Source organism: Vitis vinifera, chromosome 15 (assembly GCF_030704535.1).
Source record: "Vitis vinifera cultivar Pinot Noir 40024 chromosome 15, ASM3070453v1".
Classification (NCBI taxonomy): domain Eukaryota; kingdom Viridiplantae; phylum Streptophyta; class Magnoliopsida; order Vitales; family Vitaceae; genus Vitis; species Vitis vinifera.
Window position 1 is genome coordinate 18,513,399 of NC_081819.1, and position 144,179 is coordinate 18,657,577.

At 34.8% G+C, this 144,179-nt stretch overlaps 9 protein-coding genes, 2 long non-coding RNA genes and 2 pseudogenes across 12 annotated transcripts; 4 read left to right on the top strand and 9 right to left on the bottom strand.

Moving 5' to 3' along the window:
* Nucleotides 1-7,682: 7,682 nt before the first annotated feature.
* LOC100260853 (probable carboxylesterase 8) lies at nucleotides 7,683-8,807 on the bottom strand. The gene has a single exon (XM_002272150.5). The coding sequence runs from the start codon at nucleotides 8,689-8,691 to the stop codon at nucleotides 7,714-7,716; it is 978 nt and encodes a 325-aa protein (XP_002272186.4). The 5' UTR covers nucleotides 8,692-8,807; the 3' UTR covers nucleotides 7,683-7,713.
* Nucleotides 8,808-21,754: 12,947 nt separating this feature from the next.
* LOC100260783 (probable carboxylesterase 8) lies at nucleotides 21,755-23,179 on the bottom strand. The gene has a single exon (XM_002276975.5). The coding sequence runs from the start codon at nucleotides 22,809-22,811 to the stop codon at nucleotides 21,801-21,803; it is 1,011 nt and encodes a 336-aa protein (XP_002277011.2). The 5' UTR covers nucleotides 22,812-23,179; the 3' UTR covers nucleotides 21,755-21,800.
* Nucleotides 23,180-30,834: 7,655 nt separating this feature from the next.
* LOC132255186 (uncharacterized) lies at nucleotides 30,835-32,195 on the bottom strand. The gene is made up of 2 exons (XM_059743047.1): nucleotides 32,066-32,195; nucleotides 30,835-31,391 (listed from the first exon to the last, which is right to left on the bottom strand). Exons 1-2 carry the CDS (start codon nucleotides 32,193-32,195, stop codon nucleotides 30,835-30,837), a joined length of 687 nt encoding a protein of 228 aa, XP_059599030.1.
* Nucleotides 32,196-39,094: 6,899 nt separating this feature from the next.
* LOC100248891 (receptor-like serine/threonine-protein kinase At2g45590) lies at nucleotides 39,095-41,480 on the bottom strand. The gene has a single exon (XM_010663294.3). It carries the CDS (start codon nucleotides 41,221-41,223, stop codon nucleotides 39,229-39,231), a length of 1,995 nt encoding a protein of 664 aa, XP_010661596.1. The 5' UTR covers nucleotides 41,224-41,480; the 3' UTR covers nucleotides 39,095-39,228.
* Nucleotides 41,481-43,384: 1,904 nt separating this feature from the next.
* LOC100265985 (calcium-dependent lipid-binding protein) lies at nucleotides 43,385-66,783 on the bottom strand. 2 transcript variants are annotated; one of them, XM_010663291.3, is made up of 12 exons: nucleotides 66,622-66,783; nucleotides 66,381-66,489; nucleotides 65,006-65,107; nucleotides 63,318-63,368; nucleotides 58,420-58,540; nucleotides 50,451-50,572; nucleotides 50,234-50,332; nucleotides 48,778-48,858; nucleotides 48,598-48,683; nucleotides 46,724-46,949; nucleotides 45,289-45,453; nucleotides 43,385-44,026 (listed from the first exon to the last, which is right to left on the bottom strand). In XM_010663291.3, exons 2-12 carry the CDS (start codon nucleotides 66,483-66,485, stop codon nucleotides 43,643-43,645), a joined length of 1,542 nt encoding a protein of 513 aa, XP_010661593.1. In that variant the 5' UTR covers nucleotides 66,486-66,489; nucleotides 66,622-66,783; the 3' UTR covers nucleotides 43,385-43,642. The 2 variants fall into 2 exon arrangements, with proteins under 2 accessions (XP_010661593.1, XP_002276807.1); XM_002276771.4 differs by having other exon boundaries at nucleotides 66,381-66,499.
* A 2,816-nt stretch (nucleotides 66,784-69,599) lies between these two features.
* On the bottom strand, nucleotides 69,600-71,153 carry LOC100253984 (early nodulin-like protein 18). Its single transcript, XM_002276701.5, has 2 exons — nucleotides 70,688-71,153; nucleotides 69,600-70,257 (listed from the first exon to the last, which is right to left on the bottom strand). The coding sequence occupies exons 1-2, from the start codon at nucleotides 70,872-70,874 to the stop codon at nucleotides 69,827-69,829; spliced, it is 618 nt and encodes a 205-aa protein (XP_002276737.1). The 5' UTR covers nucleotides 70,875-71,153; the 3' UTR covers nucleotides 69,600-69,826.
* LOC100854414 (uncharacterized) lies at nucleotides 70,950-73,203 on the top strand. Its single transcript, XR_787781.3, has 2 exons — nucleotides 70,950-71,066; nucleotides 72,755-73,203. It is a non-coding gene; the product is annotated as an uncharacterized LOC100854414 (long non-coding RNA).
* Nucleotides 73,204-74,569: 1,366 nt separating this feature from the next.
* LOC100264290 (cytochrome P450 76T24-like) lies at nucleotides 74,570-76,240 on the top strand (annotated as a pseudogene).
* Nucleotides 76,241-85,354: 9,114 nt separating this feature from the next.
* Nucleotides 85,355-94,140, bottom strand: LOC109123996 (uncharacterized). The gene is made up of 2 exons (XM_059743224.1): nucleotides 93,414-94,140; nucleotides 85,355-86,244 (listed from the first exon to the last, which is right to left on the bottom strand). Exon 2 carries the CDS (start codon nucleotides 86,204-86,206, stop codon nucleotides 85,553-85,555), a length of 654 nt encoding a protein of 217 aa, XP_059599207.1. The 5' UTR covers nucleotides 86,207-86,244; nucleotides 93,414-94,140; the 3' UTR covers nucleotides 85,355-85,552.
* A 4,613-nt stretch (nucleotides 94,141-98,753) lies between these two features.
* On the top strand, nucleotides 98,754-101,758 carry LOC100255672 (cytochrome P450 76T24). The gene is made up of 2 exons (XM_002271616.4): nucleotides 98,754-99,709; nucleotides 101,149-101,758. Exons 1-2 carry the CDS (start codon nucleotides 98,816-98,818, stop codon nucleotides 101,752-101,754), a joined length of 1,500 nt encoding a protein of 499 aa, XP_002271652.1. The 5' UTR covers nucleotides 98,754-98,815; the 3' UTR covers nucleotides 101,755-101,758.
* Nucleotides 101,759-112,772: 11,014 nt separating this feature from the next.
* LOC100243672 (geraniol 8-hydroxylase) lies at nucleotides 112,773-115,407 on the top strand. Its single transcript, XM_002276540.5, has 2 exons — nucleotides 112,773-113,994; nucleotides 114,675-115,407. Exons 1-2 carry the CDS (start codon nucleotides 113,101-113,103, stop codon nucleotides 115,278-115,280), a joined length of 1,500 nt encoding a protein of 499 aa, XP_002276576.1. The 5' UTR covers nucleotides 112,773-113,100; the 3' UTR covers nucleotides 115,281-115,407.
* A 22,916-nt stretch (nucleotides 115,408-138,323) lies between these two features.
* LOC100264407 (cytochrome P450 76T24-like) lies at nucleotides 138,324-143,996 on the bottom strand (annotated as a pseudogene).
* On the bottom strand, nucleotides 140,239-143,395 carry LOC132255225 (uncharacterized). The gene is made up of 2 exons (XR_009467894.1): nucleotides 143,015-143,395; nucleotides 140,239-140,508 (listed from the first exon to the last, which is right to left on the bottom strand). It is a non-coding gene; the product is annotated as an uncharacterized LOC132255225 (long non-coding RNA).
* Nucleotides 143,997-144,179: the final 183 nt, after the last annotated feature.

The following is a 144,179-nucleotide window of genomic DNA, read 5'->3' on the forward strand; positions in this document are numbered from 1 at the left end:
TAACAAGGTTCAAAATGAAAAAGATTTTACAATTACTTGTATAAGAAGTGATCATGGGAGAGAATTTGAAAATATTGATTTTGAAGACTATTGCAATGAGTATGGTATTAACCACAATTTTTCGGCTCCTAGAACTCCTCAACAAAATGGGGTAGTTGAAAGGAAAAATAGAACTCTTCAAGAAATGGCTAGAACCATGCTAAATGAAAACAATTTACCAAAATACTTCTAGGTCGAAGCGGTTAACACTTCTTGTTATGTTTTAAATAGAATTTTATTGAAGCCTATTCTTAAGAAAACTCCCTATGAGCTTTGGAAAAACAAGAAACCCAACATTAGCTATTTCAAAGTCTTTGGATGCAAATGCTTTATATTAAATATCAAAGATAATCTTGGAAAATTTGATGCAAAATTGGATGTTAAAATTTTTCTTGGTTACTTAACTTCAAGTAAAGCCTTTAGAGTTTTTAACAAAAGAACCATGGTTGTTAAGGAGTCAATCCATGTTATTTTTTATGAATCTAACAATTCTCTCCAAGAAAGAGAGAGCTTTGATGATGATTTAGGTTTGGAGACTTCCATGGGAAAATTACAAATTGAAGATAGAAGGCAACAAGAAGAAATTGTAGAGGATCCCAAGAAAGAAGAATCACCTTTGGCACTACCTCCTCCTCAACAAGTGCAAGGTGAATCAAGCCAAGACCTCCCTAAAGATTGGAAGTTTGTCATCAACCACCCACAAGATCAAATTATAGGTAATCCATCTAGTGGGGTAAGAACTAGATCATCTCTTAGAAATATTTGCAATAATCTTGCTTTTATCTCTCAAATTGAACCTAAAAATATAAAAGATGCACTAGTTGATGAAAATTGGATGATTGCTATACAAGAAGAGTTAAACCAATTTGAAAGAAGTGAAGTATGGGAATTAGTGTCAAGACCTCAAAATCAAAGTATTATTGGAACTAGATGGGTCTTTAGAAATAAAATGGATGAAAATGACATAATTATAAGGAATAAAGCAAGATTGGTAGCCCAAGGTTTTAATCAAGAAGAAGGGATAGATTATGAAGAAACATTTGCTCCCGTAGCTAGATTGGAAGCCATTAGGATGCTACTTGCCTTTGCATGTTTTAAAGACTTTGTTTTATATCAAATGGATATGAAAAGTGCTTTCTTAAATGACTTTATAAATGAAGAGGTATATGTTGAACAACCACCCGGTTTTCAAAGTTTTAACTTTCCTAATCATGTTTTTAAACTTAAAAAACCACTTTATGGTTTGAAACAAGCACCTAGAGCATGGTATGAAAGATTGAGTAAATTTCTTTTGAAAAAAGGTTTTAAAATGGGAAAAATTGACACAACTCTTTTCATAAAAACCAAAGAAAATGACATGCTCTTAGTACAAATATATGTTGACGATATCATTTTTGAAGCTATTAATGTTTCTCTTTGTGAATAATTTTCTAAATGCATGCATAGTGAGTTCAAAATGAGCATGATGGGAGACCTTAACTTCTTCCTTAGACTTCAAATCAAGCAACTAAAGGAAGGAACCTTCATCAATCAAGCAAAGTATATAAGAGATCTTCTCAAAAGGTTCAATATGGAGGAAGCCAAAACAATGAAGACTCCAATGAGTTCATCCATCAAGCTTGACATGGATGAGAAAGGTAAGTCCGTCAACTCAACTATGTATAGAGGCATGATAGGTTTTTTGTTAGATTTGACCACTAGTAGACCCGACATCATATATAATGTATGTTTGTGTGTTAGATTTCAATCTTGTCCTAAAGAATCTCATTTAAGTGTTGTAAAACGAATTCTTAGATATTTAAAAGGGACAATAGACATAGGTCTATGGTATCCTAAGGGTGATAACTTTGAATTAATTGGATACTCGGATACCAACTTTGCCGGTTGTAAAGTTGAGAGGAAAAGAACTAGTGACACTTGTCATTTCCTAGGACACTCACTTGTTTCATGGCATAGTAAGAAGCAAAATTCGGTAGCTTTGTTTACGGCGGAAGCCGAATACATAGCAGTTGGTTTATGTTGTGCACAAATCCTTTGGATGAAACAAACACTTAGTGATTTCAATTTGATTTTTAAGCATGTTCCTATTAAATGTGATAACACTAGTGCCATAAACATTTCAAAAAATCCGATGCAACACTCTAGGACTAAGCAATAGAGATTAGACTCCATTTTCTTAGAGATCGTGCACAAAAGGGTGACATTACACTTGAATTTGTAAGCATAAAAGATCAACTTGCCAATATTTTTACAAAACCCCTAAGTGAAGAGCAATTTGTTGATATTAGAAGACAACTAGAGGTGATTTCTTTATAATCAAATGATTGCTTGATGAATTCTTGATTGAATATACCTTATGATTGCGTGAATTTCATATCATAAGCATTATATAGAAATAATCTTAGGAAAGAGGTCAAATTTTGACCAAAAATCAAAATTCTCGTGGCATTGGATATAAAAAATTGGGGATTTCAATTGAAAAGGGCAGAGGGAGGATCATGAGACAAGAAAATGCAAAAAATTGGACCGTTGACCGTTGACCATTGACCAAGCGGTCGACCGGTTCCTCAACCGGTCGACCGATTCGTCGAGGCTGGGAATCTAAAGAGGCCCCCACGCGTTATTTCTCTCACTGTTCTCTTTCACTCCTTGAAAACCCTTCACATACCTGCTTCCAGATATCATTTTGGGTTGGATTTTGGACTGATTGAAGGCTTTGGAGTTGATTTTGGGACGTTTTGAGGCTAGGGTTTTGATTTGAAACCCAGGGTTTCAGTTTTTGGGGGTGATTTCTCTCTGACCACACTCCTCAAGCTTGGATTCAGCCTCATCTCCATGCACCTAGGGCTTCGGGTTGGTGTTTGCTTTCTCTTATTTGATTTCATTCTCCCTTTGGACTTCTCTTTCTCTCTATCCCGTTCATTGGATGGCTCCAAGGCAAGAGACGGGGACCTCCAGGGCTCAGGGAAAGTGCCCTGTTGAGCCATCTCAGCCTGAGCAGACGGAGGCTTGCCAAAAGGCGAGGTATGACACGACCCTTTTCAGTTCCGTCGAAGACTATCAGCGATACAAACAAAAATTCACCCAGAGGAAAGTCGTTTTAGGGAGAAGTATCAATTTCTCCCAACTTCAGCACTTCGGGTTTGAGAGACTTTTTTTTTCGGATGGGATGGTTGCCAGTTGTGACGATTTTCGAGCCGATCTTCCTGACTCTGGTGCGGGCTTTTTATTCCCGGACGACCTATGGGCTTGGAGGACCAGTCTTGTCCATAGTTAGAGGAGTTGAGATCAGATTGAGCCCGGAGAGTATCTGTTGCATTCTCGACATTCCTGCAGTTGGACTTTGAGTGTATGAGGCCAAGGCGTGGCCCACTGTGTCGGGATTCGAGCCTAGAGAGGTTGTTCAGAGGTTGTGTGGACTCACAGATGCCTAGGGGATGGGCAAACCATCAGCACACAGCTTGACCGTGCCCAGCCGAGTCCTTCATCACATGATTTGCTCCATCTTATTGCCACGAGGAGGACATCGAGACGAGGTCTCCTACCTTGAGGCATTCATTGTGGACTCGATTCTGACTGGACGATGGATTCACGTGGGATATCTGATGATGATGCATATGATATCCTGCATTGAGAGCATGACAGGAGTACTCCCCTACGGCCGTTTCCTTAGCCGAGTATTCAAGGATGCTGGGGTCAACTTGAACAGAGAGACGGACTTCGAGGCCCCCACTAGCTATGACACGTACGATGAGCAGTCCTTGAGGCGATTGAAGTTCGAGAAGGCACCTGATGACTCTTGGATTAGGAGAGCTGAGCAACAGGCCCGGGGTCAAGGACAGATGCATCCCGGAGCAGAGGATGAGGCCAAGATCAGAGAGATGGAGGATGGATTAGACCCTTAGAGGGATTTTGAGTAGAGAGGGCCCGAGCTTGACATTTGACCTCCACCTCAGTCAGAGGGTATTCATGTTGAGGCTACTTTCTCAAAGCCTATGATGACTGCGTCGTCTTACACAACAGGACCATCATTTCAGCCATTATTTACTGAGCTTCCTCACACAGAGCTACCATCTCAAGCACCTCACGCTCCTGATCATGCGCCTTGGATGTATGTCTCAGTTCAGATCAGTCCCTTGGGACTCGTATGGAGGAGCTTACTTTAGTTCATGACACTCGTTTCTATTTTATGGAAGAGTACATGGATCAGTATCAGACTAGTGTCACTTCTCGATTTGAGCACTTCCAGTAGAGATTTGAGCGCATAAAGGAGCGTATGGATCAGCAGCAGGCTACATTCGAGCATCTCCAATAAAGTATTAATCGCATTGAGAGTCGCCAGGCGAGTCAACATGAGGAGATGATGGCTTACCTCCGCTCTGTGTTTCCTCCTCCACCCCCTCAGCCTTAAGATTATCTAGAGTTCCCCCTCAGTTTTTTTTTTATTTTTTATGTTGCCAATAGGGGAGAAATATATAGGATCTAGGAAACCCTCATGCATGTCATTGTCATCATTGTCATATCTATCTTGTTTAGCATATGTTTTCGTGTACATGTGAGGTTACCATATATATATGATATGATATTTTCATGATTCATTGCTTCCTATTCAAAATTTCGTGTTTTACATTGTTTCCTATTAAAAATTGTTTAATTGATCCATGATTGGTTTGAGGAGGAGATTTTTTTCTCTCCTAGATAACCAAGGTTTGTCATCATAAAAAAAGGGGAGATTGTTAGCCCAAAGGTTCTCCTAATCAGGTTTTGATGATAACAAACCATGGTTAAGTGACTAATTTGTTTAATGGTTAAGAATCTCAGGCATAAACTCAAAAATTCATCAAATGACCAAATGGATATAAGATTGAGACGCTTGGAAGACTTGTGATCATAGGAAACTAATGAAAGATGAATGCATGAGTGCACTTAGGTGTTTCACATGTTTCATGCAACATAGAAAACTCAGTTTATTATTTAAAACTTCGATTTCATTAAAACCCGAGTTTTTAACTAATGTACCTTAGGCAAAATGTTTTATAATTGCTTAATAATTCACCTAAAAACCTTACCTAAGTGTTAGAAAAGAAAGGAATTAAAAAATAGGTTTTCAGGGCCAAAAAGGCTCAACCGGTCGAGGTTATGGCCAACCGGCTCAACCGGTCGAGGTTATGGCCAACCGGTTGAGGAATCGGTCGACCAGTTGTACTCGTTCGGTCGAGAGATGTCAAAACTTTCTCCCTCTCCCAATGGTCTTCTCTTCCCGGTTGAGGTTCGGTCGAGACAACGGTAACCTGTCAAACATTAAATGCTCCAACGGCTAGTGAACTGGTCGACCCCTAGCTCGATTAGACGAGGTTACCTTTTGCTGTTTTTGACTCCCGAGCTTAGACACCTATAAATTGAGAGCTCCACTTCATTTATTAACAAAATAACACTTTCATTCAATAATTTACCTACCCCTTCTTGATCAAAAAACTCTCATTTCTTTCATAGTGTATTAAATCACGACTTGCATATTCTTTAGTGCACTCTTGTGTGTCAACCTAGCTTTGTCTTGTATTTAAGCTATTCTTAAGCTAGGTTGAGGAATTCTTTCTTGTAAAAATCGGAGTGTTAAAGCCTTCAACAGGTTCGAATCTTGAAGAGATTGTGTAAGAGCCCATTGGAACCGAAATCCAAGTGTAAGAAGATTGAAAGCTTGGTTGAAGCGTCAAGTTAGTGGAACCCTCACTCAGTTAGGAGATTGAGGAGAGTGGACGTAGGCAAGGAAGTGTCGAACAACTATAAAACCCGAGTTTGAATTTTCTAACTCTATTTCTTTATTTTGCTTATATTGTGTTCGAATTTATTGTGATTGAAAAGATTTTAAAAACCCAATTCACCCCTCTCAGTGTTTTTCTTATTTAAGCATAACTTTTGTTTTCTCAATTTTCATCTATTTATCAAACAATTAAACTAAATAGTGAATTGATTGGAAAAACAAAGGTATTTTCTTTCTAGAATTCTATATTTTAAGAAGTGGAAGAACAAATTCTATTAGGTTACATGGTATTTTAAGTTTAAAATTTCAAACCTTTCCATTTCATTTTGAAAGGAAAAAAATGGAAAAAAAAAATATTTTTGTTGTATTTAAGTCATTTTCCAATCATATAATATGACTTCACTTAAATCAACGAAGAAATAGTTTTTTTTTTTTTTTTTAAGATAATTGCACATTTTTTTTTCTTGTAAAATAGAAAAGAGATCCCTAATTTGTACAAAGTTTTAATTGAAAACTTGTTGAACATCGTTGTATACTTATTTAATTAATTTTTTTCCTCATAAAATAGAAGATAAAATCAAGGATGATAATGTGACAAATTCAAGACGGGTGTAGGGTTGCACCCATCCCAACTCTGCCTTATTTATTGAAAATAATTTTCATCCCTATCTCATTAAAAAAATTAAACAGGTGGGGTGAGGATGCAAATTTCCCATACCCGTCCCACCTTGTTTCATTTAACTTTTTCTGAAGTTTTTTTTTAATTATTTAAAAAAAATTAATTACATTAAAATCAATATTTTATAAATAATTAAAATATTTTAATTTTTTTATAACTTATTGTTTTATTATTATTATTGATTTTATAACTTATATTAAAAATAGGTAAATTAAAATTAATTTTATCTATAATTAGGGGTAAGACAAGACAATACCTGAACCCACTCAAAACCTGTCTTAAGTTTTAAAAATGATCACAAATTTAAGAGTATGAAAAGTACCCGAAAAAACTTGACTTATTGTCATCCATAAGAGTGATCCTCTATTTATAGAAAATTTTAACTTAAAAGCTTGTTAAAGCTTATGATATGGTTATTTTCTTCTCTTTCTCATAAAAGGATCCTCTATTTTTTAGAATTTTTTTTAACAAATAGATAATTCTCTCTAACACTTAGATTATGTTTGGCTAAAAAAAAAAATACTAAGAATGCAAATAAAAGGTAAGGAAAAAAATACAAAAAAGATGGAGCTAAATATTTTAATGTGTAATTTAATTTTCTCTCCATTAATTATTCCATCAATAATCAAATAAGAGAATTTTTTTTTAAAAAAAAATCTTATTTATTTATTTATTTATTTATTTTGGTTATGTTTTTCTTATTTATTTATTCCTTTCTTTCTTTTGGTTATGTTGGGTTTATAAAAGATTTAAGAAATAAAATAAAAAGAAAACGTAAAAGAAATGAAAAAATTAAAAGAAAATAAAAGATAGATTTATTAGAGACATGAAGATTCACAAGAATATTATGAGGGCTTTGGTTAGGTTGACAAGTCGGGATCGAAAGCTCCTGTACACCCACCAACTCCATAACGTTAGAAGTGCTTAAAGGCTATGTAGTGAGGCCGTGGGTAGACAGAAATCGAATCAATCAACAACTTTCTTTTTTGGCCAAGTGTTTTTTTCGAGATCCATCCAAATTTATGTAAGATGGATCCATATCATTTTTCAACCATGTGGACCACACCGGCAACTGTTTGTTTCCCAAGAAAATGATGTTTTTTTACCACTTGGTGATATAACTTCTTATGCCATTTTAATATGTTGTATTAAAATAGAGATAAACAAATAATTAATACACTCCATGAACCTTCTGTCTGAAAATTTATTTGATCTAAAATGAAAATCCAATTTATTAATGCTTTGGGTCAAAATCATGGAGCGTGGAGTCAATGAAATCCTTGACATCATCATCCATGGCTTCAGCGTGTGAGGGATCAGAGCACTCTATGCCATGGTGGCCGCCATCTTTGAATTTCGCCACCACGTGCACCCCACGCGCCTCCATCATCTCCACAACCCTCCTCTGTCTGTCAACCAGTGGATCTCCACCGTACCCTATCACCAGACACTTCTGTAGCCGTCCGATCTTCTCCTGGTAGGACCCTCCCGCCAGTGGATTACTGTACTCATGATCACGATCAGCGCCGTCGGGCAATGCAAGTGCCCATAACAGATCGTTGGCCGGCAACGGCAAGTTCCGACCCTCCGCCAGTCTCAGTTCCGATTCGGTCCTCTCCACCCCACCGAAGTAGGGCTGATTCAGTACCAGCCCTTGGATCTTCATCGCCCCAAGATCAGCATCAAGTGCACGTAGACCTGCGTGGAACACCATGTTTGCTCCTGCACTGCCCCCCATCAAAAAGCACTTGGAAAAATCAGCGTACTCTCTCAACCACGGCTCACCGCCGTCGATCTCCGCAGCCGCCTGGCTCCGGACCCACATGATGGCTTCGGCGGCGTCTTCGTAGGCAGCCGGGAGACGGTGCTCCGGCGCGAGACGGTACTCGAGGGACAGGACCAGAGCTGGAAGCTTAGCTGCCATGGAGTTGCAAGTTTCATGGAAAGGCGGAGTAGAGACGCTGGCGACAACGAACCCACCTCCATGAAAGTACAAGATGACTGGAAGCTTGGTGTTTGGAGGAAGAAGACGAGGCCGGAAGAGGCGGAGAAAGGTGTTGTTGGCGGGGTTGAGAGGCACATCTTTGGAAAAAGCCACGGCGGAGTCGGAGGCGGCGGTTTCATCAGTAGCAGCTAGGGAGAGATGTGAGCTACGGCGAGTGAAAGAGCCATCTGGGTTAGGGACGAGGCCGATGGAGTTATAAGCGTCCATGGAGGATGGTGGTGGCGCAGAGTCTGCTATGGCTATTTGAGTGGTGAGAGTTTGTTTTGAAGAAGATATACAAAGGAGTCTGGCTGGGTAGCCGTATAGGATATCAATGGAGCTATGGTTGGTGTATAATTTATATAAGGTGAGGGGATTTTTGGTAAGAGTACAGTAATTTTATAAAATAATTCTTAAATTATCCTAAAAAAAATAATTTCATATATACGATAGTTTTTATAAGTGATATTTCTTTTCTTTATCCAGTTGGAAACAGTATTTTAAAAAGACGATTTCCCAAAAAAAAAAAAAAAAAAGCAATTAAATAGAAATAGTCTATTTTAAAAAATAATAATAATTGAAAATCGTATCTTGATGCAGCTATTTCCCTGCTTTTTCGGTACCAAACTTACTCTTCGGTCTAAAATCATCTCATTGTTTAACATCATAACATCAGGACTTTTGTTCAAAGCTAATCACACTCTAAAGACTCACTCCTTTCTTTCCATTGTCTACACTTCATACTTCTGTACTCTCTGTTTAGCTCATTTCCTTCCATCCACCCTCAATCTTCTCCACACCAATCTCATCTTCTCAACCTCTATAGTTTATATATTCCATTTTTCCACATTTCTTGATTTTCTCAATCAATATAGTCTCAAAAAAAAAAAAAAAATTCCACCAATTTGCTAATTTTTTTTGTGGAATTTGTAAGACGATTTCCAATTATATATATTTTTTTAAAATAGACAATTTTCACTAAATTTCTTTTTTTAGGAAATCATCTCTTTAAGAGACGATTTCTAATTTGCTTAATTTTCTTTTTTAAATCATCTTTTCAACAAACAATTTTTGAATGGTATATATACATTTTGTAAAGATGATTTTCAACTTGATAAAAAAGATAAATATCATTCCTTTTTATTTGATAAAAATTATCGTAGATTTAAAATTATTTTTTTTATTATGGTAATTTAAAATTTATTTTTTAAAAATTCGATAATCTTATAAAAAATACTAAGTAGATGAGTGAGCAAATTCTAGTTTTGGGATCGATGGATCGATCGAGAGCAGAGTTTTTATCAGAATTCTTTAGGTTGAATACTTGACCAGTTCTGGCGGCTATTCGATTGAAATCAATAATCTTGCTGTGCAAGTAATGATTTTGTTGCATGTTATCAAATCTTAATTGTACTCTTTTGAATAGTACAAAAAGAATCTTCCATATGGGCGGCTTCTGACAGTCAACAAATATAGTTTCTAATGGCTTGCAAAACTTAAGGGTATGTTTGGGTCACGGAAAATAATAAGGAAAGAAAAAAAATACAAAAAAAAAATGATTTTTTCATATTTGATTGTCCTATGAAAAATATCAAAGAAAATAAAATATAATTAAAACTAATTAAAAACTTATATATTTTTAAATTATTTAATCTTTATATTGATGAGTTAAAATAAATAAAATGAGTTTGAAGTAACAAAAAGAAATAATTTATCGATTTTTAATCTATTTTTTATTTTTCTTCATTTTTTTCTTTCCTTCTACTTTTCTTTTGTATTTTCTTTCCCTTGCATTTTCCCTCAAATTTTCTGGGAACCAAACATAGCCTAAGGAAAATTCTAGGGTACCTCATTCGGTACCGTACCGAAAAGTTTTTAAGCCATTGGATGTCCAAGATTACATCTTGGCCATCCATTTTAAATTTGAAAAAAAATAAAAAAAAAATCCACTTAACCGATTAAGGGAAGAAGGAAGAACTGGTTGTGGCCTTCCACTCTCTTCTCCTTTAATTTCATCTTCCCCCATTATCAACAATTATGGGTTTAAATAAAATAAATATGAGATAAATATTGATACAAAAATAGAATTGAAAAAAAAAATTGAAATTGATATAAAATTTGAAAACATATTTATTAACAAAAAAAATTCATCATATATTATAGATACATTATTTCATTTTTAACAAATTATTAATCATTTTAAATTCGACATGAAAATGAACATAGTAATATTTCAATATAAAATGAGTATTTATATTAAAATTCAACATTTTGATGATTATATGTAAAGATTAGGTAATTAGATTGCCCTAATATTTTTCACTCTCCAAATTTTACATTTTTGAATTTAAGGTTTTTAAATTAAAATTACAATAAAATAAATTAGTAATAATCTTTTGAGTTACTAATGATAGTATTTTCGAAAATAAATTTGTAATTTCAATTTTTTTAAAAAAAAAATTGACATGAAAAAATTGATAAAGGTACCAAACATGTATTTATCACATTTTTTCGTACCATTCTTATATTTTTTGTATCCTAAATTATTTTTATTTTTTAAATTTCAGATTTACTTTTTAACTTGAAATGACAATAAAATAGTTTAATAATATTTTTTTGAGTTATTATTGTTGAGATATTAGGAATGCTTTCCTTGTATCATTATTTCCTTATATCATTTAGTGTTGAGATATTAGGAATGTTTACATATTAGGAAAGTTAAGATATTATGAATATTGAGATATTATGAATATTGAGATATTAGGAAAGTTGAGATATTAGGATATTAGTTGTTATTTCCTTATATTATTCTTTCCTTGTATCATCCTTTCCCATTCTTAGAATGGTGATTACCCTCTATATATACTCTGTATATGAATGAAAGAAAGTATGAATGAAAAACTACCATTCATCAATTTGAAGATGGTATCAGAGTCAGGGAACTGAAATCCTGGATATTTTGTTGTAAGGCCAACAATCGCCCCTCCTTTGAGAAAGAAGAAAAAAAAAGAGTGAAAAAAGTACTATTGTTTTTCAATCTGAAGGTACTTTCAATCTAGAAATTATTTTGACTGAATCAAACTATGACGTTTGGTCACAACTCGTGGAGATGCATATTGCCGAACGGGAAAAACTTTCCTACATCCAAGGTAAGACAAATCTACCAAAAGAGTCAGAAGATGGATATGAAAAATGGTATGCTGAGAATCAAAAGGTGAAGAGATGGTTGTTAATGTCCATGAGTCCAGAAATTATGAAGCGTTACTTACACTTACCCACCACTCAAGAAATTTGGAGTGCATTATCAAAGGCCTTCTATGATGGAAGTGATGAATTACAAGTTTTCACTTTGAATCAAAAAGCCTTCACTACCAAACAAAACGGCAGGTCTCTTTCTGAATATTATGGAGAGTTAACTGAACTTTTTTGCGAATTGGATCATCGGGATAAGGTAGTTATGAAAGACCCTGAAGACATTGCAACATACCGGAAATCCATTGAACGACAACGGGTGCACATCTTTCTTGCTGGATTGGGTGGTGACTTTGAGCAAGTTCGAGGAGAGATTCTACGCAAAGATCCTCTTCCCGATTTGGAAGAATGCTATGCACTGATTCGACGAGAGGCAATACGTCACGCTAGTATGAAAGCAGAATCTGACAACCCTGACACCTCAGCTATGGTAGTTCGACAACAATCAACCCGAAATTGGCAGGACCAATCCAAGACCAACCATCCTAAGACAAACCCTAATATTGATAAGTCAACCTTCAAATGCACTCACTGCAATAAGACTAGTCATACCAAGAGTCGTTGCTTTGAAATTGTGGGATATCTAGACTGGTGGGATCACAATCGTGATCAACGAAAGAAGGATTCCAAGAAAACCTCGACTGCAGCTATTGCCAAAATAAAAACAGAGGCTAATGTTGATGAGAAAGCCTTTGCATTGGTAGCCACTACAGATCATGGTGGTAAGTTTTTAAATACTTCTACACCTGTTATTAATAATGAATGGATAATTGATTCTGGTGCTACAGATCATATGACTTTAGATTCTAGACAGGTCTCACCCCTTAAACCTTCCTCACAAAAATTTGTTTCCACAGCCAATGGTAACACAACCCCAGTCATTGGGGAAGGATCCTTAACTCTTACTGATACTTTGAATTTGGATTCTATTTTAGTTGCTCCATCCTTAAATTACAATCTTTTGTCAGTTTCTCAAATCACTGCAGTTTTATCTGATATTGTCATTTTTTGGCCTGAATTTTTTGTTTTTAAGGACATCCAAACAAGACAGACGATTAGTTTTGGTATTAAGCGAGGAAAACTCTATTATTTGGACTTGTAGTCAAAGGATTCAAATAAGTTGCAACAAGCCTTGATGGCAGATGGATCTGAGGGGGAGAAGAAAAAGTCTGAAATTTGGTTGTGGCATCGACGTCTGGGATATGCTTCCTTTGGTTATTTAAAAAAATTATTTCCTAGTTTGTTTGCAAAGAGTGATATTTTTGGTTTCCGTTGTGATATTTGTGAATTGGCTAAAAGCCATCGTGCTTCCTTTCCATTAATTTTGAATAAAAGTCCGTCTCCTTTTATGGTTATACATTCTGATGTTTGGGGCCCATCCAAAGTCCCAACATTGAGCGGTTCGCGTTGGTTTGTTACTTTTATTGATGATTGTACCAGAATGACATGGTTATGCTTGATGAAAACCAAAGATGAAGTGAACTTGTTGTTTCAAAATTTTCATAAAATGATTGAAACTCAATACAATGCAAAGGTTCAGGTTCTGCGTAGTGATAATGGTGGAGAATGTCAAAGTTCTGATCTTCAAAAGTATTTGGAAGGACATGACATCATTCATCAAACTACTTGTTCCAATACACCCCAGCAAAATGGAGTCGTTGAACGAAAAAATCGGCACTTGTTAGAGGTTGTTCGTGCTTCCTTGATAGCAGCAAAAACACTGATATCTTATTGGGGAGAAGCAATCACATCTGCCGTATACTTGATCAATCGGGTATCTTCTAGCTCAATTAACTTTCAAACACCTCTCCAAGCTCTTATTAATGTCGTAGTTGCCCCAACCGTCCCAAATCTACCTCCTCATGTTTTTGGTTGCGTGGCATTTGTGCATCTACACAAGCACCAACGCACTAAGTTAACTTCTCATGCATTGCAATGTGTGTTTGTTGGATATGCATTGCACAAAAAGGGATATCGATGTTACCATCCTCCAACTCGACAAATGTATATTACAATGGATGTGGTGTTTCATGAAGATTCGATGTATTTTTCATCTGAGTCTGAACTTCAGGGGGAATACCATAAGGAAATTCAGACTCTTGATTATGATTATCATATCTCTAAGGAAGATGAATCTGGACAATCTGAACTAGTGAACCAGGAAGTGGGTGAGTTGGATATGAGTGGTTAACAATTTGGGTCCGAAGATGTCTTCACTGAAATACCAAACCAATCGTCGTCTGTTGAGGGTGTTCTTAATTAGGAACCCGATCCATTCATGAAACGGTTACCACATCGTCATAATAGAGGTATTCCTAAACCCACATATGAACCTGATTTGTCTACCAAAGTCAAATATCCCATGAGCAACTATGTGTCTAACCATCGTTTGTCTGAATCAAATAAGTCATTTGTAAATCAATTATCTACTGTAGTTATTCCTAACAGTGTGCAGGAAGCCTTAGTTGATCCAAGGTGGAAAGCAAGATTGGTTAGCTGATATCCTCACCAAAGTTGTCTCAAGTCAAGTATTCTCAAAATTTTTTAGACAAGTTGGGCATGTGTGACATCTATGCACCAACTTGAGGGGGAGTGTTGAGATATTAGGAATGCTTTCCTTATATCATTATTTCCTTATATCATTTAGTGTTGATATATTAGGAATGTTTAGATATTAGGAAAGTTAAGATATTATGAATATTGAGATATTAGGAATATTGAGATAGGAATGTTTAGATATTAGGAAAGTTAAGATATTATGAATATTGAGATTTTAGGAATATTGAGATATTAGGAAAGTTGAGATATTAGGATATTAGTTGTTATTTCCTTATATTATTCTTTCCTTGTATCATCATTTCCCATTCTTAGAATGGTGATTACCCTCTATATATACTCTGTATATGAACGAAAGAAAGTATGAATGAAAAACTACCATTCATCAATTTGAAGAATTATTGATAGAATTGTTAAAAAATAAGAATGAAAAAAAAATTTAAATATGGAAATGATGTAAATTATCTTTAAAAAATTAGAAAATTAAAACAGTAAAAAAATTGGGAAGAATACAAAGAATGCAAGGAAAAGTATGAAGAATATAAGAAATCCTGACATTTTTCGTATCATTCCTCATGATAATATTGTTTATTGATAGTAATTAACCTTAGTGATACTAATTAAGCTTAGAAATGATGAAAATTGTTTTAAAAAAAAAATTAAAATACTAAGTAATTGTAAAGGGTATGTGAGCAAAATTTAAAAACTTTTTGAATTTTTCAATTTTTTGCCACTTAGAAATACAAATAATATTGTATATTGATACTACTCAAGCTTAGAAATGATGAAAATTATTCTCAAATTGTAGAAGGTACGAAGAATTCCCTCACATTCTTTATACCTTTCGTCACATTTTCTTTACTCTAAAAAATTTTACAATTTTTTTTTTAAATTTTTCCACATGGACGAAATTTTACAATTTTTCGAATTTCCACTTAAAAATACAATAATATTGTTTATTGATACTAATTAAACTTAGAAATGATGGAAATTATCCTTAAAAAAATAAATATTAAAATATTAAAATTTGGAGAGTACAAAGAATGTGAGGAAGGGTACAAAGAATGTGAGGAATCTTCATATTCCTCATACACTACTTCTTCACATTATTTGTACCTTTAGAATTTTACGATTTTTTGGATTTTTTTTTAAAAAAATCTACTTGAAAATACAATAATATTGTTTATTTATATTAATTAAGTTTAGAAATTATGGAAATTATTCTATAAAAAAATTAAAATGTTAAAACACTAAGTAATTATAAAATGTACAAAAAATGTAAGGTTACGAAGAATATGAGTAAGGGTATAAAGAATGTGAAGAAGGACATGAAGAATATGAGAAATTCTTATATTCTTCGTACCCTTCCTTGCATTCTTCGTACCTTGAAAATTTGACAAATTTTCATATTTTTTTAATTTTGTTTTTACTTTGAAATATAATAATATTGTTTATTGATACTAATTAAGCTTAGAAATGATGGAAATTATACTTAAAAAAATAAAAAATTAAAATGTTAAAAAATTGGAGAGAGTATAAAGAATGTGAGGAAGGGTACGAAAAATGGAAATTCCTCACATTCTTCATACCCTTTAAATTTTACAATTTTTTTGAATTTTTCAAATTGTTTTTCAACTTGATGGAATTTTTCATTATTTTGTAGTAAAAGCAGTAAAAATTATTTTTTATTGTCAAATTGAAATTTTATAATAAATTCTTTTGATAGAATAAGTGCAAATAATTTTCTTGAAAATAAAAATTGAATACAAATAAAATTGAATAACTCATTTGTTGGAAATAAATTGACTCTTTTGTAAATAAATAAATTGAAATCATTAATTTGAAATTGTTTTTAATAAACTCTTTTGAAATTTCTTGAAAAAATAATTTTTGAAATATTTTTTAATCAGATCAATAAATTAATTACATAATTCTCATATCATTTATCTTGTATATTCTTATAATTTGATTTTATCATCATTTTTGTATATATTGATTTGTGTCTTTAATCTTGGTACCATTGATTAATTAATTAATTGTTACAGTTCCCTCAATTCATTTAGTAAAGATTGTAGATATACAAACTTTAAGGGATACGACGGTTCATCGTTGTATTTTCCTGATAAGTAATCTGACCTCGATAAGTAAATTCAAAATCGGTTTTTGTAAATGTCTTTTCCAAATAGAGTCACACATGGTTTTTTTTTTTTTCTTATTTTGTTTTCCCTTGAAAAAAAAAGACCAAAATAAATTACTACTCTAAGTCTTTTCTAAAATTCAAATTTTTACCAATAAAAAGCAAGTCTCGTCGTTTGAGTGAGAACACACATAAAAAATGTGAATCCATAATATGAATATTGAAATTTTATAATTTTAAGAATCTTTTTCACTTAGAAATTCAATAATATTGTTTATTATACTAATTAAGCTTTGAAATGATGAAGATTATCCTTAAAAAAAAAAAAAACATTAAAATATTAAAAAAATCTTTTTCCAATTTTAAGATTTTTTTTTCTTAAAAATATAACAATATTGGTTATCCATACTAATTACCCAAATGATGAAAAATATCCTTCAAAAATTTTTAAAAATTGATACACTAAAAAATTGGAGGAGGCTCAAATTATGCTTAGAATTAATTGAAATCATGCAATTTCTTTTTTAGCTTCAATTATCCATTGTATTGTTTTTCCTAGTTTCAATATTTCATCCAATCTTGTCCCAAAAAAAAAAAAAAAAAAATCAAATTTACAATAAAAATTTAATAATATAATTTTCAATTACTAATTAACAATAAATACTTATTTTAATTTATTTTAAAAAATTATGACTCCAAATAGTTATGATATTCTTTAAAAAGGCTAATTACACTCACATTTTTCCTACCTTCTAATTTTTAAAATTTTAAAATTTTGTTTGTTACTTCTAAGAGTCATCCTTAGAAATGATGGAAGTTAGGCACAAAAAAAATTGAAATTAAAAACATAGAAAAATTTCCTAGCATTTTTGTACTATTCCCGCATTTTGGTACTCTCCAAAATTCTCAAATTTTTTATTTAAAGATTTTTTTTCCACTTCCAAAAAATGCTTTCAATATTTAATCCAATCTTCTCCACACACACACACACACAAAATAATAATAAAAATAATATTACAATTTCTAATTTATAATTGTATTATTACTTGTAATTTATTTATTTTTTTTATGGAGAAGATTGGATTAAATATTGAAGGCATTTTTTGGAAGTGGAAAAAAATTCTTAAAATAAAAAAATTGAGAATTTTGGAGAGTAACAAAAATGTGAGAATGGTACAAAAATGTGAGGAAATTTTTCTGTATTTTTAATATAGAACTGTTTTGTGCCTAGCTTCCATCATTTCTAAAAATGATTAGTATGCCTAAGCAATATTGATGCGATTAGAAGTGGCAAAAATTAATTAATTAATTAAAAAATTAGAAAAAATAGAGGATACAAAAATGTGAGTGTGATTAGTCTTTTTAAATAATATTATAACTATTTGGAATTGATTTTTTTTAAATAAATTAAAATAAATCTTGAAATAAGTATTTATTGTTAATTACTAATTGAAAATTGTATTATTCATTTTTTATTGTAAATTTGATTTGATTTTATTATTTTTTTTGGGGGGGGGGGGGGGGGGGGGGGGGGGAAAGATTAGATGAAATATTGAAAGTATGAAAACAATGCAATGGTTAATTGAAGTGGAAAAAGAAATTGCTTGATTTCAATTAATTCTAAGTGTAAATTGAGACCTTTCCAAATTTTCAGTGTATCAATTTTTTAATTTTTTTGGAGAATATTTTTCATCATTTCTAAGCTTAATTAGTATAAATAAATATTATTACATTTTCAAGCAAAAAAAGTCTTAAAATTGGAAAAAGATTTTTTAATGTTTTAATTTTTAAATTTTTTAAGGATAATTTTCATCATTTGTAAGCTTAATTTCAAAGTGAAAAAGATTCTTAAAATTATAAATTTCAATCCTCATATTCTTCGTATATTCTAGAATTACTTAGTGTTTAAAGTTTTTAATTTTTTAAGGATAATTTTCATCATTTTTAAGCTTAATTAACATGGATAAACAATATTATTGCATTTCTAAATGAAAAAAAAAATTAAAATTGGAAAAAAAAAATGTAAAAATTCAAGGGTATGAAGAATGTGGAAGATGGTAAAAATAATGTGAGGAGGGTACAACTTTTATAATTTTTTAAATTTTAAGAATTTTTTTTCCACTTGGAAATACAATAATATTGTTTATTGATATTAATTATGCCTAGAAATGATAGAAATTATTCTAAGAAAAATTAAAAATTAAAACACGAAAAAATTTGAGAAGGTTCTCACATTCTCTATACCCTTCCTCATATTCTTCATGCCCTTTCCAATTTTGTTTTAATTTTTTTTTAGGATAAGTTACATCATTTTTAAGCTTAATTAACATCGATAAACAATATTATTGTATTTCTAAGTGGAACAAAAATTCAAAAAGATTCAAAAAATTGTAAAATTCCCAGGGTACGAAGAATGTGAGGAAGGGTATGAAGAATGTGAGGATTTCTCACATTTCTATACCATTTCAAATTTTTTAGTGTTTTAATTTTTAAATTTTAATTTTTTTAAAAAAATAATTTTCATCATTTCTAAGCTTAATTAGTATTGATAAACAATATTATTGTATTTTTAAGTAAAAAAAAAATTCGAAAAATTTGAAAAATTGTAAAATTTCGAGGGTACAATCCTTATATTCTTCATACCATCTCCAATTTTTTAATGTTTTAATTTTCAATTTTTTTAAGGATAATTTACATCATTTCTAAACTTAATTAATATCATTAAACAATATCATTGTATTTCTAAGTGGACAAAAATTAGAAAAAATGTAAAATTTCGATAGTATAAGAAATGTGAGGAAGGGTACGAAGAATGCAAAGATTTTTCATATTCTTCGTACCATTTGTCACATTCTTTGTACCATCTCAAAATTTTTAGTATTTAAAATTTTAAAATTTTTAAAGATAATTTCCATAATTTTTAAACTTAATTAGTATTAATAAATAATATTATTGTATTTCTAAGTGGAAAAAATTTCAAAAAATTGTAAAATTTCGAGGGTATAAACAATGTGAGGATTAATTAGTAAATCATTTTCTATACATTTATTAACGTTGAATATTTCTTGATTGACTTCTTCCTATGCCCAAGGTTGTTTGTCTTAATTTGATGGTCAATCTTTGCCATCAAATTAAAAACACATTTCAGTAGAATTGTCTAATATCACTTTAAGTGGAAAAAAAGAACAAAAATGAATTCATGAATGATTTATCTTTTCTAATAATATGTTTCGAGGTTGTTTAGATAATTGAGATCTTATTTTAGGTTATATTTGAGTTAAGAACATAGTATTATACCTATTTTATTACACTATAGAGTTCAAATTGAAGTAAGTGTTGCGATTTGATTGAGCGTTTTTATAATTTATAGATTTCACAAGATGGGTAAGGAAAAAAATAATCAAATCATGAAAAATGTGACTAAGATATAAAAAAGTTATTGAAGTATAAATAATAGAAATAAAAAATCAATCATGATTTTAGAAGGAGTTGCTTAGGTAATTGAAATAATTGAGATATTATCATAAGTTTGATTCCATTAATTTTAGCATTTTATGCTACATATTTTTGTGTACATGATTTCACATCATATACTAGAGTATGGTATCATATGGTTATATGGGCCCTGGTCCGTCCATGGGCCTAGGTGGCAAGGCCCAGCAAGTTGTCACCTTTTCCTGCTATGTCACAAGGAACAAGCTCATCTACATTCCATGGCATGTCCTCCAAAAGTAAAGAACAAGAAAAATAGTGCCCAAAATCAATTTCTAACCATTTGAAAAATCTTAAGGTGTGGGTACGATCTTTTATACATTCTAATTAGAATTTTCAAGTTAGTCTTAAAGGTAGGATGAGAACCGTATATACTTGAATCAACGACCAATTAAGAGTTAATTAGATTTGATTTCAATTATGTTAATGTAAGTTCGATGTTTGATTAAGGATGCTAACCATATGTTTTTTAATCTAGGGTGTAGGCCAACCACAACTAGGCTTCATTTTGATTTTTTGTCATGTTGAGTTTGGTCTTGGTCTCGAGAAAAATACGAAGGGTATTTGTTTCTTCACTTAGAAGACTACACTTCAAATCAATGAGAAATACTTATAGTTTGTTGAAGTAATTGTACTTTTATTTTCTTCTTTTTCTCGAAAAATGGAAATGTGATCCTCTATTTACATAAAATTTCAACTTAAAGCTTATTGAAGATCATTGCATGCTTATTTTCTTTTCTTTCTTATAACCAGGTGGATTTGGGACAGGATGTACCCATTTCAACCTTATCCCGTTTATTGAAAATAATTTTCATCCTCATCCTATTAAAAAAATTAAATAAGACTTGATGAGGTGGGATGGGAATGCAAATTTTTCATACCCATCCCACCCTATCCTATTTAACTTTGTTTTGAAATTTTTTAAAATTTTTTTAATTTTTTTAATTACATTAAAATAAATATATTTTATAAACAATTAAAATATTATAATTAACTTATTTTATTAAAAAATATTTATTATTATTACTATTATGATTATTATTATTATATTAAAAATATATTTAAAAAAATTAATTTTATATATAATTAGGGTGGAGCGGAGCAAGACAAGACAATGCTCGAACCCACCCTGAACATGTCATCTCTAAGATAGATCCTCTATTTATAGAAAATTTTAACTTAAAAAGCTTGTTGAAGCTTATTTTATACTTATTTTCTTCTCTTTCTCATAAAAAGATCCTCTATTGTTTAGAAAAAAAATTCAATAAATAGATTATTCACTCTCACACTTGGTGTATGTTTGGCTAAAAAAAAATACTACGAAAAATGTTATTCCTAAGGTGGTTTGGTTACTGTAAATAATGGGTGAGGAAAAAAATACCGAAAATATGGAGCTAAATATTTTAATGTGTAATTTAGTTTTCTCTTCATAAAAAAAATAATAATAATAAAGAGAAAAATTAGAAGAAATAAAAATAAAAAATAGATTTATTAAAGACTTGAATAATAACATGAAGATTCACAAGAATATTACAAATGCTTTGGTTAGGTTGACAAGTCCGGATGGAAAGCCCCTCAATGTACTCCCAACTCAGATCCTTCAAATCCTCTCTTGTATTACTTGTCTAACGAAGAACTTCAAAACGTTAAAAAGTGCTTAAATGCTATGTAATGAGGTAATGGATTGACGAAACCATGTGGAAAACACCATCAGCCACTGTGAGAGATACCCATCGTGATTCCTCTCCCCTTCAAAGTATAGGTGTGTTTGTTTCCCAAGAAAATGATGTTAAACATATAATTAATACATTCCACGACCCTTCTGTCTGAAAATTTATTTAATCTAAACTGATGTTTGGTTCCCGTGAAATCCAATTTATTAATGTTTTCGGTCAACACATCACATGGTTGATTTTGAAGCGGTGGAGTAAATGAAATTCTTGACATCATTATACAAAGCTTCAGCCTGTGAGGGATCAAAGATCTCCACGCCATGGTGACCGCCATCATTGAATTTAGCCACCACGTGCACCCCACGCGCCTCCATCATCTCCGCAAACCTCCTCTGTCTGTCAACCAGTGGATCCCCACCGTACCCTCTCACCAGACACTTCTGCAGCCGTCCGATCTTCTCCTGGTGGGACTGGGACCCTCCCGCCATTGGATTACTATACTCATGATCACGATCAGCGCCGTTGGGCAATGCAAGTGCCCATAGCAGATCGTTCGCCGGCAACGGCACGATCCGATCGTCCGCCAGTCTCAGTTCCGATTCGGTCCTCTCCACCCCACCGAAGTAGGGCTGATTCAGTACCAGCCCTTGGATCTTCATCGCCCCAAGATCAGCATCAAGTGCACGCACACCTGCGTGGAACACGATGTTTGCTCCTGCACTGCCCCCCATCAAAAAGCACTTGGAAAAATCAGCGTACTCTCTCAGCCACGGCTCACCACCGTCGATCTCCGCAGCCGCCTGGCTCCGGACCCACATGATGGCTTCGAAGGCGTCCTCGTAGGCAGCCGGGAGACGGTGCTCCGGCGCGAGACGGTACTCGAGGGACAGGACCAGAGCTGGAAGCTTAGCTGCCATGGAGTTGCAAGATTTGTGGAAAGGCAGATTAGAGACGCTGAAGAGAACGAACCCACCTCCATGAAAGTACAAGATGACGGGAAGCTTGGTGTTTGGAGGAAGAAGACTAGGCCGGTAGATGCGGAGAAAGGTGTTGTTGGCGGGGTTGAGGGGCACGTCTTTGGAAAAAGCCACAGCGGTGTCGGTGGCGGCGGTGGTTTCATCAGTAGCGGGTACAGAGGGAAATGGGCTACTGCGAGTGAGAGAGCCATCTGGGTTAGGGACGAGGCCGAGGGACTTATAAGCGTCCATGGAAGATGGTGGTGGCACAGAGTCTGCCATGGCTGTTTGAGTGGTAAGAGATATGCTGTGAAGAAGATGTATAAAGAAGGCGTCTGGTTGGGTAGCTGTATAGGATATTAATGGAGCTATGGTTGGTGTATAATTAATATGAGGACAGGAGTTAAGCAAATTCTAGTTCTAGTCTTCTAGATGTCACAGTGCCCATTATCATACGTTTTGGTTGTTGGGAAAATGATTTAGAAAATGATTTATTTGGATCAATAGATGGAGTAATAGCAGAGTTTTTATCAAGTGGCAAGACTTCTTTAGGTTGAATCCTTCACGAGTTCTGGTGGCTATTCAATTCAAATCAATAATCTTCCAGTGCAATTAATGACTCTTGTTGCATATTATCAAATCTTTTGAATACCTACTCTTCCATGGGCGGCTCTGACAGTCAACAAATATATTAATATATTTTCTAGATGGCTTGCAACTTAATTATAATTACATATTTTAGAAGTTATTAGTTACTTCAACATTTGAAGTGTTGACATTCAACATTATATTTTTTTCTTCCTCACATTATGGGACATCTTATATGCTAACGCTATAAATTCTTTTCAACTATCTAGAAGTGTTTTACAGTCATGAGAACCTTACTAAGCTCGGAATGGACAATATCTACATGATTAAGTTTAAGTTATTATAAATAGTACCAAAACTGATTATCAACCTTGGTGTGAAAATTAATTTAACCCCGTGAAGGATATCTATTTATTTGGTTTTACAATTCCATGATATACAATGAAAATTAATAACGTGTTTACGTGAAAGGATGATTATGACATCTCATATCAGATATTGAAAAAAGTTCTTTAACACCATATAAGTTTGAACTCATATTCACTGCACAAACGTTTGTTAAAATCACGAGAACTTTATTAGATTTAGAATAGATAATATCCACACAATTGAGTGCAAGTTATTACACCGTTTAATAAATATTCATATAAGCATTAAACATTAATGATTCTATATTGCGCGGAGGATGCGGTCTATGTGTTCTCCATCCACCATATTTATTGCAGACGAGATTTTACAAGAAAAAAAGACGAGTGGAGAGAGGGATGGAACCTTTTTGGGGGTCTTCATTTATAGAAATCCTACTCAATAATAGTAGAATTGTTGGAAATAGCTTTATCATAACTATGATAGAATGTCTCCATGTCATGAATCAGTAAAAATAAACATTTTTTTAATAAAAAATTATTAAGATACCGCTATGGGTGGAAGTTTGGTGTGATCATCAAATTTTAAATAGGGAGAATTTCCGTAATAATTAACTAATTTCCAATATGAAGAATTTTTAGTAGATAATTTTACCCTCAAATATGTTTTTTATATTATCTATAAACAATTTTGAAATCGTCAATAATATGGGACTCACAAATGATAATAGTTACCCTTAATTAATAGTACATATCTTGTCCCAAAAAATTGTTTTTCACCTTTAAACAATCAACATATTGTATAATAAAGTTTTACTTATAAAAGTTAATGATAAAAATAATTTTATTATTTACTTGAATGACTTGAAATGAGAAGTCCAATTGAAAGTTAGATTATTTATAAAAAATAATTTAATGAACTGTGCATTATCAATCTAGTTTATTATTTTGTATTAATTATAAATTATTTATATTTTCACATCAATATGATATATTTAATGAATTTGTCATTTTTTTTACTCTTATAGCAACGTGGGGTTGAATGAAAAAAAGAATACATATGTATATATAAAATAATTTTCAATATCTTATAAATCAAAACTATGAGGTTATTATGTGGTTTTATATATGTAACATACAATTAAAAACTTTATTAACCTAATGGAATGAATAGTTATTTTTCATGAGCACTCATCAATTGAATAATATACAAATATTCAATTGAATAATACAACTATTTAATGGAATAACATGCAACTATTCATTGGATAATATAGCACATGAAAAAATTAAACAAAAATAAATTAAATTATGTTGTAATATATTGTAACGTTAGTGTATTTGTATTGTAAGTATAATATATTTATGTTGTACTTATATTTCATTATAAAATTAATAATTCTAAAAATGCTTATCGGGTCTTGTGAATTCAAATTAGTATTTCATTTGTTTTTAAAAATGATTCATAATATAAGTATGTTATGAAATGCAGTATGATGGTATAAAACTATCACTTTCATAAAAAAAGTTCAAAATTTTCCCAATTAGGTTTTATTGTAATATATTGTAATATAAGTCTATTTATATTGTAATTATAACATATTTTTGTCGTACCTGTATTTTATAATAAAAGTAATAATCTTAGAGATCACTTTTTATGCATCATTAATATTAAACATATTATATATATTAACATCATCCACTCAATGTATTGGGAAAAAAAATTATATATGAAAATTAAAATAAATAAATAAATAAAACACTATGCGAAGGAAAAAAATATAGAAAAATCATATAAATTTTTTAAAATTATTTTATTATAAAAAAAAATGATTAAACATTCTTCATCATTTTCTTATTCTTTTTAGATAATTCGAATGAAAAATTAAATAGTTTATCTTCCTCGAATTTAATACAAAACATAATTTATCAATTTAAAATTAAAAAATATATACATGAAAAAATCATCATTTTTTTTATATAATTATGAAACTTGTTTTTTGCTTCATAAAATTTAAAATTAGAATTAAAAAAATGAAAAAAAAACACATTAAATGTTATTTTAAAAATATTTTTAGAAGTATTTTTTGTTTAAATATTAAATCTAAATAACAAACCATTCTATCATTATATATAATAATTCTAAGGGATAAACCCAAAATTTTGATTTAAATTTGAATGTCAATAACTACAATAATGTGGAGCCTACACACCATAAATGTTTTGACAAAGTAAGTGAAGCGCTTTGAATGCTTTTAAAATGAGTCTACTAACACTGTGCATTGATGCGTGATGAAGACCCATATTGACTATTATGAGGTCTTCTCTTGTAGTTGGTACATTCATAGGTTTTCCTTTGAGTCATTCTTCCATGAATGGCTGAAAACAAAAAAAGGTTCATCAAAATTCAAGATCTACTAAATCAAATAATTCAAGAAGACTCTTCAAATTAACGAATTTTTGTCTCCCCAAATACCCAACTAACCAATTAATTATTTATAATGTACTATCCTCCCTAAGAATTATCAAAAGAGATCGCCCTTCCCAGTAATTATCACATTTAACTCGCCCTATCCAATGATTCTCCTTCTTAATTATAATTTGAGGTAGCTAGGCTTATTAGAATAGAGGGCTATATGTTGGAACCCACACAATTGGGTATTGATAATATTTTTGTTAAAATAATAAAATTATTGCATTATTTAATTTAACATAATAATAAGCTTATTTATAATAAATTAATCATACTTGTAATAGGACTCCAATTCCTATTAGACTAAAAGTTCTAGTTAACATAGGAAACCCAAATAAATAAAAATTCCTAATATTAATCAAATTCCTAAACTTTTTCTAATTTGACTTGAATCATAATTTCAATAGTCTACCTTGATCCAAATTGTAAAGTCAATCACACCAAACATTATTTTCAACTTTTCAAATGCATCTGTCTTTAGTGGCTTGGTAAAAATATCTACAACTTGATCTTCTGATCTACAAAACTCAAGTTCAATCTCTTGATTTTTCACAAGTTCCCTAATATAATGAAATTTGATGCTTATGTGTTTGCTTCTACCATGAAACATCGGATTTTTTTGTCAATGCAATAGTAGACTTATTATCACACAAAATCTTTGTAGGACCTTTCTATTCATACTTCAATTCAGTAAGCATCCTATGAAGCCAAACTGTTTGACATGTTGCGGAAGTAACTATCATATATTCAACTTTTGTAGTTGATAATGCTACAACTTATTGCTTCTTTGATGACCATGAGAATGCTCTTGTTCCAAGATAAAAAAAAACATATTCAGCAATACTCTTTCTAGTCTCTATATCACCTCCTCAATCATTATCTGTGTAGCCCAATAAACTGAAATTGTTTGAGTAGGAGTAAAAGATTTCATGATCACGAGTACCATTTACACACCTCAAAATTTGTTTTGCTGCTTGCAAATGTGACTAATATGGTTTTTCCATAAATCGACTAATAATTCCCACTTCATAAACAATATCTAGTCTAGTAGAAGTTAAATAACGAAGACTTCCTATTATGTCCTTGAAATATATGAGATTTACTAATTCTCTAGTGCTTTCATTTTTCATTTATAGTCGCTCTACAATAAGAGTATGGATTGTTAATGATGATTCCATCTTGAATTGCTTTAGAATGTCTAAAGCATAATTCTTTTGTGAAATAAAGATACCATCATTTGCTTTTTGGACTTCAATTCCAAGAAAATAGGACATTAATCCCAAATTTGTCATTTCAAATTGTTGTTTCATTACCTCCTTAAAATCTTCAAACATTTGTTGACAATTTCCTGCAAAGATTGAATCATCCACATAGAGGCATATAATAATTTCATCACCATTAGAATTTGACTTAATGTAAAGTGTGTGCTCAAAATGACTCTTTTGAAATCCATGTTGTAATAGATAAGTATCAATTCGTGTGTGCCAAGCACGTGGTGCCTGTTTTAACCCATATAATGCTTTGTTGAGTTTGTAAACTTGTTTCCTTGCCCTTTCTTAATATTCCCTGGTGGTTATTTAATAAAAACCTATTTTTCAAGTATACCATTAAGAAAAGCTGACTTTACATCCATTTAGTGAATTTTCCACCTTTTCTAAACTACAAGTGCAATTATCATGTGAACAGTATCTAATATAGTAATTGGTGCAAAATTTTCAAAAAAATCAATACTTGCCTTCTGTTTATAGCCTTTTGCAACCAATCTTGCCTTAAATCGATCAATATTACCATTAAGTTTATATTTTGTCTTGTAAATCCATTTAACACCTATAAGCTTCTTTTTAATTGGAAGAAAAGTTAGCTCCCATGTATTGTTCTTCTTTATGGATTGAATTCTTCATTCATTGCTTGAATCCACTTCTCACCACTTGTTTCTTCTTCATGTGAAATAGGATCACAGTTTGCAAATAAACAAAAGTTAACTAGACCTTCATTAGTAATTTTAGTATATTTCATAACTTCATAATCCTTTAGACGTGTAGGCATAATATGAGAACATTTTGGGCGACCTTGTGATTTAGACTCCTGCCATGTTACTGTTTGCATAAGAGAACTTCTAATAGGAGAAGAAGTATTTGAAGTATAAATATATGTTATAGAATCATTTTGATTCTCAAAGTCTTCTTCAATGACAACTCATTTTTCCTCACTTTGTATTTGAGTCCATGTCCAATTCTCATTCTCCAAGAATTGAACATCTCTACTCACAATTAACTTTCCTGTTTTTAGATTATACAGCTTGTGAACTTTAGTTACATCACTATAACCAATGAAAATACACTTCTCACTTTTATCATCAAACTTTTTTCTATGCTCATTTGGTATATGGGAATATGCAACACACCCAAAAATTCACAAAAAAGAAACTTGTGGCTTATGACCACTCCAAGCTTTCTCAAGTGTTCTTCCAAATACTGCTTTAGTAGAACACCTATTCAATAAGAACACTGCACATGTGACAACTTTTATTGAAAAAGTTTTTGGAAAAGACTTGGCCTTCAACATGCTTCTTACCGTATCAACAATGGCTCTGTTATTCCTTTTAGCTATGCCATTTTGCTAAGGTGTATAACTAGTTGTCAATTGTCGTTGAATACCCTAACTTTTGCAATAATTATAAAATTCATTGGAAGTGAACTCCCCTCCTCTATCAGATCTTAATATCTTAATATTACAACCACTCTGTCTTTCAACAAGAACTTTAAATTCTTTAAATTCGTTAAAAGCCTATTTTTCTTTTAACACATAAAACCAAGTCTTTCTTATAAAATCATCTATAAAGGTTAAAATATATTTGTTATGATCAAGAGATCTTACCTCACCAAGATCACATATATCTGTATGCACCAACTCCAAAGGTTTCTTAACTCTTTTGGATCTTCCAACTGAAAAAGAATTCCTATGTTGTTTCCCAAGGAGACATCCTTCACATGCACAATCTAGAATATCAATCATAGGTAATCCTATTGCCATATTCTTCTGCACTAACAACTTCAACCCATGAAAATTGAGATGACCAAACCAAAGATGCCAAAGCCAATTGTTGTCTTCTATTGTTGCCTTCAAACTAAATAAAGTTTATGTTTAACGAAACATAGGAAAATCTTGTTCTATGTCATCTATACTTTTGCAATCATCTTCTTATTTTTATCACTAAGGGTGCAAACTCTATTAAAGATATTAATGATATGCCATTTTCTGTTAATTGTCCCATACTCAATAAATTCCAAAAAAGATTTGAAGCAAAAAATACATTTGCTATAGTAACATCAGTACCATCTTTAGAACGTATTTTAACATTACCTTTGCCAATGATCGAAACTTTAGATTTGTTTCCAAAATTAACATCGCCTCAAATTGATTCATCTAATTGTGAAAACAATTCTTTCTTACCGCACATGTGACTACTGCATCTTGTATCAAGATACCAAACATCTTATCTGTTAGCCCAAGGGTTCTCCTAATCGGGTTTTGATGATAAGAAACCATGGTTAAGTAACTAATTGGTTTAATGATTAAGAATCTCAAGCATAAACTCGAAAATTCATCAAATGATCAAATGAATACAAGATCGAGACGCTTGGAAGACTTGTGATCATAGGAAACTAATGTAAGATGAATGCATGAGTGCACTTAGGATTTTCACACGTTTCATGCAACTTAGAAAACTCGGTTTATTCTTTAAAACTTCAATTTCATTAAAACCTGAGTTTTTAACTAATGTACTTTAGGCAAAATGTTTTATAATTGACTTAATAATTCACCTAAAGACCTTGCCTAAGTGTTAGAAAAGAAAAGAATTAAAAAAATAGGTTTTCGGGGCCAAAAAGGCTCAACCGGTCGAGGCTAAGGCCAACCGGCTCAACCGGTTGAGGAACCGGTCGACCGATTTTCCTCGTCTGGTCGAGGGATGCCAAAAAATTTCTCTCTCTCCCAGTTGCCTTCTCTTTTCGGTCGAGGTGATTCTCTTCCCAATTGAGATCCGATCAAGGACCGGTCGAGGTCTGGTCGAGGCAACGGTAACCTGTCATGCATTAAATGCTCCAACGGCTAGTGAACCAATCGACCCCTAGCTCGATCGAACGAGGTTACTTTTTGCTGTTTTTGACTTCCAAGCTTAGAAACCTATAAATTGAGAGCTCCACTTCATTTATTGACAAGAGAACACTTGCATTCAATAGTCTACCTACCTGTTCTTGATCAAAAAGCTCTCATTTCTTTCATAGTGCATTAAATCACCACTTGTATATCCTTTAGTGCACTTTTGTGTGTCATCCTAGCTTTGTCTTGTATTTGAACTATCCTTAAGCTAGGTTGAGGGATTATTTCTTGTAAAAATCTGAGTGTTAAAGTCTTCAAGAGGTTTGAATCTTGAAGAGATTGTGTAAGAGCCCATTGGAGCCGGAATCCAAGTGTAAGAAGATTGGAAACTTGGTTGAAGCTTCAATTTAGTGGAACCCTCACTCGGTTAGAAGATTGAGGAGAGTGGACGTAGGCAAGGAAGTGTCAAACCACTATAAATCCGAGTTTGAATTCTCTAACTCTATATCTTTATTTTGTTTATATTGTGTTTGAATTTGTTGTAATTGAAAATATTTTAAAAACCCAATTCATCCCCCCCTCCCCCCCCTTTGGGTGTTTTTCTTAATTAAGCATAACCTTTGTTTTCTCATTATCGATCTACATTTGATGTTGCCACATTGCAAGCCAATACCAAATTCTGTTCTACCTCAATAGTGTTTGCTTGCACATCTTGTTCATTTTGCAATTTTGTTCGACATTCTGACTTATAATGTCCATACTTTTTGCATCTAAAACATTATATGTGTGACTTATCTTTAGGTTTAGAAGTGTTGCCCCTTCCTTTAAAAGAATTTGTGTCACCATCTCCATCTTTATTGTTGAAGTTGTTATGTCCTCCTTTACCGCTACCACAACCACAGCCTCTACCATCTTGTTGGCCACCATGACCTCCAGTAGATGATCTACTCTGCAAGGCTTGCTCTGAATTTGTAAAGTTGATTTTCTGATTTATTCGTTGTTCATGCAAACGCAATGAATTCACCAACCCTTCAACTGTGAGAGTGAAAATATCATTTCCGTCTTCAATTGCTGCAACAACATAGCTAAATCTTGCACTTAAAGAGTGCATAATTTTCTCTACTATCCGTTGATCATCAAGCTTCTCACCATTAACTCGAATTTGGTTAATAATAGTTTGTACCCGAACAAAATAATCTGACTCGAATTCATTTCTTAATGTTAGCAACTTCATTCGTTTGACACGTTCATCACCTTCGTATACTTTTTGTAGAGTAACCCATGCCTCTTTTGCTACTTTCGCCTCTAGGATTTTCTCAAATATGGATTCATCCACTGTTTGGAAGATTGCATAAAGTGTTTTTTGATATTTCTTTCATCTTTCAATGAATCTTTATACTCCTTTGATAGTACCTCGAACTCTTTTGAATCAGTTACTTTATTGTAACCAATATTCACTAGATCCTATAAATCTTGAGATCTAAATAAGACACGCATTTGAATACACCAATTATCAAAAATTTTACCTGTGAATTTTGAGAGTTGAGGATGAATTGAATTATTATTTGTAGTCATAATTTCATCAACAAGATTGCAACTTTGTTATGATTCCACACATTCCCTGGTATTATAACTTTGATCTGGCATTTTACCTTCTATAATCTTTTGGCTCTTATACCAATTATTGGAACCCACACAATTGGATATTAATGATATTTTTGCCAACATAATAATAAACCTATTTATAATGAACTAATTATACTTGTAATAAGACTCTAATTCCTACTAGACTAAAAGTTCTAATTAACATAGGAAGTCTAAATAAATGATAATTCCTAATATTTATCAAAATCCCTAAACTTATTCTAATTTGACTTTAAGTCGGATTATAATTTCAACACTATCTACATTAAAAGATGCTAGAACCACAGCTGGAAGTTTAGCTGCCATGGAGTCGCAAGATTATTCATTAAAAGGCAGAGTTGAGACGCTGAAGAGAACGAACCCACCTTCATGAAAGCCTAAGACGACGGGAAGCTTGGTGTTTGGAGGAAGAAGACGAGGCCGGAAGAGGCGGAGAAAGGTGTTGCTGGCGGGGTTGACAGGAACATCCATCTTTGGAAAAAACCACAGCGGCATCGATGACGGTGGTTTCATGATTCATGAGTTGCGGATAAAGTGGGAAATGGGGTAAGGCGAGTGAGAGACGGAGGAACTTATAGGGGTCCATGGAGGAGGAAGGTGGTGGCGCAGAAGCTTGGTCTGCCATGGCTGTCTCAGTCTGAGTGGCAGAGATTTGTTTTGAAAGAAATATATAAATAGTAAAATTCTTGGTTACAAATCATAGCACCCTGGTATTTTTATATATATATATATATATATAAACAGAAGTACAATTTGATACGAAGAAGATTGGTTGGCATTGTATATTAATGAAAACTATGGTTGGTGTAATGATTAATACGTGATGTGAGCTGCTTCTAGTTCTCGGTGGCACTGCCCTTTTTCATAGGGTTGGTTGTTAGCAAAATGATTTACTTTTGAGATCAAGAAATTGTAAAGCTTTTTCCTCGAGATTTTTTCAAAAACACTCTTACATGATTTCTTATAAATCAATTTAATGACTTAATAACTTAAGTTTAAATCCAAATAAATTAAGCATGTTTAAATCAAAGTAGTTAAGACTTTATTTGATAACTATTTTTTAATAAAGTTTTAAAAAATAGTTTTTAAGAACGATTTTTGAAAACTGTTATTTGATGTTTTGTAAAATAAAAATTTGTTTGGGAATCTAAAATATTTTTAACCTACTTTTAATATTTTTAAATATATTTTAAAAATAATTTTTATATCTACAACTTTATTTTAAATAGTTATATATATTTATTAATTATTTTTTAAAGCAACTCTCAAAAAACAAGTAAAAACAACTAAAAAAAAAATGTTTTCTAAAAATACTCTATTTTCTGTTTAATGATAACAAAAAACATTAAACGGTTTTTTATTGTCAAACGTATTTTTTAGTTTTTTTATTATAGAAAAAAGAAAACCTCTTGAAACAAGTTCTCAAACAAGACCTAGTTTATTATTAATTCTAAATATATTTTTCACTATATTCTTTATATTTTTATCGTATTCTTCATATTTGTTACTATTTTTATTATATATGTATTTAAATTAAGATAAAATATGTGTTTCATGTCAAAAACTTGTATTAAATAATAAGATCATTTGAAAATATTAAAAAGCTTAAAACAATAAAAACATATTCTCAATCAAACAATATTATATATACACTTATGTATACTCAAATCTCATTTTTTTTACAACTTTTATATTTATTTGTATCTTCATCCCCCTTTGGTGATCGTGGATAAGAGGCTCGTGGGATTGACATGAGGGGCATAAGGATGACTACATTTTTGGGAGCAAACTCCAAGTGAATATGAAGTGAATGGATACAAGTTATATCTTGAAATGAAAGACAATTTTAAATTAGTTTTATTTACAAATAAAGAAATTATAAGTAATGCAATTATAAATCTTATGGAGAGTTTGATCCTACTCCAGGATGAACGCTGGCTGCATGCTTAACACATGTAAGCCAGGCGGATGATATAAATATATGAGGATGTATATATATATATATATATTAAGGGTATGAAAACAAAGACTAGCCCAAAAGACACAAACAAAGAACAGAATGAATAAAAAGAAAAACTTATCAGATGAGACATGACAAGTATTGTCCTTGAAATAGATTCACCCTTCTCGAAAACGAACTCGGTGCACTAGGGTACCAATGGTCTACCTCCAGGATTCAACAGCCAGATCTCACATTGGGTGCACTCTGAAAGTAAGATGTGTACAACTCGAACTTTTAAATAAATTCATCCAAATAGATGTATGAAAATACTTCATGAAAAGCTCTCTCAAAAAATTATCTGGAAAATTGGTATACAAGTATAGAGAGGGGTGACCTGCTTTTATAAGTCACTAACACAATTCCAATGAAAATCGACTTGTAATTAGAAGATGACACAAAGTAGAAGGTGATTCTACTTTTATAATGAGACTCCACTAGTACAATCTCAATATGACTCTTTCAAAAAATATAATACTAATAGAATAAAATAAAATAAAAAATAATTCTCAATAGGACACTTCCCAAAAATAGAATATTAATAGAATAAAATAAAATAAATTAAAAGTAATTTTTAAAAATAAAAATAGAAATTATTTACACTCTTCCAACATATATATTCCTAAATAATAATAATAAAAATAAAAATTACTAGTTTTGGCAGCCATTCAATTGAAATCAATACCCATCTAATGCAGTCAATGGTATTCGTTGTACCATCAAATCATCTCAACTGTTCTCCTCTCAACAACAAATATATTAAATATTTGCTAGATGGCTTGCAACTTAATTATCATTATATCTTTCGAAAGTTTGGTGACACATATTCAAATTTCTTCCACATTTAAAGTGGTTGATATTCAACATTATAAAAACACTTATGCTTATATGTACATGTGGTTGTGCCTTTTTCTTGCTCACATTAGTTCTTTGGGGGTCTTCATTTATTGCAGTCCTACTTAATAATTAAGGAAACGTTCCGAAATAACTCATCATAATTGTGGTTGAATGATCTCGTCACCATGTCAAAAATGGGTAAAATTATGGTATGGTATCACTATTTTCAAGAATAATTTTTTATTTTTTAAAATAATAAATCAAAAAATTCGTTTCACAATTAATAGAAATTATAACGTTTGTTGTTTCATTTTTTTTTTATAATTGTTTTAAAAAATAATTATATATATATATATATATATATATATATATATATATATATATATATAAAATAATTAAAAATAAAATATTAACTATTAAAAATATTTTTCAAATATATTCAAAAAAATTTTAGGTTCCTAATCAAATTTTTATTCTACAAATATTATAGTATAGTTTTTAAAACCTGTTTTCAAAAACTATTTTTCAAAATTGTATTAGAAAATAATTACTAAACAAAACCTAAACTCTATTTGTTTTTTTTCATAATTTGATGATAAAAAAATTCATTGGGTTAAAAAATGTGAGAAAAAAAATACAAAGAAATATATGATATTTCAAATTCATGTAATTTATTTTAACTATTCCTAATAAAGATTAAATTATTTGAAACTATATAAATTTTTAATTAATTTTAATCATACTTGATTTTTTTTATTTTTGAAATCTTCATAAGAAAACAAAAAATTTCATTATGATATTTTTCCAAAAAGGGGAGAAAGAATTGAGCTTTGAGTAAACATTCAAATTCTTCTAACTCTTTTCATCATTTCATTAATGTCTTTTCCATCAACCATGGCCACATTCTGATGAGATAAGATTAATAATGCTCTATCAATTTTATATGATTCTTATGTAAACAGGAAGGGTTGGGCTCATGGTGGACAACTAAGAAAATGCTGGTTTTTTTTTTTTTTTTTTCCCCCATTTTAAACTTTCCTCTGTCTTCACTTATTAATTAATGAAAAGACCAGGGCCCCAAAAAAAGTGGTCATTGCAGTTTGTTTCTCTATGAAAAATATTAAAAACAAAATTCAAGAAAGGAATCTACTTGTTAAAAAAAGAACATAATGCAACAATAGCTCCAAACAATTACCATGAATGTGTTTGATTCCCCATGTCCTAAAATATACACCAGACAAGGAAAAATCTCTTATATTGGATGGGAAATTTTATTTTTTTTAATATTATAGATGTAATAGATTCCTTTCGACGATATACACATCGAAGACTTGTTTAAAACCCGTAAGAGCTTAAAGGTATAATGAAGAAAGTGAGTCGTTATAAATAATATCAAAATCAATCCTTAATCTCAATATGAGACTTTATTTATCTTGTGAAAATCTATATAAGACGGAACGGATTGACATCAAAGCCAATCCTTGTTCACAGTGTGGAATTTTTTTGTTTGGTTACATAAAGGGTATTTGTTTGTTTGAACTTGTAATCCTACAAGATACAATACGAGCATTGCAGCGCAATTGTAATATTCCATATCAAATAGAAGTTCTTGATACTAAACGAGGATATGTCGGTGATTGTGATATTCTATTTGACATGAGGGAAGAAGTTTATAATACATCTTTAAAAGCCATCATGGTCTATCGAGCTCAAAGTAAATAATATTCAATTAGGAGAATGCAAATCATTACAAAAGAATGAAAAGAAGGAAAGAAAAGGGAATGCTTTCTGATATCTGAGGATTATAGGAACATTATTTACTTTGGAACAGCATCAATATAGAAACAAAATTAAGCAGCCATGACCCATAAGATAAATCAAGAATCACTGTACTTGAGTAACCAACTGAATCTTGAGTTTACTGTTGGAATGACATGATTGAAAGATACAGAGTCTCATAGTTGGATACAATTAATCTTTGAGTCTTCTTCTGCACTCCTTGAATCAGAATCCCTTGTTACAAGTACAATATCTACATAGACAATCAATATAGCAGTTCCATCAAAGTATTTTTCATTCCCATTTGAAGTGAAGACAAAGTGGCTTTTATATGATTTCACTTGCTTCAAGTTCCAAAATCACATAACATTTCACAAAACTGAGCTTGGAAGCTTTGACAATACATCACCTATGGTTTTCTGGAGCCAGGACTTCTGCCATTATACTATAAGGAACAAAACACTGACTCCATCATCATCATTCTCCAACCCCTAGAGTTGTGTTTATGGAGAAGACAAATGTTTGCTGTTTTAGAGGCAGAGCTGCCCATGTGCCTAACCCTTGCTCTTTGAGAGCCGGACAAAAGGTCTAACAACTTCAGTATGGTACAGACAACAGAAAAGGCCACACACCAATGTGCAACCTTGCACCCCATTTATTAAGAGGCAGCATCGACACAGCTAGAAACCCGATGAGCTCAACTTTTGAATGGTGAAAAAACATAAGCTATCTCAATGGAGAAGAACCTAAACTTACAGCAGTTAAATTCTATATCAAAGAAACTAGAGAGGTGAACACAAGCCTCATTCTAATAAACATGCTTCTCAATGTTTACTAATAATATAATCGATTCTTGGTGGTGGTTTAGTTATAAGAATGATCTTAGCAACACAGAAAACAAGCCTTGATGATCTTAGGTCTGTCTAGCTATTCAAGTGTGCTTTGATATAACAGCATGGTTCTATAGTATATGTCATGTTGTTTGCAGTTTCAGGTTGGCATGATGTGTTGTTGGCATTGTTGCTTATATGGATTGAAGCTTGGCAATTAGAATTGGCTAAGCCAATTTGGAGCATTACATGCCTTCAAAGCAATATCAGGGATGATGCTATGGGCCAAAACCTCAATCCTATAACATCTGAACTCCTTTTGGAGCTATCTAAGTGATAGTTGGGAGCCCTGAGCTATCTAAGAGGTATTAGCAAGTCTAATACTCCTTGCTCATAAGTACCGACAAAGAAGCAATAGAAAAACCAAATTCAAAGTTACAAGTACATGGAAAAATAAAAAAATAAACAGACGTACTCTAATGATTCTCGAATCAACTTTACAAATTGCAAGGAAAATGTAAATTTGAACTTAGTTCAGATCATCCACCTTATATGTATAATAACAAGGGTAACCTTCATGACAAGTCCCAATAGTTATTTAGCTTACAAAATAAGCAAACCGAAGCCCAACATAAATATCACAAAATCAATGCTAAAGTGATATAGATACTCTAAATATTGTATTCTCTACCAGAGCTGCCGCCCTTTTCTGGATCTCATTCATTTTAACAGAAGTGACCAGATTGGAATAATTAATAATTTTCCCTAAAGCCTCTGCAATTCTTGCATCTGTTTTTGTGAATCATGAACAGTAACAAATTTTGCCTATGTTTGCAACATCTTTCCTCATCCAGACAACTACAATTTGAATCATATGAGAAGTTAGACACTATACTTTTTTTGCTATGAATAATGATTCCTTATGTAAAAACTAAAATATTGAAGCCTTGTGAAGAAGTGCCATGGGAACAAAACCCAGCAATTCTTGTGACCCACATGGGAACAAAATCTGCCCTAACCTACTGGGCTCTTAGGAACATTATACAACAATATTATATAGCAGTGTGAGTGGAATATGCAATGGACAATTTTTGGGCTTCAATGTCATTAAAAAAGTTATCAGAGAGCAAAGATCGTGACATCCAAACAAAAAAATTCACATGTTAAAAGTGGGGGTGGTGCAAATAGGATTATATTCTTGTGCTGTCAACACACTCTGAAGGTTCATAGTAAAACAAACAACCAAATGTGCTATGTTAGTAGACACCAAACTCTCTGATTTTATTTTTTTTTAAATTTTTTTTTGCATAATTTATAATCCAGTAGACAAGTAATACTCAATTGAAAAATTCAGGCCAACAATTTATCTATGCAATTTCACTACCAAAAGAAAATTCTAAATTTAGAAGAATTTGGACATTTAGTATGTAGATGGTAGTAGATACTACCCCTTTTTTCTCCCATTTGTTTTTCGTGTTGTCTGTGTTTCATGTTGTGTGTACGCATACAACATGACTATGACCATTTTACAAAAGAAGAGATTGGGACCAACACCTGTTCTCTTCTACTGAAATCAATGCTACTTTGGCATAAAGCTTACCCGGCTTTTAAAAGATAGAAGACAACAGAAAAAGGAAACATTGTTCTGGGCCCAAACAAGTTTTAAAGTCAGAAAAAGCAAGCCATTGATTCAAATCTAAGGGCACCCAAGGCATTTGTTGATTAAGAAATGACCTCACCACTTAAAAAAGTGAGACCAACGTCTTCTTACCTTTACAGTCTCCATTATGCATGAGCTTCCTAAATTTCAACAACTTACAGGATCAAAAGGTCAAGTGGGCTGGTAGCTGAATCATGGTACTCCAAAAAAGGTAACGGTTGAACCGTTGAAGAAGAAATTATAGGGCCTAGCAACACATCTAAACAACCAAGTAAAATGAGAGTTTGAATTCATGAAATATGTATATATTTTTTTTTTCCTGTTTTTTTGGATGGATTTCTACAAAGTTAATTGATTAATTTAAAAAGCCCTACAACAGTACATTCTACTGCTAATGAAAATGGTAGCAGACATCCAGTTAACTCACCGAGCCATCTTCTTCCTGGATTTGAAAGGAAAATTGGAAGGTGGTGATGGGGAAAATTCAAATGGCAGGTGGGGTGGCTCAGTCTCACCAGAAAGCATCCCAACAATTTCATTCATGGAGGGCCGCTTAGCCGGTGACCTCTGCAGACAGAGGAGTGCAATTGTGATGCAGAGCAACCCCTGTTCTCGATCCAATGACTGAATTGAAGTATCAACAAGATCCAAAAGCTTCCCATTGCGAGCAAGCTGACGAGCCCATGAAATGAGGTTCGCCCGCTCGAATTCTGACATTGGTGAGGCTGTTACTTGGAGGGGTCTTCGACCCGAAATCAAAACTAATAGCAGAACACCAAAACTGTATACATCACACTTCTCAGAGAGCTGCCCTCCTCCACCATATTCAGGGGCAATGTAGCACATTGTTCCTCTCATACTAGGTGTACTACTAACCCCACCGCTCTTGGGAATTTCTCCGCTCATCCAATCCTGGCTATTCCTTCGCCCATTTCTAAGCTCACCGCTCAGCCCATCCAACCACCAATCGATACTTCTACTACTCCTGCTTTTCCTTTTCTTCCTTGTCTCTACAGATTCTTCATCCCTCTGCCACCACAGCTCCCCATCGCCACCAATACTCGACTTAAGGGTTCTCTTTTTCTTGTTCTTCCTGGAAAGTTCCTCACAGAACTCCTCCTTCCACCACTCCCTCGGCTTCCTGTTCTTCTCCTTCTTCCTAATTTTGTCCTCGTCCAATGAAGCCCACCATTCCAACCTCTTCTTCCTTTTCTTCGGCTCATTTTTTGTGCTCAAACCATGATCCTCTAGGGGTCCTGATGACTCAACCCACTCGTTTTTCGGCCTCTCCTTCCTTATCTCACTCCCAATCCACTCCATTACGTAATCCTTCACCCTCCCAGATTCAGACCCCCATCCACTGTCCTGTCTCCACCACCAATCCCTCCCGGAATCGCCCTTTTTCCGGCCACCTTTCCCCTTCCCACAACCAATGATTTCTTTCCCACTATCAACACTCATCTTATCGAAACAGCTCTCCAATGTACTCGCCTTGTCCAACCCCATATCTATCTCCGGTGATGTCGCCGTTTCCACATCCTGAGCTCTCACGCAACTCTCCGGCGACGGATCAGGATCGCCGGCACCAGCACCACCGTCCTCAATTCCCACAGTCAAGACACTCTCAGTCTCTTCAAGAATCGACCCATTATCCTCCACACCCACGGCGTCTAATCCCTCTTTCTTCTTCCTCTCGCCTTCCACCAGACCCTCTAAATCACCATCTACACCCGTACACCTTGCCAATCCAAAATCAGCAATTTTCGCATTGAAATCGCCATCAAGGAGAATATTACTGGGCTTGATATCGCCATGAATGATGGACGGGTCACAATAACTGTGCAGATACTGAAGACCCTTTGCTATATCGATTGCAATAGCGAACCTCTTCTTCCACTGCATCAGCTCCACGCACTTCCGATCCAACAAGGCGTCTTGCAAGCTTCGGTTCGTCATGAGCTCATACACCAGAACCAGTCTCCGGCGCCGGCGGTCAGAGGAGAAGCCCTGGATCCTCACCACATATTCACAGTCGACGACTTTCCCGGCGAGCGAGAGCTCGTTGTTGAACTCCCGCTCCCCTTGGAGCGAGCCGGAGTCCATGAGCTTCACAGCAACCTCTTGACCGGATGGCAGAACACCCTTGTAGACCGATCCGAACCCACCCTGCCCGAGCCTATTCGACGGCGAAAACGACGACGTGGCGCGACGGAGGAGCGAGTACGAAAACCGATGCGGTGGTTTGAGATCCGCCGGAACCGTGCGGCTTCGAGAAAGTTTCCGGTACAGGATGACAACAAGGAAGGCGAGGAGTGAAAGAGCAACTGTCCCACCAACGACTGGTGGGACAAGATTGGGCCGGTGGCGGTGGGTCACCGGCGACGGGGCCGGCGAAAATGGCGGTTGGCGTGATGGCATAGTGGTAAATAACTGGAAAAGAGAAGGGGAAACGTCAGAAATGCATGGGTTGAGAGTGAGAGTAGGAGCAGTGTTAGTATTTGAGAAGACAGAGACTGGTTGAAGAGAATAGAGTCTCCCACTCTGCGTATCTTCTCTTCTTCTTCTCCTTCTCCTCCACCTTCTTCTCACACAAAAAATAGCCGTTTTTTTAATGTTTTTTGTAGGGGGAAGTTGGGGTGACAGGGCTGTCACAATAACATTTCTCAAAATTTCGGATAATGCATGCAAATGTTATTAAAAATTGGCCCCAAATGCTTGTGGGTTACGTCCCACTTCAAGTAACATTTATCATTTCTAATTATTTGAACTAATAATTGTGAATTAATATTTTCCTTTTTTCTCTATCCAAATATTAAGATTGAATATATTATTTAAAATGTAAATTTTCTGAATTAAATAAGGAATAAATTATTTAAAAAAAGAGGGGAAATTAAAGTAATTTTGTAAATATATATATATATATATATATATTTAAAATGTGGGTTACTTAAGTGTGAATTTAGCGGACACCTTTTTACATAGGATTCTTGAAAGTACACGTGGGCCTTTGTGATTGGAACTTGACGACATCTTCGTAACTGTTTCATGTGCATCGCCACTGTCAATTTACTGTGAGAGGTTGGGTAGGTTGTTTCTGGTCAGAAAAATGTCAACCCACCCGCCCCTCTGGGCTCGTGCAAAAGCGATCGGTCACGTGCACCTAGTCCCCGGTTTACTCATTTTGGTGGGCCCTACTGCTTCAAGCATGGTCAGCCAATCAACGCGCCTCTCCACGAGAGTGGATACCGAGTGCGCATTGTTACCAATGGCCAACGCTCAGATGTTGGATGGGTTTGACTCCTTGACTTCCGTTTGTAGGGCGATGACGCCCTCTTCAATCAGCTTTTCTTTCTATTAAAAAGACTAGAATACCCTCAAGCCACTTTTCATATATATATATATATATATATATAATTTATAAATTAAAATCAAATAAACCAAAAATCCTAATTATTATTTTTTAATCATTTGGGTTCTGAAATATTGATAGATAACTTTGCAAGCAAAGCCCAATCTAACCACACACCTAATTTAATACAGTGGATTAGACTAATATCCAAGAATGAGTAAATGAAAAAAAAAATATTATTATCTTTAATTAAAAATAAAATTTATAAAAGAAAGTGAAAAGGGTAGAGAAGTCAAATTGAGTTGGGTAGGTTTTTTTGACTTTGGATGAACGTAACATAGTTAGGAACTTAGGAATCCACAAACAGATAGGGTCGTAGGCTTTACAACTTACGAGATTATTTTATAAAGGGATAAAATAAATAAAATCAATACGAGTGAAGACTGAGATCATGTGAGTCCCACCAAACACACCCTCTCTCTAAAAAGTCCAACTCCTTATTGACACCACCAAGGTGAGGGTGTTCTGAAAGACTGTGCACCGGCATTCTTGTGAATAAGAAAAAAAATGTTTTGTTTTTCTTTTTTTGATCCCAAAAATATTATTCCCTACGAGATGGCCCATGGTACGGCACGGTGGGAGTTGGCCACGTCATAGATCCGGAGTTTGGAGTTTGTGAGTCTGTGACAGCTTGGGCTGATTCGATTTTCACGTGAGGGGTGGTGGGGTGGAGTTAGGATCTGGTGTGCTGGGTCTCATTCATGAAGCGTGGGTCGGCACTGAACCACCTTGATGAGAAAAGTCAACAAGGCGGGGATCGTAAAATAATGCTGAAGAACTCTGGCAAATAGGCTTAGACTTTGGAGAAATTGTTTATTTATCTTGCTTATTAAGTAAGCGACGTGACAATGCGAATTTCTTATAAGATAAAATACCCATATTTATTAACTAACTAAATTTTAATAAAAATATATATATTAATTAGAAACTCTTTAAATAAGTCAAACACCCAATAATTGGCTTAAAAAATAATTTTAGGAACCGATGTGATGGTACTAAACTTATAGGAGGGCAGTAGTTTGGAGAGGCAATGAAGTGGGAAAAAACTGGCAGCTGGGTATGGCCCAAAATTTTGGATTTCAGTAGTGGGAATAAACCAGACCTCTAAATCAATAATTCCCCAGGAGAAAGCCAAGAAACCATGACAGATGAGTACGGAGAGGAAATGAATTGAGTTGAGAAGCAATAATGGAATAAATACAGAGACCATTAAAGGTTGATTTTTTAGGTATTAACACATTAACACAAAGTGGGATTCAGGATGCTACACAGCTGAAAGCAACTGATATTTTATGTCATTTGATTCCAAACTAGCAAATAGAATTGACATTGGGGAGGATGGAAGCGAAAAAGAAGAACCCACAAATAACTTAATTTCAATCTAATTATTATAGTGTGCAGAGGATGGATGAAATTCAGACTTTGGCACTATGTTGGCTTCACACCGCCATTTTCTTGGGTGTTGTTCACTGGAGTTGTGCTGCCATTCCTCTTGTTGCTGCTAGATTGGCCGGTGATGCTCCTGCCCATGAACTTTCCGGCTTTGCTCAGACCGCTGCCTACAGCTCCAAGGCCGCTTCCCACAATCCCAACTCCAGCCCCAAGGCCGGTGCCCACAAGCCCAACTCCAGCGCCAACTCCACTGCCTACAAGGCCAATTCCAGACCCGACCAGCGATGCTGCTCCATCAAGTGCATCCATTGTGCTCCCTATGACTCCTGCTTCTTTCAGTTTCTTTCTCTCCTCTAGGATTCTCTTCTCTTCTTCTAGAGCTGCCATTTGCTCCTCCTTGTTAAATGCATGATACAAAACCTGAAAGCCCAATCCAGAAGAACCAGAAAAAGAAATGAGAAAAACTAATCCTCACGCAGGTATCATGAAGGAGAATAAGCATAGATCATCACTTCCATCCTTTGGAATTTTTTATTATGTTAGCTACATTCCATGTGACTAAATTTCCCAAAGTGCAGATAAATCACATTCTACTGCCCCTAACCCAATCACATACACTGGAAAAGTGAAACGCAATCTATACATTTCAACAGGATACAACATGATGAAAGAAGATTCTTCAGAAGCAATATGCAAGTCATAATACAACCAAAGGGGTTCCCCAGTGTGATGTGAGCTTAGACAACAAAGAAAAAGAATGTTTGTTCCGAACAGAGTTAAATTCTTGAACACTTGTATGCATATCTCCGGGGTGTCTCTCTTCACAGTTCTAATGTAGCCAACAATAATGATTGGTTTTGTAAACATTACCCTGTGGAATACTTGAAAGAGTAATAAAAAGCTAGAAGGTCCTTCAGGGGAGAGCAAATAAGTTTATTGGGCTTAAGTCAGCATTTCTTCATAAGTCAATGGTAGCCTAAATGTGATATACACTGAATTCCAAAAAGCTTCAGAAGCAAGCAGCCAATGATAGTTCATTATTATTCTTTAACACATTCGAGAAAGTACACTTACAAAATCAACAAATATTAGCAGTAATATTATTGACAGCCTACATGTACACACCTGTGGATTGTCCAGTTTAGTTACTAAATTTTCTGAAATGTAGCTTTAAAATTTTCAGATTTATTTGGTCATGAGTTTTAGAGAGCATTTGATAGGAACTGTTTTTAGCTTTTCTACTACTTAGAAATTTTTATCTTTCAACTATTAGAAAGGTTAGAAACACTTTTTAAAATCACTACTAAACGCACTCTTAATTTTCTTGAATTCCCAAAATTTCCCACAAACATTTGACCATAGTTCAAACAATCTAGTAGCAAAAAAGAAATAGTAAAACAATAAACTGGCAGGATTCCCCTTTCAAAAGATCGAATTATTTCTTATTTCCCCTCTACTACCAACCTGAATTTATTCATGTATTCTGTGAATTTCACCACAGTTTACCTAATTGGCCAAAACAAGGAATAGAAAAAGTGAATAAATAAAGTACTATTAAACTTTGACATATTTAACTGGAATTATTGAGGCACAAATATATTTCAAACCACAACAGTGTGAGGGAAAAAGAACATCATCTCTATGGATGGAACAGATTTAACAGCATTAGATGAGAATGTTACCTTAATGGTGATGGTTCCTCTATCCTTCTTATCTTTTATCTTAAGCATATCAAGTGACGGAAGCAGTCTCAGTTCAATCTCTTTTGGGTTTTCAGCTTCCAGATCATTCAAAGGTAGCTTTGCTATGCCCAACCGCTTATCTTGTGTGATGTCCTTGTCAATAACCTGTTTGAAGGGTCCATGAACATTGCTTACCTCATTAGCTACATTTTAATCATACTAGTGGCGAATCCTTCATTTTATTCATTGTAATTACCAAGTTCAATGCAATGAATTATCTTGTTTATCACTTTTTTCAAGGAAAAAAACATATATCATACTAGTGGGGAAAACACAGCATTGTGTGTGTAAAAGAGAGGTGGATAAAAATTTGTAGTTGGAATCGGAGAGAATCCCCAAATAAATCCAAGTTTCTATGCACTCATGAAAAGCTAATATTTCATAACCTAATCCCCTAAACAATAACCCACCAAAAAAAAAAAACGTAGAATATAGATGCAAGAGAATATCAGCTAAAAGAAACAATTTCTTTAAGATACCATCATCACTTCAAACCAGTGAGCTTGGAGGCTCTCAAAAACATAAAATATTGCCCAAAGAGCACCTACAGTACCAACCCGTTTAGCTTGCAGCACCAACACTAGTCCTGGAAAACAGCTGGGTTTCAGGAGCAGAATGAAATAAATCCTCAGAAGATTAAAGCCCTAGACTAAATTGCAAAGAATTTTTTCTTTTTCTTTTCCCAATTTCTGTTCAGTGGACCTAAAAAGAATTCTTTCTCCTCTTTCCAACAATAATAAACTGAAAAAAAAAAGAATGATTCAGCAATCATATTAACTAGCTCAGTTTAATCAATCTATGAATAGAGTCATGGTATGTTAACTGGTTGAATCTTGGTGCAAGCTAAATACTATTTCTAAGTCACAAAAACCTGTCTTGAATCTGACAAATTCATTTTGCTACTTCTAATATCTCCCAAAACTTTCTATAAGTTCAATCCAGAACATTTCTTAGTTCAGAAAAGTACTCAAATGTGTTAATCTAGTTCACTCTTGCCACTTCTACTAGTGTTTCCACCCTTATTCTGCTCCCTAGCTCCAACCTACAAAGGTTCAATGGGCCCCAATTGAACAAGAAAATAGTCATGAACTGATACTAGATGAGATATGAACTATACCTATCATTAAATATGAGAACCATAATTACAAACTACATTTCAGCTATTAAGTAATGAGAAACTCAAAAATGTTCAAATTAGTTCTTGAAAATATCTAGATTCTTTCTTATAACAAATGAACAAATCCACTGTGATATCCACTAGAGGTATTATACACATGCTAATTTTGCATGACTTCTGATAAGAAGTGAAGCACCATATTCAAAAACAGGCAAAAGAGAACCAAGATAAAAAGGAGAGAGTTTTAGGGATCAAAACCTCAAGGATTAGCGATTGTGTCTCCTTATCTTCCGCAATCAACTCAAATGTTTGATTCCAAACAGGATTCAGGTTGTTTTCAATAACCTTTGTTTTAATTTTGAATAGTGGCCGAATATGTACAACTACATACGGATCAGATTTTCCAATCATTTCCATGTTCTTCAGATCATTTGCTTTTACTATTGTCAAAGTAAGCTTCCCTTGTGGTTTTAGCTCTAGTTCACTGCATAATAAACAAAGTAAAGAATTTTAATTAAGCACAACTCAGAAAAAGAGTTCTACTTAACATTAATGTGATGTGAAAATGTAAGAAGTATCTGAGGCCAAAGGAGTTGAAAGTTGGTGTCTGTTCAAGTAGCATGAAGAAATACAAAAAAGAATCAGAAATTATTAATTCTATTATTATCAAGATCTCAATCCTAATTCCATTTCTAGAGAGGTTCAGCAACTGTTCAAACAAACTGTTCATTGTTGATGATGCGTCTCTGTGTGTGTCCTGTGGCTAAACGATTCGGTAATAATAAGGTTGTTGCTATTCTCTTCAGTCAACTTTGCACCGACCATAGAAACCTAGTTTCACTTGTTAAAAGAACGATGCATCTCAGGGCATGCAGTTTTTCATGTCCGCATATTTCTATAAATATTCCCTCCCAAAGGCTCCATGAAACAGTGAACTGCACATTCCCTAATGAGCATTACTTTATTTTCAAGAAAAAGCCACAGGCCAACACCAAACACCTCTAGGACAATCTGGAATTGCATCTCCTTTAGCTAGCTCTGTGAGACTCAAGACACTAGTAAATTTAGCACTTCTAAATTTCAGTACACCTTTCCATAAGCTCCTCCTTTTTCTTTTCAAGGAACCGAGATGGATGAAGCATATTCATGTATACCAGAAAGGACTGAGGTTTCCTTTTCAGCTTCAAGGTTAGCGGGAGAGGTCGCAAAGGGGTAGAGGTGTTCCATCTTTGTGGATGATACTGTTACTTTCTGGGATGCGTGTTAAGACCAATTGGTTTATTTAAGTTGACTGCTCATGTAGTTTGAAGCTATCTCAGGATTAAAAATAAATTCGGAGAAGGGTGAGTTAATCCCAATTGGAGAGGTTGGTATTGTGGATGGGTTGGTGTTGGGTCGAACAGTGGAGGAGCTTCTGATTACTTACTTGGGGCTCCCTTTGGGTTCTCCCTTTAACTTGATGTTATTTCAGACAAGGGTGGAGGGGAGGTTCCAAAATGTTGTCAATGTGGAAAAGGAAATATATTTTGAACAATACGAGGCTTACTCTAATTAGAAGCACCTAATCTAATTTGTCTATCTATTTTATGTCCTCATTTGTCCTTCCTAGGAAAGTTAACTTGAGGCTTGAAAAGATTCAAAGACACTTCCTTCAAGGAAGCAAGGCATAGGGGAAAAAGCTACATTTGGTGAAGTAGTCAATTGTTTGCATGAACAAAAGTAAAGGGGGGCCTTGGCATTATATGCCATTTTTCGCTCAATAAGGCGCTACTCAACAAGTGGAGTTAGAGATATGCAACTGAAAAGAAACAGTTTATTAATGGAAGTAAAAGGAGGAAGAAGGGTGTTTTGATTAAGTGCAAGAAGGGTATAGATTTGGGTTATAGAAAGTTATCAGGAAAGGATGTGATCTTTCCAATAATAGAACATCCTTTGTGGTGGGAGATGGAAGGAGGACGAAGTTTTGAAAGGATAGATCAAGGTCAAAGTTTATAACGGTCAACAAACTAGCAGGAAGTTTGTAATTTCATATTATCACATGATTTGAGATTGAAGCAGAAAAAGTAAATGAAGAAACCACAAACTAGAACTCTAATAAAATATATGACAGTAAATAAAAAATTCTAACTTACCTTGTATCCACAGGCATACCACCAATTGGAACAACAATCCTGTGGGGCCATTGGAGCATATCTGTGATAATGGTATTCACAGTATCCTACTCGATGAAACATAAACAGCATTACTAGTCTATAAACAAAAATCAATCAGAAATAAGAAAGCAAATGTTTTGACAACATAAAGAAACTTACATCAATCATATCTGAAATTCCAGGGAGAGCTGTTAAACTTCCACCAACAGCCTTCAGAGTATAATCAATTCTTGGCTTTGGCTGATTGAACAAACGAGTATTAGTCAATTCCAAAACAACTGTAATTAATTAAAGTGTTAACAATTACAAAATAGATCTACTAGCTTGTGATATACTGGAATATAAAAGAATATCACCTACAAAAAGAAAAAAAAAATATATACATATATATATAAAAGAATATCTCACTCGCACTACAGGATGTGCTAAAAAAATGCTGCTTAGTCTTGACAACTTTACCATGGAACAACCAAATACAATTCCTGAGAAAGAATGTTAAACGATAATTTCAACAAACTGGGCAGGGAAGGACATCTGGATAATCAGTCATCCTTCAGGAATATGATTATGACTAGCAGAAATTATGTACCTGGCTAAGATTATATTTTTTTTAAAAAGATAGCTAACTTTAGATAAAAGGGTAAAACTAGCTCATATGCTTCCCTCACTTTTTTTTAGAGTACCACCTGATTCAATTGTCATCCTCCACATCAATGAAGTACATCAACTCAATGAAGCCTTGACTGATTCAATTCCCTTTTCTTCTCTCCCTCTTAATTAAGACTTTCATCATCCAAAAACTATAAAAGGCAGCCACCAATTCTAGATCAGCCACATTAGTTTTCAGGCTTGCTTTTGCTACTTTTACTACCTTGCCTTTGTGCTCAGTTTTCCAATTTTGCTATTTGTCTCAATTCTTCTTAGCTCTTCTGCACTTAAATCAGCTATGTTATTTTGAATGTTATTCCCTCACAAGACTTTATTTTGTCTCTGCTCTTAGTCTATGCACTTTTAGAATTTGGATTTCTCGCCTATCATCCTTCCTTGGTCCTTTCAGCTTTTATCTTTAAACTTCAAACAAACCAGACTAAATGGAACAGTTTCACTTTCGAAGGAGTCTTTGCAACCATAGCAGATATGGACCAGTGATGAGTCTGGCCACTGAAGCCTAAGCACTTTCTACAATATCCACAGCAACTGAGTCTTCCATATGAAAGTCATCACTTGAGAATCCAAATTTATAAAGATCCCTTAAAATATTTTACCAATTCTATGCCCCCAGATTGTAGTTCAGTGGTTGTTCAATCTGCCAATGAACTGGAGGTCCCAAGTTCAAGCCTCCCCGGTATTTAAGTAGTACAAGTAGAGGGAGTGCCCATATTATCACAAGTTTGCTGTAAACATCTTGATGTCAGAGTGGACTACTGTTACAACAACAACAAAAACCTAATTCTATGAAACAAAAATTCTTTCCTGAGTTGAAAATACACCTCTATCAAACTCAACACTTCATTTGAAAGATATATGATATGTATACCACAGTTAAGATTATGACAACAACTGGGTTGAATTGCAAAAAAATTTCAAGCACTTAAGCATTTTTCGTAAGATGTACCTCAGAAAGTAGAGCAACAATAACAGCAGAAATACAAGGTATCTCTTCTGCAAGTTGGAAGATAACACGAGCAACAGTGAAAACTTGGAGATCCTTCAACTGCAGAAAGCAGCACAATAACAAGATTCAAATTACATCTATGTTGTATGCTAGGATTTGAAAATGATATCCAGGCATGGAAACTATGGAACAAAGAAGGAAAGAATAATTCACCAACCTGAATGGGTATTGAAGCAACAAGAGCAGCTTCAACAGCTAAAATAATGCTTGGATCACCACCCCATCGCAAGTCGATATCCATTATAATTTGCCCTTTCTTAAGGCTTTGAACACGAATTCCTGCATTGATTCAGTAATTATGCAAGCACAAATGCTCAAAGACAAATGCATTGTGATTTATAAGGCAGGCTGAACTTTCATATGGCGACATGTGAATTGGTGAGTTTAATCAAATTAAGCATGTCAACCCAAGGGTTAGGTAATGATAGTTTTGAAGATTACGAAGCAAAGGTTAAGAATACTAATAATTTTATTGTCAAAGTGCATAGACTCAAAAAGATCACATCAAATTATCTGCCATTCAATTCGAATGTCTGATTAATCTTCTAGAAGCAAGTCAAAGTGCATTTCAAGAAGGAAATGACTGTTAGCGAGACTTGAAGATCAAAATAAAGAACTTAAGTAGGTACCTAGCATATTTGTTAGTCTTTTTGCATGTGAGTGATGGTGCACCACATGCAAGGATTGAAAAATCAGGAAAATCATCCAAAATGTCGCCAATTTGTCCAATTCCAATTCGGTTTGACATACAAGGAGAGGACAACCTTCCATCAGCCAAAAATAATTATTTAATGGCAAAAAGCCACCAAAATTTCATGAAAAAGTTGGCAACAGCATAAAAGGTATTTTATTGTGAAAAAAATACTGACACTAAGGGGATTTTTTTTTGTGATTTTTTTTTTTAAAAAAAATCAGCCCATTCCATTATCTATGCTGTTATCCTTTTCAAGATATCCAAATTTTTTCAATAATTATCACTTCAAATTTGGTAAAAAAAAAAAAAAGTTGAAAAAGAAACCATCACCCAATTCAACACCAAACCCCACCCTCTTTAGGTGATTATCTAGGTTTTAGCAAGACTTCTCAAAACAAACTAATCATGCATACAAGGGAGCAGAGGAAATTTGAAAGATAGGAAATAGTTAATTAACAAAATCTTAAAAATATAAATCACTATATTTGTCAACATGGAATGTTTTTTTTTTTTTTTTTTTGATAAGTAAACAAGATATGTATTAGAACAGGCTAAACGCCACAAAGCATACAGGGAGTATACAAGACGGCTAAAGCCTCAAAAAAGAAAAAGGACCAGAAAGAAACTACCTCCCCTTAAGTGGAAGCTATCCACTCCAAAAAACCTATGAGGGAAAAAGACTCCTCACCTAGATACACTTTGGCCCAATTCCACAAGTTACAGACAAAAGAATACTTTAATTTCTGAATATTCAACTCACCCCCCCTAAAAGCTAACCTATTCCTCTCCCTCCAAACCGTCCAAAAAATACATAACGGAATGGATTTCCAAATCCTTTTCCTTTTCTTCCCTACAAATGAGCCCCTCCAGGAGATTAAAGTCTCCTTTACAGTTTCTGGGAGGACCCACTTAACATCTATCAACCCAAAAATAATATCCCAAAGGGCTCTAGTCACTATACAGTGTAAAAGAATATGATTTACATTCTCTTCTTCACAACCACACAGAAAGCAGCAATTCGGGAGATGCACCCCTCTTAACTGGAGTCTATCCAGAGTAAGCACCTTCCCCCACGTAGCCTCCCAAGCAAAAAAACAGACTTTAGTTGGCACCCTATCCACCCATATTCTCCTTGCGGGAAATACTATGACATTAGGCTTGTCCAACTGCCTGTAAGCTTCTTTGATTTTGAAAATACCATTTCTTCCCTGCTTCCACACAACTGAATCATCCTCCAAGGAGGGCCTGTAGCCCCTCAAAGTATGAAGCAGCTCTCCAACCATATCCATCTCCCAATCATTGAAGTCCCTCACAAAAACAAGCTTCCAATCCCCTTGGCCCGAATCTTGATCCCACATCTCCTCAATCGTAGCATCCCTATGCACGGCAAGGACAAAGAGTTGATTGAAGCGTTGGGACAACGGAATGTCAGTGCACCATCTATCTTTCCAAAATTTGATTTTGGAACCCTTCCCAACTATAAATGCCAAATTTTCCCAGCACCAATCAGATTCCTTCATGATCTCCTTCTAGACCCCTACTCCAGCCGCCCCACGGACCTTCTTTGGCCTCCAGCCATAATCCTCTTGCCCATATTTTGTAGTGATCACTTGGTTCCAGAAATTATTCTTTTCACAAGCAAACCTCCAAATCCACTTTCCCAGCAAGGCTCTATTCAGAGTGGCTATTCTCCTTAATCCTAGCCCTCCCTTGTGTTTCTCTGTACAGACCGCATCCCATTTAACTAGATGAACTTTGCCCTCCAAGTTTCCTCCCCCCCATAGGAAATCTCTTTGGGTTTTTTCCACTCTTTTAGCAACAGACTTAGGCATGCGGAAAATAGACAGTTGGTAAATTGGCAAGCTAGCCAAGGTGCTTTTTATGAGAGTGATTCTCCCCCCTTTGGATATGTACTGTCTTTTCCAAAGCGCAAGTCTCCTCCTGATCCTCTCTTCCACCCCATCCCACATAGAAGTAGCCCTATTGGGGACCCCTAAGGGGAGGCCCAAATAATGAGAGGGCAAAGACCCCACCCTGCCACCTAGCTCAGCTGCCAACTCAAGAATATCCTCCACGTCTCCAACTGGAATGATCTCACTTTTGGCTAGATTAATCCGAAGACCCGAAGCCGCTTCAAACCAAAAGAGAATCCAGCTTAGGTGAGAAACTTGCTCTTTGCTCGCCTCACAAAACACAATTGTGTCATCGGCAAAAAATAGGTGGGAAATATTCAAGGATGTTCTACTGCCACCCCGTATATTGCACCCTGAAATATAACCCCCCTCCACCGCTCTCCTGATAAGGACGTCCAGAACCTCCATTCCCATAACAAAGAGATAAGGGGAAAGGGGGTCCCCTTGACGAAGCCCTCTAGTGCTAGGAAAGAACCCAGCTGGCACTCCATTAACAAGAATGGAGAATTTAGCAGAGGAAACGCAACTCCACATCCATCCCATCCACTTGGGCCCAAAGCCCATTTTTTGGAGAACCTTCATCAAGAATTTCCAATTGATGCTATCGTAAGCTTTTTCTATATCCAATTTGCAGATAAGACCCTTTTCTTTCCTCTTCTGCCACGAATCTATCACCTCATTAGCAATTAAAGACGCATCCAGAATTTGTCTTCCCTTTACAAAGGCATTCTGAGCAATAGACACCACCTTACCAATCACTTTTTTGAGCCTATTAGCTAAAACTTTAGCCAACAGTTTATAGAGCCCCCCCACCAGGCTGATAGGTCTAAAGTCTCCAAGATTCTCCGCCCCACTTTTCTTAGGAATCAACACCAAAAAGGTGTTGTTAAGGCTCTTAACAAAAGAACTATGCTCATGAAACTCTTTAAACATCTCCATGATCTCCTCCTTGGCAAAGTCCCATGCATCTTGCCAAAAGGCAACAGTGAAGCCATCCGGGCCAGGGGCTTTATCCCCATTCATCTCCATCAACGCCGAGTGAATCTCATTCTCTGCAAATGGGGTTTCCAGACTCTCTGCATCTTGCAGGCTGATACAACCCACCGGAATGCTACCAATATCCGCCTGCCAACCCATGTCTTCAGTAAGCAACTGCTGAAACGAGTTCACAACACCTTCTCTCACCTCCTGCTCCTCTACTAGCCACTCCCCATTAACCTTAATTCTGTCCATAGCGTTGTGTCTTCGATGTGCACTAGCCATTCTATGGAAAAACCCCGTATTTTTATCCCCGTCCTTTAACCAAAGCTCCCTTGAGTGCTGTCTCCAATGGGCTTCCTCCAACAGGACCCATTTCTTAAAGGAATCTTTAGCTTCCTTTTTTAGTTCAGCTTCCTCCATAGACAAAACTCTCTCACTTTCCACCCGATCCCAAAAATCTACTTGATGTAAAGCCAAAGCTTTATTAGTTTCCAGCCTCCCAAAAACCTCTTTGTTCCACACTTTCAGCTTCTTTTTAATTTCCTTCATTTTGACGGCCAATCTATAACTAGCGCTGCCCCTGACTTCAATTCCTTGCCACCAGGTTCTAACAATGTCATTAAATCCCTCAACCTTAAGCCACATATTTTCGAATCTAAACGGGGTTGGGCCTCTTCTTATCCCACCCCCCTCTAACACGATTGGAAAGTGATCAGAAGTTGGCCGAGATAACCTGCCCTGCGTGACGCCACTAAACTGATCTAACCAGCTAGGAGAGACTAAAAATCTATCTAGTCTCGCCCACGCCTGATTATTCAGCCCCCCACTCCATGTGAACTCTCCCCCCTGAAGGGGCAAGTCCACCAGCTCTAGATCATCCACAAACTCTGCAAATCTCCGCATGGCTGAGCTGGTTCTTCTTTGGCTGCTCCTTTCGTGTTGGAACAGAGTGATGTTAAAATCCCCACCGAGACACCAGGGATCATCCCAAAGGCCTCTTATTGCCCCAAGTTCTTCCCACATACCCTCCCTTTCCACTTTGGTGAAAGGGCCATACACTCCCGTAAAAACCCAAGTAGCCCCATTTTCTATGGTCTTGAATCTACAAGACAAGGAAAACTGACCCTCTTCCCAGTCCAGAATCTCCAGGACCCGCTTATCCCAGCATATCAAAATGCCACCCGCAGCCCCTTCCGCATTTAGGGCTCTCCAATCTAAGAATCTCCCCGAACCCAGACTTCTCACTATACCCTCCGACATCTCCTGAATCTTAGTTTCCTGAATGCACATTAGGTCCACCCTCTGGTTCCTTATATAGTTATTAATGATTTTCCTCTTAGAGCTATCATTAGCTCCCCTCACATTCCAGGTAATAATCTTCATCTTCATCGGGCAACTATCAACTAGTTCCCCTTGCCCTGTGAAGGAACTTTCTGCTTAGTCCCTCCCTCGTAATTGACAGAGCATTCCAACCTCTTCAGCTCCCTTTCAAACTTGGTCTTTTCCAAGAGTTCTTTACTGTGAATCTTTTCCCGCCTCTTTCTGATTTTAATCAAAAAGCTCAAAATCTCCTTTTCCAGTCCCTCTGTAGAGAATCCCAAGAACTGGCTAAATTTAGCTAGACTGCCTTCCTCCCATAGATCCTCTTTCTCATTTTCAGTATGTTGAGAACCAAAGCCACCATTGTTCCCCTCCTTGCCCCTAGCCACGTCACTGTTCTTGTTGACCTCTCCCAATTTCCAGGATCCATCTACATTCTCAACGATCCCCTCATATACTGTTAACCAAGTTGACATATCCCTCCTTAATTCCTCCTCAATACCCCCTGGGCGATCGAAAGACTCCCCCTCCGGAGCCCAATCAGAATTAGAAAATAGAAGAAGAGGTGTACACACAGCCCGTTTACCTTTAGGATGGGAAAATGAGGCATACCTTTTAGCTTCCTCTTCCAGCACACGGTCAGTCATTGAAAGACCAACATCCCTTTGTTCCCTTCTAGACTCCTCTAGCACCAAACTCATCAAAGGATCCTCTGAAAAGGTTCCTTTTCTGGAACTAAAACAGCCCAGAAGACCAGCCTTCTCTAGTGGAGCAGTTGGGTCCTCCCTTTCCGGGCCTCCCACCTCAGTTAATTGATGGCAGGCCATTTCAGCAGCCCAACTTGGGCCTGCCTCTGAATCACCAGTCACCTTAGCCTTATTTTTTAACTTACGGCCCAATAGCCCATCTATTTTGTTCGGCCCACCATCCTTCTCCAACCCATAAAGGCCCATATTTGGGCCACATGCGGCCGACCCATCCATTCTGCCATCTGGGCATACCCAGTCCCAGGACACCTTGCCATGGGTCTGTATCCCGGGTGCTGGACCCTGCCCATTCTCCTACACAGCTCTCCCATCATCTGGCAACTGCAGGTCCTCGTTTCCCGCACCTACCAACTCCTTTCCCACGCGCTTCTCCGCGCGTGAATGCGAGTCACCCCTAACCTCCTTCTTCCTTCTGTTTTCCATCGCAGAGAAGAGCCGTCTCACCACCGGCCTGATCTCCCACCATAAAGCCACAGAATATGCCTCATCCTCTACCTCCATTTCTAGCAAACTCGGTCTGAAATCACCTTTTGTTTTAACCAAAATCCTAGCCCACTGGATCTCCCTCATCGACCTTGTGCGTTCATCCATGTCTAAGAAGCCCCCACATTCCTCCCCTATTTTCTTCAGAATCCCCTGGCTCCAAAGCGAAATTGGAAGGCCGAAGATTTTAACCCAGGCTACCTGCTCCATCTCCTCCTCAACCCGACATCCCGTCTTTGGATTCCATCGGTCCAGCCGTAAATGGGCTCCTCCCATCAGTCTGCTCCCCGAAAAGACCACACGGTGTGCCTCACTAATATCTTCAAACTCCAACAAAGCCTTACCTCTTTCCAACTTGGCCAGCCCTAGCTTGCCTTTTAGGCCCCAGGAATTCGCCCAGAGGTTACCCAACCTTTCCAAGTCGTCTTCCTCCTTTTCGTTGGATTTCCAGCTCGCGACGAGGCAATGCCCCAGCTTCTGTAAGTTACCAGCGATCTCCTCCCTAGTGACCTTCATATTTATTGCGTTTAAGCTAACCCGGTCTGTCCTCCTGACTGCTTCTGCGTAAGATTTCGCCGGAGTAATTTTTCCGACGGTCCTTACCTCCTGCAACTCTGTTCTTCTACCGGCCAACTCTTCCATTTGACGTACCATCTCTGCCATAGCCGTCCATCCTCTTTTGTCCCTCCTACCTCTCGGTAAGAAGATGCAAAACCTTTTTCGTTCCAAATCTTCAACCCCCAATCTCAAGAAAGCACCCGCTCTGTTGAATCCCCGAGCCAAGGTGTACAGCTTACCTCTTTCTTTCCACTCCTTCTCCCATCGCCCCTCTTTTTCGTCCCGAATACAGTGGATTAAACCCTCCTTAAAGAGCCCTAAGCTGTCCAGCCCTAACCGAACCCATGTCGAGACCCCTCGTTTCTTCTCCACTACGCGAACCTGGCACTTCCCTTTCCTATCTTCCAGGGCAAGCTCGAAGGTCTTGGATTCCACCGTAAAGCTTCGCTTTCGGCTCGCCTCGCCGATCTCCTCGTCGTCGCCGTCACACGCGCTCTCACGCGCCCTCTCGCCCTCTCTCTCTCTTGCGCTCTCTCGCTCTCTCTCTCCCATCTCAACAAGTGTCAACATGGAATGTTTTCCTTCCTACAAAATAATCAAATCAGGATTCTCCGACTTTCCAAACAATGACATTAAATTTCCATCTGAGTCCAGATTACAATTGTAATTTCACTGAAAAGCAAGATTATTTAATTCTGCTTCTTAAACCAGTAGTTCTAGTTTTCCCTTTCCTTCTCCCTAATACAGTAAGAGATACTGCAGTTCAGTTCAGACTGGTTCTCAACAAATAAAAAAGAAATGAGACAAACAGAACATGAGAACTAAAGTTATGCAAGAAAAATTAACACCAAGACTTTAACTAAGAACCACTTGCTACACTTTCCGTCCTTATTTAGACAATTTTCTTTGTTGAGCTCCCTCCTCAAATTTTCACTTAAACTAAAACCCATCCTTGAGTATCAACCTCTTCATCCAGCAACTACTGGTGATTTGTTCCTTATCTTCACAAGTTTTTGCAAAAATTAATAAAATAAAGACCCTTTTTTTAGGAGGTAATACAGCCATATTAGAATTAAATTTTGCTAATTTTTTTAATAGAAATTATCACTTTTTGCTATTTTCTGGACAAGTGAAATCTCTTGGATTTCCTTAGCTTTTCACAAAGGGATATCAATAAAAATTGGGTACATGGCACAATTTCACAACCTGGCAATGTATTGAGGCACTACATTTAACACTTCACATTGCTAAGGTTCAATCACCAAGCTACAAATTTTATGCACTTTCAACATTGGAAACAAATTTTTTTAAAATAAAAAATAAAAAATGAAAGCAGAATAAAGATGAATAAGAACTCCAAGCAATATAAGCAGGAAAAATGACCGCTGTAGAGACAAGTAGCTATCATACCTTCAATCTTGGGTGCCACATTTCCAAGAGAGAGCTTACTGAACTTTAATGAAGTAATTCCTGGAGGCCGGTAGTCTTCCAGAAGGGGCTCAACAGATTCTCTAATTACCAATGTTGCTGCCTGAGAACAGACCCAGCCAAAGAACTTACCCTTCAAACTTCAGAAAGAGAAAAATTGTTCTATGGACCATTGGAGTTCATGTCTTTGTATTTTTGATTCCCTTTATTTTCCTTTACTTTCTGTATCATTCTTCCATACTAAAGAAATTTATTTTTAAAAAGCACATTATCCACTTTCATGCAAACATATACATAAATTTAATACCCGGAAAATAAGGATAAACAACAAGGCATTTCAAATACCAAATAACTATACAAACACATGCAGAACAAGCAAACCCAAATATATAATAGGCTCCCTTATTACCACTGTTTCTACGACAAATAATTGTTTATATCAATAACGTTTCAAGTTGGGCCTAAGTGAGAGTGTCCTACCGAAACCAACTTTTTATCACTCTCCTATTGTTCTTGACAGTGGCGGCATGAGGAAGGGTAAGTCTCCTTTCAGATTTGAAAATATGTAGCTTAATGCAGAAGGATTCAAAGATCTCATAAGGAGGGGTAGGTTATAAAGTGAGTGGCTCTTTTAGTCATATTCTACCAGTGTAGTTAAAGGCCCTTAAACAAGAAATAAAATTGTGGAACAAAGAGGTTTTTGGGAATGTCACAACCAAAAAAATGGAGGCCTTAAACCAGATTGGATTTTTGTATTCCAAGGAAAGAGCAGCAGTCCTTTAAGTTGAAGAGGCAGAGGCGAGAAGGGTGACGATTGAGGAGTTTAGCAAGTGGGGTTTCAATGGCAGAAACTGTGGAGGAAGAAATCAAGAGAAATCTGATTTAAGTGATGGAGATAAAAACTCCAAATTCTGCCACAAAATGGACAATCAGCACAGTAGAAGAAACTTCTTGGTCAAAGTTAGAGTAAATGGAGATTGGTTGTCCGAGAAGGCTGAGATAAAGGATGGGGTGTCTAGGGCCTTTCAAACATGTAGAGATCAATCGACACTTTATAAAAAAGCTGGAAAATGGACAAATTTGCATTCCTTTAATCCCAACACAACTGGATAAAATATTAAACAAAGGACTACCTAAACCAGTTGACATATTCACCAAAGGACTTCCTAAACCAGCATTTGATTCTTTAACTAACAAGTTGGGTTTTATTCATATCTTCAAACCAACTTAAGGGAGAGTATAAAAATGTCTGACTGTTTTAGGAGCTATTTTTCTAGGAGAATTAGTTGTGATAAGACTGGTTAGTAAGCCTAAAAATCAGGGATAGTTATATCCTATTTTAAATTAGTTTCCCATTCAGATTAGGATAAATAGTGTAACAAATCACAATCCTATATGTTTGTAAAGTCTATATGTATTTATATATGCATATATATTATGTATTAGCTGTATCCATTCTTCTTTCTTAGTATCAATAAAAATTAACTTTTCCGCACCTATGTACAATACTAGACTCCAATACTTTTAAGTGGGTACCCAATCCATTTAGATTTGAGCATATGTGATTGTCCCATGCTGATTTTAAGGTTAATGCTAGATCTTGGTGGGGAGAAGCACTAGTTAAAGGATGGGAAGGTTACAAATTCATACAAAAAATGAAAAAAAAAAATTGAGAGATAAATTTTGTCCCCATTAGGACTTGAACCTGGAACCTCCCACAAACCCTTCTCATCCCTTTACCACTGCCAAAAAATGAAATTCATCATAACAAAACTAAAAAGAGAAGAAAGGCACTACCTTAAAAAACATTGCCATGGTAGGCTCTTGTGAAGGGGAAAGTGCTTTGATAAACGCATTAGCAGCATTGAGGTGTGCTCAAAAGATTGAACTTGAGGAATTGTTGTTAAAGGAGGAGGTACACTAGAGACAGAGAGCTAAGGTAAACTGGGTTAAGGGATTATAACTCAGTATTTTCATAGGATGGCAAATGGAAAGAGGAAAAAGAAATATATCAAGAATCTAGTGTTTGTAGAAGGGGTGGTGTTGGAGGATCGACAAAGCATGACAAAGGAGATTTTGAATTTCTTTAGCATATTATACATCAAACCATATGAGAATACTTGGAGGTTAGAGGGTTGAATTAGTCTTCAATCTCTAAGGGGGGGTGCTAAATGGCAAGAGCATTCTTTTACAGGATATGAAATTTGAGGAGCTATCTTTCAGATGGATAAAGAAAAAGCTCCAAGTCATGATGGTTTTGCCATAGCATTTTATCAAGAATGTTGGGACACAAGCAAGGAAGAAATGTTGAAGGTTTTCTCAGGATTCTACGATAGTAGTGTTATAAATAAGAGTACCAATGCCACTTTCATTGTGCTAGTCCCTAAGAGAAATCAGATATCCATAGTTGTTGATTTTAGACACATTAATTTGACTACAAATCTTTACAAGGCCATAGCCAAAATCTAATCTCACCACATTTGATGGGTTTGGCCATCCACTAGTCTCAAGGTACTTTTGTTAAGGGTAAGCAAATCCCAGATGCAGTCTTAGTGAATGAAATCATAGATGAAAGAAGACGTTTTGGAAACTCAAGTGTTGTTTTTAAGATAAATTTTGAGAAGGCTTGTGACCATGTGGGTTGGGATCTTTTTTATCATGCTTTACAAAAAAAAGATTTTAATCCAAAGTGGAGGTTGTGGATTTATGGGTGTTTATCATCAGCTAGTTTTGCTATTCTGATGAATGGGTGTGCAGGAAGTTGTGTTAAAGCTTTTAATGGTTTAAGGAAAGGTGACCCTCTCTCCCCTTTTCTCTTCACTATTGTTGCAGAGGTATTGAATAAGGTGGTAGTAAGAGTTGAAGATAATGGTTTATTGGAAGGTTTTTTACTTAGTAAAGATAGAATGAGGATGTCTCTCCTTCAATTTGTAGATATATTTTTTCTCTCAGGCTAACTGTGTTGTTGGTGCTTGGATGCATATCAAGCTTAAAGATTAATCTAGAAAAAAGCTCATTTGTAGGAGGATTATATCCATGATTGAGCTTCTTTGTTTGAATACATAGTCTCATATTGGCCTCTTACCTACTTGGGTATCCCTATATCCCTTTAAGGGAAATCCTAGAGTTGCCTCTTTCTAGGATCGAGAATTAGATAAGATTTCTTGTCACTTGGATGGCTAGAAGAAGGCCTTCTTGTCCTTGATAGGTAAAATAACCCTTATGCAATCTTGTTTATCACTTGTCCCCTCATTATTTTCTTTTGATTTTTAAGGTCTTAGTAAAAGTGGCCTATAGGATTGAGAAATTGTAGAGATACTTTCTTTGATCAAGACTTGGGGGGGAAGAAAGACCACCTAGTTGGCTAGGAACATGGGTGCAAACTGAAAAAGGAGGGAGGTTTGAGATTAGGGAGAATTCTAGGTAAGTGCTTGTGGAGGTTTCCTAGAGAAAGCAATGCTTTTTGGCGCAAGGTCATCTTAAGTATCCATGGGTTGCACTCCAATAGTTGGGATGCCAACACTCTTGTTAGGTGGTTGCATGTTGCCCTTGGAAGGCTATTTCTCAAGTTTTCAACGATTTTTCTAATTTCACTCGGTACTTGGTGAGAGATGGCACAAAAATTCTTTTTTGAGAGGATACTTGGCTAAGATCCACCTATCAAGCTTCAATATCCAAATCTTTTCAAAGTTATAAGCTAGAAATTTGTTTGTTTCCTCAATTATGGATAGTTATTTTACCTATCCATTTTGCAATTTCAATTTTTGCCCAAATCTTTCTAATTCAGAGATTGAGGAACTAACTACCTTCCTTTACTTCCTGCTACATGTGTACCTATCACCTTAATAGATTAAAGGGTTTGGTTATTGACACCATCAGGACTCTTCTCAATGAGCTCATTCTATGAAACCCTCTCAGCCTCCTGTCTTGACACCTTTTGTTCTTACTAATTAATCTAGAACTCAAAAGCTCTACCCAATGTTAAAGCCTTTGCATGGATTATGGCTAATAAGAAGGTTAATACCAATGACTTGCCTCAATTAAGGCCTCACAAAGCTCTTAGCTCGGACCAATGTGTAAATCAATTGATTATCTTTCTTCATTGTCCCACAACACTCGAAATTTGACAGAGATTGTTCCACATAGCCCATGTTGTAAGGGTTCCTCTTAAAGGCATAGCAAAGATGTTGGGAATATCTTTTAAAAGCTTTGGCAACCTAGCAAAAGAGAAGACTCTTTGACAAGTGGTTGTTTTATCCTTGATATGGTTTTTATGGTTGGAGAGAAATGCAAATCCATAAGAGGATAAATGAAGATTTGTAGATGCCGTTTGTGATTTGATTTACTTTTTCTCTATCATTTGAGCCTCAATCACTGAACCTTTTATGGATACTCCTATGTAGATTTTCAATGCTAGATTACAAGCGTGTTCACTACTTATAAGGAGAGTTTTTAAGGATTTTGAAGATGGGATTTATAACTTTGTACATTAGAAATGTTGAACATGCAAAGCATGGCTTGATATAGAATACTTTGACAACTTGTTGGAATGTCTCTACATGTACGCATGTCTGTATGGGTGTGCGGAAATATTTAGGGCTCAAGCAAAAATAGTAAGTGCCTGATGACTGAAAACAAACAGATTTCCCCATGATTGTTATTTGAGGACTCGTGATACAATAGGGGTGCCAGAATCTTATTTTATTCTTTAAAAAAGATAGGGAAAAAATAAGACTGCATGATATTCAGTAATTACAGATTACAAGGAAATATATTTTTTGGAGAAATCCATAGACAATAATATTTATATGATGATAAAGATGATGATGATGATGATGATGATGATGATGATGATGACAAAAGCAAATAAAGAAGCTTACATCTGCAACAAATGGCCATAATTTGGTAAGTTGCTTGTTGAGCCATTTCACCTGAAAGAGCAAGTAAAAGAAGATATAATAGATCAATAACATGAAAACTATACTTATTATTGAAAAAAAAAAATTAATCAAAGGCGCCATAGTATCAGGCATCTTCTCACATAGAAATACCAGAGCAACACATAACAAGCATATGTTGATGCAGAAATACCAAAGCACAGCATTATCAGGAATCTATTGATTTATAACAACATATCACCACAGTATCAGGCACTATTGAGGAATGAGAATGTATTGTCATGATACATGACATCCTCATGGCATTATGCTGCTGGTATCAGATATTAGAACTCCATCCAATACCTGATGGCTATGACTCTAGGCAAAACCATCCTGGTTGTGGGAAATAACTTGCCACCACCTTTTCAGTATCCCAGAGCCAATCTATTTTCAGGCACCAAAGAAATGGATGTACTATTTATACTTATTTCCTCGTCTCTATTTTCATAAAAAAAAACTCTAACTAATCCTCTCTTTTCTCCTCAATTGTACATTTGACCCTACTCCCCTAACAAACCTCCCTCCCCTTAAAATCCAGCACCAACTGTCCTTTTCCTTTTTGGTTTTTTCACACCAACTCCTTGCCACCTAAACCAGACCTCAAGGCCAAATTTCTTCTAAAGCTCCTTAACATCCAACCTTTTAATTTTCATTAAGGCTCTTATCACCACGTCCCGGTTAACTCCCCTGCTCCTCTTCTAACCCACCTTCTGATGTCACCTTTCTATTAATTATTAGAAAATTTTCCTTGGGTCTCTATACAACAAAATGAAAAGCCCGGAAGGAACAAATCCTCCCCTCATTTAGGGAGGATAGTGAGCTTCCGTGATGCATTACCTATGGGGGAGGATTCCCATACCAACCTCTTGCCACTTGAACCAAGCCTCAAGACCAAATTTCCTACACTCCTCAACATACAACTATTAATTTCCTTTATCAATTTCATATCCACTTTCTTAATTGAATTCCTCACCTTATGTTGTCAAATACTTCTCCCGTCCAACTCCTTTCTTTGAAATTAAATTCATGACAAAAATAGAGACAGGAATCATCTACACCTCAGAACAACATAGCATTCCCTCACTATGTACACAAATCCTTCCCACTTAAACAGTTGAATACACAATTTTCATTTATAAAACAAAGCCTACCACAACACAAAACCCCATCACACAAGAAATTAGGGTATGATTCAACAGAAACATAATGGAGTAAATATGGGTCCAACAAGGGCTGTATCAAACCAATAATTACAGTGAATTTGTTCAGCAACAAAAATAAACATGAAAACAAAACTCAAAGACTCTAAAATTCAAAAAAAAAAAAAAAAAAAACTGTAGAAATTCTGAATCTCCAAACAGTCAGAAATATTTTCTTGAATGTAAACTATAAAATTATAAATAAAAATAAAAATAAAATAAAAAAAAGTACTTACCAAGTGTATGATGGCTATCAAACCAACATTAAAGGCGACTTTAAGATTATTAAACATTGAGAATAACGTGGAAAAGAAATGCTTCCAAATTGTGCAGAGCAGAGTAGGAAAGAGAATTCCATCAAAGGCTTCATTAGTGAATTGACAAATAATTTTGAGATAAAGAAAAAATAATTAAAAGCTAACGGCTAACCTGTTCATACACAGGGAAAGATATCCATTCAGGAAAATTATCACCACAAATTTTCTTCAAATCTTCTCTGTTAAGGGATCCAAGGAGTTTTATATCAACTGCCTGTGAGAAAAATGAAATGAAATGAATGGGATCAGAACAAGGTACAAGTCATCTGGGAAGTGAAAAATAATTCCTTAGGAGTATAATTTAAATAAATTAATTTAAAAATAAAAAAATCCTAATGCATTCTCTGTTCTACCTGCTAACTATGAAATTTGTTGTTATGAATGTGGGGTTGCCAGTTGAATAAACTAAGTTTGTCTCATGATAAATAAAGGATATGAAGTTTTACAGGCTTACTCATGCAAGGAAAGAAGCTTGTATCATAGTGATCAGAGAGGAAAGCAGATGCAGAAGCACAAAATGCAGGGAAAAGGGCAAAGGGTCATACAGTCCAAAAATTAGGTGGAAAGAGGAAAGTAGGAAATGATTCAGACAATAAGTTATAGGAAAACTTGATAAGCTAGAATAGCTCCATCTAAAACCAAAATGAAATCTTTAGCCTCTGTTTGCTTCTCCAAAACCTCCTGGGAAAGAAAAAGTAAAGGGACAAAATTGAACCCAAATACAATTCTAAAAACCATGATTAGATGCAAGTGTTCATCAACTACATTCATCCATTTCATCTGATATGAATTTTTTAATAGCTTCTCTTCTTCCTCATTTACTTACATAAAATGCAAGTGGTATTTTATTCTCAGTTGTTTAATAGAGGGTATCTCCATATTGGGTCTGAAAGTTTTTCAGTATCTTTCACTTCTGGACAACTGTTGGGAGCAACCCTTTGAGAAATTCATTGTAGTTCATTACAAAGAAGTATATTACACGAAGATACATGGAACACAAATCCATATTTTTTGAAAAAAAAAAATTGTTTTGGTAGAATTATAATCAGGGACTGGCTGTATTTTCCCTCTCATTGTTCCGCCACTTAAAATAAATAAATAAATGGAATTAACTAGAAGCCGCTTTAAAAAAAAAGGGCAGAATCTGAATACTCCAAATAAGTCCTTTTCCAACTTCTAACCGCTTTGAGACAGTGCAAACCAATAATAATGCCCATTTCCAAGTATTCAATTTAGTTTAGGCCTCCAACCTCAAAATTTCCAAGAAAATTCAGACCCATATCCAATCTTTCCCACAATTAACTCACTATGCAGTGAACGAAAACCATTATTCTCACTACTACCGCTTCAAGATATGATCACAAAAAAAAAAAAAAAATACCAAACACCGCCAATTTCAAGGAAAAAAATTAACAATTAAACCCCCCCAACCCACCAAAAAGAAAGAAGAAGAAGAAAAAACTCAACAGCACAACCAAATCACCTACCTTGGCAACGCGCTTGATGCTCCGGTATCTCATCATATGAACCCACCCCGCCATCAATGCGATCCCAAAGATCGTCCCCATCAAAATCCCAGAAATCAAACCCATGTTCCTATAGTTCACTCCAAATTTTCCCGAGAAAATCAGAACATTCCAAGAAAATATCAAAGAAACACGACCAGAACACAAATTTTTAAAAAAAAAATACAGAAATGTTGAGGGAAAATGAGAGAGAGAGAGTTACAGTGGAATTGAAGAATGAGGGATGATCCGTTACTCTTGTGTTTTTGAAGTATCCCTTTTCCTTTCTCTCTCTAAAATATCCTTTGGCTTTCTCTCTCTAGAAACGGGTCGGTATCGCATTCCCCTCCACAAGATTGGAAATTTTGAGAAAGAAAGAGACAATCCTTTAAAGGACGCTGGCCCACACCCTCCAACCAATATCATCTCCATTTAATTTTTCTTTTTTCTTTTTTTTTTTTAATTTTATTTTATTCCTCCTTCATTGTCCATTTTGTTTATGCTTCTTTTTTTTTAAGAAAAATTCAAATAAAAATTATTGCTTTTATAAATACTTCATCATGACTTGAATCATTTTCTCAAATATAGAAGTTATATAATTTATTTATTAAATCACATTTATTTCCTTTTATATTTAAAAAATTATGATTCTAACAAACGATCTAAAAATTATTTTTGAAACAAAAATAGATATTTAAAAAAAATTAAGAAATACTTTTAAAAATCTAAGTATTTTTTAGAGACAAATTTATAAATGATTCTTTTAAAAACATAACTGAAAAAACGATTAAAAACATTTTATACAAAAACACTCTCAAATACACTTAATATCTATTTAAATAAATATATAAAATTACTCAAATAAATATAAAGTTCATTGTTAAATTTTAAAAAACAAATCTCTTACTAAAAAATAATTATTAGTTATAGGATCTGATAACTATTTTGAAAAATAGTTTTCTATTTTTTAAAACAAAAAAAACGTTTACTAATAAAAAATTATTTTCTATTTTTCATATTTAAAAATAAAAAAAATGGTACTTTCATGAAACATTTTTTAGTTATTTTTACTTATTTTACAATGGTTATTTTAAAAAAAATAATTATACAAACATAAGAAATGATTAAAAATAAAATAATAGATATAAAAAATTATTTTTAAAATATTAAAATAAGTTAAAAACATTTTAGATTTTCAAAATAAACATTTGTTTTATAAAACATCATATTTTCAAAGACTGTTTTTAAAAAAAGTGATCAACCCATATATTTTTAAAATAGAAATTATAAGGATATATCAAGTGAAAATAAAGGCTTTCCTTCTACACCATTTTTTTTTATTTTTAAAATTAGAATAATTTAGAAATTATGTAAAAAAAATTCAAAATTTAAGATAGTAAAATATGTTAATCAATTTTTAAAAATAATTACTATTTTTATTTTTAAAATCAAAAAATAAGAATTGCAATCCAAAAAAAATGAATTTTATTTATAAATTTTTATTTATTTATATATCGAATTATTTCTTAATAAGATAATAAAATCAAATTTTTTTTAAATGTGCTTCTAGAATTTTATGAAGCACTTAGATATAAGATTTAAGCAAATTAATTATTTGAAATTAATATTATTAATTATAAATAAATTTATTATGTTTGATAATTTATAAATTTAGTTTTCAATGCCGACATAAACAAGGGCACGACGTGTCCGGTCTTGGACAGCTAGTAAAGTATAATAGTGAGGTGGAGCCAGGAGCCTTGGACCATTCCCACGTCACTGTGTGAGATGTTTACATTTGAGGAAATTCTGGACTCTAGAGGAGAGACAGGAGAGACGAGAAAAAGGGACATTCACCACTTCTTTCTCTTTCCCTTTTTGGCCTTTTGTCTTTCCTTAAATAACCAGATAAAATTCAAAAATTTTGATAAAATTCACGGTACACTCTCCTATGTTCAAGGTTGCAGAGATGCACACATGACTCACCCGTCGATCCAATTTTGTTTCTTTATTACACCTTTACCCTTAAGGAAATTTCTCATGACATATTATAAAAGTCTTTTGTATATGGCTCTTCCTCGTTCACTCTCACGGGATATAGAATATTACAAATAGGGACTTCCAAATAATTTAATCGAGAAAAAAAAATTGTTAAATGCATGAAATTGTTTTTAAAAACATATTTTAATTTTTAATAAAAAAACAGTTTTTCAAATGACGTAGAAATAAAAACAAATAAATATAAATAGTTATTTGAAATAAATGATATTTTACAAAACCAAGTTTTGATAACACATTGAATTACCATTTTTCTTAAAAACTTAAATTTACAAGATTTTGATTCAATAATATTAACAAAAGTTAGATAGATAAGTGTGATTTTTAAGAAATATTTAAAAATATATAAAAACAAGTAGAAAATATTCCAAATTTGCAAATGGATTTTTATTAGGGATGATATAATAAACCTATTTTTGAAAACAGTTCCAAAAATTGTTTTTTAAAACATTCCTAAACAAATCATCAAATTAAGCACTTATTTGACAATTAAAGGTGGTTGAAAAAGATTAAACTTAGAGCCATTTGGGAGTTGTAGATAACTTTAAACTATTTTATGAGAAGTTTAAATTGAATGTTGTAATGGTGGTTGTTATTGTTATTGTTATTTTTTCCTTCTTAATTCTCTAAATAAATTGCTTTTGAGACTTAACATTTTTTTAATAGTTTGTTTTGCAATTTAATTTTATTTTTTTAAAAAATAATTTTATATTAATAGACAAAAGTGATTTTTAAAAAAAAAATTATATTAATAAAAAAAAAAGATACTTTTGTCTTTTTTAACCTTTTAACTTTATTATGATAATTAAATTTAATTTCTAACAAAAAAAAATCAAATACTTTTTTGTAAAAAAATTTAGAGAAATATTATAATAGTATATAATAAAAAAATCAGGGGAGAAAAATGAATATTTAATATGAAAAATATGAAGAAAATTAAATATAATAAAAATAATTAAAAACTATTTTTGCTCGCATTTTCCTAATTTTATTTTATTTTTTTGGAAAACCAAAGCCTAAGACAAGTTTGTTCATACTTTTATGACTTTCAATACTATATGTGTTGTCGTTTCAATTTTCACAACTGTCTTATTTATTTAAATGTAGCAAAACGTTGATAAATGGTAGACCCAAAGACTCAGATGTTCTAAATGAAGTCGTATATCTGAATTGAATGTTATAAAATGGGTTTTAAATTTTAATGAGTAGAACCAAGACAGAATAAAGAACAAAACAGGAATATGCTCAACCCAGCCCGGTACCAATCAGACCTGAGAACCAAACACGTTACAACCCTCTACCCGACACGTGTACTAAACCTTCGCAGGCTAACCTCCTAACCGCCCAAAAATACGATTATACCCTCCTCCTTACACCAAAAGCAAGAGGAGGACACCCAACACCGCGCGCATGTTAGCAGCATTCCTTGAATCACCGTTGCCAGAGGGCTGGCCTCCAGCGACTGCCACCGTCGGCGAGGGAGGCGAATCCGCCGACGGAGGCTCCATGTACGGGGGCGGCGGAGGCTGGTTCAGGCTTGGAGGTAAGCCTTGCCCGTGCTTCACGTCTATCGCGAAGGACAAGCCGTTCTGACACTGCACACCGTCGTCGGCGTCGGATAAGTAATAGTTCGGACCTTCGATGGTCAATGCCACGGCGATTGTCCACGCTTCGCCGAACTCGTTACTGCCGGCGTCGTAGTGGAAGGTGTCGTCGTCGGACGCGTCGTCGGTGTTGCAGCTTTGGTACGTCGTCTCGTTGTAGGTCTGGACCACCGTCTGATTGGTATTCGTTTTGAAAACTACAGATCACGGGAAATTAAATAAAATAAATGCTCTGTTTGGCTGTAGAGAAAGCGAAGGAAAAGGAAAGAATATCGGATTTCCAATTTAATAGACTAAGCAGATATTTTGCGAAGTTGACTCAGACATAAGATCAATAATCAACATAATTTCTCAGCCACCAAATGAAGATTTATCTCATCATGAGAAAAAATCGAAGCTATTGGAGTTGGAGTTGCAGTTTGCAAACTAGATCAAGAGCGAGAGACAAAAGAAAAAAAAAAAAAAAACTCTGTTTGGTTGCTGAGAAATTGAGGGAAAAGGACAGCATAAATTATTATAGCCTGAACATTTGTCATGAATTGAACATGAGAATCCAGTCATTTTCCTCTCCTACATTTTCTCAGGAACCAAACAGGGGAAAAGATGTGGACATGGAATTCAGCTTACTTAGGAAATCACCGAGACTGAATGTCTGATTAGCGGCCCATTTGGAGTAGTCGATGATGGAAGTGTTGGTGGTGGTGTTGAAGAACCACCCGGCGTCGCCGCCGACGGTGTGATTGGTATATGACGCCGCAGGAGTGGCCGATGCAGCGATAGCGATAAGGAGAGCCATGACCGTTACATTCACCATGATGTGGGTGCAGTTGATCTGAATCTCAGTTCTCAGGTGGGGCTGCCTTGTGGACTTTACTTGTTCATCAACCAGGGTGTAGCTTATTAATAAACGACGAGGAGTACAGAGTCATATGGCGACCGCCGTGCTTTGTGGGCCAGCGGCGGTGGGCCACGAGGGAACGCGTTCCCACGATGGATCGAAAATCAGGTACGGCCCCTAGCACATTCTTTAATTTCTTTAGCCAGTGTTTAGAAATATATTTATGAAAACACCTTACTTTTGTTTTTTAAACTTATATTATTAAAACCTGTTATTAAAATCTTTAAAAATTGAGATATTAAATAAAAGAAATTAAAATTTAAAAAAAAAATTGAAAAATATGTATGAACATCTTGTTGGGGTGCAACAATATTGCTCTTAAACTCAAGAATGAATTACCCAAATGATGACTCTTAGAAGAAACCTACGTGATGCGATGTTAAATGTCATAAAAGATTTGTCATATCCTCATTGAATACCAATTGATTTTTAGATGAGATGATTGTAACCCAATTTAACAATTGGTATCAGAGTCAAGGGTCATGAGTTCGAGTTACGAGAGCGTTATGTCAGGTTGCAATAACACCACTCTTAAGCCTGAGAATGAATCACCCAAATGATGTTTTCTTAGAAAGCTTAATCCAACACATCCAAATGTCCTATTGGGGTCTTCAAATGTTTTGTAGGGGTGTTTAGAGACCCATAGGACATCGAACACCCTCTTTCAAATGTTCAGATTTAAACGTTTACTTTTTCAAATTGTTTTTCAAATGTTCACATTATTTTATTTTTTAATAAAATGGAAACAATTATATTATGACTCCAACCTATTAAAAATATCTCAGTAATTAAAACATTAGTCAAGAAAATAGAGAGAGTGGATTTTAGAGAAGAAAATAATTTCAGAGGAGATTTGAAACATTGCAGAGGAGTTTATCTTGTTTTTATTAATAAATCTAATTATATTTATTAAATTATTGGGCTTAAGGCAGGTCTTGGACCACGCCCAAATCTAGCTGTTTGCATGCCTGGATATCATTCAACCATCAACACCTACTCCAACCTTCATTGAAAGGAAGGTTCCCACTTGAAAAGCCAATAGAATTATACTGTTGAGAAAACATAGGAAAAGAAATTGTGATCAGCGGAAAATTTCTTTTCTATTCTTCCTGGATCATAGACAAATTTTTATTATTATTGTCCAAAGGCCCTAGAATTTGTGGGACTTGCTCCAAAGGGAAGTCAAAGAGTTCAAGCTTTTCTAGCGAAAGCTGCAGAAGGGCTGGTCGATGGTGGGAAGTAAGAGTTCTCTTTCCTAATACAAAATTTTCTTTCAGAATGGGAATATATTGAAATTACTTGTTAGATTATCTTATTCCTTATCCGATCTGCGTACCTGAAAAAGGCACAAATAAGATATATTTTCAAATTATATAAAAAATAGTTAAAATAAGCGAAATCGAAAAAACGTATAAAAATAATTTATTAATTTTAATTTTTTTTTATTTTATGCTTTTTTTATTCCTATTTTTCCACTATATTTTTTTGTCTTAGCATTTTCCTCTCACCCAAACATACCCTTTGGCAATCAGTAGAAGGATTCCACCGTCAGAACGAGTAAAATTAGATGACTCAAAGGATCCTACATTGACCTAATTATTATGATTAAAGCACATCTGGAACTCTCAAATCACACAGCTACCTTTCTCCAGTACACACTCCAAGCCAATTGATGAACAATAATCTGAAAAGAGAGGCTTCTAAAGTTCTTGTTGTATATGAATTGACTCAGACATTCTTTTCTTTTGTGTGCTAGTTTCCATCAGCTACTAACCAAATCATGTGACTACTGGCAGGAAAGAGATCTTCACACCCATGTATCTCTTCTTGGCTCGAAAACCAAGCTCAGACAGGCAGTAATGTGGCAGCTGGACCCAATAACCTGCCGTAGGTATCAAATCAAGAACTCTCTCTTAGAGCTGGGAATTGACCGTTCTCGGCTGACTTTTGGCCCTATGGGGTGTGAATCGTGACTGCTCGTCTTCTTTCGGTTTCCTGCAAGTTTGATTGGCTCTCTCACCTTTGGTTATCAGCTTCGTCTCCCATTACAATCTCTTCACGCATCCAATGAACGAATTTTTCTATCACCTGCTTCATTCCTTTTTGCCTACCCTGTATATTCCCTTACGTGCATATATTATCTTGTTTTTACTAAGATGATGCTTTGGAGTCATGTGCTGCCAGATGACAGAATGTGATTAAAGCCAGTGGCGTGCTAGTTGTATGAGAATATGTGCGTTGTCTCTGCTGTGTCCTCCCAAAAGTGGAACAGTATTAGCCTGTTTGGTAAACAGAAAATTGAAAACCCAATTTGAAAAAAATCATTTGGTCGGGCACCCATTTTTTTTCCTTAAAATTTGTTATGAAAATATGGTGTTTATTTTCTAAAATCATTTTTACTTAATTTATATTATTTTAACTTCTTTTTTAGAATGATTTTAAATACATAATTGTACAAATGGTATGTGGAATGATTGAAAATGCAGCATTATATAAAATTTATTTTTAAGAAATATTTGAAAATACAAAAAATGGGTTGAGAAGATCCAAGTTTTAAAATAATTTCTGTTTCAAAAACATCAGTTTTTCAAGAATTTGTTTAAAAAATATATTTCATTTTTCAGAATAAATTTTGTATGTTTTTTTATTAGTTTTTGTATAATGTTTTAAATAATAATTAAAAATATAGAGAATAAATTTGATTTTTTTTTTTTTGAGAAGTGAATTGTTTTATCACTCGCTTTGGTAAGTTCAAATATTTTTTTAAAGATTAATGAAAGGTACAAACCAAACAATTTAATAAAGATTTACATTTGAGTAAGAAGAATTTTGATAAAATTTTAGGAAATGTTTCTAATTTTTTTTAATATTTAAAAGTTTTTATTATTTAAGTGTTAGAAATGTTAGAAACATTTTTTTTAATTACTATCAGATATACTCTAAAAATGATATGAAAGGTTGTTAGGTTGTGAAAATTATTATTTTAAAATTTATAAATTATAGCTCAAATATTTGTCAAACGTATTCTTAAAGTATGTTTGATAGTGATTTTAGAAAATATTTTTAATGTTTCTAATACTTGAATGATAAAAATTTTCAGGTATTAAAAATATTAGAAACACTTTACAAAATCACTATCAAATGGGTTCTAAATACACTTAGGTTTTGAAAAGTGTTTTTAAATTGTAATAGAGCTAAGTTGTATGAGAGTAGGAGTGCATGATATCGATGGGCATGAATATTAATTTTTGACTTATTGATGTAAAAACATGTGCATTCATCTAAAACATCATCTGAGGTAACCAGATATGAAAATCTTGAAATATACATATGTTTTGGGTAAGATCAATAATGTTTGTAGTTTTTTCTTTTGAAAGCAAAGTGTGAATATGATATGGATGGATTGGAAATTTCCTTTTTACATTTTAATTATTAATTATTATTATTATTTAGGAAACAAACATTGTTTCTTAGAATGTGTTTCAACCAATACTACCAAATCTTTGATCTGTTCCCACTCCAAGCTGCTCGATCGGCGGCCTTGGAAGCAGTTGTTGTGAAGGTTAAATAAGCTGAAATGCCAGCAGCTGAGATAGAGAGATTGAAAAGCAATGGATATCACAGCACTTGTTCTTCTACTTCTTCTTCCTTGCTTTGTTTGGTTATGCTTCCATTTCCTCATCCTTGGCTCCACCCATCGGAAATCCTTCCAAGCCAGGCTTCCGCCGGGCCCCCGCCCTCTACCCATCATCGGGAACCTCCTTGAATTCGGGGACAAACCCCACCAATCACTCACAACTCTTTCCAAAACGTATGGCCCTCTGATGTCTCTCAAGCTAGGAAGACTCTCCAGAAACAGCCCAACAAGTGCTAACCTAAAAAGACCAAGCCTTTTCTGGCAGGACAGTCCCCAATGTCTTCCAAGTAGCCAACCATCACCATTTTTCAATGGGATTTTTACCAGCATCGGCTCATTGGGACAACCTCAGGAAGATATGCAGAATGCAGATATTTTCCCCGCAACGTGTTGACGCCTTCCATGGCCTGCGCCGAAAAGTTGTGCAACAACTTCTAGACCATGCCCATGAAAGTTGCAGCAGCGGTCAGGCAGTCGATTTGGGCAGAGCAGCCTTCACAACCGCCCTCAATATGTTATCAAACACTTTTTTCTCTGTTGATTTGGCTCACTATGATTCCAATTTGTCACAAGGGTTCAAGGACCTTATACAGAGTCTAATAGTAGAATCTGAAAAGCCTAATCTTGCAGACTTCTTTCCGGACCTTAGATTGGTTGATCCACAAGGAATACAGAGAAGGCTGACGGTTTCTTTTAATAAACTGGTAGATATTTTTGACGGTTTTTTCAATCAAAGGTTAATGTTAAAAGCTTCTTCCACGGACAACGATGTGCTAGATGGCCTCCTCAATCTCAACAAACAATATGACCATGAGTTGAGCTGCAATGGTATCAAACATTTGCTTCTTGTAAGTATCATATCTTAGGGTCTTTAATATTCATTTCTAGTACCCTCCTTTTCAGTTAATTTAATTCTAGTGCCTCCATATATGACCATGGAGCCTGGTGGTGAGACTTAGCGTGACTTTTTTTGGGTTAAAAGACTACTAGTTTAGTTAATGTATGTGCCATTCTTTCTGATATTATCCTCCATGCCAGGACCTATTTCCTGCGGGGACAGACACCACAGCGAGCACGATAGAGTGGGCAATGGCTGAGTTATTAAAGAACCCCGAAGCAATGGCTAAAGCTCGAGAAGAACTCAGTGAAGTCGTAGGCAAAGACAAGATATATTGAAGAATCAGACATCTCAAAGCTGCCTTATTTACAAGCAGTAGTAAAAGAAACCTTCAGGTTGCATCCAACGATCCCATTGCTGGTTCCTAGAAAGGTCGAAACGGACTTAGAAATACTAGGTTATGCAGTGCCCAAGAATGCGCAAGTACTTGTCAATGCGTGGGCTATTGGCAAAGATTCGAGGACATGGTCGAACCCAAACTCCTTTGAGCCTGAAAGGTTTTTAGAGAGTGAGATTGATGTCAAGGGCCGAGACTTCCAACTCCTTCCCTTCAGCGGTGGAAGAAGAATCTGTCCTGGATTGCTATTTGGCCATAGGATGGTGCACTTGATGTTGGCTTCTCTTCTTCACTCCTTTGATTGGAAGCTTGAAGATGGTATGAAACCAGAGGATATGGACATGGATGAGAAGTTTGGGTTTGCATTACGAAAAGTCCAACCTCTCCGGGTTGTTCCCACCAAACCATGATGTTGGAGAAATTTGAAAAATCTCATAAGATTATCATATTACATATGTGTGGACCCCGCATTTCGATCTATCTCAATGCGTTTCCCACTCGATGGCGAAACTCGATTTTTATTTGAAAAAATTGATTTTTATTGATTAAGAAAAATTGACTTGGAGTCGCCACTTATTTTTGTTTTATTTTTAAAGGGTAAACAAAATAAGAAAGAAAAACCCTAAGTGTGACTCCTTATTTTAGAAAAGGCGGTCCATGAAAAACCGAATCGGGTTCGGGGGTCAGGTTACTTATCGGGAAGGTACGGTAAAGACCGTAGCACCCCTCTAAGTCCCTAAAGTCGGGTCTCTACTAATAAAATGAAGTTGACGTGGCAATGATGAGGAAATCAATGAATACTCAGAGTGATCATGCACATATGAGAAACAGAACAATGCATAGAAGATGACTAGAGTGAAAGGGGGTACGTACCTGAGCAACGAGCCACCATGCGCTATCAAGAAATGGGGTTAGTGTACAATTAATGAATATAAAATATAGCCCGGGAGTCAGTAAACAGATAAAGAACTATCAACAGCACACATGGCATTTCACTCAAATTCAGTTTTATTTGATGAAAATTCATTTGATGTTGGGCCCCCATCAAAGCTCGTTTATTTTTGTATGAATTAATTTCGTAAATTCTATCACCAAGAATTACGAAAAATAAATTCACACTTATTTTAAAATATTTTGAAAATCAAAGAAAATTCGAAAGTAGCTCGCCAAAAAGAAAAAGGCGACCAAATTTTATTGAAAATGGGATTTTGAGTCCTAAAAACTCTAAGGATGAAAGCTTTGGAGACTTGAAGTTATTTAAAACCCGGAATTTAGGAAATTATTTACAAAATGAAGCTTGGGAAAATCTTTTTCAAAATCAAAGAGGATTCGAAATGAAAGATGACACGTGGGCCAAAAGGTGGCCATGCACATGCCACGGTGAAGATCAGATTCCTCTTATCCCATGCAAAGTCAACTCAGCGACTGGAAGCCATCCTTGATGATCTTGATCCAATTCCCAGACTATTTTCCTGTGGGTTCAGTACCCGTATACCTTTGAAAGCGAAACTGTGGGAACCGAAATTGGATAAGTTTCTTCTAGATGAACGGGGATCCGATGAATGCATTCCTTGTCGGGATCCTAGAAACAGAGATGACGGGTTCTATTCCAGGCCACAAGGTTTCTGGTCATGTAGCGACGCCGACCGGAGAGAGAAACTATGACAGCTGCCACCTGAACATCAAAATCTGCCCAGCTCAATGCCAAAATCTGCCCACATCTTTTCACCATACTCGACGCAAATTGGTCCATCAATGACCCAGGCTCCAATATAAGACGCTTTGAATATGTACCCGAGGTACCCAGTAGCTTCGTTTGCTTACTCCGTTGAAATGAGTTGAGTGAAATTAATGGGGTACACGGCTTGGACTTAATGCATGAGGTTGAAATTATTTTCTCCTCCTCCTGGGTTCCTTTAGCCGAAGCTGACTGTATCATCTCCATGAAGCTTTGGTTCTTTTGCCCAGATGGCTGAGAGGATGAGAGAGAGTTGTTTCGTCGGCGTCGTTCTCATCTACACAGTCATCATGATGATCGAACTCTTCATCTGGTGAGGGGTTCGATGTCTTCGGATTTGGCCAGTAGTAGCTGCAGCTGTGACTGCATTGAAGCTGAGGCACTCAGGAAATTCGATTCCGACGAGGTGAGATCCATTCTTGGATTTGTGATCCTGGGTTCCGGCGGTGCCGCAGACTGTGGATGCACCGCTCGGCATTGCAATGCTAACCTCAGCACCATTTGATAGACCAATATCCACCTCGACGGTAGGATCGCCAAGACCGTCGAAGATCTGCCTCGCCTTCATGAACTGGATGGTGAACATGCTGGGCTTAGATGTGTCTGAAAGTGGGCCATGGCTTAGCGACCCCTTATCCGGTGCTGGCTCGAAAGGGCATCGACCTCAGCAATAAAAACAACAACACGTCGAAACGGGGACACCATGATAGAAAAGGCTTTAAAGAATGATTAGCAGCACGAATCATGGAGATATATGCATATGAAGAGATGGGTTGAATGGTGAAGTTGGAAGATAGGTATGGGAGATAGGATGGGTATAGGATGAATAGATGGTATGTATGGGCATCTAATGAGTATGGGCATGGTGGAAATATGAGTAGGGACGTGAAAGATTTAATGGGTATAAATAGTGATGGGAAATGGGTTAGATATGAGTATAGAGATGATGGCCAGTGGGTATGAGATTAATGGGACAGGTGGTGGTATGGATCTTATGAAGAAGCCTGAGAAGGATCATGGGGGTCGTGTGCATGGGCTGTATGTACATGGGAGGATATAGGATGGTTGAAGGGAGGACCAATGGTGGAGGATGAATGGCATTGGGTCTTGTTCATAGATATGGACGGTTGAAAAAGTAGTGGGAGGGAAAACGGCCATGCAAATTGCAATTATGCATGTGGGCTCATGATTGAGAACATGAATGCATCATGGTATTTCATGCCCTCCATCCACATTCCACTTTCTTCCAGGGACAGTCCCAAGCGTACAGGATCCAGAATTCTTCCCAGGTCACCTTTACTCTCCATTTCTCCAAGTTGGGATGCCTTCTTAAGATTGAGATCTGCTAGTTGCTAAGTCTCCATACTTCTCTGAATCTGAGGATAAAAACCGAGTGAAGAGAGAGACCCAGGTCCGTTTCAGTTTCCCTTGATTTATATCTCATTTTATCCACAGAGCTTTCATTCATCCCCCATAAAACTGCTATTCTATACTGCAATAGTCTCATCAACCCTGCGGACCATGAACTGCCAGACCCATCTTCAATCCAGTTTTTCATAATTTCATAGCCGGGAGCATATATGCAAGGAAAAAACAGAGGATCGAGAGGATAGCAACAAGAATTGAAAACAAGTCTTTTAACCAACATGTTGAATCCATTTCAATATTTTATCCATGGACCCGACAACAAATATATTATGGTGAGAAAGAAAAGTTCATCAGAAAAGGGAATAATGTGCCTCAAAATCTTTCAAATATCAAGGCCATAATCGCCAAACCAAAGGCAATCCAATAAACAAGATGAAAATCATGGAGGACGAAATATATATATATATATATATATATATATATATATATATATATATATATATATATATATATATATATATATATATATATATATATAAAAAGATGAAGAATGAACATATAAAGAAAAAAAAGCAGAGTAACCAAACCTGAAAGTTTCGTCTTCTTAGTATGTTCTTCCTCTCCTCATATCCATGCTCTTCTCCTCAGCTAAAGCTCTCTCTGTTTCTTCCTTTCTTCTCCCTAAAGCTCTCTGCTCCTCTACACACTCTAACGGCCTGCTCCTAGAGCTCCTGCCAAAACAACCAAAACAAAAGCTCCTCTCCTCTCAAGTGTCTCTAAAAACTCCCTCCTCTCTGCCTGAAAAACCGTAACCAAAAGCACCACTCTCTTCTAGTTTACTCCCCCTCCCAGTCAAAGTTGCCCAAGCTTTTCTTTCTCAAAATATCTCTCCATTTTCTCTTCAGTTAACCCAAGAATGACTTTTTTTCTTTCCTCCCTCTCCAGAATCCTTCCTCTCCAAAGAACCAAAAAAAAACCCTCTGCTCTCTTTTTCTTCCTCCCAAAAAGAACCAAACAAAAGCTCTCCCCCTGTCAAGATCTCTGCCGCCCCTTCTCTAATGGAAAAGCATCCTCTGAAAAGCACTCCACCTCCAGCACCCACCTGCAGCCCCAAGTACCGTCCCCACTACCATGCAGCTGGCAGCCAAAAGCACTCTCTCCTCTGCTCCCCTCAACGGTTTGTAGCCTTTTTCATATTCTCTGGACACGTGTCGCACACCCATTGGCTTCCCGAACCCATTATCTGATTCTTCAACAGCCAATGAAGAGGCAACACGTGGCCTCCTGAAGCTGCTCCACCTGGAAAAATTTGCTGCAGCAATTACCTCCCAAAATGGGGGTCTACAAATATGCCCGTCTTCGGTAGAGTTCACAAGTGAAAGGAATATAAACACTGAAGTGATAAGTAAGTGTGAATAGTGAGTGGAATGAAGTGAACTCTACCGAAGAACCAAGGAGACCCCCATAGGGACACTAGCAAAACGAATTCGCTCAGGCTGACAGACTAACACAAAGGCTCTAATCCTAAAACAAAATGATGTATCAAAATGCCTCTGAAACCACACTAAGGATCCGGGCTCCCTCTAAGATATCTCCAAAAGTGACTCAAAGATCGATGTCAAAGATGAGTAACGGTCGAACCACCCTCGAGTACGAACAAGAATACGTCTAAAGGAGACTGCCCTATGTGGATTACGAGATGAATAGGCGATAAGCACAGGGTAACGAGGTGAGGAGAGTGAGAATAAGTGCAAATCCATGAAGGTGAGACATGCAATGCCAGAGAATATGAACGCTAGGAGCTGTGACTCTGCATGACAAGACTGACTCTAAACGCTAAACTAGAAAATAAGAAAATAAAGCTCTGGAAGCCAAACCAAAAAGCTAACTCTAAATGCTAAACTGAGAAAATAATAGCTCTGGAAGCCAAACCAAAAAAACTAACCCTAAACACTAAACTAGAAAATATGAAAATAAAGCTCTGGAAGCCAACCAAAAAGCTAACTCTAAACACTAAACTAGAAAATAAGAAAATAAAGCTCTGGAAGCCAACCAAAAAGCGAACTCTAAACGCTAAAATCGAAAGCCCATAGGTGAAGACCTACGGTGGTGATAATAACTGAAACAAAGGCTCATGGATGAAAATCCATGATGGTGAATCTGAAATGCCCATAGATGTCTGATCTATGGTGGTGAAATCTGAAATGTCCACAGATAAAAATCTATGGTGGTGATAATCTCGAAATGCCCAAGGATGAAAATCCATGGTGGTGATATAATCTCAAAAGCCCAAGGACGAAAATCCATGGTGGTGATATAATCTCAAAAGCCCAAGGATGAAAATCCATGGTGGTGATAACTGAAACAAAGGCTCATGGATGAAAATCCATGATGGTGAATCTGAAATGCCCATAGATGAAAATCTGTGGTGGTGAAAATCTGAAACAAAGGCTCATGGATGAAAATCCATGATGGTGAATCTGAAATGCCCATAGATGTCTGATCTATGGTGGTGAAAATCTGAAACAAAGGCTCATGGATGAAAATCCATGATGGTGAATCTGAAATGCCCATAGATGAAAATCTATGGTGGTGAAAATCTGAAACAAAGGCTCATGGATGAAAATCCATGATGGTGAATCTGAAATGCCCATAGATGTCTGATCTATGGTGGTGAAAATCTGAAACAAAGGCTCATGGATGAAAATCCATGGTGGTGATAACTGAAATGCCCATAGATGAAAATCTATGGTGGTGATATAATCTCAAAAGCCCAAGGATGAAAATCCATGGTGGTGATATAACTGAAATAAATGCTCATAGATGAAAATCTATGATGGTGAAAATCTGAAAGAAGGGGGATGCCCTAAATAAGATGACAATAGGGGGACGCCCTAGGTGATAACTCATAAAGATCGGCAAATGGGTCTGACAACCATGAAATCAACACGAGACACGGTAAACCCAACGAGAGGGGGTATGCCCCAGTAGAAAAGCACCAAAGGGGTATGCCCTAGTATAACGACTCACAAAGATCAAGAAGTAGATCGAGTAGTGAGAGAATCTGCAAAAGATCCGATGAACTCAAGGATGGGGGTATGCCCCAGTGTGACGACCCATAAAGATCAAGAAATAGACTGAGCAGTGAGAGAATCTGCAAAATATCCGATGAACTCAAGGATGGGGGTATGCCCCAGTGTAGGATAGTAACTAACATAAGACACGGAATCTCACCATACAAGACACTCTGGGATATGCTCAATGATGATGCAATGCAAAAGATATACATAGCCTCAATGAACAAATGCTAAAACAAGTCCAAACATCACTGAAACTATGCTGACAAAGCAAAACTAAAATAATGGACCCAAACAAATGCTGACCGAGACTCTAAGACTGAAATGCAAGCAAATCAAGACATGGCATGTCAACTATCAATATGAGTACATCATCACAAGTGCATCAACAATCTAATAGGTCCTACCATCATGGGAGATATTGAACCTAATGTCCAAAGGCATGTGAAAACTCAACCAGAAAGCTCAAGACTAGCCCATATCTTCCCCTGATCAAGAGAAAAGGATAAGGTCATGTAAGACGATGAAATATGTGGGCTCAAAAGATGTAAGGCTCTGATAAGATGGGTGCAGGTATAACAGTGTCCAATGTAGGATGTATAGGTGTGTAACAAAGGAAAGTGGGTACCCAAATCAAACTAGGTATGCTGAGGAGACTGAGCCCAGGGTGTCAATGACTCCATGATCCATCGAAAGTCGCAACCATGAACACGAAATGGAGTCTCAATGTCAAAATCAGCAAGGTGGCTATGCCCCAGTGTGAATGCATCTCCAAAACAAACATCCATGAAAAGAGTACAACCAATCACACATCATCTGATCGAAATGAATCTCTGCTCATCAAAGTCATCGTGGTAATATGAAGAGAATATCTGATCTCCTCTAAAGAAAGAGCATGTCTCGATGTGAACTGGTGTCTCTGAGATCAACCTCCGATGAAAGGGTTATGCCCCAGTATAGGGCAAACCCTGAAATGACTAAACTCTGCTGCATGCTCTCATAAGTGCTCGTGTCCTGATCCAATCATCTCAAAAAAATATGTCAACAATGATGAGAGGGCTATGCTCCTGTGATCACATCAAAGAAATCAACTAATCATATCCCGTACTCCAATGTGAAATGAATCTAATCGCCTCCAAGGAACAGCTATGCCTAAGAACATCATCGACCGAAAAGGGGTATGCCCCTGTGTAAAGTACACCAGATGAAATGCGCCAATCATGTCTCATGCTCTAATGTGAAAAAGGACATCTGATATCCTCCAAGGAATGGACATGGCTCAAAAATCTGTCATCGACTGAGAAGAGTATGCCTCGACACAATGGTCATCCGATAATAAAACTCTCTGAGATGGCTATGCCCCAGTGTAAGGTCATACCATAACTCCCGGTCTGTCACAATCAGAATGCTCTCGAATCAATCTCAAGTATCGCTCACATAAGAGCTATCAAACATAATGTGTGATGTCATGGCCTCAGGGTGGTCTTAAGACACGGGACGTAACGTAGGCTAGGGTGATAGGGTGATAGAAATGAAGGGAAACTAGGCCCAAATACCCAATGATCAAAACCCATGCCCTCATGTATAAAATGCAACATGTATAGAAAATATCGTGAGCCATGGACCTAAAGATGCCTACTGTGAACATGGTAATAATGATGATGCAATGAAGAAAAACCGAACTGATGACGAGATGTATAATGATGGTACGAAGAGGGTACCAAACCAGAAAATGAGGTCACTGTAAGAACGGAATAAGAGGTGAAATAAAAATGATGAATCAGAAATGAAAACGAGGATGATGATGAAGCATAGAATATGAGAACAAGTGATGATCTGCTCAAATCAAATATGAAAGGAAGTCACGTCAATAACGAACAAAATGATGGAATGGACAATGACCCAGAACTCCTAAGAGAAGGCCACTCATCTCGCTCTCAAAACATACAACAAAATGAACACGAAGAATGAAAGGTCTCGGGGAGCTCACATACGAACTCCCATCAATAGACATATCCAACAAAGCGACCCCTCGAACACTCATATACACATACTCAATGATAGAGAATAATACACACATGTGCCTCTTTTCTTTTTTCTTTTTCTTTTTTTCAATCTTTTTTTTTTTTACATATAGACAAAATGTACATGCTCTGAACGCAAACCAAGAAAGATCTAAAGACGAAGTAAAAATGGATAAACATACTCTCAAATGCCAATGTAGCATAAACTCTCTCTAATGATGTGACCCTCTTAAGCCAAGGATCCCTGGATCAACGTCCGTATGATAGATAGTGGAAATGACGTGACTACCTTCCATGTAATGAACTGGGGGGATCACCACTCGGGGTGGGAGAAGATGAAGCTGAACAAACGATAGATATAATAAAGAAGAGGATGAAGAACCAACGAGATGTGACGAAATGCAATGACGCAATGATAGGAAAAGATAATGAGAAAGATGTGCCCCTCGGTCCAAGGCTCATGAAACTCCTAAACAATGCATGCATACACTGAAGGGCCCCTATCCCGGTATAGAAGGTGAGCAAGGCTATAAGAAATAAAAGGCTATGATGCTCATGCGAGGCTCAAAGGGCTAGCAATGGTCTAGATGTCAATAAAGGTAATAGGGTGTGAGCTAACCGAAATGAAGGCCACCCATCCTACGACCACGGTCTCAAACATCATGCTATCAAGCCCTCAAATGATCAATACTAAAGATCGATGTCCATCTGATATAACCACGTCAACCCTCTAGAATCATCCACCAACCATACTCCAAATGCAAAGTAAACTGTGATCTCATCAAGCAATACTGCCCATCACAAGCCAACTCTCATCATACAATATCAATCTCTATACTCATGGCAAAATAAGTGACAGTCCCATCAAGCAATCGACCAATCCTCATATCGTAAGCCGCCCAAATATCATAAGCCAACTCTCGCCATGCCAGATCAACCCTGGGCCCAAACTCCTCACACTCTACCTAGTCGAATCAGAAAGGGGATGTGAAAAGGTAGAAAAGCCGAGGATGGAAAGGTCATATAATGGCCTCAATGGTGATGCTGTGCAAAGCTCACAATGGATGGATGTAGGTCAAAGCAAAGGCAAGGTGTGGGAAGTGAGCAAGGTACGACTCTGATCATAAGAAGATGTGTCACAGTCTCGAACTCCCTAAGTCAAATCTCTGATCCTAGGCTAATGGGCTCAATATCCCCCATGATAGGTCAAGCCTCAAAATCACAATGTGCAAGTGAAAAGACACCTCAAGTCGAAAGAACAACACATCATATCATAAAACATAAGCATATGTCCATAAAGAAAAAGACATCCAATGAGATAATCCGATGAGTACATCATGCAAAAGAAGGATAACAAAGACAATACTCAAGAATCGAGTTATAGTCTCTAAAAGTCAAAGCAAAACAAGACTAAACAAACAAAAACAAAAACAGTGACTGGTCCTGTCATCATATCTCTGGCCATAGAAGGGACAAAATCTGAGTGCCACCGCACCAAGGTAAGCCAGTCATGAGTCAATCGCCCAAGTCAATAAGATCAGGGACTACTGGTGAAGGGGCGTCTGCATGCATGGCCTGAGCTGGGGTAGAAATAAGAGACATATCAGACTGAGGATGCCCAAACGTCCCAGAATCAACAATGTCCTGTATGGCATGTCGTAGAGCAGTGCAACGATCAGTGTGATGTCCTACTGACTGGTGGTACGCACAATATAAATCAAGACAAAACTGTGGGGGCACAGGATCTGGAAGTGTCCTAGGAGCCAGAGGAGCCAAAAATCCCATGGCCTGGAACATCTCAAAAACTCTACTCAGGGGTGCGCTCAAATCTGAAAAGTGTCTCCGACATCGTCGATGGGAAGGAAATCGATCCTGAGGAACTGTAACGACCGGAGGGCCCCGAAGCCAGGATGGAGGTCGTGCCAGCGTAGCCAGTGAAATGGATGAGGAATGCTGCTGGAGTGGGCGAGACCGTGGATGTGAGGCACCCAAAGTAGCAGGTGTCGATGAAGTCAAGTGTGGCAATGAAGGCATCGCTACTCCTGGAGCTCCTCTCGATGACGATGGATGCCCTGACAAAATGAGCTCAATCCTCTCAACCCTCCGCGTCAAATCCACCATCATCTCATAAAGAGCAGTAAGAGTAATGGGTGTGATCTCGTCCGACATGGTGAACCTCAACTGAAGAAGTCTAATCTCAATGTGCTCTGTATCATAACCATCATACCATCAATATCTGCTCGGGGACCAGTCACGACACTAAAACTGTCCAAGACTCTAAAACAAACACATGCAAAAGACAAAACAAAGCAACACAAGATGCTACACAAGATAACAACACATAAAATGCATGATACGAAACAATGATAATAATAAAAAGAAGACATAAACACATACCCAAGAAAACAACAATATCACTAAGTGAAATGAGAGTACATCATGCGAAAAATAAGACAGTAAGGTCTACTCTCGAAACACAGGGTACGACTCGAATCACTAACTATAAAACAAGACTCAAATACAAAGTAAAGGAGAACAAAAACTCAAACAACCAACTAACAAGGTAGTCTCAAAATACACCAACAAGGTATCAAAGTGTCCTGTGAATATCAGTGCCCTGGGTGTCCAAAACGTGATGGTATAAGCTCGAAGGAGGAGGAACTGCATGTGTGGAATAGGCTGGAAAGAAAACAGCAGTCATATCTGGACCAAGATCAGTGTCTGTAGCTGATACAGGAAAACTAACCGCACCACTGTCAATAAGATCCTGTATGGTATGACGTAGAGAAGCACAATAATCAGTACGGTGGCCTGCCATATGGTGAAATGCACAGAACTCATGAGCACGAAAACGCGGAGGCAAGGTACTCGGGAGTGGCCTAGGGGCCAATGGTACTAAAAAACCAGTAGATCTGAGTCGCTCAAAAACTCTATCCAAATGCATCCCCAAATCAGAATAAGTCCTCTGACGTCGCCGATGGGGGCGAGACTGCTCATACTGTGGGATACTAGTCTGTGGACGCTGAAACTGAAATGAAGGTCGCACCGTGACAGTATGAGGATGCACAGAAGGGTACTGCTGAACTGAATGAGGATGACGATGCTGTAAGGGTGGGAAATCACTCTTGGATGTCTGCAGTGATCTCGCATAGGAATGATAACCAGGTCGTCGATGCTGAAAGTCTGCTGAAAATACGCCTCCATAGCTCTCAGATGATCCAACAACTCCCTTCCCCTCAGTATCTGAAGAAGGGATAATATCTGACCATAATCCTCTAGTATGCCATCATCTACATCGAACAAAGCCTGAACCAATGATCTGAAATCATGGAATGGGACTCCTGTCAGATGCCGAGCAAACCTAGGGTGCAAACTCCTCAAAAACATGCTCATCTGATCTTTCTCAGTAGGTCGCTCAATCATCTCCGCAGCCTTCTCCCTCCAGCGGGAGATAAAAGAAGAAACAGACTCATCTGATCCCTGTCTAAGAAACTCAAACTCTCTACGTGTAACACTCATATCACCACTGAAGGAATACTGTCTCAGAAACTCCTGTGCTAAGTCATCCCAAGTTCTCCGACGAGATGACTCTAATGAAGCGTACCATCTCTGTGTCATGCCGCTCAATGACAATGGGAACAAAGTGAGCAACTGTGCCTCATCTAGACCAAGGGCCCTCATAACCGTGCTATAAAGTCTGAGATGAATACGAGGACATCCAACACCCGTATATCTCTCTATATCAGGCATCCTGAAACCGACTGGCAAAGTGGCCACTGGCACATCGCCAGGGTCATCCCATGAAATCATCTCATCAGGATCTCTCATCTGTCCAATCCTCCGCTCGAGTCTGTCCATACGAGAACGAGGATCCTCAACAATGGTAACTGGTGTGACAATAGGTGGAACGACAGCAACCCGATCATGTGAAATAGTATGCAAAGTCTGCGTAGCTGGCATCTGAACGGGTATAACAGGTGGCATCACTATATCAAATGGTGTGTCCTCGAGCACTACATGCCTACTCGGCTGACTATCCATCCTCTAACTCAAACTGGTCAATGCCCCCTGAATCGAAACCATAGAAGCGATAAGCTAACCAATCGGAACTGACTGTGAATCCATCTATAGCAGCTCAACGATACGAATCAACCTCTATCCCACTCAACCCAGGGCACTGAACCAAGATTGGGACTACAAATAGACCCCTACAAAAGAACCCGAGCAAAATGACTCAAACACGACTCATGCAACGACACGAGATGTAACGAACAATGACCAATGCATGACACACTACAACCCAATACATGATAGGGTGCAATACACAATCATATGGTGACAATAAAAAATCTGGATGTACGATAGAAACTCTAGAGTCATAGGAGTGTCCAACATGAGATGACTACAAATATGACTAAAAAATTTCTATCGATGATCCAGAAAATGATCGAGGTGTGAAGAAAGTAAATGGGGTGTGAAGAACACTATCACGAGATCAATACTCAGTCTAGACCAAAAATATCCTTGATTCAACCTTCAACTCGAGCTCCATAAGAGACAAAATGATAAGGTGATCAAGGCGAATCTCTCGAAAAATGTGTGAATATGAAAATATGCCTTTCACCTTTCTGTAATGAAAATATGAGCATCGAGTCGAAAATCGAACCAAGGATCAAACAAAGAATATGGTACTGAGCCCATGATAGGTGTGCAGTATAAAAAGATGATCAATGAACATATCCCAAAGTATCGAGTGAGTGACAACAAAGTGAAGGGGTGTGTCGAGCCAAGAAATGAGAACAAAAAAAACCCTAGGGAGAAAACATGCTAAACTCGTCAAGTGAAAAACATAAACTAAGGCGACAAGACGAAAGGTGATCCAACCGATACTCAAACTCAAACCGATCTCCGAACACTCTCAACTGGAGACTAAAAAGAGGGAATGTCAAATCCGAAGTGTAACCACAGAGGCTCTAAAAGCCCTCAGATGCACCCACGTGTAGGGAGAGAGTCCTAATCGAAGGATCTACGACTCAACCTACAAGGTGAAGGTGGCTCTAAATGGATATGGGTGGACTTTAAAAGATCTCTAGCAGAAGCGATCATACCCTCCGGCGGTATGCAACCCTCTGCACGCCTCCGAAGAGACGGGGCGCTTCCATGCAAGGTGGTCATCACCTCCACACATGCACTACCTCGACATCCCAGGGGGTTTCCTATGGTGAAACCTCTCAAACTCTCAACACTCAATGGTCGACTAGAGTGCACAGTGAATGGTGTGGGTGCATCCGAAAACCCTAAGAAGCTAAAACAGGAGAGAAAACACACTGACCACACAAATATCCATGAAACCTAGCTCCGGGCTATACAGGTCTTCAATGATCGGACTCCTCCCGACATCAGTGTCGCTCTCCTCCAGAATGCTCCCGTACATCGATATAGCCCATCACTAGACCCTACTCCTAATCTCTGGCTCGGTCAGATAACAAGCACACAGAAGGTCTCACACTTGCAATAGTGAGAACCGAAATGAAGGAAATGACCAAGACCAAGAGAGTTGGAGGTAAGGGGATAGAAGTGCGGCCCACACGGATAGACAGCATGCAATCACACAAAGGAAGGGTAGTCATGCACCATACAGTCAAGCAGAGTACAGGATATATCACTCATGTCCACACAAAAAGCTACAACTATCAGGATGAATAGCGATATGAACATCATGCTCAAAAGACGATCGAGATAATATGCAAGTCAGAGAATCGACATGTCAAACTGAGTGATATACAGTGGTGAGTGTATGCATGTGAAGTGATCAGAATAATCATGGCAAAATCAGGATCAATGCACTAAGCAATACGAAATGATCAATCAATATAATCAGCATGTCAAAATCTCAAATGAATATATCAATGAAGCACAGAGAAAATAGCTATCTCGGAATCCTCTATCAATACGAATCAATCATCATAATCAGCATGTCAAATATCTCAAACAAATATATCAATGAAGCACAAAGAAAATCACTGTGTTAGAATCTCCAATCAAGATAATCAACCAATACAATCAATCATGTCAATGTCCCAAGTGAAAACTCAGGAACCCTCAATGTGCAATCAAGAAGTGAGTACCACTGATAAACTCATCAAACACCATATTTGCTTCATCTTAAGTTCAAGCTTGACCCTCTAAATAATCCCCAGTGGAGTCGCCATTTTGTGGACCCCGCATTTCGATCTATCTCAATGCGTTTCTCACTCGATGGCGAAACTCGATTTTTATTTGAAAAAATTGATTTTTATTGATTAAGAAAAATTGACTTGGAGTCGCCACTTATTTTTGTTTTATTTTTAAAGGGTAAACAAAATAAGAAAGAAAAACCCTAAGTGTGACTTCTTATTTTGGAAAAGGCGGTCCATGAAAAACCGAATCGGGTTCGGGGGTCAGGTTACTTATCGGGAAGGTACGGTAAAGACCGTAGCACCCCTCTAAGTCCCTAAAGTCGGGTCTCTACTAATAAAATGAAGCTGACGTGGCAATGATGAGGAAATCAATGAATACTCAGAGTGATCATGCACATATGAGAAACAGAACAATGCATAGAAGATGACTAGAGTGAAAGGGGGTACGTACCTGAGCAACGAGCCACCATGCGTTATCAAGAAATGGGGTTAGTGTACAATTAATGAATATAAAATATAGCCCGGGAGTCAGTAAACAGATAAAGAACTATCAACAGCACACATGGCATTTCACTCAAATTCAGTTTTATTTGATGAAAATTCATTTGATGTTGGGCCCCCACCAAAGCCCGTTTATTTTTGTATGAATTAATTTCGTAAATTCTATCACCAAGAATTACGAAAAATAAATTCACACTTATTTTAAAATATTTTGAAAATCAAAGAAAATTCGAAAGTGGCTCGCCAAAAAGAAAAAGGCGACCAAATTTGATTGAAAATGGGATTTTGAGTCCTAAAAACTCTAAGGATGAAAGCTTTGGAGACTTGAAGTTATTTAAAACCCGGAATTTAGGAAATTATTTACTAAATGAAGCTTGGGAAAATCTTTTTCAAAATCAAAGAGGATTCGAAATGAAAGATGACACGTGGGCCAAAAGGTGGCCATGCACATGCCACGGTGAAGATCAGATTCCTCTTATCCCATGCAAAGTCAACTCAGCGACTGGAAGCCATCCTTGATGATCTTGATCCAATTCCCAGACTATTTTCCTGTGGGTTCAGTACCCGTATACCTTTGAAAGCGAAACTGTGGGAACCGAAATTGGATAAGTTTCTTCTAGATGAACGGGGATCCGATGAATGCATTCCTTGTCGGGATCCTAGAAATAGAGATGACGGGTTCTATTCCAGGCCACAAGGTTTCTGGTCATGTAGCGACGCCGACCGGAGAGAGAAACTATGACAGCTGCCACCTGAACATCAAAATCTGCCCAGCTCAATGCCAAAATCTGCCCACATCTTTTCACCATACTCGACGCAAATTGGTCCATCAATGACCCAGGCTCCAATATAAGACGCTTTGAATATGTACCCGAGGTACCCAGTAGCTTCGTTTGCTTACTCCGTTGAAATGAGTTGAGTGAAATTAATGGGGTACACGGCTTGGACTTAATGCATGAGGTTGAAATTATTTTCTCCTCCTCCTGGGTTCCTTTAGCCGAAGCTGACTGTATCATCTCCATGAAGCTTTGGTTCTTTTGCCCAGATGGCTGAGAGGATGAGAGAGAGTTGTTTCGTCGGCGTCGTTCTCATCTACACAGTCATCATGATGATCGAACTCTTCATCTGGTGAGGGGTTCGATGTCTTCGGATTTGGCCAGTAGTAGCTGCAGCTGTGACTGCATTGAAGCTGAGGCACTCAGGAAATTCGATTCCGACGAGGTGAGATCCATTCTTGGATTTGTGATCCTGGGTTCCGGCGGCGCCGCAGACTGTGGATGCACCGCTCGGCATTGCAATGCTAACCTCAGCACCATTTGATAGACCAATATCCACCTCGACGGTAGGATCGCCAAGACCGTCGAAGATCTGCCTCGCCTTCATGAACTGGATGGTGAACATGCTGGGCTTAGATGTGTCTGAAAGTGGGCCATGGCTTAGCGACCCCTTATCCGGTGCTGGCTCGAAAGGGCATCGACCTCAGCAATAAAAACAACAACACGTCGAAACGGGGACACCATGATAGAAAAGGCTTTAAAGAATGATTAGCAGCACGAATCATGGAGATATATGCATATGAAGAGATGGGTTGAATGGTGAAGTTGGAAGATAGGTATGGGAGATAGGATGGGTATAGGATGAATAGATGGTATGTATGGGCATCTAATGAGTATGGGCATGGTGGAAATATGAGTAGGGACGTGAAAGATTTAATGGGTATAAATAGTGATGGGAAATGGGTTAGATATGAGTATAGAGATGATGGCCAGTGGGTATGAGATTAATGGGACAGGTGGTGGTATGGATCTTATGAGGAAGCCTGAGAAGGATCATGGGGGTCGTGTGCATGGGCTGTATGTACATGGGAGGATATAGGATGGTTGAAGGGAGGACCAATGGTGGAGGATGAATGGCATTGGGTCTTGTTCATAGATATGGACGGTTGAAAAAGTAGTGGGAGGGAAAACGGCCATGCAAATTGCAATTATGCATGTGGGCTCATGATTGAGAACAGGAATGCATCATGGTATTTCATGCCCTCCATCCACATTCCACTTTCTTCCAGGGACAGTCCCAAGCGTACAGGATCCAGAATTCTTCCCAGGTCACCTTTACTCTCCATTTCTCCAAGTTGGGATGCCTTCTTAAGATTGAGATCTGCTAGTTGCTAAGTCTCCATACTTCTCTGAATCTGAGGATAAAAACCGAGTGAAGAGAGAGACCCAGGTCCGTTTCAGTTTCCCTTGATTTATATCTCATTTTATCCACAGAGCTTTCATTCATCCCCCATAAAACTGCTATTCTATACTGCAATAGTCTCATCAACCCTGCGGACCATGAACTGCCAGACCCATCTTCAATCCAGTTTTTCATAATTTCATAGCCGGGAGCATATATGCAAGGAAAAAACAGAGGATCGAGAGGATAGCAACAAGAATTGAAAACAAGTCTTTTAACCAACATGTTGAATCCATTTCAATATTTTATCCATGGACCCGACAACAAATATATTATGGTGAGAAAGAAAAGTTCATCAGAAAAGGGAATAATGTGCCTCAAAATCTTTCAAATATCAAGGCCATAATCGCCAAACCAAAGGCAATCCAATAAACAAGATGAAAATCATGGAGGACGAAATATATATATATAAAGATGAAGAATGAACATATAAAGAAAAAAAAGCAGAGTAACCAAACCTGAAAGTTTCGTCTTCTTAGTATGTTCTTCCTCTCCTCAGATCCATGCTCTTCTCCTCAGCTAAAGCTCTCTCTGTTTCTTCCTTTCTTCTCCCTAAAGCTCTCTGCTCCTTTACACACTCTAACGGCCTGCTCCTAGAGCTCCTGCCAAAACAACCAAAACAAAAGCTCCTCTCCTCTCAAGTGTCTCTAAAAACTCCCTCCTCTCTGCCTGAAAAACCGTAACCAAAAGCACCACTCTCTTCTAGCTTACTCCCTCTCCCAGTCAAAGCTGCCCAAGCTTTTCTTTCTCAAAATATCTCTCCATTTTCTCTTCAGTTAACCCAAGAATGGCTTTTTTTCTTTCCTCCCTCTCCAGAATCCTTCCTCTCCAAAGAACCAAAAAAAAACCCTCTGCTCTCTTTTTCTTCCTCCCAAAAAGAACCAAACAAAAGCTCTCCCCCTGTCAAGATCTCTGCCGCCCCTTCTCTAATGGAAAAGCATCCTCTGAAAAGCACTCCACCTCCAGCACCCACCTGCAGCCCCAGGTACCGTCCCCACTACCATGCAGCTGGCAGCCAAAAGCACTCTCTCCTCTGCTCCCCTCAACGGTTTGTAGCCTTTTTCATATTCTCTGGACACGTGTCGCACACCCATTGGCTTCCCGAACCCATTATCTGATTCTTCAACAGCCAATGAAGAGGCAACACGTGGCCTCCTGAAGCTGCTCCACCTGGAAAAATTTGCTGCAGCAATTACCTCCCAAAATGGGGGTCTACAATATGACAAATAATGTTTTTATTTATTAAAGTTCCTGAAATTATGCAGTATAATTAATGAATAAAATTGCTGCCCTGTCAATTTACTATTTCATATACGTTGGGGACCAACATTCATTTCATTAAGCTTCCCTCAGCTTCCTCTCTGTCTCACCACTTGTTGTGTATTCTTGTTTTGTGCCTTATTTAAAAAATACCTTGTTTGTTTTTAAGAAAAAAAGTGTTTTATTTTTCATAACATAAAAATGTTTTAAAAAATAATTACCAAATAAGCCTTAACATATATATATATATATTTTGAAATGTTGATTTATCTCACTTGTGATCTCACTCCTTGTATATCTAGGGTTGAATGATACGTGTAAGGTAATTAAAATTGCGGGTCACGAGCTGAATTATGATTAAAAGGTAGTTGAAACCTTAGTTAAATATGATGGGGAATATGGGCTAAGTATGCTAGGAAAGATGGTAGTTTATATTATACAGACGGGTTCATTACAGACGGATATTTTGCATGTGTGTCTATGGAAATAGAAGATAAGGAAGGCACACAAAAAGATGACAAGATAAAAAGGGAAAAAGGGAGACTAGGAAGACACATGACAAGGAAGACAAATAGAAAAAAGAGGAAGGTAAGGAAGACAGGAAAAAATGACAAGACAAAGAATGAGCTTCTCATTCTGTCATGTTTTAACTTTTACCTAATCTTGGATCTGTTCCCACTCCAAGATGCTCCACCAACAGCCTTCTAGACAGTTATTGTAAAGGTTATATAAGCTGAAGTGAAAGCAGCTCGGAGATTGAGAAGCAATGGATTGCACACCACTTGTTTTTCTACTTCTTCTTCCTTGCTTTGTCTGGTTATGCTTCCATTTCCTCATCCTTGGCTCCACCCATCGGAAATTCTTCCAAGCCAGGCTTCCGCCGGGCCCCCGCCCTCTACCCATAATCGGGAACCTCCTTGAACTCGGGGACAAGCCCCACCAATCATTCACAACTCTTTCCAAAACGGTTTATGTTTTACTCTCATATATTGTAAAATAGGGAGATTATTAATGTTATTAGTATGATTAGATTAAGTTGATAATTTATTTTATTCATTCTGATTTAGGACTTTTATATTCTTCTAGAAACTCACCTTTTATTACAGATTTAATATCGTTAATCAATATATATAAGTATGAATAGTTATAAAAAAGCTAATAACTTTTAACAAGTATAAAGTAGACTTTAGGAAATAATAGTTTGAATGACTTTAAACTTAATTGAATTTTTTTTAAATCAAAAGCTCAAGCGCTCATATATGGATTCAAGTGTTATCGTTAGCTAGAGTGTTCGAAGGCTGAGTTGCCAAATTCTCCAATCTACAAAGTTTTATTTTTTATTTTTTCATATTTTGACAAACTCATTTTAGAAAATTGAGATTTTGAAAATAACCGATGTCTATTAAGATTTTAGTTTTGGATATGTTAGTAACCTAAAAGTCATTAATTGGTTCTAGTTCATGTATCCTCATAAGTACTTCTCTTTGCATTTTTTCGATACTCTTGAAGTTAGTTTATATTTCATTTTTAAATTTGTGAGAGAAATTTGCATCCCTCAAGAGGTTGAAAAGTTCATTAAGAATCATGGTGGTATACAAGATTAGATTGTTTAGGTAATAAGTTGAGCAACAATGACAAGGTAAATATACGTATCTATTCTTCAGATTGATTTATTTATTATTGTCAAGGTAAATTTAATTTTTATCATTAAATTTTAAAAGTAAAAAGGAACCAAGTTATCAATCATGATTTTCAATTTTTGTTTTTAAAATTTTATTTAGAAACAAAAATTGAAAATTGAAATGCAATTGAGGCATTCTAAACTATTTATTGAGATGTTGATACTAATAGCCTAAATACCATAGATCCATTTGGAATTTATTGTAAAATCTTTTTTAATCTCTATTGTTTCTATTAATAACATTCTTACTAGAAATATTTTTTTTGAAAACTAATTTAATATTGACAAAAAAAAAGTTTTGATAATGTTTTTGATGATATATTGAAAAAATAAAATTTTGATTTATATAAAAAGTATTCCAAATATAAAATATAATTTGTGAGATTTATACAAATTTATCAATGTCTGAGCTTTATTAGAAATCATATTTCAAACATTAACAAACACTTTTAATCACCCCAAAATCACTCCTAAACATATTTTTAAATACAAATATGATAAATATACTATGTTATAAATAATAAACTTTCTTTCTTCAAATACAACATATAAATATTTTTATTTTTTAAAAGTTTATATTTTAAAGGAATTTTGAGTCAACCTTCTATTATGTAATTGATTAGGATTCCAAGATTGCCAGCCTAGTTTGGAATCATTTTAGTGGGGTAAGGAAGATTAACAAATAAATTTCTATTAATTTACAAAATCACTGGCAAACCTTTATTAATTAATTAAGATGGGTTGCTCAGTTGCAAGAAGATTATCATTTAAAATATTTATTAATTAAGATATCTTAGCAGATGTGGTAGATTACTAGAACACCCTTGTTGACGACCGACAGTGTCTAGAGTTCTCGAACAATATAATATTTCATATTTAGTGAATTTTAACCCATCCCCTCTTATTAAGATTATAGAATGTTTTTGTGAATTATGACAAATACTAAGTATATAAATAATGATTTCAAATCCAAAGGTTAATTGTACTATAACAAAACCGAGTTTGGTTTTTTTAAGGGTGATAATGGAAAAGTTAACAAATAAACCATCCTTACTGCCATCAAGAAAGATATTTATCAATTACAAATCTTTATTTTTTAATTATATATTTATATTATATAGAGGTTTTTTTTTTTTTCCTTTGATGAGTCACTTTTAGGTGCCTTTACTTTGACAATTTGACTGGTCTAAATTATCCTTTTTATTAAATATTTTTAGGTCGTGAACAGATTCGATGGATGGAGTCAAATTGCTATTAGTCTTAAATACATTAGGGATACAAATTAAAGAGATGTTCAGTATAAGGAAGGGTAAAATTATTAAAAGTGTTGGGTTAAATAATATTGCTATAAACCCATACTTATTTAACACTAATTAATTTTCAAATGAGATAGTAAAAAATACGAGCATTAATTGATTTTCAAGTGAAATAGTTAAAGATTCGATTTAAGATTTAATACCCTAAACTAGAATTATTGATAATGGAGGTAGATGCTAATATAATTTTATATGAAAAAGGTAGATAAAGAATATGCTTCGATTAAGTAATATTGAAAAGGTAAAAGCAAAATTCTAAAAAAACATATATTTTTTTAATGGGTGATGTATAGTTGTATTTCCCTTAAAAAGGGAAATAATATACATGTATATGTATATTCTATAACGACCCGTTCCTGTAGATATTGTTCGCTTTGGATCCAAATGAGCCTTCACGGTTTTAAAACACATTTACAAGGTTAAGAAGAGTTCATACTTATATATCACTATGAACTTCCTCCTTATCCGACGTGGGATGTTACAAACACCTCCCATGCAGATACAACGTCCTTGTTGTGTCCAATGGGATTGTGGGTCAAACAGATGAACACCCATACGGGGCCAAACAAACCCCCACATCGAGGTTGGAGATCAACTCTGATACCATTCTGTTACGACTCGCTCCCAACTATGTAGATATTGTCTCATTTGGACCAAAAAGGGTCATTACGATTTTAAAACACGTTGACAAGGTTAAAAAGAGTCCATACTTATATAACGCCATAAACTTCTCCCTATTCGATGTAGGATGTCACAAAAAAATATATTTACATATACAATATTTTCCAATGCCTAAGTCAACACCTTGGCAACACACACATACTCCATTTAAAAAAAATAAAAAATCTAAAGCATACACAAACGATTTATATATTTATTTTCTAAATCTAAAATTTCTTTTCTTCAATTGATTTTGTTTTCTATTTAATTGAATTTTTCTACATTTTCCTATTTTCATCACAAATTAATTCACATTTATAAATTTCCAATCTTTTAATTTAAAAATTAATTTAACCAACCCTAATCTAGATTGAGATCTTCCAAAAAATATCTAAAGTTTTTAAAACTAATTAACGAATATAAAATATTAATTTATGAATTAAAATCTTATTTGAAAAATTGATCTTCAAATCTTAAACCTCTAAATCTTCAACCCTATATTATCAAATCTTTCTGATTTTTATGTAAAAGAGTTTTATAAATAGAAAATATAGAAAAAATCTAATTTATATTTAGGGATTTTAAATATGAAATAACTTTTTTACCCTTATTAAATTACTTTAATTAATTTATTAATTTTTAAATTATGATTTTACCCTAAATTGGTTAGACGCATTACATATTCCTAGTGCGGTCACGTTACCAATCGTTGACCTGTTTTCACCCCTCACATGTATATTCCTTGTGCGGTCACGTTTACCCAATCGTTTATCTGTTACCACCCCAATAATTATTATTATTTCTTTTCCTGGAGCGATGACGTTTTACCTAGTTTTGGATCTGTTCCCACTCCAAGATGCTCGATCGGCAGCCTTGGAAACAGTTATATTCTGAAGGTAGAAGGTATAAGCTGAAGTGCAAGCAGCTGAGAGATTGAAAAGCAATGGATTACACCCCACTTGTTCTTCTACTTCTTCTTCCTTCCTTTGTCTGGTTATGCTTCCATTTCCTCATCCTTGGCTCCACCCATCGGAAATCCTTCCAAGCCAGGCTTCCGCCGGGCCCCCGCCCTCTACCCATCATCGGGAACCTCCTTGAACTCGGGGACAAGCCCCACCATTCATTCACTACTCTTTCCAAAAAGTATGGCCCTTTGATGTCTCTCAAGCTAGGAAGCATCACCACCATAGTCATTTCCTCTCCAGAAACAGCCCAACAAGTGCTAAACAAAAAAGACCAAACCTTTTCCGGCAGGACAGTTCCCAATGCCATCCAAGTTGCCAGCCATCACCATTTTTCAATAGGGTTTTTACCAGCATCGGCTCATTGGCGGAACCTCAGGAAGATTTGCAGCATGCAGATATTTTCCTTGCAACGTGTTGACGCCTTCCATGGCCTGCGCCAAAAAGTTGTGCAACAACTTCTGGATCATGCTCATGAAAGTTGCAGCAGCGGTCGGGCAGTCGATATTGGCAGAGCAGCCTTCACAATCGCCCTCAACCTTTTATCGAACACTGTTTTCTCTGTTGATTTGGCTCACTATGATTCCAATTTGTCACAAGAGTTCAAGGAACTTATATGGAGTATACTGGTAGAAGTTGGAAAGCCTAATCTTGCAGACTTCTTTCCGGGCCTTAGATTGGTTGATCCACAAGGAATACATAAAAGGATGTCGGTTTATTTTAATAAACTGTTCGACGTTTTTGACAGTTTTATCAATCAAAGGTTACAGTTACGAGCTTCTTCCACAGACAACGATGTATTAGACGCCCTCCTCAATCTCAACAAACAGCATGACCATGAGTTGAGCTGCAATGATATCAGACATCTGCTTGTGGTAAGTATAGTATCGAATTTTTGTTGGGTCAATGGAAAGTTTAATACAAATACATCGATGGAGAAACATGAAATACACAGTTAAAACATAATATAAATCGATCGACTGAATAATAGAACATATTATAAAAAAATAGAAACAGATACATATTGGTCCCCAAAAATCCTGAGCTTACCATTCTTTGTATCTCCTCTTGAATCACAAGTCTTTGTAGTTTGTATAAGCTCATCCTTCTCTCATAATTTTTTCCTCTCATAACTTAAAATATTTATGAAGATATTCTTATTAGTTCTCTTATTCAAAGAAATATATTTCAATTAGGAATTTGATACACTCCCAATAATCTCGGTTCTAGTACTCTCTACTCTCTTTTTCAGTTCAATTTTATTCTAGTGCCTCCTCATATGACCATGGGTGTGAAATCATGTTGCCTTTTACACGGCATCGTTCATGTTTTCTGTGCTTCTTTCCTTTGTTTCTCAATAATAGACTCCATCAAATGACAATTCCAAGTTTCCGGAAATCATGATATCTATCTTCTCCAAATCTATCATATAAGAATTTTGGGTCAAAGTAGCTTTTGACGGAAACAAAAAATCAACTTTAGGCCTGTGTTGAAACAATTGTTCAAACTAACCTTCTTCTATTATTTATTTATTTTTAAATTAAAACTGCATTTCTTCCTTCTCTTCCACCCGTACACCCATTACCATTGACCCATCGCTGGCGACGTTGCTGTCGGTCACTCCGTCCCCCCTTCTTCGGTCGACTTCAACCATTTCTCCCTTCGCTTGTTTCCTTCTTTCCCTATTTCTCTTCTCTCTCTCCATCCTACCCATCATACCCATTTTTCCTTTCCTTCAACTTCGGCTGCTACTCATTGCCAACCAGCGATGTCATCCCATCCTTGCTGATGATGCCCACGGTTGCCGCCACCTAGACCCATACTTCCATCTTCAATTTTTATTTTTTAAATAACTTTTAAAATAATAATAATAATAATAATAATAAAAGATGCTGATGGGAGAGAAAGAGGTTTTTAATATTTTTTTTTAAATAATAATATTAAAAGATGCTGATGGAAGAGAAAGAGACCGTTTCGAACAAAAGATCCAAAAGAGTGCCAAAATCCACATTTGTTTGGTCAACGAGGTTATTTTTAACAAACTCATCATATAAAGCCGTGTGGGGCACAAAGCTTTGCAGTTTTTAACAAATGGGAAGCTTTTGTCCTTTTCTGGAAAGCTAGTACGGAGAAAGTGTCGGAAAAGAGCAGTGTCACTTCATAATTGATATGTAATTATTTTCTTCGTGTCCTGAAGTGCAGTGGAATATCAATATGAAGAACTTAATTAGTGAGCCTGGTACTGAGACTAAGCATGGCTTTTTTCAGTTAAAAGACTGCTAGTTTAGTTAATATATGTACTATTCTTTCTCAGGACCTATTTTCTGCGGGGACAGACACCACTTCGAGCACGATAGAGTGGGCAATGGCTGAGTTATTAAACAACCCTAAGGCAATGGCGAAAGCTCGAGATGAACTCAGTCAAGTCGTAGGCAAAGACAGGATAGTTGAAGAATCAGACATCTCAAAGCTCCCTTATCTACATGCAGTAGTGAAAGAAACCTTCAGGTTGCACCCACCCGCTCCATTCCTACTCCCCAGAAAGGCAGAAATGGACTCAGAAATTTTAGGTTATGCGGTGCCCAAGAATGCACAAGTCATCATCAATGTGTGGGCTATTGGCAGAGATTCGAAGACATGGTCGGACCCACATTCTTTTGGGCCCGAAAGGTTTTTGGAGTGTGATATTGATGTCAAGGGCCGAGATTTCCAACTCATTCCCTTCGGCGCTGGAAGAAGAATCTGTCCTGGATTGCTTTTAGGCCGTAGGATGGTGCACTTGGTGTTGGCTTCTCTTCTTCACTCCTTTGATTGGAAACTTGAAGGTGGTATGAAACCGGAAGACATGGACATGAGTGAGACGTTTGGGTTTTCAGTACGAAAAGCCCAACCCCTCCGGGTTGTTCCTATCAAACCGTGATTTATCTTCGGCTAAGGATCAACTCAGAGAAATTTGAAAAATCTCACATGGATCATTATATCATGAAGTAATTTCAAGCTTGCCTAAGCTTTGCTCTCTGTCTCACCACTGGTTTTGTTTATTCCTCAAATAAAGACAGTTCTGTTGAAATAATAATTCGTCTTAACAGAATTTTAGGAATTTGAGAAACATTAAAGTTTCTTATGTTAAATAGGACTTGTAGTTAAGTATCAATTGAAGTCATAATACAAGTATGATTAATTTATTATAATAACAAAAATATTATTAATACCCAATTATATGAGCTCCAACTCGAGCCATAAGATTGAGGAAGGTGAAAGGTCAAATCAAAGCTAAAATACTAGGTAATATGCAAAATAACAAAAAAAGTTTCAGTTTTATTGAAGTTATATAAATAATAACTTAATTCATCTTTAACTCCTAAAATTCACAAGTAAGAATTTTGATAATTGATGTATTAAGACACATGTCTTATTTATGTCTCATGATTTATGGATCTAATGAATGATGGTTATAAACAACGATGAAAATATTGGTAATTATGGATATATCGGTACTTCGATTTATGAATACAACGGTGGATATTTTGAAAAGAAAATATCAATAGACCTAAAATAGATCAAAATTCACGAAAATGTAAAAAAAAACCTTATAAAAATATAATTAAAAGTATAATAAACATTTTAAAGTTATTTTATTAAAGAATTAGATATACGTAGGATATGATTTATTATATTTAATAATAATATTGTATGTATCGATAAAAAATATATATTTTATAAATGTACATTTATTATTAAATTATATTAAATATTATTTCATAATAATATTGTGATATTTAATTATAATATGTCTAATTTTAAAATATATTTAATATTAAAATTATGATCCATTTAATTTAATTATATTAGGAAATATAAAATAAATGATAATACATGTACAATGTTTTAATATTTACTTAATCTATTAATGATATTAAAAATACTATGAAAAAAATTATGATGATAATTTTTATATTTTTTATAATCAATTAAATGAGATTTTTTTATTTAATTTGTTTTCTAAAATATTCTTTTAATATTTTATTTATATACTGACTTTTAATATGCATATGTTTGGTACATTGATATTTACAAAGGGCATAGTTGCCCTAATGGTAGACATATGTTATAGTATGAGGTTCAGTCCCCTTACTTGCAAACAATTGGAAGATATTTTTTGAGCTGCAAAAAATTAAAGGCAAATCACTTTGACTAGGGGCCCGTCCGCTTTGACTGGGGGAGGGAGCCTGAAGCATGGCGTGCAAAAAAAATTAAAGGTAAGGGCAAGCTTTGACAAATTGGAGCATTTTTCCCCCCGAAATATTGCTAAAAAATCGATGTTAAATTGCCGAAATAATGGCGATTTTCTGCCATGACAACTGATTAATTGGAAAAATCGGCGATTTATCGCCTCTAATCAATATATCAACGATTTTTTGACGATATTTACTGAATTTTTTCATCTTCGATATATCAACATGATATATTATGTTGAAGCCTTCCGATACATGATATATCGGTGATATATCACGATATTTTTATCCATGGTTACAATACAATGATCGATTCAAAAGAGTTTGAGGCACTATCAAAGGAGTAGAAATATTAGAAAGTGCTCTACCAGGTAGTACATGAATTCATATTTAAGAAAATCTTAGAGGTAGATATAATAAAATAGTCATGAGCTACTCTATAAAAATTATATAAAGTTAATGATTGAGCCAAGTGAATGAGGTTGCATACGTTAAGAGATGAATTCGAGTCTTTCTGCATGAATGACTTTAAATTAATCTATGACTATTTTGATTGGGGACAAACCATTGAAAACTAGATGTAGGTTAATGACAAGAAGCTTGATGAACACAAATTGTAGAAAAAGTTATACAATCTTTAAATGCAAAATTCGACTATGTCGTTGCAAAGATTGAAGAAGGAAAAACCTATTTACTCTCACAGTTGAAGGGTTGATGAGTTCATTGTATTTGCATGAACAATGAATGAATAAAAGAATTGACTCTACTAATTTGGAAAAAGTCTAGTAGAATTGAACATCTACAAGATGACGTAATAGCCAACAAAGCGGCAAAGGTTGTGATCAAGGTAGAGGTAGAGGAGGATACAACAACTTTAACAATAGAGATGGAGGTGGTGACAAAAATTATTCTAAAGGTAGAGGCAACATTCCTAGGCCTAAAAACAAGTCACACATATAATGTTTTAGATGCAAAAGGTATGAACATTATAAGTTAGAATGTCGAACGAAATTGCAAAGTGAATAAGCAAAGTAAGCAAACATCGTTGAGGTAAAGTAGAATTTAGTATTGGTTTTCAATGTAGCAACATCAAATGTAGACCACAAAGATGTTTGGTACCTTGATACAACATACAACAATCTCATGTGTAGTAAGAAATAATTATTTTCACAATTAGATGACTTAGTTAAAGGCAAATTTAATTTTGGAAACAAATCCAAAGTTTCGATCATGGCCAAAGGTAATATTAAAATACGTCCTAAAGATGGTATTCATGCTAGTATAGCAAATGTATTTTTTGCTCCAAATCTTTTTTAGAATTTGTTAAGCATAAGACAATTAATAAAAAATGACATCTTAATATCTCTAATAGAGTTTACATCCATAGTGATAAAAATAAGAAGATGATTGCAAACGTATAGATGACAAAGAATATGATATTTCCTATATTTCTTCAAGCAAAAACTTAATTCATTTTGAAGGCAATAATGAAAGATAACAATTGGCTTTGACATCTTTGTTTTAGTCATCTCAATTTTTGTTAGTCGAACTTATTGGTGCACAAGAGTATGGTCAAAAGATTAACAATGACTGATGTTCTAGATCATGTTTGTGAAGGGTTTCTACTTAGGAAATAACATAAGAACTCTTGTCTAATTGGAAGATCCAAAAGAGCTAAACAACCTTTGGAGTTGGTGCATACAAATATATGTGATCTTGGTAAGGTCTCTTGGTCACAACAAATATATTTTGTCCTTTATAATGATTTTATAAGAAAACTTAAATTTATTTGTTAAAAGAAAATTTGAGACTTTTAATAAGTTTAAAGAATTCAATTTTTGTTGAAAGACAGATTAGTTGCAATATTAAGATATTAAAATTGGATAGAGGAGAAGTATTCACTTCTAATGAATTTTATAATTATTGCAAAAGTTAGGGTATTTGGTGACAGCTGACAACTAACTATATTAACAAAATGATATAGCTGAAAGGAAGAATAAAACCGCTGTGGAGATAATAAGAGGCATGTTCAAGGCCAACACACTTCTAAAAGCTTTTTAGATAGAAGTTGTTAAATGTGCAGTGTTCTTGTCAAATAGGTGTCTTACAAAAGCAGCATTTGAAAGAACACTTGAGGAAACTGAAGTGGTCATAGGCCACAAGGAACAAACCAAAAAATGAATGAATAAACCAAAATTCATATTCCTCGAGAAGGTATGGAAGTTGACATAATTCGAGGCAATATGAAAGGTAAATGTATAATAAATCCTAAATTCAATATTATAATTATAATAAATATACTCATTATGCTTATGAATGTAGAAGTTCCACTAACATGTGAAAAGACAATTTAACTATGTTGAAAAGAAAGATTAAAAAGAATAAAATCATGTTCAATTTTATTTTTCTAAATTTCTCTATTTTTTTTTTAAAGAAATTGGTGAAAAACAATTTCTGTTATTCTTTATTTCACTTTATTTTTAAAAACTGAAAACAATAACAAAATAATATTATGAATTTTAAAATAGAAAATTGTTTTTTAATTACATGACCAAACAAACTCTTATTTATCAAACAAGTTATATAGGTCCACATAAATTTGATCCAAACAAGATTACGCTCAATCCTAACTTAGGAGAAATGTGTCAAGTTTGAGCCATATTGGCAATATTGACTAACAAAATTTGATACAAGAATTAAGGGTATAAATTGAGCTTATGAGCCTGAAGCCCAGTCTAAGCTTACCCGAACATTTTGGGTCATGAGCCATCTTGCCATCCCAAGTATAAGGGTTGTAAATTGGGCAAGTGAAGCTGAAGGCCAGTCTAAGCCTGCCTGAGAATTTTGGGTCATAGCATGGCTCACACAACCTGATTGGTTCCTTGAAGTCCAAGTCCAAGTACTAATGTAGATCGTGGGCTAGGACTTAACTCAGACAAGCCCAAACTTAGCTGTTTACATGCCTGATGTCATTCAACGTCCACCTCGAATATCATATGCAACAGCGCCTACTCCAGCCTTCACTAAAAGGAAGGTTCCCACTTCAGAAGCCAATAGAATTATATGGATTTTCCACCCTGATTGGTTGCTGAGAAAACATAGGAAAACAAATTGTGATCAGCAGAAAATTTGTTTTCTATGCTTCCTCATAAATATGACCTTACAAGCTCTCGAAGTAGAGAAGCACAAACATTGACATATGAAATAAGTGACGGACCATAAATTTTTGTTATTGGAATAATGATAAAAATAATATATTATATTCACCATCTATAAATTATAAAGTGATTAATGATATTCATTATTATTTAAAAAATTAGGTAATTTTAAATATTAGTTATGATAATGTTTTAAATTAAGTAAATAAAATATTGAGAACATTGAAAAAATATTTTAAATTTGTATAAAAATTATCAAGATCATTTTAAAAAAATTACAAAAATAGTAAGAAAACTCATTAGAAAATTTCAATAATTTTAGTAAATTTTATAGCAAAAAAAATTAATTTTTTAAAGGAATTTAATAAATTCCGTAATAGATTTTAAATAATTTTAAATAAATATGAAATGACAACATTACCCTTTACTTACTCCTTTTTAACCCAACCCTAATTTTCTTCATATTGTGCACCTTTTAGCTTTTGGCCACCCCACTTCCTATTTATTTTTTATTTTTCCAACTTTTGACTAAGAGAGGATAATTGAGAAAAAAAAATGTGGGTAGACTATACCCGCCTCTTTATTTTGAAAGTAGAAAGAAAAGAGAAGAAAAGAAGAAAAAAATTAATTAAAGTTCGGTCAAAAGGTGGGAAGGTGAGAAAAGAAGAAGGTTAAGATTTGAATAAGTGAATTAAAATATTGTAAAAATTAGGTTGATGTGTCCAACATTAATGCTCTATGCAAAATAAATTTAGAAAATGGTTGCGGGAAAAATGAAGAAAAATAAAATGAAAAGGAAGAAAAAAAGTATGAATATTGGAAAAGATGAAAAAATTTCATTTATTTTTTAATTTTAGTCAAATTGTAAAATATTATTAGTACTTGATGGTACGTGTAATTTTTTATGCCACGGAAGGCAGGAAAATTTTTACAATTGCTTGCAAATAAAGGAGCCTAGAGAGGTGAAAGTGAGGGCCCGAGGGGAGAGAGTTTTAGCTTCCTTCTTTCATTTTTTCATTGCATCTTTTTTAAGAGAGTGGGGGGGGGGGGAGCCCGACTGCATGAGACGTGCAACAGCAGGAGAAGGTGATGGCCGGCCATGCTTGCTGACGAGAGGAGCAGTAGAGCTAGTAGTGGCTGGCTGAGCAAAAAGAGGGGGAAGAGGCTGCTGTGGAGGGGGGGTCCAGGGAGGTTTTCGGAGTTAGAGGAAGAAGCTTGGAGTCCTGTTGGTTTTGCTGGAAAAAAAAAAAACTTCCTCAGGTATGGTTTCTGCAGGCTTATTGATGTTTTTTTGGCTGTTATCTCTCTTCCATATCTCTTGTTGATGTTTGAATATTCGTTTGCTTGGGGTGGATAATGAAGGCCACCTGTTGTTGGTTGAGATATGATCTTAAGCTCATGTTTTTGAGGTTGTTAATCTTAATATGCCTGTGAAATATTCCACAATCATGCCAATAGTTGTATTTGATGTGTTTATTTTCACCTATGCATGGCTAATTCTATTCCTCACTATACCTTCAATACTTTATACCTGCCAAAATCCATTATCATGCCCATTGCCAATGTTCATTTCTCTCCCTAACCTCCTCGTCCATTTCATACATGCACACGTGAAGCCCCAATGCATGGCCACCTCCATTTCATACCCGTTTTCCTCATACCCATGGATGCCTTCACTCACCACCCCTTCCTCATCCATCCACCTCTCATCTAAACCCATTTTCTTTCCACCTTTTCCATACCCACCTTGCCGCCATCTTCTAATGCCCATGCATATACCCTTTCAATCTTCACGTGTCCCTCACCACATTCTCTCTCTCTACACCACACTACATGTCCCTCACCACCTTCTCTCTCTACACCACACTACATGTTCCTCACCTCATTCTCTCTCTACACTACACTACATGTCCCTCACCACCTTCTCTCTCTCTACACCACATCATATACCCGTCTTCGTTCATGACCACCACCCATCCCCGCACTATGCAAGGATCACCCCGAACCCTCTTCCAAGCCCTCCATTAAAGTCCCATTCTCGTCATGCCTAAGTCCCCATGAAGGATCGCTCCATGCTTGAGACGCCATGCCACCCTCATCCTCATGTTCTTCACGCCCATAACTCATGCCACCCTCATCCTCATGCTCCCCATACCCATTGTACCCGACGTGCCCATCCCCAAGCCCAAGCTGTGATGAGGAATGGGTCTTAGGCTTGCCCATAGGTGGAGGTTTGAGCCCAAGCCCAATGTTGTGGGGGGGATGTTTGTTTTGGGTTTGCCCATGGCACAGATTTGGGCTTGAGTTTAGAAGCCCAGCCCAGGCATATAAATGGAGGGCTTGAGAATAAGTGGGCTGTGATGGAGTATGTGTTGGTGATGGGTTTGGGCTTGCCCATGGTGACGGGTTTGGGCTTGAATTGGAGCCCAGCCCCAGCATATTGATGGGGAGCCTCATTGCTCCTCAAACTAATCACTCTCATGGGCCATACCCATTTTAGGATAGCCCATTTGGCTATTTCATTTCTAAATAAGTTTTTTTTTAACCTCTAATTTAGTAATTTATTAAGTCATTCTTTTTTATTTATTTATTTATTTTTCTTCTTTATTTCTTATTTCATTTTTACCAATTTAGTTAACTCAAACTTAAAGACAACTTAAAGACAAATTATTATTGTTAATTATATTTTTATCTCGAAATTTATACTATTCAATTTCACTAGCTTAAACATTATGATTGTTAATTATTCTTATTATTTCGTATGTATCTATTTATCATCTTTAAAAATCTCATTCGTTAAAACCTAATTCTAATTCTTCAAAAATCCAACATCCCAAATTTAATTTTCAATCTCGAAATTTACACTATTCAATTTCGTTCATTTAAATATCATGTTTGTCAATTATTATTATTATTATTTCGCATGTATCTATTTATAATCTTTTAAAAATCTCATTTATTAAAGTTAAATTCTAATCCTTCAAAAATCCCATATCCTAATCTAATCTTTCAATAATTGGTTCAAATCTTATTTTCATCAATTGAAATTATTATCATGTATTTACCTAGCTATTTAAAGTCTAACCCTTTCAAAAATCCCATGTCTTAATTTAATTTTTCAATAAATCCATTTAAATCTTATTTTCATCAATTAGAATTATTATCATATATTTACCTAGTTATTTAAAGTTTAAGTCCTTCAAAAATCCAATGTCTTAATTTAATTTTTCAATAGTTCGTTTAAATCTTATTTTCATAAAATAGAATCATTATCCCATATATACCTAGTTATTTAAAGTCTAAGTCCTTAAAAAATCCCATGTCTCAATTTAATTTTTCAATAGTTCGTTTAAATCTTATTTTCATCAAATAGAATCATTACCCCATATATATCTAGTTATTCAAAGTCTAAATCCTTCAAAAATCCCATGTCTTAATTTAATTATTCAACTATTCATCTATATCTTATTTTCGTCAATTAGAATTATTATCCCCCACTTATCTATTTATTTAAAGTCCAATTCTTAAAAAATCCAACGTCCTAATTTGATTTTCAATCTTAAAAATTCCACTATTCATTTTCTATTCGTTTAAAATTTTGCTTCCGTTAATTAGTAACATTATTCCATACTTATCTATTTATTCCTCTTAAAGATCTCAACCATTAAAGTCTAATTCTTCAAAATTCCGATTTCCAAATTTAGCTATCTGAAATTCCAATTGTCCTATCTCCGAACTTAATTTTCACTTCTCAATATTCCAATTATCGTATTTATCCGGTTACTCACTTATTGTTATCACTATTATTGTTATCATTTTATTCATTCGTTTCTAAAAGGTCCGCCTTCAAATGATTTTCAAGATTTCCAATTTTTATAAATCAACTTTCATAATTTCTACTTCTCAAATAACTTACAACTCTAATCCCTTTCAAAATTCAACTCCCAAAGTCCCAATTTTCGTAACTTAATTTTTCTTAAAAATCCCGAACTTTCAAATAATTCTTCAAAATCCCAATTTTCTTTCAAATTTAATTTCTAAAAGTTCTCATTCTTACATTTAATTCCTAAGAATCTTATTTTCAAATAATCTCTAAGATTCCGATTCTCAAAGGAATTTCAAAAATCCAGTTTTCCTTCGAACAATTTTAATCCTTGTTTAGTGATACATTTGATATATTTTGTGCTCTATATGGTGTACTAACCCTCTCTATTGATAGCGCATGGTGGCTCGTTGCCCAGGTATGTACCCATTTTCCCTCTAATCGTTGTCTATGTATGTCTCGATTCTTATGGGTGCATGATCATTCAAGATATTCATTGACTTACTCATCAATTGCCACGTCAGTTTCATTTTATTAGTAGAGACCCAACTTTAGGGACTTAGAGGGGTGCTATGGTATTCACCGTACCTTCCCGATAAGTAACCTGACCCTCGAACCCGATTCGGTTTTTCGTAAATCACATTTTCCAAAACCAGGAGTCGCACTTAGAGTTTTCTTTTTTATTTTGTTTACCCTTTTAAAAATAAAACAAAAATAAGTGGTGACTCCAAGTCATTTTCTTAATCAATAAAGATCATTTTTTCAAATAAAAATTGAGCTCGCCATCGAGTGAGAAACGCATGAGCTGAAATACAGGTCCACAGTTTGACTTTTGAACCATGTTGTTTTTGCCTATCTTTGAACCCATTTTGAACTTTCGCCATTGTTTATATATATATATATATATAGAAGATATGATTATGAGTGTGACGACTAGTCTGATTTGCCTATTTTGGTTTATGTTTTATTCTCATATATTGTAAAATATGGAGAAAATTAATATTATATTAGTATGATTAGATTAAGTTGATAATTTATTGTATTAATCTAATTTAGGACTTTTTATATTCTTCTAGAAACTCACCCTTTATTAAAGATTTAATATCGGTCTAGAATAAACATATATAAGTATAAATAGTTATAAAAAAGCTAATAGCTTTTAACAAGTAGTATAAAGTAGACTTTAGGAAATGATAGTTTGAACGACTTTAAACTTAATTGAATTTTTTTAAAATCAAAAGTTCAAGTGCTCATATATGGGATTCAAGTGTTACTGTTGGCTAGAGTGTTCAAAGGCTGAGTTGCCAAATTCTCCAATCTACAAAGTAATCTACAAAGTTTTATTTTTTATTTTTCCATATTTTGACAAGCCCATTTTAGAAAATTGAGATTTTGAAAATAACCAAAGTTCATTAAGATTTTAGTTTTGGATATGTTAGTAGCCTGAAAGTCATTAATCGGTTCTAGCTCATGTATCCTCATAAATACTTCTCTTTGCATTTTTTCGATACTCATAAAGTTAGTTTATAATTCATTTTTAAATTTGTGAAATAAATTTGCATCCCTTGAAAAGGTTGAAAAGTTCATTAAGAATCATGGTAATATTCGAGATTAAATTGTTTAGGTAATAAGTTGAGCAACAATGATAAGGTAAATATATGTGTCTATTCTTCAAACTGATTTATTTATTATTGTTAAGGTAAATTTAATTTTTATCATTAAATTTTAAAAATAATAAGGGAACCAAGTTTTCAATCGTGATTTTCAATTTTTGTTTCTAAAATTTTATTTAGAAACAAAAATTGAAAATTGAAATGCAATTGAGGCATTCTAAACTATTTATTGAGATGTTGATACTAATAGCCTAAATACCATAGATCCATTTAGAATTTATTGTAAAATCTTTTTTAACCTCTAATGTTTCTATTAATAACATTCTTACTAGAAATATTTTTTTGAAAACTAATTTAATATTGACAAAAAAAAAAAAAGTTTTGATAATGTTTTTGATGATATATTGCAAAAATAAAAAAAAATGATTTATATAAAAAGTATTCCAAATATAAAATATAATTTGTGAGATTTATAAAAATTTATCAATGTCTGAGCTTTATTAGAAATCATATTTCAAACATTAACAAACACTTTTAATCACCCAAAAATCACTCCTAAACATATTTTTAAATACAAATATGATAAATATACTATGTTATAAATAATAAACTTTCTTTCTACAAATACGATATATAAATATTTTTATTTTTTAAAAGTTTATATTTTAAAGGAATTTTGAGTCAACCTTCTGTTATATAATTGATTAGGATTCCAAGATTGCCAGCCTAGTTTGGAATCATTTTAGTGGGGTAAGGAAGATTAACAAATAAATTTCTATTAATTTACAATATCACTGTAAAACCTTTACTAATTAATTAAGATGGGTTGCACAGTTGCAAGAAGATTATCATTTAAAATATTTATTAATTAAGATATCTTAGAAGATGTGGTAGATTACTATTCTATTAGAATATTTGGATTTACGAGAACGCCCTTATTGACGATCCTTTGCTTCGACAATGTTTAGAGTTCTTCGAACAATGTAATATAATTTTACATGAAAATTAAAGGCATGTATATCCTTATATTAAGTAATATTGGAAAGGTAAATGCAAAGTTCTAAAATAATATATATATATATATATATATATATATATAAATATTTTTTTTTTTTTTAATGGGTGATGTATAGTTGCATTTCCTTTGGGAAATAATATACATATATACGGATATTCCTAGTGCGGTCACGTCTTAGGCAATCGTGGATCTGTTTCCACCCCTCACATGTACATTCCTTGTGCGGTCACGTTTACCCAATCGTTGATCTGTTCCCACCACAATAATTATTATTATTTCTTTTCCTCGAGCGATCACGTTTTACCTAATTTTGGATCTGTTCCTACTCCAAGCTGCTCGATCGGCGGCCTTGGAAACAGTTTTATTCTGAAGGTAAAAGGTATAAGCTGAAGTGCAAGCAGCTGAGAGATTGAAAAGCAATGGATTACACCCCACTTGTTCTTCTACTTCTTCTTCCTTGCTTTGTCTGGTTATGCTTCCATTTCCTCATCCTTGGCTCCACCCATCGGAAATCCTTCCAAGCCAGGCTTCCGCCGGGCCCCCGCCCTCTACCCATCATCGGAAACCTCCTTGAACTCGGCGATAAACCCCACCAATCATTCACAACTCTTTCCAAAACGTATGGCCCTCTGATGTCTCTCAAGCTAGGAAGCACCACCACCATAGTCATTTCCTCGCCCAAAACAGCCCAAGAAGTACTAAACAAAAAAGACCAAGCCTTCGCCAGCAGGACAGTTCTCAATGCCATCCAAATCCAAGACCATCACAAGTTTTCAATGGTCTTTTTACCCGCGTCTGCTCATTGGCGCAACCTCAGGAAGATTTGCAGCATGCAAATATTTTCCCCGCAACGTGTTGAGGCCAGCCAAGACCTGCGTCGAAAAGTTGTGCAACAACTTCTAGAGCATGCCCGTGAAAGTTGCAACAGCGGTCGGGCAGTCGATGTTGGCAGAGCAGCCTTCACAACCACCCTCAATTTGTTATCGAACACTTTTTTCTCTGTTGATTTGGCTCACTATGATTCCAATTTGTCACAAGAGTTCAAGGACCTTATATGGAGTATAATGGTAGAAGCTGGAAAGCCTAATCTTGCAGACTTCTTTCCGGGCCTCAGATTGGTTGATCCACAAGGAATACAGAAAAGGATGACGGTTTATTTTAATAAACTGTTAGATGTTTTTGACGGTTTTATCAATCAAAGGTTACCGTTAAAAGCTTCTTCTCCGGACAACGATGTACTAGATGCCCTCCTCAATCTCAACAAACAACATGACCATGAGTTGAGCTCCAACGATATCAGACATTTGCTTACTGTAAGTATCATACCTTAGGGTTTTTTATTCAGTTCTAGTACTCTCCTTTTCAGTTCAATTTTATTCCAGCGCCTCCATATATGACCATGACCATGGGTATGAAATCATTTTGGCTTTTACACAGCATTGTCCACGTTGCCTATGCTTTTAAATAATGAATACTGGTCAGTGCTTTGCTAAATTGCTAATAGATACAAGAAATCGTACATTTCTCAATTATAGACCGCATAAGATGACAATTCCAATTTTCCGGAAATCATGTCTAATGGGGAAACTTTGTCCTTTGGGGAAGAATTCATTGCATTTTGTTAATGCTTCTGTCTAATGAGGAAACTTTTGTCCTTTGCGGAAAACTAGAACAGAAAAAGGTCTTAGGAAAGAGCAGTGCCTCTACTTCATACTTCATATGTAATATTCATTTTCTTCCCATCCTTTAGTGCAGTGGACTTTGCTTGGATGTGTAGACATAAACCATTATAGCTCAGGAAAATGTCAAGACACATTATGTATACCCATCCTATAAAATTCACACAGTTCGATATGAGATCCGAAAGAGTTATGTGTACCGTACGGAAAAAATAACATCCAGTACCATAATATACAGACTTAGCGTGGCTTTTTTTTTTTCGGTTGAAAGACTACTATTTTAGTTAATATATGTACTATACAATCTTTCTCAGGACCTATTCTCTGCGGGAACAGACACCATTTCGAGCACGATAGAGTGGGCAATGGCTGAGTTATTAAACAACCCTAAAGCGATGGCGAAAGCTCAAGATGAACTCAGTCAAGTAGTGGGCAAAGACAGGATAGTTGAAGAATCAGACGTCACAAAGCTCCCTTATTTACAGGCAGTAGTAAAAGAAACCTTCAGGTTGCACCCACCCGCCCCATTCCTGGTTCCTAGAAAGGCCGAAATGGACTCAGAAATATTAGGTTATGCGGTGCCCAAAAATGCACAAGTACTTGTCAATGTGTGGGCTATTGGCAGAGATTCGCGGACGTGGTCGAACCCGAATTCGTTTGTGCCTGAAAGGTTTTTAGAGTGCCAAATTGATGTCAAGGGCCGAGATTTCCAACTCATTCCCTTCGGCGCTGGAAGAAGAATCTGTCCTGGATTGCTGTTAGGCCATAGGATGGTGCACTTGATGTTGGCTTCTCTTCTTCACTCCTTTGATTGGAAGCTTGAAGATAGTATGAGACCGGAAGACATGGACATGAGTGAGAAGTTTGGATTTACATTACGAAAAGCCCAACCTCTCCGGGCTGTTCCCACCAAACCATGATTTGGAGAGATTTGGAAAATCTCATACGGATTGTCATATTATATATGAAATAGTGTCTTAATTTATTCATTAAAGTTCCTGCAATTATGCAGCATGATTAATAAATAAAAAATTCCTTCCCTGTCAATTTACTATTTTCATATATGGTGGGACCAACAGAATCATTCAAGCTTGCCTAAGCTTTGCTCTCTTTGTCTCACCACTGGCTTTCTTTATTCTTAAAATAAAGATGATTCATCAGGGCGGAAAATCTCTTTTGACAATCTCTTTTTTAACATTCTTTAAATGTCACACATTGAAAATGAACAGATGTCATGGGGTCTTTAAATTTAGTTCGGAAATAGAGGCTTGCAACATGTGGAGCATAGCAGAGTATAGTGCAGTGGGGCTTGAAATATGACAACTCACATGGGGCCATAGGTAGTGGAGAGTGGCTCAGTGGGGCTTCTATAGGCTTGAAACAAGACAACTCGGGTGGGGTCAGTGGTCTTGAAGTGGCATTTATATATACATATCTATACCATCATGGTTGGCACAAATACTTCTTTTCCTGATACCAACTAGGGCTGGATATCAACCAATGTGATTGCATCAAGCGATTGGGAGCACCATTAATTCGAACCATTTATAGGGGTTTCATTCTTGAACCCTACCCTTACTTGCTCGGCTCGGCGTTGGGAAAATTACAATACCTAAACGTGGTATAAAAATAAAGGAAGATAGAAAACGTTATGTCAATAAAAAAAGGTAACCAATATATCACAATTTTTTTTAATTCCAAGAAAATTATATTTTTCAAATCACCAACGGTTATAATAATTTACAATGAAAACTTACAACTGTAGAATGTCAATGTTGCAAGCAATAAAAAAGTTGAATAATAAATTAGACAAGCTTGCCTCAATGTCATCATCATTCTGAATCAAGAAGAGACACATGGAGCCCCTTTTCTTTGAATTAATTCTACCACGTGCGTATCTCTATGTCCAAAAAAAAAAAAAAAGAAGGAAAAAGTCTTTTAAGAATTCAAACTTTCATATTTCATCCTACAAGTATAAAGAAGAAAATTATTCTTATAATTTACCCTTGAATAGAAATCTAAAGAGAATTCCAATTTCTTTTTAGAACTTTTATGACAAGTCACTTGTCACCTCCCACCCTTTTTTTTTTCCTACACAAACACTTCTTTTTAAAAAAACTCTTTTCCTTTTATATGCTGACATGTTCTCTAGCAAAATATTTTTAATTTTAAAAATTTTCACTTTTTCATTATTTCATATTTGTTGATTTGAATAATTTTTGGAGAACTTAAACACAAAATTATAGTAAATAATTAATTAAAACAATGGAAAAATAATAAAATATTATCTAAAAAATAATATATTTGATAATTTCAAATATTGATTATAATAATATATTTAATAATTAGGAATTGTATTTAACAATTATATTTTATTATTTAAATGTTTACCATATACAATTTTTTCTATCAATGTTAAATAAATATTTATTTATTTTGTAAATATAATAAAAATATCTTATAATATTATTTTATGATTTATTTTATTTAAATTTTTTTATATCAAAATTACATGAAGTGACGGTGGTTATAATTTTAGTTTTTTTTTTTTTTTTAGCTTTTAACTTACCATGGTTCCAACTTTTTCCCTCACTAAAATCTCTTTTTTTAATTCAAATAAAATAAAAAAGAAAATATATTTTTCATAAAAAATTATATTTAATATTTTATATTAATTTTCTTTTAATATTTTTTTAATATTTATTAAAATATGTACATCTTTGATCTTTTAGAAAAATACATACATTCTTTTAAAAAATAAGTACATCTAGTATAAAAATAAGCATATTTCATCAAAGTTGAATTCTATCCTCATTTGACCTAATATGGGCATTGTGGGGGCTTTCTCCCACATGTCTTCCCACATGTATCTTCACGTGCCTGTCCACGTGGCATCATTCTAGTTGGACTACGTGTCATTCCTCCCATCATTGACCGGACAACCTTTGAGGTACTCAGACATGTTCCACCCGGATCTATTGGCCACAGAGCAGTCTGCATCTCCCTGATAGCCTCAAATCCTCTCTGATATACGAGACCATGGCTAACTGACATTAAAGTGACTGATGTGATTCTTCCCATCCTCACGTCCACATCAGTAGATTGGCATGTCCAATCCTAGACCTTCAACAAGATTGAAAGGATGGCAAGCTGTATCATGACGTGTCGTTTGACACAGGCCCCAGCCGCCCTGTAATTGTGATGATTGCCTTGTCACTAATACGCAATCATCACTACAAGGGCCAACTCAACACTACTGTGTCTTCCTCTTCTTGAGCATTATAAAAACTCTGCCGAAATAGAGCAGGGGAAAAGGGAGGCAACACTATGAGTTCTCTCGCTTACTTTCTCTCTCTCTCTATCTCTTTAAGGGATTCTATTCATTCCCAAAATTTGACTTGGGCTTCAGAGGGTGTGTTCGGACTACCCGCCCGGACATCTTTGTGCAAGGAAATAGAAAACCTAGATTCCAGCATCAAAACAGGAGTTTTCGCTACCATGTCTAAAGGAGGAACCCATCCTCAATTGACCTGGTATCAACATTGGCATCGTTTGTGGAAAGGAAACAAAAATGTTAACAACCTCAAGAAGTTGATTGTTAGCTATGGGTAGTGAAGATTACTTCAATTGGCGCGAAAGTATGGAAAGACGCCAGTGCGAGAGCGAGAGACAAGTGCAAGCCTTGCTCTAGAAGACAAGGAGACTCAGGAAAGAGAACGATGTGTTGCGTACTTAGGTATCCTCATCAGGCCCTCCTCGTAGTCGACAACCTAGAAGTCAGCGTAAGAACTCTAGGCAAAACGAGGAGGTCACATACCTTGGAAATGCAGAGTTCTCCTCTAATGAACCAGAAAGACAACCTGAGAAAAGATCCCCACCAACTTGTTATGCATTGCAGGATGAAAGCTCCGACTCCATTCACATCTCAACAAAAAGGAGACGCAATAAGAAGTCCCAGCTATCGAATGCAATGTGCACAAGGCTAAGGCCTTAGATGCTCGATGTTGGAGGGGGGGAACCGCATGTACTAACGGCCCAAGGGGAATGTCCTAAACCCTTAACTGCACCGGTCATGACAGATTGGCTCCTTCATCTGCCAGTACAACAACCAGTGGGGGATTTGGTTAGTAGGGGTCCTCCCGACTCTGTCAATAGGCGACTGAATGACATGCTTTCCACGCTTTTCAACCTTGACATCATCAGTTACAAGCCCCCAAAAGGGTTTATGGTCTCGAAATTCTCTACGTACGACAGATCCAGTGATCCATTTGACCATATCATGCACTATAGGTAACTCATGACCTTGACATAAGGAATGACGCGCTACTGTGTAAGGTCTTTCCAGCCAGCCTCCAAGGCCAGGCTCTTTCATGGTACCACCGCCTCTCGATGAATTTCGAGAATAAATTTCAGGATTTGTCATAGGCTTTTGTGGGACAATATTTATGCTCAATGTGGCATAAGTGATTCATGCCCAATTGGTGTCTCAGCTGATTCGTGTCCAGCTGGCTACTTGATTGAGGGAGTAATCAACACAATTTATAACCTATTACACCATATACTAGGGTAGCAAAGAAAAAGCTACTATACTATAGTGGTTCTAAGATCGTTGACTGGGAAGGGTTTCCAAATTACAAATGATACCAATTCAAAGTGAATTGGTGCTTTTTCATTTCAAGGTTAGCTTAAGAAATAAAACACAAACTTTGGTTGAAAAAGATTTAGATTTAAGCTAACGGCAAAACAAGTAATGGAAATTACTTATGAAGAAAAACATTCCTTGGAGATTTAGGTTCACAGGGGAGGTTCTTCATGCAAAAACATAGCTCCGGTCAGTTGGTTTATTTCCTCGCATTAGAGAATTAACATATAGTCAATTCTCTAATCGGTGCTGCATAAATGCATCCCTTAATTGGATTTCAACCCTAATTCCCTCTTACTGATGCAACTTGCAATGGTTCATGCCTCTCACTAGCACTTACCATTCAAGGTGATCTTTAACCTTGGACTTCCCTTCAAAAGCTCGCAAGAGATAACTAATGGATGTTTCCTTGGAGTCCAAAAGCTTACCAAGTGTTGACAATTCTAGAAAATCCTACCTTCAAGTCTCCTCCCAGAGGCTCGCAAGGGGTAAACTAGTGCATCTCCTTGGACGGAGATCACTTGCCTTACCAAGTGTTGGCCTAGGTGACTCCAAGGCGTTTTAAGTTAACTAAAAACATATAGAAATCACAAAAGGGTAATACTTACTCTTCATTCATGGCTGAAACCACAAAGCTATATATTTATGCACTTGAAACCTTTCCCGGCAACCTTAACTCCAAGGAACTAAAGGTTTAGTTACTCATACTCTGGGGAAACTTCCTCAGAGAATTCATAACTAGTAAATAAAAACAATACAATCAAAGTGAGAAGGTAAGGCAGAACAAAGCTCTGTATTTTACTTTCTTTCAAACTTTTACAAAAGGGTCGTCTCCTTGAGAACAAGCTCTCAAGAAGCAATTTATATGAAAAATTACAATACTAATCATTACATGGATATTTACTCTTTTTCCTAACTTAAAAGCTAAGGAATCTTATAATTGGTGGCTTACAAGGAGAATTTTGGGATTTAGACAACAAAAATTTGATGAAAAATATCTCCAAGTGTCGGTCGTAAATATCGGGAAGCACTAAAGACCATTTCGCAGGTGCAAACGAGGTCTGCGAGATTTCGCAGATGCACAAAAAGGGCTGCGAGATCTCTTCGCAGCAAACAACTGACTTCGCAACGCTGCGAAGTGGTCTTTCAGCTTGCGGTGCTCGGCTTCCAACGTGACGGGAAACTTCAGGGGGAAATCCACAACACTATACAAAAAGGCTGCGAAATCATTTTGCAACAAAAGGGTGATTTCGCAGCGCTGTGCAAAATTCTTCCTTCAACTTGGAGTGATCGGATTACAATGGCTGTAACTCCTTCATTTCAACTCCGAATTGTACACCATTTAAAGAATTGGATTGTTGACTTCCTGAGCTTCGAAACGACATATAGCATGCATAAATTGGACTTCAGGAAGTACTCTAAAAGTGGTTGACATAACTGTCATCAAGAATGCTTCATGGCAGATTTCTCTTTGTTTCCCCTCCTTGCATTCCGTATTTGCTTATGGCAAAGGACTTCAAAGCTTTGGTTCTTCATGTTTCTGAGCTTTCCATTGCTTTGCCATGGATTCCAAATAACTCTCCTCAATCTTAGATTGCTTTGGTGATAAAAAAGCTATCAAAACACCAAAACTTAACACAATTTGATTAGAATTGATTGTAAAGGTCCTTAATATGTTAATTGGGTTAAAAGAGCAATAACTACTACTCAAAAGTGTTTAAAAGAGTTAATTACAAGCTATCAAAAAGTGCTTTTTGAGTAGTAATCAATAAGCAAAACATCAGTACCTTGTAAAACATAAAGATGTAGGAGAACGAGTCATTGAGAGAATTCGTAAAGAGGTTTGGATAGGTTGTGCTTCAAATAGAGTCTTGTAGCATGGACGTCGTCCTTCAAATCTTTAAAAGAAGCATCTGCCCGGGTACATCATTCTTTGAATTTCTTACCAAGAAACCCCCAGCAACGATGAACGATTTGTTCAAACGAACAAATAAGTACTCCATGCTTAAGGACGATGTCCGCGCAGCAACCCAACAGGTCTTGGTCACCAGTCGAAATGTCAGGAACGACTCAACCAGAAACTCTAAACCCGCAAGCCAAAACATGACAAACTGGTAGACGGCAAGACGAACAACAACCAACCCAAGCTAATCTTACCCCCCTCAGTATCTTATACGACAAACTCTTCCCCATGATCCGAGATTTGTTCGATTTCAGATGGCCCGAGCCAATTAAGACAGATCCGATGAAACGGGACCGAAATAGAAAATGTGCTTACCATAAAGACCATGGACACACCACAGAGCAATGCAGAAGCCTCCACTACTTAGTGGAAAAATTAATAAGAGCTGGGCATTTGAAACAGTACGTCTGCTCAGAGGAGAAATGTGGAGATACATCCCGAAGTTCGACTACCACAACCACCACGACTTCAGTGGCTCCTAGAACCATAATCAACTATATACATTCATGGGGGGCTCGTCGATGAAAAATACAACTCTAAAAGGAAGAGATAAAGGTTACTTCGAGCCGCCTTAGTAAGAGAGCAGGTTAGCTCAGTCCAACCCAGCTCGCCCGATGGGGGCATACACCCAATAGACGGGGTAATCACCTTTCCCCAGTAGACCCCAACTGGGTGTTGCAGCCGCATGAAGATGCTCTCATCCTGACGCTGGGGATCAATGATTTCGATGTAAGGTGGATTTTAGTTGACTCGGGCAGTTCTGCTGACCTGTTATAGATGTCTGCGTTCAAACAGATGGGATTTCCATCATCAACCCTAGAGAATCCAGGGCGGATACTATTAGGTTTTAACGGAGCATCGACAATCTCTCTAGGTGATGTCGTGCTACCCGTCCAAGCCGGGCCGGTTGTCCAGAATGTACAATTCTCAGTAGTGGAAGGCTTGTCCCCTTTCAACGCCATCACGGGATGCACATGGTTGCACAACATGAAGGTCATCCCCTCTACATATCACCAAATGGTGAGCTGCTTGACTAAGAACGGACATATTAGCATTTTCAAAAGCCAACTAGCAGCATGACAATGTTATTAGGTGGCGCGAGAATGTGGATCCACGAGTGCCATCAAGCCACCTTCGGAACCGGCTAACACAGAGGAACAATAGCAATTACAGAGCCTGACAGAAAGAGATCTGCCGACAGTTGACCCACTCCTACCCTTGGTTTTCTCTCAGGATAGCGACTACATTACCTATGTTAACTCCTTGTTAGCACTCGAAGAGCTAAAAGCGGTCCAAGGAGTGTTTCAGTAGAACAAAGAAGTTTTCGCACGAGCTCATTCTAATATGCCCGGAATCCATCCCTTGGTAGCCTCTCATAAGCTCAATGTTATGCCATCCTCACGACTTATCCGATAGAAACTCCGACGTTTCTATTCGGATAGACAGAGGATTATCTAGGCTGAAGTAGAGAAGTTGCTCACGAATGGGTTTATAAGGGAAGTAGAGTATCCGGAATGGTTAGCAAATGTGGTGGTGGTCCCGAAAAAATGGGGTAAATAGCGAGTCTGTGTCGATTATACCAACTTGAATGACATCTATCCAAAAGATAGTTTCCCGTTGCCCCAAATAAATCAGGTAGTTGATTCCACTGCTAGACATGGGATGCTTTCTTTCATAGATGTTTTCTCCGGTTATCATCAGATTCCATTATTCTAACTGGATAAAGAAAAAACCGCCTTCATAACGCCTCACGGATTATACTGCTACAACGTTATGCTATTTGGGCTCAAGAACGCTGGGGCCACATACCAAAGGCTAATGACAAAGATCTTTAAGCCACTAATCGGTCACATAGTGGAAGTATACATTGATGATATTGTGGTAAAAAACAAAACCAGGATCAAACATGCCCAACATTTAGAACAGACATTTCGCTTAATGAGAAATTACAACATGAAACTCAACCCAGCCAAATGCAGCATGATTTGGAGAAATTTGGAAAATCTCATACGGATTATCATATTATATATGAAATAGTGTCTTTATTTATTAAAGTTCATGCAATTATGTAGCATGATTAATAAAAAAAAATGCTTCCCTGTCAATTTACTATTTTCATATATGGTGGGACCAACAGGATCTTTCAAGCTTGCCTAAGCTTTGCTTTCTTTGTCTCACTACTAGCTTTCTTTATTCTTAAAATAAAGATGATTTGTGAGGGTGGAAAATCTCTTTTGACAATCTCTTTTTTTACATTCTTTAAATGTAACACATTGAAAATGAATAGATGTCATGGGGTCTTTAAATTTAGTTCGAAAATAGAGGCTTGCAATATGTGGAGCATAGTAGAGAATAGTGCAGTGGGGCTTGAAATATGACAATTAAAATATATTTAAAAATATAGAAATATGTTAATTAGAGAAAATTATTTTAAAAAATTGTTTTCAAAAACTCTTTTTTAAAAATACTTTCAAAAAAAGTTAACTAACAACGTCTAAGTATTTTTTTTTATATATAGTATTTTATTTTAATTATTTTTTTAAAAATAATTCTTAAAAAATAAGTTAAAATAATTAAAAGATGTCATCTAAAAATAACATAAACTATTTTTCAATTTTTAATTTTTCAAAGTGTTTTTTTTTTTTTTGTAGTTTTAATAAATATATATCAAACATGCAATTATTTTTCGATTCTTAAAAAGAAATACAAACATTTTTTATTAGGCACACCAATACCCTATTAAGCCTTATGAGTCTAAATATCCACTTACGTAAATCCCAAAATGAATTTGAGGTTTTCCTAACCCTAGTCGGTATGGTGGAACCCTAGGTACATCCTTAAAAACAATATGTATAATCTTAAAAAAAAAAAAATGTATATTTTTTAAATGTGTCAAGATCTTATTAGGCCTTATTTGATATTCATGAATGTAAGTTCTAAAATGAATTTAAGGACTTCCCCTAATTTGTTAAGTATGGATGATCCATAAAACAATCCTTAAAAAAAATACATTTGAAAAAAAATTATATATATACTTTTTAAGAAGCATCAAGACCTCATGAGGCTTTATTTGGATTTAAATAGTCATTAATATAAGTTTAAAATGAATTGAGATGTTCCCATAATCCATTCCATATGAATCTACCTTAAATATATTCATATGAAAAATAATTACCGTCCTTAAAAAAAAACCCTGTTTGTTAACTTTTTATAAAAATATTTTTAAAAAACATAATTTTGGAGAACAATTTTTTAAAACTATTTTTTCTTATTAACATATTTTCTATATTTTTAAATATGAAAATAGTTAAAAGATCTCATCTAAAACTAAATGCTAAAAATAACAGAAACTATTTTTCGATTTTTAATATTTCAAAGTGTTTTCTTTCTTTTTTCCTGGTGTTTTAATAAATATATATCAAATAAGCAATTATTTTTTTGGCATTGCTAATTGGATCGCATAATCTTGCTATAGGGTATTACATGCGGTATTTGCGCCCCTAGGATCAACTTGAATGGAGGCATTGTTCCGCTTCCTTGACAATGACAATTCATGTCTTTTCAACCATCTGTTTCCAGCATATGCAACCAAATTACCACACTGTTCATGGCAGCTGGACATGGGATTTAATGGATTTTTCATCCGCCGCCTTAAACATTTGAGATATAAATGAGAAATGAATGAAATTCGGACTTTCGGGCCAAAATGGGCCTGTGCTGGAACTTAATATTGAAAGTGGGCTCATTTCCAAACTATTGTTCAAAATGGCCCCTTGAATCCACATCAGCCCAGAAATCAATTTTTTATACTGTTTTTACTTTACCATTTCCATCCCCGTGCTGCTATTCTCTCTTCCCATCTGTGTGTGATTTTTTTGTTCTAAACCCTAACCCCACCAGTGGGCCACTGAAAAAGACGTTGGAGCTACAAAACATCAAGTTTAAGGTGAGTCATAATCTTTTTTTTGGCTTATATAAAGTTTTTGGCACTTTCCCATTTTTTTCCCTATCTCAAAATCTTGGTTTTTAGAATTTTTTTTTTCCATTGTTGTGAATGATTGGTTAGGAAGTGTGGTTATGGTGAATTAATGGCTGTTTGTATCAGATTTTGGGACAGTCGTTGGGGAGGATTAGGCCTGTGGTGTCGGCATTGAGGAACTACTCAGTCTATGGAAAAATAGGTGAGATGGGTTGTGTTGATTGTGTTACACTTGTTGCTCTATTTGGTTGGTGAGAATTGGCTACAAGGAGAGTAAATTATTGTCACAGAAAACCAAGGCCTCCCATTGCAGCTGTTAGGCTTAATTAAAATGAGTTTTTAATGTTCTGAAAAATAGAACAAGAAAAGGAAATGAACATGAAAAAAATGGTTGTTGCTTAAAAAAAGTGGAGGTTCTGGGTTTGTTTGTTTGTTTGTTTTTTTTTTTGTATTTAAGTCCATGTTTGCAATAACCTTTTGTTTCAATAAGCAGCTAGCCACCAAAAAATTATCCAATTTCTATTTCAATAATTTAAAATTTGTATTATATTTTAAATATTTTTTTAGGTATGCCAGGATTAATATTTGTGTGTGCATGAGTCATGACTCTCAATCAAATTAATTTTATATAATATTTCAATAGTAATAGGATTTATGATAATATTATTTATATACCAAATCCATCTCCATCATTTTTCAAAGATGAAAGAAAAAAATAGGGTTGATTATGTAAATTTGTAGTATGAAACGGTTGCTTGAAACGAATTAGGAGAGGTTCAAATTAGTTTGGAATTTGGGTAGAAAATGCATTACACATAGAGATTAGAATGCATTTTTAATTTAAATTTGGAAATAACAAAAATCTAATATTCTATAATATTCAAATAATAAAAGGATTTATGAGGATATTATCATATATACGAAATTAACTTATAAGATTTTGTAGTTAAGGGGAAAAAAAATTAGGATTAATTGAAAAGAATTTTTTGAATTTATTATGGGGCATTAATTAATAATATTAATAGCCATAGATAACAGATTTAAAAAAAAAATGAAAGTTGTAAATAATGATAAACATATTTGAATGGAATGATTTTTAATTCTTTTTTCTTTTTTTTTAGAATTTGAGTGGAATAGGGAATGTGTTTGCTAAGAATTTCGACAGACTCAATAGATAATGTGAGTCTCCAAGCCATGTTTCAGAAATCTGGCAATATTCTGTTTTGTAAAGTGGTTGTGACCTTGGCTGAACCGATGATATGTTGGATTGAATCTGTTCTTAAAGATGTCTCCAATTTCTACTTGTTCTGAATGTGAGACAACACATTGTCATTAATATGATTGAATTTAGGATGTTTTATTTCTGTGTCAGTCTACCTATGCATTCACTTACACTCATTCCTTGTCTTTGAAGGAGGAAAGGCCTCAACATTCAAAATATTTTATTTTTCCCAAACCGAAGTGAAGTATTTGATAGAAGTTCTACTATTATGGAAGTATTGTTATGAATTGCTCATCTATTTGAGGTTATAATATAAAATACTAGCTTTTTAAAAGTAACGAATTGAGGTATGGGAAACGTGTTATGTTAACTGTAGAAATATTTTTATATATTTTATGGTTATCTAAATTTAATGTTTCTATCATAAACTGGATGTATCTTGCATGAATATATATATATATATATATATATATATATATAACATGTTTGCTAGGAAAAAAATGATTTTGGATATAAACAATTTCAAAGTAAAAAATGAATAAATAATTTTTTTCTGATCAAGAGATCTTGAATAATTTTGTCTCAACAGCTCTTAAATATAAAATACTCATCTAGAATTTTTTTGCCTTGATATCAAGAAAACTTCTCAAATATGAGTAAACACTTTTTTTTTTTTTTTTTTAAAAAAAGCCAGATTCTTAAAGTACAGACACTTTCTCTTTAAAAAGACTTTTGTATTTGGTTATATCCAAAAATTTAATTTTTATTTAATTATATTTTTTAAAGATATCAAAATTACCCATACTTTTAATAAAAATATTATTAAAATAAAATAGTAAAAGTATGAAATGAATGGTCCAACTCTAAAAAAACCTATTCTAAAATAGACCATATACCTCATGTTTGATGACTCCACTTAGACTACTAGATTGTGGATGTGATGGGAGTGGAGGAGGATGAAAGGGAGGCCAAAAGTGAACCCATCTGGAAAAACTTTGATTATGGGTTGGAGAAATTGAATGTGGGTAGGGACCATATTGTTTATGTGATCCTTTGTCAATTGGGTTGTACTTCATTTTCGTGAGTGCACACTAGACAATATTACAAATGGTGTGGCCCTTGGACACGTCTAGATGTTCAAGTAGGGTATGATGCCAGGGAATATAAAAAAAAATTGCCAAGAAAACATTTTTATTATTATACTAGAATTTAGAATCACAATCTACATGCTATCTACATTCTGCAGTGCAAGCATAATAGCAAGGAAGGTTATCAAATATGACTTTTAGGATCTAATTTTTAAAATAACACCAAATAGAAGATCAAAGTTTTTAATTTTATCTTCCATATATAAAACAATATAATAATCTTAAGATATGGTTTTTATTTATGAGATATTGAAAATTATTTTTTTTTACAAGGTTCTTTAGAAAATCTCATTTTTTTTATTTAAAATAACATATTGAACATATATTTATTTTTAAAAATATATTTAACAGATAATTTTGAGTTGTAAAAAAATTAACATAATTAACATATATTTATTTTAAAATTTAATTTTTAATATAAAAATATTAATTTCATTTTATCAAAAAAATATTAAAAGTTAATCTCATCCTAATTATGAAATTAGAAAAATAAACTAAACGTGTTTGTAACCCAAACACATGTAAAACATTTTATTGGACCACAAAAATAATATTAATTCATAGTATCATCCTACTCTTTACTTATACACTTATTTGCTTATACATTGCTTTCATTTGAGTTGAACTTGGTATTTAGACATGAAGCTTTGTTACATTCCAATATTTATTAGGTTTATTATTGTATTTTATGAATCATTGACCATAAAGTATTATTTTTTACTTAAATAAATATTTTTTTTATTTGAATAAATATTTTTTTTATGTAATAACTTTTTGTTATTATTTATGTGAAGGCAATTATGACTGATTCCACAGTAAAAGTGCTATGTTATTGGAATGGAACAATTTTGAGGACAGAAACGGATTTGAGATATATTGGAAATAATGTAGAGATTGAGCCTATAGATGTGCCCATTCATATGACCTTTGTGGAGTTGTTGAAGATGATATATGATATCATTGGTGTTAATAGAGACTATCAGTTAGTCTTGAAATGTCGTCATCCAACTAAAATGAACAAATTTCAACCATTAGTGGTGAGAAATGATCGAACAGTTGCACGTATGCTATTGGTGCCATCGAAGTATGTAATGTCTTCAGTTCAATTATTCATAGAGCAAACTCCCAACCATTATCATTTGAGTAATGAAATGGGTCATTTGACACGATTATCAACAGGTGATACTGATGTTGATGACGAAAATGAGAGAGATAAGGAAGATGATAGATATGATGCAATCGACACAGATGAGATTCATTTACCTAATGATGATGAAAATTGTTGTCAAACAGAAAATATTGATTTCGTGATGGTCCAATAAGTTGTGGAATGTGAAAGCACAAGATTTGTGAACCTTGAAGTTGGTGATAGGTCTAATAATCTTGAGGTTGAAAACACATCACTAGGTGCCTCCCCACATGGTACCCAATTTAATATCTCTAATGACAACCTAGAGGAAACATTTGTACCCGTTTCATACCATATGCCACCTACACCACAATTTTTAAATATGGACGAGGCAATTAATTGTGTTGTAAGTGATTGGACTCCATAGAAAAAGCCAATTTAGGAAACGTTGATGGGGAATTATCAATTGGCCAAATATTTTCCTCAAAATCAGATTTGCTTCATGCTGTGAAGATGTTTTCCATAAAGGCGCACCAAGAGTTTACTGTTTATAGATCAAATGCAAGTGTGTTAGTTCTTCAATGTAAAAAAGCACCAGAGTGCCAATGACGACTAAGGGCAATGACAGTGAAAGATACGGGTATGTTTAGAATCACAAAGTACAAAGGTCCTTTTACATGTGTCAATCCATGTATTAGTCAAGACCATTCACAGTTGGATTCTAGCTTTGTATCTAAGTATATTGAAACATTGGTGAAGGCAGAAGTGACCATTACAGTTGCTGCAATTCAAGCTGTTGTTGCGGAACAATTTGGTTACCAAATTTCTTATCAAAAAGCAATGAAGGCAAAAAGGAAAGCAATGACTCGATTATTTGGTGATTGGTACAAGTCTTATGCAAAGTTGCCTCGTTTCTTCCTTGCCTTGGAGCAGTCAAATCCTGGATGCATTATGTATTCCAAAATGGTTCCTGGAAACAATCCGAATGAAGAAAATTTTCAGCGTGTTTTTTGGGCATTCCCTCCATCTATTAAAGGGTTTGCACACTGTCGACCAGTTCTTAGTATTGATGGGACACATTTGTATGGAAAATATAAAGGGACTTTGCTGATTGCTATGGGATGTAATGGTAATAACCAATTGTTTCCACTTGCATTTGCCATTACAGAAGGAGAGAATATAGATAGTTGGAGTTGGTTTTTGGCATGTATCAGAGTTGGAGTAACACAAAGGAAAGGGTTGTGTCTGATTTCTGATCGTCATCCTGGCATTATAGCTGTTGTTAATGAAACATATTCGGGATGGACTTAGCCAGATGCTTGTCATAGATTTTGCTTGCGTCATTTAGCGAGTAACTTCAACACAAAGTTCAAATATAAGACTTTAAAGGATCTCATGTGTAGGGATGCTATGGAGAGTAAAGTTAAAAAATTTATTTCTCACATGGATACAATTGGCCGGAGAAATGCCGAGGCTAGAAATTGGTTGGAGCAAATTCCTCTTGAAAAATGGGCACTCTCATATGATGGTGGGCGGAGATATGGGATTATGACAACTAATATGTCTGAAGTTTTTAATGGTGTCTTTAAGGAAGCTCGTAACTTACCAATAACAGCTTTAGTCCAGTTAACTTTCTATCGGGTTAACAGTTACTTTACAGTTAGGCGGGAGCATGGTGCTAGTCGGTTCGCTTCAGGTGAAGAATTCACTCCACATATTGACGCCAAGATAAAGGCTAAAGTTGTTAAGGCGGGTGCACATGAGGTTCTTTTGTATGGTCATGTGGTAGGACATTTTCATGTTAAAACTAGACACTCTATTGGAAACAGTAATAGAAAACCTCGTACATATCATGTTACCCTTCAAACGGGGTCTTGCACATGTAACAAAACACTTTTGTTAGGATTCCCATGTTCGTACATTCTTGCTGCTTATGATTGTCGAGCAATTGATTTTCGACAATTTGTACAAGGTTATTACACCACACGTGCTTACCTATCAACATGGGCTCCCTTGTTTTATCCCATATTTGATGAGTTGGAGTGGCCTCAATATAATGGACCAATAATTGTGCCTTTAGACTCAATGAAACGGCTAACTTCTGGTCGACCAAAATCAAGTCATTTGTATAATGAGATGGATGCAAGGGAAACTAGAACTGTACAAACATGTGGAGTTTGCAAGCAATCGGGTCACAATCGACGTTCTTGTCCTAATAGAGAAACCAATGATAAGAGTTGATGTACTTCATGAACATCTTATTGTACTGTTTTTTTTTTTTTTTTTTAATTTACTAGTATTGACCTTAATCGTTTTAAGATATATGTAGAAATTATCTTATTGAACATCTTATTGACGTTTGTTTGTTTGAAATTATTATTTTTTGTCAATTCATTCTTATTTTGCTTATATCAGGTTACATGAAAAAAATATTAATCTCTATTATTTAGGGGAGATGTTGTTCAAATTTTTAAAATTTTAATAATGAAATTAATGTTGTTAGAAATTGATGTTTTTTGTTAATTCATTCATATTTTGCTTATATCAGGTTACATGAAAAAAATATTAATCTATATTATTTAGGGGAGATGTTGTTCAAATTTTTAAAATTTTAATAATGAAATTAATGTTGTTAGAAATTGAAGTTTTTTGTCAATTCATTAATATTTTCCTTATATCAGGTTATATGAAAAAAATATTAATCTCTATTATTTAGGGGAGATGTTGTTCAAGTTTTTAAAATTTTAATAATGAAATTAATGTTGTTAGAAATTGATGTTTTTTGTCAATTCATTCATATTTTGCTTATATCAGGTTACATGAAAAAAAATATTAATCTCTATTATTTAGGGGAAATGTTGTTCAAAATTTTAAAATTTTAATAATGAAATTAATGTTGTTAGAAATTGATGTTTTTTGTTAATTCATTCATATTTTCCTTATATCAGGTTACATGAAAAAAAATATTAATCTCTATTATTTAGGGGAGATGTTCAAATTTTTAAAATTTTAATAATGAAATTAATGTTGTTAGAAATTGTTGTTTTTTGTCAATTCATTAATATTTTCCTTATATCAGGTTACATTTAAAAAAATTTGAATCTCTATTGTTTAGGGGAAATGCAGTTCAAATTTTTAAAATTTTAATAATGAAATTCATGTTGTTAGATATTATTGTTTCTTGTCAATTCATTCATATTTTGTTTATATCATGTATTGATGTACATGCAGACATGGATACTCCGTTGTTTCGTGCTCGTCTTGACCCTGAGGATACATTTGTGCTTACTCTTCAGCATCGACATCGATCATCCACCATTCGTGTTGATCCAGATATGGGTAGTGTTTTGACTTGCTGACACATGATGCTTCGTGTTTGGCCATACATTATACAGTCAGGATTTTATGTCTTTCATCGAGTGGGCCATGTTAAGGTTGATTAGCCTTTGATTACTGCACTCGTAGAGAGATGGCGCCCAGAGACGCACACATTCCACATGCCAGTTGGTGAGATGACCATCACATTGCAGGACGTAGCCATCTTATTTGGATTACGTGTACATGACCATTCTGTCATTGGTTCTATAGATATTGATTGGCATGCACTTTGTGAAGAGTTATTGGGTGTTCGACTGACAGAGACTAATATTCGTGGATTATCCCTTACAGTTAAATTTATTACTACCCATTTCTCCCACTTACCACCAAGGGTTGTAGATGAAGTTACGTTACAGCGTCATGCTAGAGCTTATCTTCTATTGTTAGTTAGTGGTTCATTATTTCCAGATAAGAAGGGGGTTTATATCCAATTAACAATTCTACCCATGTTAAGAGATTTGGTGAGACTGCATAGTATAGTTGGGGGAGTGCGACACTAGCACATCTTTATCGGGAGTTATGTCGAGCTAGCTTAGATAGTGCAGAATCTATTGTAGGACCATTACATTTGTTGCAGGTATAACTATAAGTCTTATTAATTATGTAATTTTGTCATAATTATGTGCATTTAAACATAATTTTATTTCATTTTTAGCTATGGTCATGAGAGGGATTACAAGTGGGTCGTCCTAGTAGATCACTTCCCCATGTACCAGTGCCTGTAGATGAAAGATTCCCACCAAATGCACTAGGGAGTAGGTGGAGAGTTCCCTTATCTCATACAGACACTCCTCATCATGCGTTGGTCACATACAGAGATGAGTTTGATAGACAACGATCTGATCAGGTTTGGGCTAAATATTAGTATTCTTTAACAAGATTATTAATATTAATAATATAATTTATACTTTATTAAATACATACTCATCTATGAATTTATTGGGTATTATGGCAGCTTTACACAGATGATATACTAGCATTGCTTCCAGACATTTGTTTAGCTGATCAGGATATTTGGTGGACGATGTCACCACTTATTTTTTTTTATATTGTTGAGTGGCATCGTCCTGAGCGTGTGTTGCGACAGTTTGGACTCATACAGGGTATTCCTTCGACACCCCCTATAGATTCTGACCTTCACTCCATAGATCGATGTGGTCGACCTCAGTTTGATTGGAGGTTGTATCATGAGCACTACGTGGCATTATGGGAGGCTAGGGGGGACCACATTGTCACTACGGAGCCTATAGGGCCTCATATGGACTACCATGCTTCGTACATGACATGGTATCGTTGTATTACACATCGTTTTATTACACCTATGAATGATTTTGGACCTATGCGGTACCATGCTACTGCTTTATCTGCCCACTTATTGGTTTGTATCACTTTAATATTATGTACATATTCTGTATAATATTTATTCCAACAAATAATTATATATCATTTTATGTGACAGATTAAGACTATGACATCTATCATATCTCGAGGAGGTCATGTATTGGAGGACTCTGATACTGATGCTTGCCGCACTGGTATTGTTGATATTATTCGTATGACCACTAATGTTATGTGCATTATTCGGGAGGATTATCGTTTCCCACATGTAGAGCATGGAGGAGATAGGTCACCAACTCAGTCGACAGTTGCTCGACCACCACTTGTTCGAGGTCGATCGACATCTCGAGGGAAAGGTAGATATAGTAGTTGTCAGCCCATCACATCGTCAGTATCAGCATCATTACAACCCCCTACCTTTTTATCCTCACGATTAGTACAGTCACTCATCTCTTCAGACGTACCATCAGTGCAACACCCTACTTCTTCAAACCCATCATCAGCCCAACCCCTTACTTCTTCAGACCCACCATCAATATAACCCCCTACCTTTTTAGACCTACCTCCATTACAACCTCCTACCTCTTCAGACCCACCATTAGTGTAGATTGATACATCTACTCAACTAGATTTACCGCTAGCCATTCCGAGGGGTAAGCGGGGCCTACTTGACCTAGATTGCTACCTCCACCACCACCTCTATTTCCAGCTCTAGCCCCATCACAGACAGATGTTCTTCATGTGTCACATGCAGTACCTGCTACAGTTAGAGAGGAGCGTCCAAAAAGGAAGAGAGTACCAGTTACACATGGGTTCTCTCCTTGTGGAGGCATATGAGATTATATATGTTTTTTATTTTCTACTATATTAATGTTTAGTGGATATTTTTTGTGACTTTAATTAAACTATTAAAAATTACATTTTGTAGTAGACTTTTTGTAATTAATTTCATTAACTAATTTTGTAAAAAAATCTATATATGACAACTACGGCTTAAGAGTATGTTATTATTTCGTTAAAGATAAATTTGTCATAATACATTAAATTAATATCTTAAAAAACAAAAAATTAAATATTTTAAATTAATAAATTATACAATTTTATATATTATTTATATGTTATATAAATTTATTATTTTAAGATTATTAATTTATTAATAAATAAAACATTCATTTATAATATCTTCTATTTATTAATTTATGTTTGTTGAAGTAATACTAGATTTTTAAGTTTAAATATAAATAATTTATTATTTAAGTATATTTTTTAAATTTCAATCATAAATTGTAATTTAATAGTTTTTAATTAAATTTGAAAGTAAAAAAAAAAATATTATAATTGAAATCTCAGTTATCAACTGCTATACTATTATTTCAATAAAGATAAATTTATCATAATACAAATAAATTAATATCTTAAAAATTAACAAATTAAATATCTTAAATTAATAAATTATACAATTTTATATATTATTTATATGTTATATAAATTTATTATTTTAATATTATTAATTTATTAATAAATAAAACATTCATTTATAATACATTCTATTTATTAATTTATGTTTGTTGAAGTAATACTAGATTCTTAAGTTTAAATATAAATAATTTATTATTAAAGTATATATTTTTAATTTCAATCATAAATTGTAATTTAATAGTTTTTAATTAAATTTGAAAGTAAAAAAAAAAAATTATATTTGAAATCTTAGTTACCAATTGCGGCTTAAAAGTATACTATTATTTCGATAAAAATAAATTTATCATAATACAAATAAATTAATATCTTAAAAATTAACAAATTAAATATCTTAAATTAATAAATTATACAATTTTATATATTATTTATATGTTATATAAGTTTATTATTTTAATATTATTAATTTATTAATAAATAAAACATTCATTTATAATATCTTTTATTTATTAATTTATGTTTGTTGAAGTAATACTAGATTTTTAAGTTTAAATATAAATAATTTATTATTTAAGTATATTTTTTAAATTTCAATCATAAATTGTAATTTAATAGTTTTTAATTAAATTTGAAAGTAAAAAAAAAATATTGTAATTGAAATTTCAGTTATCAACTGCTATACTATTATTTCGATAAAGATAAATTTATCATAATACAAATAAATTAATATCTTAAAAATTAACAAATTAAATATCTTAAATTAATAAATTATACAATTTTATATATTATTTATATATTATATAAGTTTATTAATTTATTAATAAATAAAATATTCATTTATAATATCTTCTATTTATCAATTTATGTTTGTTGAAGTAATACTAGAATTTTAAATTTAAATATAAATAATTTATTATTTAAGTATATTTTTAAATTTCATTCATAAATTATAATTTAATAATTTTTAATTAAATTTTAAATTTAAATAAAAATTAACTAAAGCCGCAGTTGCCAATCGCGGCTTTAGTTAAAAAATGAAGCCGCGTTTGGCAACTGCGGCTTTAATACAAAAATGAAGCCGTGTTTGCCAACTGTTGCTTTAGTACAAAAATGAAGTCGCGTTTGCCAACTACGACTTTACTTCAAAAATGAAGCTGTAGTTGCCAACTGCGGCTTTCACTAAAATGACAAAAAAAAATATTTTTTAATAACGTGGCGCCTACGTGGCATCAAAGAGGCCAATTTAAACATAAGTTTAAAAAAGTGGTTAGATGTTACAAATTTTTTTAAAAATGGGCCATTTTGACCCAAAACTTCGGAATTCGTGTAACAAGTTTCTCTGGCTACCTTCGTGCCTTGAAGATGTAGTTATTTTTTTGGGAGAATTACTAGGTGGGCTGGAAAAAATAATGACTATGAAGGCTCACTCTTTTAGACTATAATTTTACCCTTAAATATGTTTTCTATATTATTTATAAATAAATTGAGATTGTCAATGATGTAAGACTCATACATGATGATAAGTACAAGTTGATAAATGATGTGAGGCCCATACATGATGATAAGTACATGCTGATAGACAATCAACGGTACATTTCTCAGCTTGAAAAAATTGTTGTCACTTTTGAACAATTGACTATTTAAAAATTTGCTATTTTTTTTTTCAAAAAAATTGAGATTTTTTAAAGAACCTTGTAAAAAAAATAATTTTTAATATCTCATAAATAAAAACCATATCTTAAAGTTATTATATCGTTTTATATATAAAACATACAATTAAAAACTTTGTTATCATAATATAATGAATAATTATTTTTTATGAGCACTCATAAATTGAATAATATATAAATATTCAATTGACTAACATACACCTATTAAATGGAATAACTCACAATTATTCATTGGGTAATATAGCACGTGAAAAAATTAAATAAAAATAAATTAAATTATGTTGTAATATATTGTAATGATAATGTATTTATATTGTAAGTATAATGCATTTATGTCGTACCTATATTTCATTATAAAAGTAATAATTCTAAAAATGTTTATTCATACCTTATTGGTATTAATACATCATATTAATATATTAACAACATTTATTTAGTGTTTTAAAATTATTTAATAATTTTTGTATATATATATATATATATATATATATATATATATATATATATATATATATATATATATATATATATAAAACTATATGAATTCAAATTAGCATTTTATTTTATTTTAGAAATTATTTATGATATAGGTATGTTGTGAAATATGGTATGATCATACAAAATTACCATTTTTATAAAAAAAATTTCATAAATTTCTTAATTATGTTTTATTGTAATGTATTGTAATGTAAGTGTATTTATATTGTAATTATAACATATTTTTTTTGTGCCTGTATTTTATAATAAAAGAGATAATCTTGAGGATCACCTTTTATACCTTATTAATATTCAATATATCAAATATATTAACATCATCCACTTGATGCATTGAGAAAAAAAATTTATATGAAAATTAAAAAAAAAACACTATGCAAAGGAAGAAAATCATATAAATTTTTTTAAATTATTTTATTATAAAAATAAAAAATGATTAAACATTTTCTATCATTTTCTTATTCTTTTTAGAGAATCTGAATGAAAAATTAAACATTTTATCTTCCTTAAATTTAATATAAAAACATAATTTATCAATTTAAAATTATATAATATATATATGAAAAAATCATAATTTTTATTATATAATTATAAAACTTATTTTTTTTCTTCTTAAAATTAAAAATTAGAATAAAAATAAAAAGGTCAAAAAACAATAAATGATATTTTGAAAATATTTTTTAAAAGTATTTTTGTTTTAAATAGTAAATTTAAATAACAAATTATATATAATTGTAAGAGTTAAACCCAAAATTTTGATTTAAAATTTAAATATCAATAATTACAATAAATATTGGACTCATGTACCATAAATATATTGACAAAATTAGGTAAAGTGTTTTAAATACTTTGAATTTTAAAAGTTTTAGTTAAAGGACAGTTTTGGTATATTAAGCCTATTAAAGTCCTCCTCAAGAATTATTAAAAGATATCATCCTTTCTAGTAATTTCCCTTAGCTAATCGGATCGGTTAACCTTGCTACAGGGTATTCCAGGCGGTATTTGCGCCCACAGGATCAGCTTGAATGGAGGCACTGTTCCCCTTCCTTGACAATGACAATTCATGTCTTTTCAACCATCTGTCTCCAGCATATGCAACCAAATTACCACACTGTTCATGGCAGCCGGACATGGGATTTGATGGATTGTTCATCCGCGGCCTTAAACATTTGAGATATCAGTGAGAAATGAACGGAATCCGTGTAACACGTTTCTCTGGCTACCTTCGTGCCTTCAAGATGGCGGGTGAAAGTGAGTACATGGTAGTTGGCCAGAATCCAATTCAGTCCACTTGTTGGATTGACGCGCATATGGCAGCAAAGGTTCAGTACTTCAATATTGATCTCAAAGGTGATAGTCCTCGTCGAAGTCCAAAATCAGTGCAGGGGGGCTGCACATCATGAATATCATAATGGTCTTTACCCAATATCTCTAATGGTACTAATTGTCCTAATTTCTCCAATACGAAACTGGCTAACAATAAGACTAATAGTGGAGATCTACGTACTAGCACTGGCACATACCACGTTATTCTCAAAAACAAATAAAAAAATAAAATAAAAAATTCACAAACTGCTCCCAAATTAGTTAATGCAACTTTATAATGATCTGATATTTCAACTAAATAACATCAATTCTCAGAACAAAAGCTCATCCAAGCTTGCAGCTATATGGGTATGATATTCTATAGGTGGAATATAACATATAAAATTAAATTCTGATAGGAATAGCCCGGAGAGGCTTGGCCTTCTGTAATGTAATTCCAAACTTCTCGCTCATGTCCATATCTTCTGGTTTCAGACCATCTTCAAGCTTCCAATCAAAGGAGTGAAGAAGCGAGGCCAACATCAGGTGCACCATTCTATGTGCTAATGGCATTCCTGGACACATTCTTCTTCCAGAACCAAATGGAATCACCTCAAAATCTCGGCCTTTGACATCAATCTCACTCCCTTGAAACCTTTCGGGCACAAATGCATTTGGGTTCGTCCACGTGTTTGGATCTCGACCAATGGCCCATGCATTAACTAGTACTTGTGAATTCTTTGGAACTGTGAAGCCACATATTTCTACATCAGCTTGGGCTTTATGGGGAAGTAGTAATGGGCCTGGCGGGTGCAACCGGAGGGTTTCTTTAACTACGGACTGTAAGTAAGGGAGCTTCGAGATATCTGATTCTTGAACTATCCCATCCTTGCCAAGGACTTCTTGGAGCTCCCTTCGAGCTTTGCCATTGTTTTTGGGTTGCTTATCAACTCTGCCATTGCCCACTCCACTGTGCTGGACGTTGTGTCGGTCCCCGCCAAAAACGTGTCCTGATCACATAAAGTGATGGAAGAGGGTTTACTACGCAAAATTTAATGTTTCCCACGTGAAATTAGTTCAAGAAATTAAATTTTATACCAAGAATATGAAAGAGGCCATTTCTTGAATTCCAAAAATTGGTCCCATAGCTTTTTGAAAACACTAGCTTGAAATTCAAAGATGTAAGGAGGAAATGGATGTAGATCTTAAATTCATTCTAAGTAAAATACAACTAAATGACTCTATTCCCATGGTCATCTAAAGCGACCTTTGTAAACTGAATAGAGAAGTGAGATTGTGATATGGTGCCTACGTACCAGAAGCAGATGTATTGTATCACTGAAGCTCCACTCATGGTTATCTTCCTTGGTGAGATTGAGTAGGGCATCTAACACATCATTGCTGGCCACCGATGAAGCTTCTGATTTCAACCGTTGATCGATGATACCATAAAAAATATCACTTAGCTTACTAAAATAAATTTTCATGGCTCGGCGTATTCCTTGTGGGTCTAGTAATCTAAAGACCGGGAAATAATCTGCAACGTTCAGCCTTCCAATTTCTTCCATCACACCCCATACGATATCCTTGATCTCTTGTGAAAATTTAGAATCATGATGAACCAAATCAGTAGAGAAAACAGTGTTGGCACTACAAGGAAAAAGATATATGGTGACATTTATAATAAGTCACTATAAACATAGGGTGTCACTACAACATAGCGTCACCTTATCCACTGACACCATAGAGGGTATCAATTGGTGACATATTTGGAAGTGACACCAAAACAGATAAATGGTGACACATTCAAAAGAGACACCATATATTTTTAGTGATGCTTAATTTGATATAGAGTTGTATGAGATATATAAGGTGTCATATTAAATGCATCATCTTTGAGTTATGGTGTCACATTAAATGTATCACCTTTAATTTATGGTGTCACATCATTGTAAATGATTATGGAAGATAGGGTTGTTTTTTGTTGATTAGTTTGTAGATTTTTGTAATGCTTATTAATAAATAAGACTAACCTGTGTAAATTGTCCATAAATATAATAATCATATTACATTTAACTTATATTTTCATAATGCTTATGAATTAATTTGTAACATATTACATCATCCAATAATATTTGTATATCAAATGTTCACAAAATGATAGTACATCAAACACATCAAACCCACCAAAACTAAAAAAGAAAAGTGAATACACATTAAAACATGATTTAGAAATGTTAAGCTTCCCAACATTCATGTATACTTGCATTTCATATGCATAAAACCGGCTAACCATAAAATGACACAAGAGTTGCATCTAAAAACCCAAAATTCTCAATTCCAAATAAAGTAACATTTATGTCCTATAATGTATGACATAAGAGTCATATCTAAAAACCTAAATCTTGTTGCCTCTTTCTCCTTTCTTTTTATTCTTCATATTGTCCTCCCAAGAGTGTATACCTGCATTTCATAGTTTAATGAGTTTTAGAGTTCTTATTGAAAATAAAAATGTGATGCTATAAACAATAAACAAATCTAAGTACTAATGTTTTCTTTTTATTTTTCCTTTTTCTCATTTTGGTATAAAAATAGTTCGTAAAGAATAAGTAATGTTATACAATATCAATGGAAAATTCAATCATATAACAAATAAGGGACTTACCATGAATGATCACAATACATCAATATGATTCATGATTAGTTATAACACAAAAGTAATCTATTTTTCTCTAATTTCATCAAATTCTACTTGAGAATATGTTTTATTTGTCATCAAACTGAAATCAAATGAGAATAACATTAATATCACAATAATTGAAAGTATGAAATTATGTACAATTCATTAAACGAGTAAAACCTTTGATGCAATAACTGTAAAATCAACAATTATTTCTTTAATGAATCTCATAACAAAGTAGTCATATTTGAACTCAGTATTATTTTTTTACTATTAAATTATTTTTAAACAAAATAACAATTATTAATATATTGGTTCATTTTAAATACTTTCATAAGAATATATTTTAACTGCAAGTTATTTTAATTTCTCAAAAGATTTTTAGGAAATGAGCTATTATCCATTTATTATTTTCTTATTTTTCAAAAAATATTTTCAGTCATTTCATACACGTTTTCAACTACTAAAATTATTGTTTTTATAGAATAAACAAAGAAGCATACACTTCTCCTCCACTCACTAAGTCAACTATTACAATCACCATAATATTTTATTCACCTACCAATATCTCATTCCATTTAGATAACTCTCTCAACAAAATCATTTCTACAATACTTTTTACTCTCCTATGATATTGAATATTTTATTCCATTTAGGTGACTCTCAACGCAAAGAAAAATAGGAATGTCTTCTTAGGTTAATTAAACAAAGACTTTTTTTTTTACTTTACAATATGTATATAAAAAAAACAATTATTTATTACAAGGAATGTGGTAGAAAGGTCATTTCATTTTTAAAGAACTTTTTAGAATATCTTAAACATTTACAAAAGATAGAATCTAACAATTTTATTTCTAAAAAAATTGATCAATTCAAAAAAGAAAGAAGAATGTTATTTTTTAAGAAAAGTTAATAAACCACTTTATTCTTGAATTATCTAAACAAAACTTACTAAAAAATATTTTATCCCAAATTTATTTTCAAAACTTTCTTATTGAAAACTATCTCATATATAAATTATTTTATTATATAGAGAAATTCTTATTTTATTCTTTTTTTAGAGAAAAATTCACTTGTTTATTAAATATCAAAGAAGTCTATTTTTATGTCTATTATATATATATATATATATATATATATATATAAATTCTCTTATTTTCATACAAGAAATTTCCATTTATGCCTAAAATACTTTTAGAAAAATCATTACCAACAAAATTTTATTTTTAAAATTATTTTCAACATTCTTATTTAAAAAAATTATCATTGGATTATTTTCAAAAAGGACAGTCCTAAAAAAATTAACCATTTATAACCCAATTTAAACTCAAAAATTATCCCCAATATTATTTTATATTCCTAAATTATTTTCAAACAAAATAAAAATTATTAATATTTTGATTCATTTTTAAATACTTTCACAAAAATATATTTTAACCACATATTATTTTAATTTATCAAAATATTTTTAGGAAATGAGTTATTTTCCATTTATTACTATCCTATTTTTCAAAACATATTTTCAGGCATTTCATTCACATTTTAAAATTTCAAATACTAAAATTATTGTTTTTATAAAACAACAAAGCATGTAAATTTCAACTACTAAAATTATTGTTTTTATAGAATAAACAAAGCAACATACACTTATCTTCCATTTACTAATTCAACTATTACATTCACCCCAATATTTTGTTCACCTACCAATAATTCATTCCATGTAGGTGACTCTAAAAAAAAAAGTCATATTTATAATACCCTTTACGACTCTGATACCCAATATTCTATTCTATTTAGGTGACTCAATACAAAGAAAGTGAGAATGTTTTCTTAGGTTAACTGAAGAAAACCCTAAATAACTTAAGTGCTTTTGGATTAATTGAGTATCATCTTGTAGTAGATGTCAATCTCTATTGTTAGACTTCACCAAAAAGCTCCTAGCACGGTGGAAAAAAGTATCAAATATAGTCAAGTCTTCAATAAAATACTATTTCATGCAAAAAATTACTACAAACTAGTGTATCTCTCATTCTTAATTAGACAAAATTTTTAAAAATAATTCATTTTTCTTGTTTTCATTTGTTTTGGGGCTTATTAGCAATGAAACAAAAAATATGTTAGAATGTTAAACCTAGTTTTTACTTCCCTGGAACTCGATAAAAAACACCATTTACAAAACCCACATCATAGATATACTAAATCAAGAGATATAAAACAATTATATATACTAACAAAGTTTTTTGCATTAATAAAAAAAATGAAAATGGTAGATAAGAGATTTTGACTTACCCGAGATTTTACGAAGCAAAGAATATCAATTATGGGTGTGCCGACCATGGGTGTGAGAAGAAGGAGAAGAAAACGATGGTTAGGGTTAAGCAATAAGATCTTTTATATTAGTTAATGTATATATGGAAACAATGGACTTTTCATAAATTGTTCCTACTCACTATTTTTAAAAAGGGCTCATTAAGTTATAAAATTTAAAACTTTTTATTTCATATGGTGTCACTTCCAAAAAATGACACCGTAAATCTGAAATTAGCATCATCTAACTATCCTAATTGAAGATTTTTTATATGATGTGTCACCTTTATAAATTTTAAGTTCAATGGTGTCATTATTTTAAATGCGACACCATAAATAGTGACATCATATATTATTTTTGTAGTAGTGTGGATAGCAAATTAAGGCTTGTGGTGAAGGCTGCTCGACCAATATTGACCGCTTCACCTCTACTACAACTCTGATGCGCATGGTCAAGTAGTTCCTGCACCTTGGTTCGACGTAAGGCTTGGGTGGCATCGAGCCGCTGCAGGGAAAAAAAGTGCATGATCATGGTTTTTCTAATGTTTCGCCAACGAGCTGAAGCTGGCAACCACACCATCGAGTTCTGGTGATGGTCAAGTGCGCGGACAGCATCAGGGACTACGCGGTTAGAGAGGGGTTGATCGTTCTTCTGTAGGACTTGTTGGGCAGTTTTTGAAGAGGAAATGATAATGGTGGGAATGCTCCCAAGCTTGAGGAACATTATAGGACCATAAATTTTGGAGAGATCAGCAAGTGACTTATGGGGTTGGTCGCGCAGTTTGAAGAGGTTTCCGACGATCGGAAGAGGTCTAGGCCCTGGTGGAAGTCTGGCTTTTGCTGAATATTTCTGGGGGAATGGACTGAAATTGAGGACATGAGCAAATGCCCACAGAAGGGGAAGCAAAAGCAAAAATGTAATGTAATCCATTGCCTATTTCTTTCGTCTTTCTTTGCCCTTGCTTGGGGCATAATTGCTAGCTTTATACTGAGTAGGGTAATCACGATTCTATTTTTCTTCCGATCTTGATCCATGTACTTACCATACAATAGAATTAAGGAGTAACTAGAGGTGGTTGTTGAATGATTAATGACGTGTCAAATTGAAAGTTTGAAAATTAATAAAAACGTGATTTGGGCATCTGCA

Coding starts and splice junctions, on each gene's coding strand:
- LOC100243672 (XM_002276540.5), top strand. CDS start 113,101: ATGGATTACACCCCACTTGTTCTTCTACTTCTTCTTCCTTGCTTTGTC. Junction 113,995..114,674: donor ATATCAGACATTTGCTTACT/GTAAGTATCATA, acceptor AATCTTTCTCAG/GACCTATTCTCTGCGGGAAC.
- LOC100253984 (XM_002276701.5), bottom strand. CDS start 70,874: ATGGTGAATGTAACGGTCATGGCTCTCCTTATCGCTATCGCTGCATCG. Junction 70,258..70,687: donor CAGTCTCGGTGATTTCCTAA/GTAAGCTGAATT, acceptor CGTGATCTGTAG/TTTTCAAAACGAATACCAAT.
- LOC100260783 (XM_002276975.5), bottom strand. CDS start 22,811: ATGGCAGACTCTGTGCCACCACCATCTTCCATGGACGCTTATAAGTCC.
- LOC109123996 (XM_059743224.1), bottom strand. CDS start 86,206: ATGTCGGACGAGATCACACCCATTACTCTTACTGCTCTTTATGAGATG.
- LOC100260853 (XM_002272150.5), bottom strand. CDS start 8,691: ATGGACGCTTATAACTCCATCGGCCTCGTCCCTAACCCAGATGGCTCT.
- LOC100248891 (XM_010663294.3), bottom strand. CDS start 41,223: ATGCCATCACGCCAACCGCCATTTTCGCCGGCCCCGTCGCCGGTGACC.
- LOC100265985 (XM_010663291.3), bottom strand. CDS start 66,485: ATGGGTTTGATTTCTGGGATTTTGATGGGGACGATCTTTGGGATCGCA. Junction 50,333..50,450: donor TTGCTTCAATACCCATTCAG/GTTGGTGAATTA, acceptor TGCTTTCTGCAG/TTGAAGGATCTCCAAGTTTT. Junction 44,027..45,288: donor GAGGAACCATCACCATTAAG/GTAACATTCTCA, acceptor TTGGGCTTTCAG/GTTTTGTATCATGCATTTAA.
- LOC132255186 (XM_059743047.1), bottom strand. CDS start 32,195: ATGCCGCTGTGGTTTTTTCCAAAGATGGATGTTCCTGTCAACCCCGCC. Junction 31,392..32,065: donor CGTCTTAGGCTTTCATGAAG/GTGGGTTCGTTC, acceptor TCTTCCAAACAG/TGGATGAATCCATATTTGAG.
- LOC100255672 (XM_002271616.4), top strand. CDS start 98,816: ATGGATTACACCCCACTTGTTCTTCTACTTCTTCTTCCTTCCTTTGTC. Junction 99,710..101,148: donor ATATCAGACATCTGCTTGTG/GTAAGTATAGTA, acceptor ATTCTTTCTCAG/GACCTATTTTCTGCGGGGAC.